Source organism: Equus asinus, chromosome 1 (assembly GCF_041296235.1).
Source record: "Equus asinus isolate D_3611 breed Donkey chromosome 1, EquAss-T2T_v2, whole genome shotgun sequence".
Taxonomy (NCBI): Eukaryota; Metazoa; Chordata; class Mammalia; order Perissodactyla; family Equidae; genus Equus; species Equus asinus.
This window is the reverse complement of record NC_091790.1, coordinates 5,486,322-5,630,500: the sequence shown is the minus strand read 5'-3', so window position 1 is coordinate 5,630,500 and position 144,179 is coordinate 5,486,322.

Sequence of the window (144,179 nt, the reverse complement as noted above, 5' to 3'; positions counted from 1 at the left end):
ACGTCCCTACCAGAGCAAGGAATCTCTGGATTCCATGCAATCCCAGTCAAAGTTGCAGCAATGTTTCCCACAGAGACAGAAGAGGGAATCCTAAAGCTTCTGGCCAGCAACAAGAGACCCTGACTAGGCAAAGGAATCCTCAGGAAAACGGAAAAAAGCAGGACGTGGCACACTTTCCGATTTCAACATATAGGACGAAGCACTAGGTACCGAGACGGCACAGTCTGGGCCCCAAAACAGGCACACAGACCCATGCAACAGAATCGAGAACCCAGAGCCCAACTCAAACGTACATGGACAGCCCATCTTCGACCAGGGAGCCAAGAGGAGACAGCGGAGAAAGGAGAGTCTCTACCATAAACGGTGCTGGGAAGCCTGCACAGCCACCTGGAACACAACGAGAGTACACCATGATGTTACACCTGGCACACACACCACCTGAAATGGATCAAAGCCTTGAATGGCAGACTTGAAACCGTGAACCTTGTAGCAGAAGACCTAGGCAGAGTGCTCTTTGCCATCTGTCTGAGCCGCCTGTTTGGAAGAAGCAAGTCCGACTGGGCCAGGGCAACCAAGTCAACAAGAAACCAACGGGACCACGTCAAATGCGGACGCTTCTGCCCAGTGAAGGAAACCATCGACTGAATGCAAAGATAGCACAACGACTGGGGGAGGATGTTTGCAAACCACACATCGGACAAGGGGTGAAAAGCCCAAAGATGCAATCAACTCGCACGTCCCCACAAGAAAAAAAAAAAAACAACAAGCCAATGAAAACCTGGGCAGAAGATGGAAACAGAGATTTCTGCCAAGAAGATCGAAAGAGGGCCAACGGGTGCATGAACACTTGTTCACCGTCATTAAGCCTCAGGCCAATGCAAATGCAAACTGCAAGGGCACAGCAGCTCACTGTGGTCCGAATGGCTATAAGGAAGCAGACAGGAAGCCACAAGTGTCAGAGAGGAGGTGGAGAGAAGGGAAGCCTCCTGCACCGTTGGTGGGAGTGCAGACCGGTGCAGCCACTACGCCAAGCGGTGTGGAACTGCCTCAGAACTTGAAGAATCCATGTCCCATATGATCCAGCTATTCCTCTGCGGCGTGTTGATCCAAAGAACTCGGAAACACTCCTGCATAAAGACATGTGCACCGCTGAGTTCACCACAGCGTCGCTCCCACTACCCAAGACTTGGAAGCCTCCCTGGAGCCCAGCAAGGGACCAGTGCAGAAGGAAGATGGGCTATAGCCACGCAATGGCATACCAGTCAGCCGGAACCAAGGATGCAATCCAGCCATTTGTGACCACCAGAATGGCTGTGAGGGTTTTAGGGAAGTGAAACCAGCCCCAGGGAGCAAGGCAAGTACCGTAGGACCTCACTTAAGAGGAGAGGAAAAAACAAGCGGTCAGGAACACGTGGCACGGGACATTTGATTGGGGGTTCCCAGAGACAAAGCGGGGAGGTGTGAGAGGGTGAAACAGATGATGAGGCACAAGTGTGTGGTGAGGGCCTGCTATTAGGCTTGCGCAGGGGAAGATGATGTCAGCGACACGGAAGTCTACATCGATGAGGATGCAAATCGGAAAGATATAGGATGTTCTAATGCAGGCTTGTGGCAATAAATTCACCTGAAAGCAAAAAATCCAAAATGGGGTCCAGAATGACGGCATAAAGCTTTGGGGCTGAAAGAGATTAGAGAAGGTGAACTTCCAAGGCTGGAAAATCACCTCAAAATGCGTACTGATGCTACAGAATGGTAGACCATTCCAAATAGATGAAGAGGAATACTACCCACAGATCATGCTGCCTGCTAAACCCATGCACCCACGGAAAAGGTTACCGTCCAGGATGTTACTACTAATCACCTTCACGAATAATCCAAACAGGCCCACGTGTTCCCAAGCTCAGGCAAAAGGTTGGTCCAAAAGTCCAATTCAGGGCCGGCCCTGTGGCGGAGCGGGTAAGTGCCCACGTTCCGCTTGGCCGGCCCAGGCCTCACTGTTTCACATCACGGGTGCAGATCACATTAGCAGTGTTAGGACATACAGATTTCATGGTACGGTGTGGACAGGGATCATAAACTAAGTAGCAATGGTGAGGTCACGTTATCAATATGCACCCGAAATAGAACCGTGAGGCTTTTACAATCCATGAACGCATCTGGTACACTTCCCCAGAGGAAGAAGGAAGGAAAACATGGGACCTGCCAAGGTGGAATCGGCAGAGTGCTAGGAGATGGCACGATCATTGCGCATCAGAGGACTGCCCGGGCAACTTCAACTTGGGAGGGAGTCCAGGACTTTCTCTGGGGAACGTCCACCCACTTGGCCATCTACATAAAATGTAAGAGGTAAAACCCAGGATAATCTTACAGGACAGAAACCAGTGTCTAGAGAGAATGTAGCAGGCCTTCCAAAGTTCGAGGAGCAAGACAGAAACCGACAAGAAATCGAGAAAAAGGAAAACTATCCTACCAGGAAAGGGTGAGGAGTCAGACTGGCCTGAGATGGCTCTGAAACTCTGTGTGCACGCAGGTTGTCAGGACAACTTCGAATTTTGAGGTTGTTTATGACGTCACGAGGATCATGTCCGCCAAGATGGCCGCACGGTTACAGACTGAGGATTGGCCTAGGCTAGGCTATTACAGGGAGGGATACCCAGAAACAGCTTTGAGAAACAGAAAGCGGACACAGAAACTGGAAGACATAAAACAGACGCTGATTCGAGGGGTAAGAAAGGAATCCTTGGCAAGAAGCGCGAATAGAGGGACAAGCCCCGAGAGGAGAACGTTGTCATCTATTCAAGTCTATGGGGAGGCCATGCTGATTCAAGCTTGCAACTTGATTGGAAGCAAGAGGCCGGACTTGGGCCTTATCAGACCTACGTGGTCCTTCTGCCTTAAGCATAAGCCAAAGTCAAGAATGAGGTCTTGAGGACGTTGAAGAGAAGACTCGATGCCTCCTTTCCCAGGCCCCTGGCATTCTTTGCAGATCAGTCTCACTTTCCATAGCTCTGGCGTCACGGGGGCCCACCGGGTACATGCTAATGTGTCCCAAGAGATGTCTTGGAAGCCTTGAAGGAATGGAGCCCCGTCACGCTTGGGCTATGTCTCTTGGTTTGGAAGTGCTCTACAAGGGTGCTGAAAAGCACCCTTTTCCAGAGGGCTTCGTTCCTTCGTGAAGGCTGCCCGCCCAGGCTAGTGAGCTCAGTTTGCCTCCATCGAAATTCTCTCCCCCTACCTCTTGCCGTAGAAGGATTATGGATTATGTGTTTTGACACCACATGTAAGGAAGTGGGCTGAAAATGAGAACATTACAATTCTGTTTCAAGAAAAATAAACAGGCCAGGGCTGAGGATGTAAGGCAAACAAATGGCACAGCCTATAGAAATAAAGGAAGCCCGTATCTAGACGGCACCTGGGGGAACGTTCCAGGAGCAGGGGTGAAGTTCGAAACTTCCCAAATCCGGAAAGGAGACAGAAAAATATCGTTCCTGGAGAGAGGGATTCATCACATTCGTCTAATTTGTCTTGGAAACATTGTGTCCGTGAAGGGGGATGCCAGGACCACCTCGAGTTTGGAGTTTCTGACCTCAGGATGTCAAACCAACCCAGATGACCACGTGTTCCCAGTGCTTAGTTTGACCCAGGCTAGGACAGCAAAGACTCCTTCAAGTGACCGGTGCAAATTCAAAGACAACAACCAAGAGTCACGAAAGCACTCACACCTCGGCCTAGAGAACATACGGTGATTCCAGAAATGCAAGACGAATCACTTGGAATGAAGGGGAACGGACTGATAAGCATGTCTAAGGGGGATAGCTGAGAAATACCATGACGATTCTCCTATGGAAAAGAGACAAAGGTCCCAGAAAATGGAAGGCGAACAGAAATCACCCCAGGATAATCCACAATGAAAGATGATGTCCGTCTTTAGACAGACTCTGCTGGAACGTTTGAAAGGCAGAGAAATTCACAAGCCAAAAGACGGCAGCGAAGGTCAAGGCTGGGCTAAGTGGGAAGGGTGAGTTATGAGACTGCTCCAAGCGGGCCAGGAAACCGTGTGTCCGTGAAGCTTGCCGGGACAGCAGAGACACGATTCTGACAAATCCTCTGACATCGCAGTGGACCCGAAAAACAACCTGGCCTCATCTACACAGTGCCAGACTTGGGCTCAAGTAGCATATTCAAGTCCCATTGCCCTCAACTGCAGGTTGCCAACGGAACATGAAAGGGGCCGGCCGGTGGTGCAGCGGTGAGGTCCGCACCTTCTGGGTCGGTGGCCCGGGGTGGGCCGGGTGGACCCTCGGGTGAGCCTGCTCACCACTGCTTCAGGCCTTCTGGGGCAGGCGTCCGAGGTAGTGTAGAGGCAGATGGGAAGGGACGTTAGACAGGGCCAGACTTCCACAGCAAAGACAGGAGCATTGCCAGCAGATGTGAGCTCAGCGATGCACTTCTGCCAGAACAAAACCGATTCAAAGTTGCAAAGCATAGAGAGACTGAAGCTGAAAAGAAAACGTGAAAAACTGCATGCCAGTGAGAAGGATGAGATCTCTATGAAGAAACTTAGCAAAACAGGTGAAAGCCATGGCAATGGAAAACTAACAAACGTTGGGGGGAAGAAATTCAAGAGGACACAAGGAGAAAGAAGGAGATTCCAGGATCTAGGAGTGGAAGCAGCAACACACTGGAAACGTCCCTACCAGAGCAAGGAATCTCTGGATTCCATGCAATCCCAGTCAAAGTTGCAGCAATGTTTCCCACAGAGACAGAAGAGGGAATCCTAAAGCTTCTGGCCAGCAACAAGAGACCCTGACTAGGCAAAGGAATCCTCAGGAAAACGAAAAAAGCAGGACGTGGCACACTTTCCGATTTCAACATATAGGACGAAGCACTAGGTACTGAGACGGCACAGTCTGGGCCCCAAAACAGGCACACAGACCCATGCAACAGAATCGAGAACCCAGAGCCCAACTCAAACGTACATGGACAGCCCATCTTCGACCAGGGAGCCAAGAGGAGACAGCGGAGAAAGGAGAGTCTCTACCATAAACGGTGCTGGGAAGCCTGCACAGCCACATGGAACACAACGAGAGTACACCATGATGTTACACCTGGCACACACACCACCTGAAATGGATCAAAGCCTTGAATGGCAGACTTGAAACCGTGAACCTTGTAGCAGAAGACCTAGGCAGAGTGCTCTTTGCCATCTGTCTGAGCCGCCTGTTTGGAAGAAGCAAGTCCGACTGGGCCAGGGCAACCAAGTCAACAAGAAACCAACGGGACCACGTCAAATGCGGACGCTTCTGCCCAGTGAAGGAAACCATCGACTGAATGGAAAGATAGCACAACGACTGGGGGAGGATGTTTGCAAACCACACATCGGACAAGGGGTGAAAAGCCCAAAGATGCAATCAACTCGCACGTCCCCACAAGAAAAAAAAAAAAAACAACAAGCCAATGAAAACCTGGGCAGAAGATGGAAACAGAGATTTCTGCCAAGAAGATCGAAAGAGGGCCAACGGGTGCATGAACACTTGTTCACCGTCATTAAGCCTCAGGCCAATGCAAATGCAAACTGCAAGGGCACAGCAGCTCACTGTGGTCCGAATGGCTATAAGGAAGCAGACAGGAAGCCACAAGTGTCAGAGAGGAGGTGGAGAGAAGGGAAGCCTCCTGCACCGTTGGTGGGAGTGCAGACCGGTGCAGCCACTACGCCAAGCGGTGTGGAACTGCCTCAGAACTTGAAGAATCCATGTCCCATATGATCCAGCTATTCCTCTGCGGCGTGTTGATCCAAAGAACTCGGAAACACTCCTGCATAAAGACATGTGCACCGCTGAGTTCACCACAGCGTCGCTCCCACTACCCAAGACTTGGAAGCCTCCCTGGAGCCCAGCAAGGGACCAGTGCAGAAGGAAGATGGGCTATAGCCACGCAATGGCATACCAGTCAGCCGGAACCAAGGATGCAATCCAGCCATTTGTGACCACCAGAATGGCTGTGAGGGTTTTAGGGAAGTGAAACCAGCCCCAGGGAGCAAGGCAAGTACCGTAGGACCTCACTTAAGAGGAGAGGAAAAAACAAGCGGTCAGGAACAGGTGGCACGGGACATTTGATTGGGGGTTCCCAGAGACAAAGCGGGGAGGTGTGAGAGGGTGAAACAGATGATGAGGCACAAGTGTGTGGTGAGGGCCTGCTATTAGGCTTGCGCAGGGGAAGATGATGTCAGCGACACGGAAGTCTACATCGATGAGGATGCAAATCGGAAAGATATAGGATGTTCTAATGCAGGCTTGTGGCAATAAATTCACCTGAAAGCAAAAAATCCAAAATGGGGTCCAGAATGACGGCATAAAGCTTTGGGGCTGAAAGAGATTAGAGAAGGTGAACTTCCAAGGCTGGAAAATCACCTCAAAATGCGTACTGATGCTACAGAATGGTAGACCATTCCAAATAGATGAAGAGGAATACTACCCACAGATCATGCTGCCTGCTAAACCCATGCACCCACGGAAAAGGTTACCGTCCAGGATGTTACTACTAATCACCTTCACGAATAATCCAAACAGGCCCACGTGTTCCCAAGCTCAGGCAAAAGGTTGGTCCAAAAGTCCAATTCAGGGCCGGCCCTGTGGCGGAGCGGGTAAGTGCCCACGTTCCGCTTGGCCGGCCCAGGCCTCACTGTTTCACATCACGGGTGCAGATCACATTAGCAGTGTTAGGACACACAGATTTCACGGTACGGTGCGGACAGGGATCATAAACTAAGTAGCAATGGTGAGGTCACGTTATCAATACGCACCCGAAATAGAACCGTGAGGCTTTTACAATCTATGAACGCATCTGGTACACTTCCCCAGAGGAAGAAGGAAGGAAAACATGGGACCTGCCAAGGTGGAATCGGCAGAGTGCTAGGAGATGGCACGATCATTGCGCATCAGAGGACTGCCCGGGCAACTTCAACTTGGGAGGGAGTCCAGGACTTTCTCTGGGGAACGTCCACCCACTTGGCCATCTACATAAAATGTAAGAGGTAAAACCCAGGATAATCTTACAGGACAGAAACCAGTGTCTAGAGAGAATGTAGCAGGCCTTCCAAAGTTCGAGGGGCAAGACAGAAACCGACAAGAAATCGAGAAAAAGGAAAACTATCCTACCAGGAAAGGGTGAGGAGTCAGACTGGCCTGAGATGGCTCTGAAACTCTGTGTGCACGCAGGTTGTCAGGACAACTTCGAATTTTGAGGTTGTTTATGACGTCACGAGGATCATGTCCGCCAAGATGGCCGCACGGTTACAGACTGAGGATTGGCCTAGGCTAGGCTATTACAGGGAGGGATACCCAGAAACAGCTTTGAGAAACAGAAAGCGGACACAGAAACTGGAAGACATAAAACAGACGCTGATTCGAGGGGTAAGAAAGGAATCCTTGGCAAGAAGCGCGAATAGAGGGACAAGCCCCGAGAGGAGAACGTTGTCATCTATTCAAGTCTATGGGGAGGCCATGCTGATTCAAGCTTGCAACTTGATTGGAAGCAAGAGGCCGGACTTGGGCCTTATCAGACCTACGTGGTCCTTCTGCCTTAAGCATAAGCCAAAGTCAAGAATGAGGTCTTGAGGACGTTGAAGAGAAGACTCGATGCCTCCTTTCCTAGGCCCCTGGCATTCTTTGCAGATCAGTCTCACTTTCCATAGCTCTGGCGTCACGGGGGCCCACCGGGTACATGCTAATGTGTCCCAAGAGATGTCTTGGAAGCCTTGAAGGAATGGAGCCCCGTCACGCTTGGGCTATGTCTCTTGGTTTGGAAGTGCTCTACAAGGGTGCTGAAAAGCACCCTTTTCCACAGGGCTTCGTTCCTTCGTGAAGGCTGCCCGCCCAGGCTAGTGTGCTCAGTTTGCCTCCATCGAAATTCTCTCCCCCTACCTCTTGCCGTAGAAGGATTATGGATTATGTGTTTTGACACCACATGTAAGGAAGTGGGCTGAAAATGAGAACATTACAATTCTGTTTCAAGAAAAATAAACAGGCCAGGGCTGAGGATGTAAGGCAAACAAATGGCACAGCCTATAGAAATAAAGGAAGCCCGTATCTAGACGGCACCTGGGGGAACGTTCCAGGATCAGGGGTGAAGTTCGAAACTTCCCAAATCCGGAAAGGAGACAGAAAAATATCGTTCCTGGAGACAGGGTTTCATCACATTCGTCTAATTTGTCTTGGAAACGTTGTGTCCGTGAAGGGGGATGCCAGGACCACCTCGAGTTTGGAGTTTCTGACCTCAGGATGTCAAACCAACCCAGATGACCACGTGTTCCCAGTGCTTAGTTTGACCCAGGCTAGGACAGCAAAGACTCCTTCAAGTGGCCGGTGCAAATTCAAAGACAACAACCAAGAGTCACGAAAGCACTCACACCTCGGCCTAGAGAACATACGGTGATTCCAGAAATGCCAAACGAATCACTTGGAATGAAGGGGAACGGACTGATAAGCATGTCTAAGGGGGATAGCTGAGAAATACCATGACGATTCTCCTATGGAAAAGAGACAAAGGTCCCAGAAAATGGAAGGCGAACAGAAATCACCCCTGGATAATCCACAATGAAAGATGATGTCCGTCTTTAGACAGACTCTGCTGGAACGTTTGAAAGGCAGAGAAATTCACAAGCCAAAAGACGGCAGCGAAGGTCAAGGCTGGGCTAAGTGGGAAGGGTGAGTTATGAGACTGCTCCAAGCGGGCCAGGAAACCGTGTGTCCGTGAAGCTTGCCGGGACAGCAGAGACACGATTCTGACAAATCCTCTGACATCGCAGTGGACCCGAAAAACAACCTGGCCTCATCTACACAGTGCCAGACTTGGGCTCAAGTAGCATATTCAAGTCCCATTGCCCTCAACTGCAGGTTGCCAACGGAACATGAAAGGGGCCGGCCGGTGGTGCAGCGGTGAGGTCCGCACCTTCTGGGTCGGTGGCCCGGGGTGGGCCGGGTGGACCCTCGGGTGAGCCTGCTCACCACTGCTTCAGGCCTTCTGGGGCAGGCGTCCGAGGTAGTGTAGAGGCAGATGGGAAGGGACGTTAGACAGGGCCAGACTTCCACAGCAAAGACAGGAGCATTGCCAGCAGATGTGAGCTCAGCGATGCACTTCTGCCAGAACAAAACCGATTCAAAGTTGCAAAGCATAGAGAGACTGAAGCTGAAAAGAAAACGTGAAAAACTGCATGCCAGTGAGAAGGATGAGATCTCTATGAAGAAACTTAGCAAAACAGGTGAAAGCCATGGCAATGGAAAACTAACAAACGTTGGGGTGAAGAAATTCAAGAGGACACAAGGAGAAAGAAGGAGATTCCAGGATCTAGGAGTGGAAGCAGCAACACACTGGAAACGTCCCTACCAGAGCAAGGAATCTCTGGATTCCATGCAATCCCAGTCAAAGTTGCAGCAATGTTTCCCACAGAGACAGAAGAGGGAATCCTAAAGCTTCTGGCCAGCAACAGGAGACCCTGACTAGGCAAAGGAATCCTCAGGAAAACGGAAAAAAGCAGGACGTGGCACACTTTCCGATTTCAACATATAGGACGAAGCACTAGGTACCGAGACGGCACAGTCTGGGCCCCAAAACAGGCACACAGACCCATGCAACAGAATCGAGAACCCAGAGCCCAACTCAAACGTACATGGACAGCCCATCTTCGACCAGGGAGCCAAGAGGAGACAGCGGAGAAAGGAGAGTCTCTACCATAAACGGTGCTGGGAAGCCTGCACAGCCACCTGGAACACAACGAGAGTACACCATGATGTTACACCTGGCACACACACCACCTGAAATGGATCAAAGCCTTGAATGGCAGACTTGAAACCGTGAACCTTGTAGCAGAAGACCTAGGCAGAGTGCTCTTTGCCATCTGTCTGAGCCGCCTGTTTGGAAGAAGCAAGTCCGACTGGGCCAGGGCAACCAAGTCAACAAGAAACCAACGGGACCACGTCAAATGCGGACGCTTCTGCCCAGTGAAGGAAACCATCGACTGAATGCAAAGATAGCACAACGACTGGGGGAGGATGTTTGCAAACCACACATCGGACAAGGGGTGAAAAGCCCAAAGATGCAATCAACTCGCACGTCCCCACAAGAAAAAAAAAAAAAACAACAAGCCAATGAAAACCTGGGCAGAAGATGGAAACAGAGATTTCTGCCAAGAAGATCGAAAGAGGGCCAACGGGTGCATGAACACTTGTTCACCGTCATTAAGCCTCAGGCCAATGCAAATGCAAACTGCAAGGGCACAGCAGCTCACTGTGGTCCGAATGGCTATAAGGAAGCAGACAGGAAGCCACAAGTGTCAGAGAGGAGGTGGAGAGAAGGGAAGCCTCCTGCACCGTTGGTGGGAGTGCAGACCGGTGCAGCCACTACGCCAAGCGGTGTGGAACTGCCTCAGAACTTGAAGAATCCATGTCCCATATGATCCAGCTATTCCTCTGCGGCGTGTTGATCCAAAGAACTCGGAAACACTCCTGCATAAAGACATGTGCACCGCTGAGTTCACCACAGCGTCGCTCCCACTACCCAAGACTTGGAAGCCTCCCTGGAGCCCAGCAAGGGACCAGTGCAGAAGGAAGATGGGCTATAGCCACGCAATGGCATACCAGTCAGCCGGAACCAAGGATGCAATCCAGCCATTTGTGACCACCAGAATGGCTGTGAGGGTTTTAGGGAAGTGAAACCAGCCCCAGGGAGCAAGGCAAGTACCGTAGGACCTCACTTAAGAGGAGAGGAAAAAACAAGCGGTCAGGAACAGGTGGCACGGGACATTTGATTGGGGGTTCCCAGAGACAAAGCGGGGAGGTGTGAGAGGGTGAAACAGATGATGAGGCACAAGTGTGTGGTGAGGGCCTGCTATTAGGCTTGCGCAGGGGAAGATGATGTCAGCGACACGGAAGTCTACATCGATGAGGATGCAAATCGGAAAGATATAGGATGTTCTAATGCAGGCTTGTGGCAATAAATTCACCTGAAAGCAAAAAATCCAAAATGGGGTCCAGAATGACGGCATAAAGCTTTGGGGCTGAAAGAGATTAGAGAAGGTGAACTTCCAAGGCTGGAAAATCACCTCAAAATGCGTACTGATGCTACAGAATGGTAGACCATTCCAAATAGATGAAGAGGAATACTACCCACAGATCATGCTGCCTGCTAAACCCATGCACCCACGGAAAAGGTTACCGTCCAGGATGTTACTACTAATCACCTTCACGAATAATCCAAACAGGCCCACGTGTTCCCAAGCTCAGGCAAAAGGTTGGTCCAAAAGTCCAATTCAGGGCCGGCCCTGTGGCGGAGCGGGTAAGTGCCCACGTTCCGCTTGGCCGGCCCAGGCCTCACTGTTTCACATCACGGGTGCAGATCACATTAGCAGTGTTAGGACACACAGATTTCACGGTACGGTGCGGACAGGGATCATAAACTAAGTAGCAATGGTGAGGTCACGTTATCAATACGCACCCGAAATAGAACCGTGAGGCTTTTACAATCTATGAACGCATCTGGTACACTTCCCCAGAGGAAGAAGGAAGGAAAACATGGGACCTGCCAAGGTGGAATCGGCAGAGTGCTAGGAGATGGCACGATCATTGCGCATCAGAGGACTGCCCGGGCAACTTCAACTTGGGAGGGAGTCCAGGACTTTCTCTGGGGAACGTCCACCCACTTGGCCATCTACATAAAATGTAAGAGGTAAAACCCAGGATAATCTTACAGGACAGAAACCAGTGTCTAGAGAGAATGTAGCAGGCCTTCCAAAGTTCGAGGAGCAAGACAGAAACCGACAAGAAATCGAGAAAAAGGAAAACTATCCTACCAGGAAAGGGTGAGGAGTCAGACTGGCCTGAGATGGCTCTGAAACTCTGTGTGCACGCAGGTTGTCAGGACAACTTCGAATTTTGAGGTTGTTTATGACGTCACGAGGATCATGTCCGCCAAGATGGCCGCACGGTTACAGACTGAGGATTGGCCTAGGCTAGGCTATTACAGGGAGGGATACCCAGAAACAGCTTTGAGAAACAGAAAGCGGACACAGAAACTGGAAGACATAAAACAGACGCTGATTCGAGGGGTAAGAAAGGAATCCTTGGCAAGAAGCGCGAATAGAGGGACAAGCCCCGAGAGGAGAACGTTGTCATCTATTCAAGTCTATGGGGAGGCCATGCTGATTCAAGCTTGCAACTTGATTGGAAGCAAGAGGCCGGACTTGGGCCTTATCAGACCTACGTGGTCCTTCTGCCTTAAGCATAAGCCAAAGTCAAGAATGAGGTCTTGAGGACGTTGAAGAGAAGACTCGATGCCTCCTTTCCTAGGCCCCTGGCATTCTTTGCAGATCAGTCTCACTTTCCATAGCTCTGGCGTCACGGGGGCCCACCGGGTACATGCTAATGTGTCCCAAGAGATGTCTTGGAAGCCTTGAAGGAATGGAGCCCCGTCACGCTTGGGCTATGTCTCTTGGTTTGGAAGTGCTCTACAAGGGTGCTGAAAAGCACCCTTTTCCACAGGGCTTCGTTCCTTCGTGAAGGCTGCCCGCCCAGGCTAGTGTGCTCAGTTTGCCTCCATCGAAATTCTCTCCCCCTACCTCTTGCCGTAGAAGGATTATGGATTATGTGTTTTGACACCACATGTAAGGAAGTGGGCTGAAAATGAGAACATTACAATTCTGTTTCAAGAAAAAGAAACAGGCCAGGGCTGAGGATGTAAGGCAAACAAATGGCACAGCCTATAGAAATAAAGGAAGCCCGTATCTAGACGGCACCTGGGGGAACGTTCCAGGATCAGGGGTGAAGTTCGAAACTTCCCAAATCCGGAAAGGAGACAGAAAAATATCGTTCCTGGAGACAGGGTTTCATCACATTCGTCTAATTTGTCTTGGAAACGTTGTGTCCGTGAAGGGGGATGCCAGGACCACCTCGAGTTTGGAGTTTCTGACCTCAGGATGTCAAACCAACCCAGATGAGCACGTGTTCCCAGTGCTTAGTTTGACCCAGGCTAGGACAGCAAAGACTCCTTCAAGTGGCCGGTGCAAATTCAAAGACAACAACCAAGAGTCACGAAAGCACTCACACCTCGGCCTAGAGAACATACGGTGATTCCAGAAATGCCAAACGAATCACTTGGAATGAAGGGGAACGGACTGATAAGCATGTCTAAGGGGGATAGCTGAGAAATACCATGACGATTCTCCTATGGAAAAGAGACAAAGGTCCCAGAAAATGGAAGGCGAACAGAAATCACCCCTGGATAATCCACAATGAAAGATGATGTCCGTCTTTAGACAGACTCTGCTGGAACGTTTGAAAGGCAGAGAAATTCACAAGCCAAAAGACGGCAGCGAAGGTCAAGGCTGGGCTAAGTGGGAAGGGTGAGTTATGAGACTGCTCCAAGCGGGCCAGGAAACCGTGTGTCCGTGAAGCTTGCCGGGACAGCAGAGACACGATTCTGACAAATCCTCTGACATCGCAGTGGACCCGAAAAACAACCTGGCCTCATCTACACAGTGCCAGACTTGGGCTCAAGTAGCATATTCAAGTCCCATTGCCCTCAACTGCAGGTTGCCAACGGAACATGAAAGGGGCCGGCCGGTGGTGCAGCGGTGAGGTCCGCACCTTCTGGGTCGGTGGCCCGGGGTGGGCCGGGTGGACCCTCGGGTGAGCCTGCTCACCACTGCTTCAGGCCTTCTGGGGCAGGCGTCCGAGGTAGTGTAGAGGCAGATGGGAAGGGACGTTAGACAGGGCCAGACTTCCACAGCAAAGACAGGAGCATTGCCAGCAGATGTGAGCTCAGCGATGCACTTCTGCCAGAACAAAACCGATTCAAAGTTGCAAAGCATAGAGAGACTGAAGCTGAAAAGAAAACGTGAAAAACTGCATGCCAGTGAGAAGGATGAGATCTCTATGAAGAAACTTAGCAAAACAGGTGAAAGCCATGGCAATGGAAAACTAACAAACGTTGGGGGGAAGAAATTCAAGAGGACACAAGGAGAAAGAAGGAGATTCCAGGATCTAGGAGTGGAAGCAGCAACACACTGGAAACGTCCCTACCAGAGCAAGGAATCTCTGGATTCCATGCAATCCCAGTCAAAGTTGCAGCAATGTTTCCCACAGAGACAGAAGAGGGAATCCTAAAGCTTCTGGCCAGCAACAGGAGACCCTGACTAGGCAAAGGAATCCTCAGGAAAACGGAAAAAAGCAGGACGTGGCACACTTTCCGATTTCAACATATAGGACGAAGCACTAGGTACCGAGACGGCACAGTCTGGGCCCCAAAACAGGCACACAGACCCATGCAACAGAATCGAGAACCCAGAGCCCAACTCAAACGTACATGGACAGCCCATCTTCGACCAGGGAGCCAAGAGGAGACAGCGGAGAAAGGAGAGTCTCTACCATAAACGGTGCTGGGAAGCCTGCACAGCCACCTGGAACACAACGAGAGTACACCATGATGTTACACCTGGCACACACACCACCTGAAATGGATCAAAGCCTTGAATGGCAGACTTGAAACCGTGAACCTTGTAGCAGAAGACCTAGGCAGAGTGCTCTTTGCCATCTGTCTGAGCCGCCTGTTTGGAAGAAGCAAGTCCGACTGGGCCAGGGCAACCAAGTCAACAAGAAACCAACGGGACCACGTCAAATGCGGACGCTTCTGCCCAGTGAAGGAAACCATCGACTGAATGCAAAGATAGCACAACGACTGGGGGAGGATGTTTGCAAACCACACATCGGACAAGGGGTGAAAAGCCCAAAGATGCAATCAACTCGCACGTCCCCACAAGAAAAAAAAAAAAAACAACAAGCCAATGAAAACCTGGGCAGAAGATGGAAACAGAGATTTCTGCCAAGAAGATCGAAAGAGGGCCAACGGGTGCATGAACACTTGTTCACCGTCATTAAGCCTCAGGCCAATGCAAATGCAAACTGCAAGGGCACAGCAGCTCACTGTGGTCCGAATGGCTATAAGGAAGCAGACAGGAAGCCACAAGTGTCAGAGAGGAGGTGGAGAGAAGGGAAGCCTCCTGCACCGTTGGTGGGAGTGCAGACCGGTGCAGCCACTACGCCAAGCGGTGTGGAACTGCCTCAGAACTTGAAGAATCCATGTCCCATATGATCCAGCTATTCCTCTGCGGCGTGTTGATCCAAAGAACTCGGAAACACTCCTGCATAAAGACATGTGCACCGCTGAGTTCACCACAGCGTCGCTCCCACTACCCAAGACTTGGAAGCCTCCCTGGAGCCCAGCAAGGGACGAGTGCAGAAGGAAGATGGGCTATAGCCACGCAATGGCATACCAGTCAGCCGGAACCAAGGATGCAATCCAGCCATTTGTGACCACCAGAATGGCTGTGAGGGTTTTAGGGAAGTGAAACCAGCCCCAGGGAGCAAGGCAAGTACCGTAGGACCTCACTTAAGAGGAGAGGAAAAAACAAGCGGTCAGGAACAGGTGGCACGGGACATTTGATTGGGGGTTCCCAGAGACAAAGCGGGGAGGTGTGAGAGGGTGAAACAGATGATGAGGCACAAGTGTGTGGTGAGGGCCTGCTATTAGGCTTACGCAGGGGAAGATGATGTCAGCTACACGGAAGTCTACATCGATGAGGATGCAAATCGGAAAGATATAGGATGTTCTAATGCAGGCTTGCGGCAATAAATTCACCTCAAAGCAAAAAATCCCAAATGGGGTCCAGAATGACGGCATAAAGCTTTGGGGCTGAAAGAGACTAGAGAAGGTGAACTTCCAAGGCTGGAAAATCACCTCAAAATGCGTACTGATGCTACAGAAAGGTAGACCATTCCAAATAGATGAAGAGGAATACTACCCACAGAACATGCTGCCTGCTAAACCCATGCACCCACGGAAAAGGTTACCGTCCAGGACGTTACTACTAATCACCTTCACGAATAATCCAAACAGGCCCACGTGTTCCCAAGCTCAGGCAAAAGGTTGCTCCAAAAGTCCAATTCAGGGCCGGCCCTGTGGCGGAGCGGGTAAGTGCCCACGTTCCGCTTGGCCGGCCCAGGCCTCACTGTTTCACATCACGGGTGCAGATCACATTAGCAGTGTTAGGACATACAGATTTCATGGTACGGTGCGGACAGGGATCATAAACTAAGTAGCAATGGGGAGGTCACCTTATCAATACGCACCCGAAAAAGAACCGTGAGGCTTTTACAATCCATGAACGCATCTGGTACACTTCCCCAGAGGAAGAAGGAAGGAAAACATGGGACCTGCCAAGGTGGAATCGGCAGAGTGCTAGGAGATGGCATGATCATTGCGCATCAGAGGACTGCCCGGGCAACTTCAACTTGGGAGGGAGTCCAGGACTTTCTCTGGGGAACGTCCACCCACTTGGCCATCTACATAAAATGTAAGAGGTAAAACCCAGGATAATCTTACAGGACAGAAACCAGTGTCTAGAGAGAATGTAGCAGGCCTTCCAAAGTTCGAGGAGCAAGACAGAAACCGACAAGAAATCGAGAAAAAGGAAAACTATCCTACCAGGAAAGGGTGAGGAGTCAGACTGGCCTGAGATGGCTCTGAAACTCTGTGTGCACGCAGGTTGTCAGGACAACTTCGAATTTTGAGGTTGTTTATGACGTCACGAGGATCATGTCCGCCAAGATGGCCGCACGGTTACAGACTGAGGATTGGCCTAGGCTAGGCTATTACAGGGAGGGATACCCAGAAACAGCTTTGAGAAACAGAAAGCGGACACAGAAACTGGAAGACATAAAACAGACGCTGATTCGAGGGGTAAGAAAGGAATCCTTGGCAAGAAGCGCGAATAGAGGGACAAGCCCCGAGAGGAGAACGTTGTCATCTATTCAAGTCTATGGGGAGGCCATGCTGATTCAAGCTTGCAACTTGATTGGAAGCAAGAGGCCGGACTTGGGCCTTATCAGACCTACGTGGTCCTTCTGCCTTAAGCATAAGCCAAAGTCAAGAATGAGGTCTTGAGGACGTTGAAGAGAAGACTCGATGCCTCCTTTCCTAGGCCCCTGGCATTCTTTGCAGATCAGTCTCACTTTCCATAGCTCTGGCGTCACGGGGGCCCACCGGGTACATGCTAATGTGTCCCAAGAGATGTCTTGGAAGCCTTGAAGGAATGGAGCCCCGTCACGCTTGGGCTATGTCTCTTGGTTTGGAAGTGCTCTACAAGGGTGCTGAAAAGCACCCTTTTCCACAGGGCTTCGTTCCTTCGTGAAGGCTGCCCGCCCAGGCTAGTGTGCTCAGTTTGCCTCCATCGAAATTCTCTCCCCCTACCTCTTGCCGTAGAAGGATTATGGATTATGTGTTTTGACACCACATGTAAGGAAGTGGGCTGAAAATGAGAACATTACAATTCTGTTTCAAGAAAAAGAAACAGGCCAGGGCTGAGGATGTAAGGCAAACAAATGGCACAGCCTATAGAAATAAAGGAAGCCCGTATCTAGACGGCACCTGGGGGAACGTTCCAGGATCAGGGGTGAAGTTCGAAACTTCCCAAATCCGGAAAGGAGACAGAAAAATATCGTTCCTGGAGAGAGGGTTTCATCACATTCGTCTAATTTGTCTTGGAAACGTTGTGTCCGTGAAGGGGGATGCCAGGACCACCTCGAGTTTGGAGTTTCTGACCTCAGGATGTCAAACCAACCCAGATGACCACGTGTTCCCAGTGCTTAGTTTGACCCAGGCTAGGACAGCAAAGACTCCTTCAAGTGGCCGGTGCAAATTCAAAGACAACAACCAAGAGTCACGAAAGCACTCACACCTCGGCCTAGAGAACATACGGTGATTCCAGAAATGCCAAACGAATCACTTGGAATGAAGGGGAACGGACTGATAAGCATGTCTAAGGGGGATAGCTGAGAAATACCATGACGATTCTCCTATGGAAAAGAGACAAAGGTCCCAGAAAATGGAAGGCGAACAGAAATCACCCCTGGATAATCCACAATGAAAGATGATGTCCGTCTTTAGACAGACTCTGCTGGAACGTTTGAAAGGCAGAGAAATTCACAAGCCAAAAGACGGCAGCGAAGGTCAAGGCTGGGCTAAGTGGGAAGGGTGAGTTATGAGACTGCTCCAAGCGGGCCAGGAAACCGTGTGTCCGTGAAGCTTGCCGGGACAGCAGAGACACGATTCTGACAAATCCTCTGACATCGCAGTGGACCCGAAAAACAACCTGGCCTCATCTACACAGTGCCAGACTTGGGCTCAAGTAGCATATTCAAGTCCCATTGCCCTCAACTGCAGGTTGCCAACGGAACATGAAAGGGGCCGGCCGGTGGTGCAGCGGTGAGGTCCGCACCTTCTGGGTCGGTGGCCCGGGGTGGGCCGGGTGGACCCTCGGGTGAGCCTGCTCACCACTGCTTCAGGCCTTCTGGGGCAGGCGTCCGAGGTAGTGTAGAGGCAGATGGGAAGGGACGTTAGACAGGGCCAGACTTCCACAGCAAAGACAGGAGCATTGCCAGCAGATGTGAGCTCAGCGATGCACTTCTGCCAGAACAAAACCGATTCAAAGTTGCAAAGCATAGAGAGACTGAAGCTGAAAAGAAAACGTGAAAAACTGCATGCCAGTGAGAAGGATGAGATCTCTATGAAGAAACTTAGCAAAACAGGTGAAAGCCATGGCAATGGAAAACTAACAAACGTTGGGGGGAAGAAATTCAAGAGGACACAAGGAGAAAGAAGGAGATTCCAGGATCTAGGAGTGGAAGCAGCAACACACTGGAAACGTCCCTACCAGAGCAAGGAATCTCTGGATTCCATGCAATCCCAGTCAAAGTTGCAGCAATGTTTCCCACAGAGACAGAAGAGGGAATCCTAAAGCTTCTGGCCAGCAACAGGAGACCCTGACTAGGCAAAGGAATCCTCAGGAAAACGGAAAAAAGCAGGACGTGGCACACTTTCCGATTTCAACATATAGGACGAAGCACTAGGTACCGAGACGGCACAGTCTGGGCCCCAAAACAGGCACACAGACCCATGCAACAGAATCGAGAACCCAGAGCCCAACTCAAACGTACATGGACAGCCCATCTTCGACCAGGGAGCCAAGAGGAGACAGCGGAGAAAGGAGAGTCTCTACCATAAACGGTGCTGGGAAGCCTGCACAGCCACCTGGAACACAACGAGAGTACACCATGATGTTACACCTGGCACACACACCACCTGAAATGGATCAAAGCCTTGAATGGCAGACTTGAAACCGTGAACCTTGTAGCAGAAGACCTAGGCAGAGTGCTCTTTGCCATCTGTCTGAGCCGCCTGTTTGGAAGAAGCAAGTCCGACTGGGCCAGGGCAACCAAGTCAACAAGAAACCAACGGGACCACGTCAAATGCGGACGCTTCTGCCCAGTGAAGGAAACCATCGACTGAATGCAAAGATAGCACAACGACTGGGGGAGGATGTTTGCAAACCACACATCGGACAAGGGGTGAAAAGCCCAAAGATGCAATCAACTCGCACGTCCCCACAAGAAAAAAAAAAAACAACAAGCCAATGAAAACCTGGGCAGAAGATGGAAACAGAGATTTCTGCCAAGAAGATCGAAAGAGGGCCAACGGGTGCATGAACACTTGTTCACCGTCATTAAGCCTCAGGCCAATGCAAATGCAAACTGCAAGGGCACAGCAGCTCACTGTGGTCCGAATGGCTATAAGGAAGCAGACAGGAAGCCACAAGTGTCAGAGAGGAGGTGGAGAGAAGGGAAGCCTCCTGCACCGTTGGTGGGAGTGCAGACCGGTGCAGCCACTACGCCAAGCGGTGTGGAACTGCCTCAGAACTTGAAGAATCCATGTCCCATATGATCCAGCTATTCCTCTGCGGCGTGTTGATCCAAAGAACTCGGAAACACTCCTGCATAAAGACATGTGCACCGCTGAGTTCACCACAGCGTCGCTCCCACTACCCAAGACTTGGAAGCCTCCCTGGAGCCCAGCAAGGGACGAGTGCAGAAGGAAGATGGGCTATAGCCACGCAATGGCATACCAGTCAGCCGGAACCAAGGATGCAATCCAGCCATTTGTGACCACCAGAATGGCTGTGAGGGTTTTAGGGAAGTGAAACCAGCCCCAGGGAGCAAGGCAAGTACCGTAGGACCTCACTTAAGAGGAGAGGAAAAAACAAGCGGTCAGGAACAGGTGGCACGGGACATTTGATTGGGGGTTCCCAGAGACAAAGCGGGGAGGTGTGAGAGGGTGAAACAGATGATGAGGCACAAGTGTGTGGTGAGGGCCTGCTATTAGGCTTGCGCAGGGGAAGATGATGTCAGCTACACGGAAGTCTACATCGATGAGGATGCAAATCGGAAAGATATAGGATGTTCTAATGCAGGCTTGTGGCAATAAATTCACCTAAAAGCAAAAAATCCAAAATGGGGTCCAGAATGACGGCATAAAGCTTTGGGGCTGAAAGAGACTAGAGAAGGTGAACTTCCAAGGCTGGAAAATCACCTCAAAATGCGTACTGATGCTACAGAAAGGTAGACCATTCCAAATAGATGAAGAGGAATACTACCCACAGAACATGCTGCCTGCTAAACCCATGCACCCACGGAAAAGGTTACCGTCCAGGATGTTACTACTAATCACCTTCACGAATAATCCAAACAGGCCCACGTGTTCCCAAGCTCAGGCAAAAGGTTGGTCCAAAAGTCCAATTCAGGGCCGGCCCTGTGGCGGAGCGGGTAAGTGCCCACGTTCCGCTTGGCCGGCCCAGGCCTCACTGTTTCACATCACGGGTGCAGATCACATTAGCAGTGTTAGGACATACAGATTTCACGGTACGGTGCGGACAGGGATCATAAACTAAGTAGCAATGGTGAGGTCACGTTATCAATACGCACCCGAAATAGAACCGTGAGGCTTTTACAATCCATGAACGCATCTGGTACACTTCCCCAGAGGAAGAAGGAAGGAAAACATGGGACCTGCCAAGGTGGAATCGGCAGAGTGCTAGGAGATGGCATGATCATTGCGCATCAGAGGACTGCCCGGGCAACTTCAACTTGGGAGGGAGTCCAGGACTTTCTCTGGGGAACGTCCACCCACTTGGCCATCTACATAAAATGTAAGAGGTAAAACCCAGGATAATCTTACAGGACAGAAACCAGTGTCTAGAGAGAATGTAGCAGGCCTTCCAAAGTTCGAGGAGCAAGACAGAAACCGACAAGAAATCGAGAAAAAGGAAAACTATCCTACCAGGAAAGGGTGAGGAGTCAGACTGGCCTGAGATGGCTCTGAAACTCTGTGTGCACGCAGGTTGTCAGGACAACTTCGAATTTTGAGGTTGTTTATGACGTCACGAGGATCATGTCCGCCAAGATGGCCGCACGGTTACAGACTGAGGATTGGCCTAGGCTAGGCTATTACAGGGAGGGATACCCAGAAACAGCTTTGAGAAACAGAAAGCGGACACAGAAACTGGAAGACATAAAACAGACGCTGATTCGAGGGGTAAGAAAGGAATCCTTGGCAAGAAGCGCGAATAGAGGGACAAGCCCCGAGAGGAGAACGTTGTCATCTATTCAAGTCTATGGGGAGGCCATGCTGATTCAAGCTTGCAACTTGATTGGAAGCAAGAGGCCGGACTTGGGCCTTATCAGACCTACGTGGTCCTTCTGCCTTAAGCATAAGCCAAAGTCAAGAATGAGGTCTTGAGGACGTTGAAGAGAAGACTCGATGCCTCCTTTCCTAGGCCCCTGGCATTCTTTGCAGATCAGTCTCACTTTCCATAGCTCTGGCGTCACGGGGGCCCACCGGGTACATGCTAATGTGTCCCAAGAGATGTCTTGGAAGCCTTGAAGGAATGGAGCCCCGTCACGCTTGGGCTATGTCTCTTGGTTTGGAAGTGCTCTACAAGGGTGCTGAAAAGCACCCTTTTCCACAGGGCTTCGTTCCTTCGTGAAGGCTGCCCGCCCAGGCTAGTGTGCTCAGTTTGCCTCCATCGAAATTCTCTCCCCCTACCTCTTGCCGTAGAAGGATTATGGATTATGTGTTTTGACACCACATGTAAGGAAGTGGGCTGAAAATGAGAACATTACAATTCTGTTTCAAGAAAAAGAAACAGGCCAGGGCTGAGGATGTAAGGCAAACAAATGGCACAGCCTATAGAAATAAAGGAAGCCCGTATCTAGACGGCACCTGGGGGAACGTTCCAGGATCAGGGGTGAAGTTCGAAACTTCCCAAATCCGGAAAGGAGACAGAAAAATATCGTTCCTGGAGAGAGGGTTTCATCACATTCGTCTAATTTGTCTTGGAAACGTTGTGTCCGTGAAGGGGGATGCCAGGACCACCTCGAGTTTGGAGTTTCTGACCTCAGGATGTCAAACCAACCCAGATGACCACGTGTTCCCAGTGCTTAGTTTGACCCAGGCTAGGACAGCAAAGACTCCTTCAAGTGGCCGGTGCAAATTCAAAGACAACAACCAAGAGTCACGAAAGCACTCACACCTCGGCCTAGAGAACATACGGTGATTCCAGAAATGCCAGACGAATCACTTGGAATGAAGGGGAACGGACTGATAAGCATGTCTAAGGGGGATAGCTGAGAAATACCATGACGATTCTCCTATGGAAAAGAGACAAAGGTCCCAGAAAATGGAAGGCGAACAGAAATCACCCCTGGATAATCCACAATGAAAGATGATGTCCGTCTTTAGACAGACTCTGCTGGAACGTTTGAAAGGCAGAGAAATTCACAAGCCAAAAGACGGCAGCGAAGGTCAAGGCTGGGCTAAGTGGGAAGGGTGAGTTATGAGACTGCTCCAAGCGGGCCAGGAAACCGTGTGTCCGTGAAGCTTGCCGGGACAGCAGAGACACGATTCTGACAAATCCTCTGACATCGCAGTGGACCCGAAAAACAACCTGGCCTCATCTACACAGTGCCAGACTTGGGCTCAAGTAGCATATTCAAGTCCCATTGCCCTCAACTGCAGGTTGCCAACGGAACATGAAAGGGGCCGGCCGGTGGTGCAGCGGTGAGGTCCGCACCTTCTGGGTCGGTGGCCCGGGGTGGGCCGGGTGGACCCTCGGGTGAGCCTGCTCACCACTGCTTCAGGCCTTCTGGGGCAGGCGTCCGAGGTAGTGTAGAGGCAGATGGGAAGGGACGTTAGACAGGGCCAGACTTCCACAGCAAAGACAGGAGCATTGCCAGCAGATGTGAGCTCAGCGATGCACTTCTGCCAGAACAAAACCGATTCAAAGTTGCAAAGCATAGAGAGACTGAAGCTGAAAAGAAAACGTGAAAAACTGCATGCCAGTGAGAAGGATGAGATCTCTATGAAGAAACTTAGCAAAACAGGTGAAAGCCATGGCAATGGAAAACTAACAAACGTTGGGGGGAAGAAATTCAAGAGGACACAAGGAGAAAGAAGGAGATTCCAGGATCTAGGAGTGGAAGCAGCAACACACTGGAAACGTCCCTACCAGAGCAAGGAATCTCTGGATTCCATGCAATCCCAGTCAAAGTAGCAGCAATGTTTCCCACAGAGACAGAAGAGGGAATCCTAAAGCTTCTGGCCAGCAACAGGAGACCCTGACTAGGCAAAGGAATCCTCAGGAAAACGGAAAAAAGCAGGACGTGGCACACTTTCCGATTTCAACATATAGGACGAAGCACTAGGTACCGAGACGGCACAGTCTGGGCCCCAAAACAGGCACACAGACCCATGCAACAGAATCGAGAACCCAGAGCCCAACTCAAACGTACATGGACAGCCCATCTTCGACCAGGGAGCCAAGAGGAGACAGCGGAGAAAGGAGAGTCTCTACCATAAACGGTGCTGGGAAGCCTGCACAGCCACCTGGAACACAACGAGAGTACACCATGATGTTACACCTGGCACACACACCACCTGAAATGGATCAAAGCCTTGAATGGCAGACTTGAAACCGTGAACCTTGTAGCAGAAGACCTAGGCAGAGTGCTCTTTGCCATCTGTCTGAGCCGCCTGTTTGGAAGAAGCAAGTCCGACTGGGCCAGGGCAACCAAGTCAACAAGAAACCAACGGGACCACGTCAAATGCGGACGCTTCTGCCCAGTGAAGGAAACCATCGACTGAATGCAAAGATAGCACAACGACTGGGGGAGGATGTTTGCAAACCACACATCGGACAAGGGGTGAAAAGCCCAAAGATGCAATCAACTCGCACGTCCCCACAAGAAAAAAAAAAAAAAACAACAAGCCAATGAAAACCTGGGCAGAAGATGGAAACAGAGATTTCTGCCAAGAAGATCGAAAGAGGGCCAACGGGTGCATGAACACTTGTTCACCGTCATTAAGCCTCAGGCCAATGCAAATGCAAACTGCAAGGGCACAGCAGCTCACTGTGGTCCGAATGGCTATAAGGAAGCAGACAGGAAGCCACAAGTGTCAGAGAGGAGGTGGAGAGAAGGGAAGCCTCCTGCACCGTTGGTGGGAGTGCAGACCGGTGCAGCCACTACGCCAAGCGGTGTGGAACTGCCTCAGAACTTGAAGAATCCATGTCCCATATGATCCAGCTATTCCTCTGCGGCGTGTTGATCCAAAGAACTCGGAAACACTCCTGCATAAAGACATGTGCACCGCTGAGTTCACCACAGCGTCGCTCCCACTACCCAAGACTTGGAAGCCTCCCTGGAGCCCAGCAAGGGACGAGTGCAGAAGGAAGATGGGCTATAGCCACGCAATGGCATACCAGTCAGCCGGAACCAAGGATGCAATCCAGCCATTTGTGACCACCAGAATGGCTGTGAGGGTTTTAGGGAAGTGAAACCAGCCCCAGGGAGCAAGGCAAGTACCGTAGGACCTCACTTAAGAGGAGAGGAAAAAACAAGCGGTCAGGAACAGGTGGCACGGGACATTTGATTGGGGGTTCCCAGAGACAAAGCGGGGAGGTGTGAGAGGGTGAAACAGATGATGAGGCACAAGTGTGTGGTGAGGGCCTGCTATTAGGCTTGCGCAGGGGAAGATGATGTCAGCTACACGGAAGTCTACATCGATGAGGATGCAAATCGGAAAGATATAGGATGTTCTAATGCAGGCTTGTGGCAATAAATTCACCTAAAAGCAAAAAATCCAAAATGGGGTCCAGAATGACGGCATAAAGCTTTGGGGCTGAAAGAGACTAGAGAAGGTGAACTTCCAAGGCTGGAAAATCACCTCAAAATGCGTACTGATGCTACAGAAAGGTAGACCATTCCAAATAGATGAAGAGGAATACTACCCACAGAACATGCTGCCTGCTAAACCCATGCACCCACGGAAAAGGTTACCGTCCAGGATGTTACTACTAATCACCTTCACGAATAATCCAAACAGGCCCACGTGTTCCCAAGCTCAGGCAAAAGGTTGGTCCAAAAGTCCAATTCAGGGCCGGCCCTGTGGCGGAGCGGGTAAGTGCCCACGTTCCGCTTGGCCGGCCCAGGCCTCACTGTTTCACATCACGGGTGCAGATCACATTAGCAGTGTTAGGACATACAGATTTCACGGTACGGTGCGGACAGGGATCATAAACTAAGTAGCAATGGTGAGGTCACGTTATCAATACGCACCCGAAATAGAACCGTGAGGCTTTTACAATCCATGAACGCATCTGGTACACTTCCCCAGAGGAAGAAGGAAGGAAAACATGGGACCTGCCAAGGTGGAATCGGCAGAGTGCTAGGAGATGGCATGATCATTGCGCATCAGAGGACTGCCCGGGCAACTTCAACTTGGGAGGGAGTCCAGGACTTTCTCTGGGGAACGTCCACCCACTTGGCCATCTACATAAAATGTAAGAGGTAAAACCCAGGATAATCTTACAGGACAGAAACCAGTGTCTAGAGAGAATGTAGCAGGCCTTCCAAAGTTCGAGGAGCAAGACAGAAACCGACAAGAAATCGAGAAAAAGGAAAACTATCCTACCAGGAAAGGGTGAGGAGTCAGACTGGCCTGAGATGGCTCTGAAACTCTGTGTGCACGCAGGTTGTCAGGACAACTTCGAATTTTGAGGTTGTTTATGACGTCACGAGGATCATGTCCGCCAAGATGGCCGCACGGTTACAGACTGAGGATTGGCCTAGGCTAGGCTATTACAGGGAGGGATACCCAGAAACAGCTTTGAGAAACAGAAAGCGGACACAGAAACTGGAAGACATAAAACAGACGCTGATTCGAGGGGTAAGAAAGGAATCCTTGGCAAGAAGCGCGAATAGAGGGACAAGCCCCGAGAGGAGAACGTTGTCATCTATTCAAGTCTATGGGGAGGCCATGCTGATTCAAGCTTGCAACTTGATTGGAAGCAAGAGGCCGGACTTGGGCCTTATCAGACCTACGTGGTCCTTCTGCCTTAAGCATAAGCCAAAGTCAAGAATGAGGTCTTGAGGACGTTGAAGAGAAGACTCGATGCCTCCTTTCCTAGGCCCCTGGCATTCTTTGCAGATCAGTCTCACTTTCCATAGCTCTGGCGTCACGGGGGCCCACCGGGTACATGCTAATGTGTCCCAAGAGATGTCTTGGAAGCCTTGAAGGAATGGAGCCCCGTCACGCTTGGGCTATGTCTCTTGGTTTGGAAGTGCTCTACAAGGGTGCTGAAAAGCACCCTTTTCCACAGGGCTTCGTTCCTTCGTGAAGGCTGCCCGCCCAGGCTAGTGTGCTCAGTTTGCCTCCATCGAAATTCTCTCCCCCTACCTCTTGCCGTAGAAGGATTATGGATTATGTGTTTTGACACCACATGTAAGGAAGTGGGCTGAAAATGAGAACATTACAATTCTGTTTCAAGAAAAAGAAACAGGCCAGGGCTGAGGATGTAAGGCAAACAAATGGCACAGCCTATAGAAATAAAGGAAGCCCGTATCTAGACGGCACCTGGGGGAACGTTCCAGGATCAGGGGTGAAGTTCGAAACTTCCCAAATCCGGAAAGGAGACAGAAAAATATCGTTCCTGGAGAGAGGGTTTCATCACATTCGTCTAATTTGTCTTGGAAACGTTGTGTCCGTGAAGGGGGATGCCAGGACCACCTCGAGTTTGGAGTTTCTGACCTCAGGATGTCAAACCAACCCAGATGACCACGTGTTCCCAGTGCTTAGTTTGACCCAGGCTAGGACAGCAAAGACTCCTTCAAGTGGCCGGTGCAAATTCAAAGACAACAACCAAGAGTCACGAAAGCACTCACACCTCGGCCTAGAGAACATACGGTGATTCCAGAAATGCCAAACGAATCACTTGGAATGAAGGGGAACGGACTGATAAGCATGTCTAAGGGGGATAGCTGAGAAATACCATGACGATTCTCCTATGGAAAAGAGACAAAGGTCCCAGAAAATGGAAGGCGAACAGAAATCACCCCTGGATAATCCACAATGAAAGATGATGTCCGTCTTTAGACAGACTCTGCTGGAACGTTTGAAAGGCAGAGAAATTCACAAGCCAAAAGACGGCAGCGAAGGTCAAGGCTGGGCTAAGTGGGAAGGGTGAGTTATGAGACTGCTCCAAGCGGGCCAGGAAACCGTGTGTCCGTGAAGCTTGCCGGGACAGCAGAGACACGATTCTGACAAATCCTCTGACATCGCAGTGGACCCGAAAAACAACCTGGCCTCATCTACACAGTGCCAGACTTGGGCTCAAGTAGCATATTCAAGTCCCATTGCCCTCAACTGCAGGTTGCCAACGGAACATGAAAGGGGCCGGCCGGTGGTGCAGCGGTGAGGTCCGCACCTTCTGGGTCGGTGGCCCGGGGTGGGCCGGGTGGACCCTCGGGTGAGCCTGCTCACCACTGCTTCAGGCCTTCTGGGGCAGGCGTCCGAGGTAGTGTAGAGGCAGATGGGAAGGGACGTTAGACAGGGCCAGACTTCCACAGCAAAGACAGGAGCATTGCCAGCAGATGTGAGCTCAGCGATGCACTTCTGCCAGAACAAAACCGATTCAAAGTTGCAAAGCATAGAGAGACTGAAGCTGAAAAGAAAACGTGAAAAACTGCATGCCAGTGAGAAGGATGAGATCTCTATGAAGAAACTTAGCAAAACAGGTGAAAGCCATGGCAATGGAAAACTAACAAACGTTGGGGGGAAGAAATTCAAGAGGACACAAGGAGAAAGAAGGAGATTCCAGGATCTAGGAGTGGAAGCAGCAACACACTGGAAACGTCCCTACCAGAGCAAGGAATCTCTGGATTCCATGCAATCCCAGTCAAAGTTGCAGCAATGTTTCCCACAGAGACAGAAGAGGGAATCCTAAAGCTTCTGGCCAGCAACAGGAGACCCTGACTAGGCAAAGGAATCCTCAGGAAAACGGAAAAAAGCAGGACGTGGCACACTTTCCGATTTCAACATATAGGACGAAGCACTAGGTACCGAGACGGCACAGTCTGGGCCCCAAAACAGGCACACAGACCCATGCAACAGAATCGAGAACCCAGAGCCCAACTCAAACGTACATGGACAGCCCATCTTCGACCAGGGAGCCAAGAGGAGACAGCGGAGAAAGGAGAGTCTCTACCATAAACGGTGCTGGGAAGCCTGCACAGCCACCTGGAACACAACGAGAGTACACCATGATGTTACACCTGGCACACACACCACCTGAAATGGATCAAAGCCTTGAATGGCAGACTTGAAACCGTGAACCTTGTAGCAGAAGACCTAGGCAGAGTGCTCTTTGCCATCTGTCTGAGCCGCCTGTTTGGAAGAAGCAAGTCCGACTGGGCCAGGGCAACCAAGTCAACAAGAAACCAACGGGACCACGTCAAATGCGGACGCTTCTGCCCAGTGAAGGAAACCATCGACTGAATGCAAAGATAGCACAACGACTGGGGGAGGATGTTTGCAAACCACACATCGGACAAGGGGTGAAAAGCCCAAAGATGCAATCAACTCGCACGTCCCCACAAGAAAAAAAAAAAACAACAAGCCAATGAAAACCTGGGCAGAAGATGGAAACAGAGATTTCTGCCAAGAAGATCGAAAGATGACCAACGGGTGCGTGAACACTTGTTCACCGTCATTAAGCCTCAGGCCAATGCAAATGCAAACTGCAAGGGCACAGCAGCTCACTGTGGTCCGAATGGCTATAAGGAAGCAGACAGGAAGCCACAAGTGTCAGAGAGGAGGTGGAGAGAAGGGAAGCCTCCTGCACCGTTGGTGGGAGTGCAGACCGGTGCAGCCACTACGCCAAGCGGTGTGGAACTGCCTCAGAACTTGAAGAATCCATGTCCCATATGATCCAGCTATTCCTCTGCGGCGTGTTGATCCAAAGAACTCGGAAACACTCCTGCATAAAGACATGTGCACCGCTGAGTTCACCACAGCGTCGCTCCCACTACCCAAGACTTGGAAGCCTCCCTGGAGCCCAGCAAGGGACGAGTGCAGAAGGAAGATGGGCTATAGCCACGCAATGGCATACCAGTCAGCCGGAACCAAGGATGCAATCCAGCCATTTGTGACCACCAGAATGGCTGTGAGGGTTTTAGGGAAGTGAAACCAGCCCCAGGGAGCAAGGCAAGTACCGTAGTACCTCACTTAAGAGGAGAGGAAAAAACAAGCGGTCAGGAACAGGTGGCACGGGACATTTGATTGGGGGTTCCCAGAGACAAAGCGGGGAGGTGTGAGAGGGTGAAACAGATGATGAGGCACAAGTGTGTGGTGAGGGCCTGCTATTAGGCTTGCGCAGGGGAAGATGATGTCAGCTACACGGAAGTCTACATCGATGAGGATGCAAATCGGAAAGATATAGGATGTTCTAATGCAGGCTTGTGGCAATAAATTCACCTAAAAGCAAAAAATCCAAAATGGGGTCCAGAATGACGGCATAAAGCTTTGGGGCTGAAAGAGACTAGAGAAGGTGAACTTCCAAGGCTGGAAAATCACCTCAAAATGCGTACTGATGCTACAGAAAGGTAGACCATTCCAAATAGATGAAGAGGAATACTACCCACAGAACATGCTGCCTGCTAAACCCATGCACCCACGGAAAAGGTTACCGTCCAGGATGTTACTACTAATCACCTTCACGAATAATCCAAACAGGCCCACGTGTTCCCAAGCTCAGGCAAAAGGTTGGTCCAAAAGTCCAATTCAGGGCCGGCCCTGTGGCGGAGCGGGTAAGAGCCCACGTTCCGCTTGGCCGGCCCAGGCCTCACTGTTTCACATCACGGGTGCAGATCACATTAGCAGTGTTAGGACATACAGATTTCACGGTACGGTGCGGACAGGGATCATAAACTAAGTAGCAATGGTGAGGTCACGTTATCAATACGCACCCGAAATAGAACCGTGAGGCTTTTACAATCCATGAACGCATCTGGTACACTTCCCCAGAGGAAGAAGGAAGGAAAACATGGGACCTGCCAAGGTGGAATCGGCAGAGTGCTAGGAGATGGCAGGATCATTGAGCATCAGAGGACTGCCCGGGCAACTTCAACTTGGGAGGGAGTCCAGGACTTTCTCTGGGGAACGTCCACCCACTTGGCCATCTACATAAAATGTAAGAGGTAAAACCCAGGATAATCTTACAGGACAGAAACCAGTGTCTAGAGAGAATGTAGCAGGCCTTCCAAAGTTCGAGGAGCAAGACAGAAACCGACAAGAAATCGAGAAAAAGGAAAACTATCCTACCAGGAAAGGGTGAGGAGTCAGACTGGCCTGAGATGGCTCTGAAACTCTGTGTGCACGCAGGTTGTCAGGACAACTTCGAATTTTGAGGTTGTTTATGACGTCACGAGGATCATGTCCGCCAAGATGGCCGCACGGTTACAGACTGAGGATTGGCCTAGGCTAGGCTATTACAGGGAGGGATACCCAGAAACAGCTTTGAGAAACAGAAAGCGGACACAGAAACTGGAAGACATAAAACAGACGCTGATTCGAGGGGTAAGAAAGGAATCCTTGGCAAGAAGCGCGAATAGAGGGACAAGCCCCGAGAGGAGAACGTTGTCATCTATTCAAGTCTATGGGGAGGCCATGCTGATTCAAGCTTGCAACTTGATTGGAAGCAAGAGGCCGGACTTGGGCCTTATCAGACCTACGTGGTCCTTCTGCCTTAAGCATAAGCCAAAGTCAAGAATGAGGTCTTGAGGACGTTGAAGAGAAGACTCGATGCCTCCTTTCCTAGGCCCCTGGCATTCTTTGCAGATCAGTCTCACTTTCCATAGCTCTGGCGTCACGGGGGCCCACCGGGTACATGCTAATGTGTCCCAAGAGATGTCTTGGAAGCCTTGAAGGAATGGAGCCCCGTCACGCTTGGGCTATGTCTCTTGGTTTGGAAGTGATCTACAAGGGTGCTGAGAAGCACCCTTTTCCACAGGGCTTCGTTCCTTCGTGAAGGCTGCCCGCCCAGGCTAGTGTGCTCAGTTTGCCTCCATCGAAATTCTCTCCCCCTACCTCTTGCCGTAGAAGGATTATGGATTATGTGTTTTGACACCACATGTAAGGAAGTGGGCTGAAAATGAGAACATTACAATTCTGTTTCAAGAAAAATAAACAGGCCAGGGCTGAGGATGTAAGGCAAACAAATGGCACAGCCTATAGAAATAAAGGAAGCCCGTATCTAGACGGCACCTGGGGGAACGTTCCAGGATCAGGGGTGAAGTTCGAAACTTCCCAAATCCGGAAAGGATACAGAAAAATATCTTTCCTGGAGAGAGGGATTCATCACATTCGTCTAATTTGTCTTGGAAACATTGTGTCCGTGAAGGGGGATGCCAGGACCACCTCGAGTTTGGAGTTTCTGACCTCAGGATGTCAAACCAACCCAGATGACCACGTGTTCCCAGTGCTTAGTTTGACCCAGGCTAGGACAGCAAAGACTCCTTCAAGTGACCGGTGCAAATTCAAAGACAACAACCAAGAGTCACGAAAGCACTCACACCTCGGCCTAGAGAACATACGGTGATTCCAGAAATGCAAAACGAATCACTTGGAATGAAGGGGAACGGACTGATAAGCATGTCTAAGGGGGATAGCTGAGAAATACCATGACGATTCTCCTATGGAAAAGAGACAAAGGTCCCAGAAAATGGAAGGCGAACAGAAATCACCCCTGGATAATCCACAATGAAAGATGATGTCCGTCTTTAGACAGACTCTGCTGGAACGTTTGAAAGGCAGAGAAATTCACAAGCCAAAAGACGGCAGCGAAGGTCAAGGCTGGGCTAAGTGGGAAGGGTGAGTTATGAGACTGCTCCAAGCGGGCCAGGAAACCGTGTGTCCGTGAAGCTTGCCGGGACAGCAGAGACACGATTCTGACAAATCCTCTGACATCGCAGTGGACCCGAAAAACAACCTGGCCTCATCTACACAGTGCCAGACTTGGGCTCAAGTAGCATATTCAAGTCCCATTGCCCTCAACTGCAGGTTGCCAACGGAACATGAAAGGGGCCGGCCGGTGGTGCAGCGGTGAGGTCCGCACCTTCTGGGTCGGTGGCCCGGGGTGGGCCGGGTGGACCCTCGGGTGAGCCTGCTCACCACTGCTTCAGGCCTTCTGGGGCAGGCGTCCGAGGTAGTGTAGAGGCAGATGGGAAGGGACGTTAGACAGGGCCAGACTTCCACAGCAAAGACAGGAGCATTGCCAGCAGATGTGAGCTCAGCGATGCACTTCTGCCAGAACAAAACCGATTCAAAGTTGCAAAGCATAGAGAGACTGAAGCTGAAAAGAAAACGTGAAAAACTGCATGCCAGTGAGAAGGATGAGATCTCTATGAAGAAACTTAGCAAAACAGGTGAAAGCCATGGCAATGGAAAACTAACAAACGTTGGGGGGAAGAAATTCAAGAGGACACAAGGAGAAAGAAGGAGATTCCAGGATCTAGGAGTGGAAGCAGCAACACACTGGAAACGTCCCTACCAGAGCAAGGAATCTCTGGATTCCATGCAATCCCAGTCAAAGTTGCAGCAATGTTTCCCACAGAGACAGAAGAGGGAATCCTAAAGCTTCTAGCCAGCAACAAGAGACACTGACTAGGCAAAGGAATCCTCAGGAAAACGAAAAAAGCAGGACGTGGCACACTTTCCGATTTCAACATATAGGACGAAGCACTAGGTACCGAGACGGCACAGTCTGGGCCCCAAAACAGGCACACAGACCCATGCAACAGAATCGAGAACCCAGAGCCCAACTCAAACGTACATGGACAGCCCATTTTCGACCAGGGAGCCAAGAGGAGACAGCGGAGAAAGGAGAGTCTCTACCATAAACGGTGCTGGGAAGCCTGCACAGCCACCTGGAACACAACGAGAGTACACCATGATGTTACACCTGGCACACACACCACCTGAAATGGATCAAAGCCTTGAATGGCAGACTTGAAACCGTGAACCTTGTAGCAGAAGACCTAGGCAGAGTGCTCTTTGCCATCTGTCTGAGCCGCCTGTTTGGAAGAAGCAAGTCCGACTGGGCCAGGGCAACCAAGTCAACAAGAAACCAACGGGACCACGTCAAATGCGGACGCTTCTGCCCAGTGAAGGAAACCATCGACTGAATGCAAAGATAGCACAACGACTGGGGGAGGATGTTTGCAAACCACACATCGGACAAGGGGTGAAAAGCCCAAAGATGCAATCAACTCGCACGTCCCCACAAGAAAAAAAAAAAACAACAAGCCAATGAAAACCTGGGCAGAAGATGGAAACAGAGATTTCTGCCAAGAAGATCGAAAGATGACCAACGGGTGCGTGAACACTTGTTCACCGTCATTATGCCTCAGGCCAATGCAAATGCAAACTGCAAGGGCACAGCAGCTCACTGTGATCCGAATGGCTATAAGGAAGAAGACAGGAAGCCACAAGTGTCAGAGAGGAGGTGGAGAGAAGGGAAGCCTCCCGCACCTTTGGTGGGAGTGCAGACCGGTGCAGCCACTACGCCAAGCGGTGTGGAACTGCCTCAGAACTTGAAGAATCCATGTCCCATATGATCCAGCTACTCCTCTGTGGCGTGTTGATCCAAAGAACTCGGAAACACTCCTGCATAAAGACATGTGCACCGCTGAGTTCACCACAGCGTCGCTCCCACTACCCAAGACTTGGAAGCCTCCCTGGAGCCCAGCAAGGGACCAGTGCAGAAGGAAGATGGGCTATAGCCACGCAATGGCATACCAGTCAGCCGGAACCAAGGATGCAATCCAGCCATTTGTGACCACCAGAATGGCTGTGAGGGTTTTAGGGAAGTGAAACCAGCCCCAGGGAGCAAGGCAAGTACCGTAGGACCTCACTTAAGAGGAGAGGAAAAAACAAGCGGTCAGGAACAGGTGGCACGGGACATTTGATTGGGGGTTCCCAGAGACAAAGCGGGGAGTTGTGAGAGGGTGAAACAGATGATGAGGCACAAGTGTGTGGTGAGGGCCTGCTATTAGGCTTGCGCAGGGGAAGATGATGTCAGCGACACGGAAGTCTACATCGATGAGGATGCAAATCGGAAAGATGTAGGATGTTCTAATGCAGGGTTGCGGCAATAAATTCACCTAAAAGCAAAAAATCCAAAATGGGGTCCAGAATGACGGCATAAAGCTTTGCGGCTGAAAGAGACTAGAGAAGGTGAACTTCCAAGGCTGGAAAATCACCTCAAAATGCGTACTGATGCTACAGAAAGGTAGACCATTTCAAATAGATGAAGAGGAATACTACCCACAGAACATGCTGCCTGCTAAACCCATGCACCCACGGAAAACGTTACCGTGCAGGATATTACTACTAATCACCTTCACGAATAATCCAAACAGGCCCACGTGTTCCCAAGCTCAGGCAAAAGGTTGGGCCAAAAGTCCAATTCAGGGCCGGCCCTGTGGCGGAGCGGGTAAGTGCCCACATTCCGCTTGGCTGGCCCAGGCCTCACTGTTTCACATCACGGGTGCAGATCACATTAGCAGTGTTAGGACACACAGATTTCATGGTACGGTGCGGACAGGGATCATAAGCAAAGTAGCAATGGTGAGCTGACGTTATCAATACGCACCCGAAATAGAACCGTGAGGCTTTTACAATCCATGAACGCATCTGGTACACTTCCCCAAAGGAAGCAGGAAGGAAAACATGGGACCTGCCTAGGTGGAATCGGCAGAGTGCTAGGAGATGACACGATCATTGCGCATCAGAGGATTGCCCGGGCAACTTCAACCTGGGAGGGAGTCCAGGACTTTCTCTGGGGAACGTCCACCCACTTGGCCATCTACATAAAATGCAAGAGGTGAAACCCAGGATAATCTTACAGGACAGAAACCAGTGTCTAGAGAGAATGTAGCAGGCCTTCCAAAGTTCGAGGGGCAACACAGAAACCGACAAGAAATCGAGAAAAAGGAAAACTATCCTACCTGGAAAGGGTGAGGAGTCAGACTGGCCTGAGATGGCTCTGAAACTCTGTGTGCATGCAGGTTGTCAGGACAACTTCGAATTTTGCGGTTGTTTATGACATCACGAGGATCATGTCCGCCAAGATGGCCACAAGGTCACAGACCGACGATTGGCCTAGGCTTGGCTATTAAAGGGAGGGATACCCAGAAACAGCTTTGAGAAACAGAAAGCGGACACAGAAACTGGAAGGCATAAAACAGACGCTGATTCGAGGGGTAAGAAAGGGATCCTTGGCAAGAAGCGAGAATAGAGGGACAAGCCCCGAGAGGAGAACGTTGTCATCTATTCAAGTCTATGGGGAGGCCATGCTGATTCAAGCTTGCAACTTGATTGGAAGCAAGAGGCCGGACTTGGGCCTTATCAGACCTACGTGGTCCTTCTGCCTTAAGCATAAGCCAAAGTCAAGAATGAGGTCTTGAGGACGTTGAAGAGAAGACTCGATGCCTCCTTTCCTAGGCCCCTGGCATTCTTTGCAGATCAGTCTCACTTTCCATAGCTCTGGCGTCACGGGGGCCCACCGGGTACATGCTAATGTGTCCCAAGAGATGTCTTGGAAGCCTTGAAGGAATGGAGCCCTGTCACGCTTGGGCTATGTCTCTTTGTTGGGAAGTGCTCTACAAGGGTGCTGAAAAGCACCCTTTTCCACAGGCCTTCGTTCCTTCGTGAAGGCTGCCCGCCCAGGCTAGTGTGCTCAGTTTGCCTCCATCGAAATTCTCTCCCCCTACCTCTTGCCGTAGAAGGATTATGGATTATGTGTTTTGACACCACATGTAAGGAAGTGGGCTGAAAATGAGAACATTACAATTCTGTTTCAAGAAAAATAAACAGGCCTGGGCTGAGGATGTAAGGCAAACAAATGACACAGCGTATAGTAATAAAGGAAGCCCATATCTAGACGGCACCTGGGGGAACGTTCCAGGATCAGGGGTGAAGTTCGAAACTTCCCAAATCCGGAAAGGAGACAGAAAAATATCTTTCCTGGAGAGAGGAATTCATCAGATTCGTCTAATTTGTCTTGGAAACATTGTGTCCGTGAACGGGGATGCCAGGACCACCTCGAGTTTGTAGTTTCTGACCTCAGGATGTCAAACCAACCCAGATGACCACGTGTTCCCAGTGCTTAGTTTGACCCAGGCTAGGACAGCAAAGACTCCTTCAAGTGACCGGTGCAAATTCAAAGACAACAACCAAGAGTCACGAAAGCACTCACACCTCGGCCTAGAGAACATACGGTGATTCCAGAAATGCAAAACGAATCACTTGGAATGAAGGGGAACGGACTGATAAGCATGTCTAAGGGGGATAGCTGAGAAATACCATGACGATTCTCCTATGGAAAAGAGACAAAGGTCCCAGAAAATGGAAGGCGAACAGAAATCACCCCTGGATAATCCACAATGAAAGATGATGTCCGTCTTTAGACAGACTCTGCTGGAACGTTTGAAAGGCAGAGAAATTCACAAGCCAAAAGACGGCAGCGAAGGTCAAGGCTGGGCTAAGTGGGAAGGGTGAGTTATGAGACTGCTCCAAGCGGGCCAGGAAACCGTGTGTCCGTGAAGCTTGCCAGGACAGCAGAGACACGATTCTGACAAATCCTCTGACATCGCAGTGGACCCGAAAAACAACCTGGCCTCATCTACACAGTGCCAGACTTGGGCTCAAGTAGCATATTCAAGTCCCATTGCCCTCAACTGCAGGTTGCCAACGGAACATGAAAGGGGCCGGCCGGTGGTGCAGCGGTGAGGTCCGCACCTTCTGGGTCGGTGGCCCGGGGTGGGCCGGGTGGACCCTCGGGTGAGCCTGCTCACCACTGCTTCAGGCATTCTGGGGCAGGCGTCCGAGGTAGTGTAGAGGCAGATGGGAAGGGACGTTAGACAGGGCCAGACTTCCACAGCAAAGACAGGAGCATTGCCAGCAGATGTGAGCTCAGCGATGCACTTCTGCCAGAACAAAACCGATTCAAAGTTGCAAAGCATAGAGAAACTGAAGCTGAAAAGAAAAAGTGAAAAACTGCATGCCAGTGAGAAGGATGAGATCTCTATGAAGAAACTTAGCAAAACAGGTGAAAGCCATGGCAATGGAAAACTAACAAACGTTGGGGGAAAGAAATTCAAGAGGACACAAGGAGAAAGAAGGAGATTCCAGGACCTAGGAGTGGAAGCAGCAACACACTGGAAACGTCCCTACCAGAGCAAGGAACCTCTGGATTCCATGCAATCCCAGTCAAAGTTGCAGCAATGTTTCCCACAGAGACAGAAGAGGGAATCCTGAAGTTTCTAGCCAGCAACAAGAGACCCTGACTAGGCAAAGGAATCCTCAGGAAAACGAAAAAAGCAGGACGTGGCACACTTTCTGATTTCAACATATAGGACGAAGCACTAGGTACCGAGACGGCACAGTCTGGGCCCCAAAACAGGCACACAGACCCATGCAACAGAATCGAGAACCCAGAGCCCAACTCAAACGTACATGGACAGCCCATTTTCGACCAGGGAGCCAAGAGGAGACAGCGGAGAATGGAGAGCCTCTACCATAAACGGAGCTGGGAAGCCTGCACAGCCACATGGAACACAACGAGAGTACACCATGATGTTACACCTGGCACACACACCACCTGAAATGGATCAAAGTCTTGAATGGCAGACTTGAAACCGTGAACCTTGTAGAAGAAGACCTAGGCAGAGTGCTCTTTGCCATCTGTCTGAGCCGGCTGTTTGGAAGAAGCAAGTCCGACTGGGCCAGGGCAACCAAGTCAACAAGAAACCAACGGGACCACGTCAAATGCGGACGCTTCTGCCCAGTGAAGGAAACCATCGACTGAATGGAAAGATAGCACAACGACTGGGGGAGGATGTTTGCAAACCACACATCGGACAAGGGGTGGAAAGCCCAAAGATGCAATCAACTCGCACGTCCCCAGAAGAAAAAAAAAACAACAAGCCAATGAAAACCTGGGCAGAAGATGGAAACAGAGATTTCTGCCAAGAAGATCGAAAGAGGACCAACGGGTGCATGAACACTTGTTCACCGTCATGAAGTCTCAGGCCAATGCAAATGCAAACTGCAAGGGCACAGCAGCTCACTGTGGTCAGAATGGCTATAAGGAAGCAGACAGGAAGCCACAAGTGTCAGAGAGGAGGTGGAGAGAAGGGAAGCCTCCTGCACCGTTGGTGGGAGTGCAGACCGGTGCAGCCACTACGCCAAGCGGTGTGGAACTGCCTCAGAACTTGAAGAATCCATGTCCCATATGATCCAGCTATTCCTCTGCGGCGTGTTGATCCAAAGAACTCGGAAACACTCCTGCATAAAGACATGTCCACCGCTGAGTTCACCACAGCGTCGCTCCCACTACCCAAGACTTGGAAGCCTCCCTGGAGCCCAGCAAGGGACCAGTGCAGAAGGAAGATGGGCTATAGCCACGCAATGGCATACCAGTCAGCCGGAACCAAGGATGCACTCCAGCCATTTGTGACCACCAGAATGGCTGTGAGGGTTTTAGAGAAGTGAAACAAGCCCCAGGGAGCAAGGCAAGTACCGTAGGACCTCACTTAAGAGGAGAAGCAAAAACAAGCGGTCAGGAACAGGTGGCACGGGACATTTGATTGGGGGTTCCCAGAGACAAAGCGGGGAGGTGTGAGAGGGTGAAACAGATGATGAGGCACAAGTGTGTGGTGAGGGCCTGCTATTAGGCTTACGCAGGGGAAGATGATGTAAGCTACACGGAAGTCTACATCGATGAGGATGCAAATCGGAAAGATATAGGATGTTCTAATGCAGGGTTGCGGCAATAAATTCACCTCAAAGCAAAAATCCAAAATGGGGTCCAGAATGACGGCATAAAGCTTTGGGGCTGAAAGAGATTAGAGAAGGTGAACTTCCAAGGCTGGAAAATCACCTCAAAATGCGTACTGATGCTACAGAAAGGTAGACCATTCCAAATAGATGAAGAGCAATGCTACCCACAGCACATGCTGCCTGCTAAACCCATGCACCAACGGAAAAGCTTACCGTCCAGGATGTTACTACTAATCACCTTCACGAATAATCCAAACAGGCCCACGTGTTCCCAAGCTCAGGCAAAAGGTTGGTCCAAAAGTCCAATTCAGGGCCGGCCCTGTGGCGGAGCGGGTAAGCGCCCACGTTCCGCTTGGCCGGCCCAGGCCTCACTGTTTCACATCACGGGTGCAGATCACATTAGCAGTGTTAGGAAATATAGATTTCATGGTACGGTGCAGACAGGGATCATAAACTAAGTAGCAATGGTGAGGTCACCTTCTCAATACGCACCAGAAAAAGAACCGTGAACCTTTTACAATCCATGAACGCATCTGGTACACTTCCCCAAAGGAAGCAGGAAGGAAAACATGGGACCTGCCTAGGTGGAATCGGCAGAGTGCTAGGAGATGACACGATCATTGCGCATCAGAGGATTGCCCGGGCAACTTCAACCTGGGAGGGAGTCCAGGACTTTCTCTGGGGAACGTCCACCCACTTGGCCATCTACATAAAATGTAAGAGGTAAAACCCAGGATAATCTTACAGGACAGAAACCAGTGTCTAGAGAGAATGTAGCAGGCCTTCCAAAGTTCGAGGGGCAAGACAGAAACCGACAAGAAATCGAGAAAAAGGAAAACTATCCTACCTGGAAAGGGTGAGGAGTCAGACTGGCCTGAGATGGCTCTGAAACTCTGTGAGCACGCAGGTTGTCAGGACAACTTCGAATTTTGAGGTTGTTTATGACATCACGACGATCATGTCCGCCAAGATGGCCACACGGTTACAGACCGAGGATTGGCCTAGGCTAGGCTATTAAAGGGAGGGATACCCAGAAACAGCTTTGAGAAACAGAAAGCGGACACAGAAACTGGAAGGCATAAAACAGACGCTGATTCGAGGGGTAAGAAAGGGATCCTTGGCAAGAAGCGAGAATAGAGGGACAAGCCCCGAGAGGAGAACGTTGTCATCTATTCAAGTCTATGGGGAGGCCATGCTGATTCAAGCTTGCAACTTGATTGGAAGCAAGAGGCCGGACTTGGGCCTTATCAGACCTACGTGGTCCTTCTGCCTTAAGCATAAGCCAAAGTCAAGAATGAGGTCTTGAGGACGTTGAAGAGAAGACTCGATGCCTCCTTTCCTAGGCCCCTGGCATTCTTTGCAGATCAGTCTCACTTTCCATAGCTCTGGCGTCACGGGGGCCCACTGGGTACATGCTAATGTGTCCCAAGACATGTCTTGGAAGCCTTGAAGGAATGGAGCCCCGTCACGCTTGGGCTATGTCTCTTTGTTTGGAAGTGCTCTACAAGGGTGCTGAAAAGCACCCTTTTCCACAGGCCTTCGTTCCTTCGTGAAGGCTGCCCTCCCAGGCTAGTGTGCTCAGTTTGCCTCCATCGAAATTCTCTCCCCCTACCTCTTGCCGTAGAAGGATTATGGATTATGTGTTTTGACACCACATGTAAGGAAGTGGGCTGAAAATGAGAACATTACAATTCTGTTTCAAGAAAAAGAAACAGGCCAGGGCTGAGGATGTAAGGCAAACAAATGGCACAGCCTATAGAAATAAAGGAAGCCCGTATCTAGACGGCACCTGGGGGAACGTTCCAGGAGCAGGGGTGAAGTTCGAAACTTCCCAAATCCGGAAAGGAGACAGAAAAATATCTTTCCTGGAGAGAGGGATTCATCAGATTCGTCTAATTTGTCTTGGAAACATTGTGTCCGTGAAGGGGGATGCCAGGACCACCTCGAGTTTGGAGTTTCTGACCTCAGGATGTCAAACCAACCCAGATGACCACGTGTTCCCAGTGCTTAGTTTGACCCAGGCTAGGACAGCAAAGACTCCTTCAAGTGACCGGTGCAAATTCAAAGACAACAACCAAGAGTCACGAAAGCACTCACACCTCGGCCTAGAGAACATACGGTGATTCCAGAAATGCCAAACGAATCACTTGGAATGAAGGGGAACGGACTGATAAGCATGCCTAAGGGGGATAGCTGAGAAATACCATGACGATTCTCCTATGGAAAAGAGACAAAGGTCCCAGAAAATGGAAGGCGAACAGAAATCACCCCTGGATAATCCACAATGAAAGATGATGTCCGTCTTTAGACAGACTCTGCTGGAACGTTTGAAAGGCAGAGAAATTCACAAGCCAAAAGACGGCAGCGAAGGTCAAGGCTGGGCTAAGTGGGAAGGGTGAGTTATGAGACTGCTCCAAGCGGGCCAGGAAACCGTGTGTCCGTGAAGCTTGCCGGGACAGCAGAGACACGATTCTGACGAATCCTCTGACATCGCAGTGGACCCGAAAAACAACCTGGCCTCATCTACACAGTGCCAGACTTGGGCTCAAGTAGCATATTCAAGTCCCATTGCCCTCAACTGCAGGTTGCCAACGGAACATGAAAGGGGCCGGCCGGTGGTGCAGCGGTGAGGTCCGCACCTTCTGGGTCGGTGGCCCGGGGTGGGCCGGGTGGACCCTCGGGTGAGCCTGCTCACCACTGCTTCAGGCCTTCTGGGGCAGGCGTCCGAGGTAGTGTAGAGGCAGATGGGAAGGGACGTTAGACAGGGCCAGACTTCCACAGCAAAGACAGGAGCATTGCCAGCAGATGTGAGCTCAGCGATGCACTTCTGCCAGAACAAAACCGATTCAAAGTTGCAAAGCATAGAGAAACTGAAGCTGAAAAGAAAAAGTGAAAAACTGCATGCCAGTGAGAAGGATGAGATCTCTATGAAGAAACTTAGCAAAACAGGTGAAAGCCATGGCAATGGAAAACTAACAAACGTTGGGGGAAAGAAATTCAAGAGGACACAAGGAGAAAGAAGGAGATTCCAGGATCTAGGAGTGGAAGCAGCAACACACTGGAAACGTCCCTACCAGAGCAAGGAATCTCTGGATTCCATGCAATCCCAGTCAAAGTTGCAGCAATGTTTCCCACAGAGACAGAAGAGGGAATCCTGAAGTTTCTAGCCAGCAACAAGAGACCCTGACTAGGCAAAGGAATCCTCAGGAAAACGAAAAAAGCAGGACGTGGCACACTTTCCGATTTCAACATATAGGACGAAGCACTAGGTACCGAGACGGCACAGTCTGGGCCCCAAAACAGGCACACAGACCCATGCAACAGAATCGAGAACGCAGAGCCCAACTCAAACGTACATGGACAGCCCATTTTCGACCAGGGAGCCAAGAGGAGACAGCGGAGAAAGGAGAGCCTCTACCATAAATGGTGCTGGGAAGCCTGCACAGCCACATGGAACACAACGAGAGTACACCATGATGTTACACCTGGCACACACACCACCTGAAATGGATCAAAGCCTTGAATGGCAGACTTGAAACCGTGAACCTTGTAGAAGAAGACCTAGGCAGAGTGCTCTTTGCCATCTGTCTGAGCCGGCTGTTTGGAAGAAGCAAGTCCGACTGGGCCAGGGCAACCAAGTCAACAAGAAACCAACGGGACCACGTCAAATGCGGACGCTTCTGCCCAGTGAAGGAAACCATCGACTGAATGGAAAGATAGCACAACGACTGGGGGAGGATGTTTGCAAACCACACATCGGACAAGGGGTGGAAAGCCCAAAGATGCAATCAACTCGCACGTCCCCAGAAGAAAAAAAAAACAACAAGCCAATGAAAACCTGGGCAGAAGATGGAAACAGAGATTTCTGCCAAGAAGATCGAAAGAGGACCAACGGGTGCATGAACACTTGTTCACCGTCATGAAGTCTCAGGCCAATGCAAATGCAAACTGCAAGGGCACAGCAGCTCACTGTGGTCAGAATGGCTATAAGGAAGCAGACAGGAAGCCACAAGTGTCAGAGAGGAGGTGGAGAGAAGGGAAGCCTCCTGCACCGTTGGTGGGAGTGCAGACCGGTGCAGCCACTACGCCAAGCGGTGTGGAACTGCCTCAGAACTTGAAGAATCCATGTCCCATATGATCCAGCTATTCCTCTGCGGCGTGTTGATCCAAAGAACTCGGAAACACTCCTGCATAAAGACATGTCCACCGCTGAGTTCACCACAGCGTCGCTCCCACTACCCAAGACTTGGAAGCCTCCCTGGAGCCCAGCAAGGGACCAGTGCAGAAGGAAGATGGGCTATAGCCACGCAATGGCATACCAGTCAGCCGGAACCAAGGATGCACTCCAGCCATTTGTGACCACCAGAATGGCTGTGAGGGTTTTAGAGAAGTGAAACAAGCCCCAGGGAGCAAGGCAAGTACCGTAGGACCTCACTTAAGAGGAGAAGCAAAAACAAGCGGTCAGGAACAGGTGGCACGGGACCTGTGATTGGGGGTTCCCAGAGACAAAGCGGGGAGGTGTGAGAGGGTGAAACAGATGATGAGGCACAAGTGTGTGGTGAGGGCCTGCTATTAGGCTTACGCAGGGGAAGATGATGTAAGCTACACGGAAGTCTACATCGATGAGGATGCAAATCGGAAAGATATAGGATGTTCTAATGCAGGGTTGCGGCAATAAATTCACCTCAAAGCAAAAATCCAAAATGGGGTCCAGAATGACGGCATAAAGCTTTGGGGCTGAAAGAGATTAGAGAAGGTGAACTTCCAAGGCTGGAAAATCACCTCAAAATGCGTACTGATGCTACAGAAAGGTAGACCATTCCAAATAGATGAAGAGCAATGCTACCCACAGCACATGCTGCCTGCTAAACCCATGCACCAACGGAAAAGCTTACCGTCCAGGATGTTACTACTAATCACCTTCACGAATAATCCAAACAGGCCCACGTGTTCCCAAGCTCAGGCAAAAGGTTGGTCCAAAAGTCCAATTCAGGGCCGGCCCTGTGGCGGAGCGGGTAAGCGCCCACGTTCCGCTTGGCCGGCCCAGGCCTCACTGTTTCACATCACGGGTGCAGATCACATTAGCAGTGTTAGGAAATATAGATTTCATGGTACGGTGCAGACAGGGATCATAAACTAAGTAGCAATGGTGAGGTCACCTTCTCAATACGCAGCAGAAAAAGAACCGTGAGCCTTTTACAATCCATGAACGCATCTGGTACACTTCCCCAAAGGAAGCAGGAAGGAAATCATGGGACCTGCCTAGGTGGAATCGGCAGAGTGCTAGGAGATGACACGATCATTGCGCATCAGAGGATTGCCCGGGCAACTTCAACCTGGGAGGGAGTCCAGGACTTTCTCTGGGGAACGTCCACCCACTTGGCCATCTACATAAAATGTAAGAGGTAAAACCCAGGATAATCTTACAGGACAGAAACCAGTGTCTAGAGAGAATGTAGCACGCCTTCCAAAGTTCGAGGGGCAAGACAGAAACCGACAAGAAATCGAGAAAAAGGAAAACTATCCTACCTGGAAAGGGTGAGGAGTCAGACTGGCCTGAGATGGCTCTGAAACTCTGTGAGCACGCAGGTTGTCAGGACAAGTTCGAATTTTGAGGTTGTTTATGACATCACGAGGATCATGTCCGCCAAGATGGCCACACGGTTACAGACCGAGGATTGGCCTAGGCTAGGCTATTAAAGGGAGGGATACCCAGAAACAGCTTTGAGAAACAGAAAGCGGACACAGAAACTGGAAGGCATAAAACAGACGCTGATTCGAGGGGTAAGAAAGGGATCCTTGGCAAGAAGCGAGAATAGAGGGACAAGCCCCGAGAGGAGAACGTTGTCATCTATTCAAGTCTATGGGGAGGCCATGCTGATTCAAGCTTGCAACTTGATTGGAAGCAAGAGGCCGGACTTGGGCCTTATCAGACCTACGTGGTCCTTCTGCCTTAAGCATAAGCCAAAGTCAAGAATGAGGTCTTGAGGACGTTGAAGAGAAGACTCGATGCCTCCTTTCCTAGGCCCCTGGCATTCTTTGCAGATCAGTATAACTTTCCATAGCTCTGGCGTCACGGGGGCCCACTGGGTACATGCTAATGTGTCCCAAGACATGTCTTGGAAGCCTTGAAGGAATGGAGCCCCGTCACGCTTGGGCTATGTCTCTTTGTTTGGAAGTGCTCTACAAGGGTGCTGAAAAGCACCCTTTTCCACAGGCCTTCGTTCCTTCGTGAAGGCTGCCCGCCCAGGCTAGTGTGCTCAGTTTGCCTCCATCGAAATTCTCTCCCCCTACCTCTTGCCGTAGAAGGATTATGGATTATGTGTTTTGACACCACATGTAAGGAAGTGGGCTGAAAATGAGAACATTACAATTCTGTTTCAAGAAAAAGAAACAGGCCAGGGCTGAGGATGTAAGGCAAACAAATGGCACAGCCTATAGAAATAAAGGAAGCCCGTATCTAGACGGCACCTGGGGGAACGTTCCAGGATCAGGGGTGAAGTTCGAAACTTCCCAAATCCGGAAAGGAGACAGAAAAATATCTTTCCTGGAGAGAGGGATTCATCACATTCGTCTAATTTGTCTTGGAAACATTGTGTCCGTGAAGGGGGATGCCAGGACCACCTCGAGTTTGGAGTTTCTGACCTCAGGATGTCAAACCAACCAAGATGACCACGTGTTCCCAGTGCTTAGTTTGACCCAGGCTAGGACAGCAAAGACTCCTTCAAGTGACCGGTGCAAATTCAAAGACAACAACCAAGAGTCACGAAAGCACTCACACCTCGGCCTAGAGAACATACGGTGATTCCAGAAATGCAAGACGAATCACTTGGAATGAAGGGGAACGGACTGATAAGCATGCCTAAGGGGGATAGCTGAGAAATACCATGACGATTCTCCTATGGAAAAGAGACAAAGGTCCCAGAAAATGGAAGGCGAACAGAAATCACCCCTGGATAATCCACAATGAAAGATGATGTCCGTCTTTAGACAGACTCTGCTGGAACGTTTGAAAGGCAGAGAAATTCACAAGCCAAAAGACGGCAGCGAAGGTCAAGGCTGGGCTAAGTGGGAAGGGTGAGTTATGAGACTGCTCCAAGCGGGCCAGGAAACCGTGTGTCCGTGAAGCTTGCCGGGACAGCAGAGACACGATTCTGACAAATCCTCTGACATCGCAGTGGACCCGAAAAACAACCTGGCCTCATCTACACAGTGCCAGACTTGGGCTCAAGTAGCATATTCAAGTCCCATTGCCCTCAACTGCAGGTTGCCAACGGAACATGAAAGGGGCTGGCCGGTGGTGCAGCGGTGAGGTCCGCACCTTCTGGGTCGGTGGCCCGGGGTGGGCCGGGTGGACCCTCGGGTGAGCCTGCTCACCACTGCTTCAGGCCTTCTGGGGCAGGCGTCCGAGGTAGTGTAGAGGCAGATGGGAAGGGACGTTAGACAGGGCCAGACTTCCACAGCAAAGACAGGAGCATTGCCAGCAGATGTGAGCTCAGCGATGCACTTCTGCCAGAACAAAACCGATTCAAAGTTGCAAAGCATAGAGAAACTGAAGCTGAAAAGAAAAAGTGAAAAACTGCATGCCAGTGAGAAGGATGAGATCTCTATGAAGAAACTTAGCAAAACAGGTGAAAGCCATGGCAATGGAAAACTAACAAACGTTGGGGGAAAGAAATTCAAGAGGACACAAGGAGAAAGAAGGAGATTCCAGGATCTGGGAGTGGAAGCAGCAACACACTGGAAACGTCCCTACCAGAGCAAGGAATCTCTGGATTCCATGCAATCCCAGTCAAAGTTGCAGCAATGTTTCCCACAGAGACAGAAGAGGGAATCCTGAAGTTTCTAGCCAGCAACAAGAGACCCTGACTAGGCAAAGGAATCCTCAGGAAAACGAAAAAAGCAGGACGTGGCACACTTTCCGATTTCAACATATAGGACGAAGCACTAGGTACCGAGACGGCACAGTCTGGGCCCCAAAACAGGCACACAGACCCATGCAACAGAATCGAGAACGCAGAGCCCAACTCAAACGTACATGGACAGCCCATTTTCGACCAGGGAGCCAAGAGGAGACAGCGGAGAAAGGAGAGCCTCTACCATAAATGGTGCTGGGAAGCCTGCACAGCCACATGGAACACAACGAGAGTACACCATGATGTTACACCTGGCACACACACCACCTGAAATGGATCAAAGCCTTGAATGGCAGACTTGAATCCGTGAACCTTGTAGCAGAAGACCTAGGCAGAGTGCTCTTTGCCATCTGTCTGAGCCGCCTGTTTGGAAGAAGCAAGTCCGACTGGGCCAGGGCAACCAAGTCAACAAGAAACCAACGGGACCACGTCAAATGCGGACGCTTCTGGCCAGTGAAGGAAACCATCGACTGAATGGAAAGATAGCACAACGACTGGGGGAGGATGTTTGCAAACCACACATCGGACAAGGGGTGGAAAGCCCAAAGATGCAATCAACTCGCACGTCCCCAGAAGAAAAAAAAAACAACAAGCCAATGAAAACCTGGGCAGAAGATGGAAACAGAGATTTCTGCCAAGAAGATCGAAAGAGGGCCAACGGGTGCATGAACACTTGTTCACCGTCATTAAGTCTCAGGCCAATGCAAATGCAAACTGCAAGGGCACAGCAGCTCACTGTGGTCAGAATGGCTATAAGGAAGCAGACAGGAAGCCACAAGTGTCAGAGAGGAGGTGGAGAGAAGGGAAGCCTCCTGCACCGTTGGTGGGAGTGCAGACCGGTGCAGCCACTACGCCAAGCGGTGTGGAACTGCCTCAGAACTTGAAGAATCCATGTCCCATATGATCCAGCTATTCCTCTGCGGCGTGTTGATCCAAAGAACTCGGAAACACTCCTGCATAAAGACATGTCCACCGCTGAGTTCACCACAGCGTCGCTCCCACTACCCAAGACTTGGAAGCCTCCCTGGAGCCCAGCAAGGGACCAGTGCAGAAGGAAGATGGGCTATAGCCACGCAATGGCATACCAGTCAGCCGGAACCAAGGATGCACTCCAGCCATTTGTGACCACCAGAATGGCTGTGAGGGTTTTAGAGAAGTGAAACAAGCCCCAGGGAGCAAGGCAAGTACCGTAGGACCTCACTTAAGAGGAGAAGCAAAAACAAGCGGTCAGGAACAGGTGGCACGGGACATTTGATTGGGGGTTCCCAGAGACAAAGCGGGGAGGTGTGAGAGGGTGAAACAGATGATGAGGCACAAGTGTGTGGTGAGGGCCTGCTATTAGGCTTACGCAGGGGAAGATGATGTAAGCTACACGGAAGTCTACATCGATGAGGATGCAAATCGGAAAGATATAGGATGTTCTAATGCAGGGTTGCGGCAATAAATTCACCTCAAAGCAAAAATCCAAAATGGGGTCCAGAATGAAGGCATAAAGCTTTGGGGCTGAAAGAGATTAGAGAAGGTGAACTTCCAAGGCTGGAAAATCACCTCAAAATGCGTACTGATGCTACAGAAAGGTAGACCATTCCAAATAGATGAAGAGCAATGCTACCCACAGCACATGCTGCCTGCGAAACCCATGCACCCACGGAAAAGGTTACCGTGCAGGATGTTACTACTAATCACCTTCACGAATAATCCAAACAGGCCCACGTGTTCCCAAGCTCAGGCAAAAGGTTGGTCCAAAAGTCCAATTCAGGGCCGGCCTTGTGGCGGAGCGGGTAAGCGCCCACGTTCCGCTTGGCCGGCCCAGGCTTCACTGTTTCACATCACGGGTGCAGATCACATTAGCAGTGTTAGGAAATATAGATTTCATGGTACGGTGCAGACAGGGATCATAAACTAAGTAGCAATGGTGAGGTCACCTTCTCAATACGCACCAGAAAAAGAACCGTGAGGCTTTTACAATCCATGAACGCATCTGGTACACTTCCCCAAAGGAAGCAGGAAGGAAAACATGGGACCTGCCTAGGTGGAATCGGCAGAGTGCTAGGAGATGACACGATCATTGCGCATCAGAGGATAGCCCGGGCAACTTCAACCTGGGAGGGAGTCCAGGACTTTCTCTGGGGAACGTCCACCCACTTGGCCATCTACATAAAATGTAAGAGGTAAAACCCAGGATAATCTTACAGGACAGAAACCAGTGTCTAGAGAGAATGTAGCAGGCCTTCCAAAGTTCGAGGGGCAAGACAGAAACCGACAAGAAATCGAGAAAAAGGAAAACTATCCTACCTGGAAAGGGTGAGGAGTCAGACTGGCCTGAGATGGCTCTGAAACTCTGTGAGCACGCAGGTTGTCAGGACAACTTCGAATTTTGAGGTTGTTTATGACATCACGAGGATCATGTCCGCCAAGATGGCCACACGGTTACAGACCGAGGATTGGCCTAGGCTAGGCTATTAAAGGGAGGGATACCCAGAAACAGCTTTGAGAAACAGAAAGCGGACACAGAAACTGGAAGGCATAAAACAGACGCTGATTCGAGGGGTAAGAAAGGGATCCTTGGCAAGAAGCGAGAATAGAGGGACAAGCCCCGAGAGGAGAACGTTGTCATCTATTCAAGTCTATGGGGAGGCCATGCTGATTCAAGCTTGCAACTTGATTGGAAGCAAGAGGCCGGACTTGGGCCTTATCAGACCTACGTGGTCCTTCTGCCTTAAGCATAAGCCAAAGTCAAGAATGAGGTCTTGAGGACGTTGAAGAGAAGACTCGATGCCTCCTTTCCTAGGCCCCTGGCATTCTTTGCAGATCAGTCTCACTTTCCATAGCTCTGGCGTCACGGGGGCCCACTGGGTACATGCTAATGTGTCCCAAGACATGTCTTGGAAGCCTTGAAGGAATGGAGCCCTGTCACGCTTGGGCTATGTCTCTTTGTTTGGAAGTGCTCTACAAGGGTGCTGAAAAGCACCCTTTTCCACAGGCCTTCGTTCCTTCGTGAAGGCTGCCCTCCCAGGCTAGTGTGCTCAGTTTGCCTCCATCGAAATTCTCTCCCCCTACCTCTTGCCGTAGAAGGATTATGGATTATGTGTTTTGACACCACATGTAAGGAAGTGGGCTGAAAATGAGAACATTACAATTCTGTTTCAAGAAAAAGAAACAGGCCAGGGCTGAGGATGTAAGGCAAACAAATGGCACAGCCTATAGAAATAAAGGAAGCCCGTATCTAGACGGCACCTGGGGGAACGTTCCAGGAGCAGGGGTGAAGTTCGAAACTTCCCAAATCCGGAAAGGAGACAGAAAAATATCTTTCCTGGAGAGAGGGATTCATCACATTCGTCTAATTTGTCTTGGAAACATTGTGTCCGTGAAGGGGGATGCCAGGACCACCTCGAGTTTGGAGTTTCTGACCTCAGGATGTCAAACCAACCCAGATGACCACGTGTTCCCAGTGCTTAGTTTGACCCAGGCTAGGACAGCAAAGACTCCTTCAAGTGACCGGTGCAAATTCAAAGACAACAACCAAGAGTCACGAAAGCACTCACACCTCGGCCTAGAGAACATACGGTGATTCCAGAAATGCCAAACGAATCACTTGGAATGAAGGGGAACGGACTGATAAGCATGTCTAAGGGGGATAGCTGAGAAATACCATGACGATTCTCCTATGGAAAAGAGACAAAGGTCCCAGAAAATGGAAGGCGAACAGAAATCACCCCTGGATAATCCACAATGAAAGATGATGTCCGTCTTTAGACAGACTCTGCTGGAACGTTTGAAAGGCAGAGAAATTCACAAGCCAAAAGACGGCAGCGAAGGTCAAGGCTGGGCTAAGTGGGAAGGGTGAGTTATGAGACTGCTCCAAGCGGGCCAGGAAACCGTGTGTCCGTGAAGCTTGCCGGGACAGCAGAGACACGATTCTGACAAATCCTCTGACATCGCAGTGGACCCGAAAAACAACCTGGCCTCATCTACACAGTGCCAGACTTGGGCTCAAGTAGCATATTCAAGTCCCATTGCCCTCAACTGCAGGTTGCCAACGGAACATGAAAGGGGCTGGCCGGTGGTGCAGCGGTGAGGTCCGCACCTTCTGGGTCGGTGGCCCGGGGTGGGCCGGGTGGACCCTCGGGTGAGCCTGCTCACCACTGCTTCAGGCCTTCTGGGGCAGGCGTCCGAGGTAGTGTAGAGGCAGATGGGAAGGGACGTTAGACAGGGCCAGACTTCCACAGCAAAGACAGGAGCATTGCCAGCAGATGTGAGCTCAGCGATGCACTTCTGCCAGAACAAAACCGATTCAAAGTTGCAAAGCATAGAGAAACTGAAGCTGAAAAGAAAAAGTGAAAAACTGCATGCCAGTGAGAAGGATGAGATCTCTATGAAGAAACTTAGCAAAACAGGTGAAAGCCATGGCAATGGAAAACTAACAAACGTTGGGGGAAAGAAATTCAAGAGGACACAAGGAGAAAGAAGGAGATTCCAGGATCTAGGAGTGGAAGCAGCAACACACTGGAAACGTCCCTACCAGAGCAAGGAATCTCTGGATTCCATGCAATCCCAGTCAAAGTTGCAGCAATGTTTCCCACAGAGACAGAAGAGGGAATCCTGAAGTTTCTAGCCAGCAACAAGAGACCCTGACTAGGCAAAGGAATCCTCAGGAAAACGAAAAAAGCAGGACGTGGCACACTTTCCGATTTCAACATATAGGACGAAGCACTAGGTACCGAGACGGCACAGTCTGGGCCCCAAAACAGGCACACAGACCCATGCAACAGAATCGAGAACGCAGAGCCCAACTCAAACGTACATGAACAGCCCATTTTCGACCAGGGAGCCAAGAGGAGACAGCGGAGAAAGGAGAGCCTCTACCATAAACGGTGCTGGGAAGCCTGCACAGCCACATGGAACACAACGAGAGTACACCATGATGTTACACCTGGCACACACACCACCTGAAATGGATCAAAGCCTTGAATGGCAGACTTGAAACCGTGAACCTTGTAGAAGAAGACCTAGGCAGAGTGCTCTTTGCCATCTGTCTGAGCCGGCTGTTTGGAAGAAGCAAGTCCGACTGGGCCAGGGCAACCAAGTCAACAAGAAACCAACGGGACCACGTCAAATGCGGACGCTTCTGCCCAGTGAAGGAAACCATCGACTGAATGGAAAGATAGCACAACGACTGGGGGAGGATGTTTGCAAACCACACATCGGACAAGGGGTGGAAAGCCCAAAGATGCAATCAACTCGCACGTCCCCAGAAGAAAAAAAAAACAACAAGCCAATGAAAACCTGGGCAGAAGATGGAAACAGAGATTTCTGCCAAGAAGATCGAAAGAGGACCAACGGGTGCATGAACACTTGTTCACCGTCATGAAGTCTCAGGCCAATGCAAATGCAAACTGCAAGGGCACAGCAGCTCACTGTGGTCAGAATGGCTATAAGGAAGCAGACAGGAAGCCACAAGTGTCAGAGAGGAGGTGGAGAGAAGGGAAGCCTCCTGCACCGTTGGTGGGAGTGCAGACCGGTGCAGCCACTACGCCAAGCGGTGTGGAACTGCCTCAGAACTTGAAGAATCCATGTCCCATATGATCCAGCTATTCCTCTGCGGCGTGTTGATCCAAAGAACTCAGAAACACTCCTGCATAAAGACATGTCCACCGCTGAGTTCACCACAGCGTCGCTCCCACTACCCAAGACTTGGAAGCCTCCCTGGAGCCCAGCAAGGGACCAGTGCAGAAGGAAGATGGGCTATAGCCACGCAATGGCATACCAGTCAGCCGGAACCAAGGATGCACTCCAGCCATTTGTGACCACCAGAATGGCTGTGAGGGTTTTAGAGAAGTGAAACAAGCCCCAGGGAGCAAGGCAAGTACCGTAGGACCTCACTTAAGAGGAGAAGCAAAAACAAGCGGTCAGGAACAGGTGGCACGGGACATTTGATTGGGGGTTCCCAGAGACAAAGCGGGGAGGTGTGAGAGGGTGAAACAGATGATGAGGCACAAGTGTGTGGTGAGGGCCTGCTATTAGGCTTACGCAGGGGAAGATGATGTAAGCTACACGGAAGTCTACATCGATGAGGATGCAAATCGGAAAGATATAGGATGTTCTAATGCAGGGTTGCGGCAATAAATTCACCTCAAAGCAAAAATCCAAAATGGGGTCCAGAATGACGGCATAAAGCTTTGGGGCTGAAAGAGATTAGAGAAGGTGAACTTCCAAGGCTGGAAAATCACCTCAAAATGCGTACTGATGCTACAGAAAGGTAGACCATTCCAAATAGATGAAGAGCAATGCTACCCACAGCACATGCTGCGTGCTAAACCCATGCACCAACGGAAAAGCTTACCGTCCAGGATGTTACTACTAATCACCTTCACGAATAATCCAAACAGGCCCACGTGTTCCCAAGCTCAGGCAAAAGGTTGGTCCAAAAGTCCAATTCAGGGCCGGCCCTGTGGCAGAGCGGGTAAGCGCCCACGTTCCGCTTGGCCGGCCCAGGCCTCACTGTTTCACATCACGGGTGCAGATCACATTAGCAGTGTTAGGAAATATAGATTTCATGGTACGGTGCAGACAGGGATCATAAACTAAGTAGCAATGGTGAGGTCACCTTCTCAATACGCAGCAGAAAAAGAACCGTGAGCCTTTTACAATCCATGAACGCATCTGGTACACTTCCCCAAAGGAAGCAGGAAGGAAATCATGGGACCTGCCTAGGTGGAATCGGCAGAGTGCTAGGAGATGACACGATCATTGCGCATCAGAGGATTGCCCGGGCAACTTCAACCTGGGAGGGAGTCCAGGACTTTCTCTGGGGAACGTCCACCCACTTGGCCATCTACATAAAATGTAAGAGGTAAAACCCAGGATAATCTTACAGGACAGAAACCAGTGTCTAGAGAGAATGTAGCAGGCCTTCCAAAGTTCGAGGGGCAAGACAGAAACCGACAAGAAATCGAGAAAAAGGAAAACTATCCTACCTGGAAAGGGTGAGGAGTCAGACTGGCCTGAGATGGCTCTGAAACTCTGTGAGCACGCAGGTTGTCAGGACAAGTTCGAATTTTGAGGTTGTTTATGACATCACGAGGATCATGTCCGCCAAGATGGCCACACGGTTACAGACCGAGGATTGGCCTAGGCTAGGCTATTAAAGGGAGGGATACCCAGAAACAGCTTTGAGAAACAGAAAGCGGACACAGAAACTGGAAGGCATAAAACAGACGCTGATTCGAGGGGTAAGAAAGGGATCCTTGGCAAGAAGCGAGAATAGAGGGACAAGCCCCGAGAGGAGAACGTTGTCATCTATTCAAGTCTATGGGGAGGCCATGCTGATTCAAGCTTGCAACTTGATTGGAAGCAAGAGGCCGGACTTGGGCCTTATCAGACCTACGTGGTCCTTCTGCCTTAAGCATAAGCCAAAGTCAAGAATGAGGTCTTGAGGACGTTGAAGAGAAGACTCGATGCCTCCTTTCCTAGGCCCCTGGCATTCTTTGCAGATCAGTCTCACTTTCCATAGCTCTGGCGTCACGGGGGCCCACTGGGTACATGCTAATGTGTCCCAAGACATGTCTTGGAAGCCTTGAAGGAATGGAGCCCCGTCACGCTTGGGCTATGTCTCTTTGTTTGGAAGTGCTCTACAAGGGTGCTGAAAAGCACCCTTTTCCACAGGCCTTCGTTCCTTCGTGAAGGCTGCCCTCCCAGGCTAGTGTGCTCAGTTTGCCTCCATCGAAATTCTCTCCCCCTACCTCTTGCCGTAGAAGGATTATGGATTATGTGTTTTGACACCACATGTAAGGAAGTGGGCTGAAAATGAGAACATTACAATTCTGTTTCAAGAAAAAGAAACAGGCCTGGGCTGAGGATGTAAGGCAAACAAATGGCACAGCCTATAGAAATAAAGGAAGCCCGTATCTAGACGGCACCTGGGGGAACGTTCCAGGAGCAGGGGTGAAGTTCGAAACTTCCCAAATCCGGAAAGGAGACAGAAAAATATCTTTCCTGGAGAGAGGGATTCATCACATTCGTCTAATTTGTCTTGGAAACATTGTGTCCGTGAAGGGGGATGCCAGGACCACCTCGAGTTTGGAGTTTCTGACCTCAGGATGTCAAACCAACCCAGATGACCACGTGTTCCCAGTGCTTAGTTTGACCCAGGCTAGGACAGCAAAGACTCCTTCAAGTGACCGGTGCAAATTCAAAGACAACAACCAAGAGTCACGAAAGCACTCACACCTCGGCCTAGAGAACATACGGTGATTCCAGAAATGCAAGACGAATCAGTTGGAATGAAGGGGAACGGACTGATAAGCATGCCTAAGGGGGATAGCTGAGAAATACCATGACGATTCTCCTATGGAAAAGAGACAAAGGTCCCAGAAAATGGAAGGCGAACAGAAATCACCCCTGGATAATCCACAATGAAAGATGATGTCCGTCTTTAGACAGACTCTGCTGGAACGTTTGAAAGGCAGAGAAATTCACAAGCCAAAAGACGGCAGCGAAGGTCAAGGCTGGGCTAAGTGGGAAGGGTGAGTTATGAGACTGCTCCAAGCAGGCCAGGAAACCGTGTGTCCGTGAAGCTTGCCGGGACAGCAGAGACACGATTCTGACAAATCCTCTGACATCGCAGTGGACCCGAAAAACAACCTGGCCTCATCTACACAGTGCCAGACTTGGGCTCAAGTAGCATATTCAAGTCCCATTGCCCTCAACTGCAGGTTGCCAACGGAACATGAAAGGGGCCGGCCGGTGGTGCAGCGGTGAGGTCCGCACCTTCTGGGTCGGTGGCCCGGGGTGGGCCGGGTGGACCCTCGGGTGAGCCTGCTCACCACTGCTTCAGGCCTTCTGGGGCAGGCGTCCGAGGTAGTGTAGAGGCAGATGGGAAGGGACGTTAGACAGGGCCAGACTTCCACAGCAAAGACAGGAGCATTGCCAGCAGATGTGAGCTCAGCGATGCACTTCTGCCAGAACAAAACCGATTCAAAGTTGCAAAGCATAGAGAAACTGAAGCTGAAAAGAAAAAGTGAAAAACTGCATGCCAGTGAGAAGGATGAGATCTCTATGAAGAAACTTAGCAAAACAGGTGAAAGCCATGGCAATGGAAAACTAACAAACGTTGGGGGAAAGAAATTCAAGAGGACACAAGGAGAAAGAAGGAGATTCCAGGATCTGGGAGTGGAAGCAGCAACACACTGGAAACGTCCCTACCGGAGCAAGGAATCTCTGGATTCCATGCAATCCCAGTCAAAGTTGCAGCAATGTTTCCCACAGAGACAGAAGAGGGAATCCTGAAGTTTCTAGCCAGCAACAAGAGACCCTGACTAGGCAAAGGAATCCTCAGGAAAACGAAAAAAGCAGGACGTGGCACACTTTCCGATTTCAACATATAGGACGAAGCACTAGGTACCGAGACGGCACAGTCTGGGCCCCAAAACAGGCACACAGACCCATGCAACAGAATCGAGAATGCAGAGCCCAACTCAAACGTACATGGACAGCCCATTTTCGACCAGGGAGCCAAGAGGAGACAGCGGAGAAAGGAGAGCCTCTACCATAAACGGTGCTGGGAAGCCTGCACAGCCACATGGAACACAACGAGAGTACACCATGATGTTACACCTGGCACACACACCACCTGAAATGGATCAAAGCCTTGAATGGCAGACTTGAAACCGTGAACCTTGTAGCAGAAGACCTAGGCAGAGTGCTCTTTGCCATCTGTCTGAGCCGCCTGTTTGGAAGAAGCAAGTCCGACTGGGCCAGGGCAACCAAGTCAACAAGAAACCAACGGGACCACGTCAAATGCGGACGCTTCTGGCCAGTGAAGGAAACCATCGACTGAATGGAAAGATAGCACAACGACTGGGGGAGGACGTTTGCAAACCACACATCGGACAAGGGGTGGAAAGCCCAAAGATGCAATCAACTCGCACGTCCCCAGAAGAAAAAAAAAACAACAAGCCAATGAAAACCTGGGCAGAAGATGGAAACAGACATTTCTGCCAAGAAGATCGAAAGAGGGCCAACGGGTGCATGAACACTTGTTCACCGTCATTAAGTCTTAGGCCAATGCAAATGCAAACTGCAAGGGCACAGCAGCTCACTGTGGTCAGAATGGCTATAAGGAAGCAGACAGGAAGCCACAAGTGTCAGAGAGGAGGTGGAGAGAAGGGAAGCCTCCTGCACCGTTGGTGGGAGTGCAGACCGGTGCAGCCACTACGCCAAGCGGTGTGGAACTGCCTCAGAACTTGAAGAATCCATGTCCCATATGATCCAGCTATTCCTCTGCGGCGTGTTGATTCAAAGAACTCGGAAACACTCCTGCATAAAGACATGTCCACCGCTGAGTTCACCACAGCGTCGCTCCCACTACCCAAGACTTGGAAGCCTCCCTGGAGCCCAGCAATTGACCAGTGCAGAAGGAAGATGGGCTATAGCCACGCAATGGCATACCAGTCAGCCGGAACCAAGGATGCAATCCAGCCATTTGTGACCACCAGAATGGCTGTGAGGGTTTTAGAGAAGTGAAACAAGCCCCAGGGAGCAAGGCAAGTACCGTAGGACCTCACTTAAGAGGAGAAGCAAAAACAAGCGGTCAGGAACAGGTGGCACGGGACACTTGATTGGGGGTTCCCAGAGACAAAGTGGGGAGGTGTGAGAGGGAGAAACAGATGATGAGGCACAAGTGTGTGGTGAGGGCCTGCTATTAGGCTTACGCAGGGGAAGATGATGTAAGCTACACGGAAGTCTACATCGATGAGGATGCAAATCGGAAAGATATAGGATGTTCTAATGCAGGGTTGCGGCAATAAATTCACCTCAAAGCAAAAATCCAAAATGGGGTCCAGAATGACGGCATAAAGCTTTGGGGCTGAAAGAGATTAGAGAAGGTGAACTTCCAAGGCTGGAAAATCACCTCAAAATGCGTACTGATGCTACAGAAAGGTAGACCATTCCAAATAGATGAAGAGCAATGCTACCCACAGCACATGCTGCCTGCGAAACCCATGCACCCACGGAAAAGGTTACCGTGCAGGATGTTGCTACTAATCACCTTCACGAATAATCCAAACAGGCCCACGTGTTCCCAAGCTCAGGCAAAAGGTTGGTCCAAAAGTCCAATTCAGGGCCGGCCCTGTGGCGGAGCGGGTAAGCGCCCACGTTCCGCTTGGCCGGCCCAGGCCTCACTGTTTCACATCACGGGTGCAGATCACATTAGCAGTGTTAGGAAATATAGATTTCATGGTACGGTGCAGACAGGGATCATAAACTAAGTAGCAATGGTGAGGTCACCTTCTCAATACGCACCAGAAAAAGAACCGTGAGGCTTTTACAATCCATGAACGCATCTGGTACACTTCCCCAAAGGAAGCAGGAAGGAAAACATGGGACCTGCCTAGGTGGAATCGGCAGAGTGCTAGGAGATGACACGATCATTGCGCATCAGAGGATTGCCCGGGCAACTTCAACCTGGGAGGGAGTCCAGGACTTTCTCTGGGGAACGTCCACCCACTTGGCCATCTACATAAAATGTAAGAGGTGAAACCCAGGATAATCTTACAGGACAGAAACCAGTGTCTAGAGAGAATGTAGCAGGCCTTCCAAAGTTCGAGGGGCAAGACAGAAACCAACAAGAAATCGAGAAAAAGGAAAACTATCCTACCTGGAAAGGGTGAGGAGTCAGACTGGCCTGAGATGGCTCTGAAACTCTGTGAGCACGCAGGTTGTCAGGACAACTTCGAATTTTGAGGTTGTTTATGACATCACGAGGATCATGTCCGCCAAGATGGCCACACGGTTACAGACCGAGGATTGGCCTAGGCTAGGCTATTAAAGGGAGGGATACCCAGAAACAGCTTTGAGAAACAGAAAGCGGACACAGAAACTGGAAGGCATAAAACAGACGCTGATTCGAGGGGTAAGAAAGGGATCCTTGGCAAGAAGCGAGAATAGAGGGACAAGCCCCGAGAGGAGAACGTTGTCATCTATTCAAGTCTATGGGGAGGCCATGCTGATTCAAGCTTGCAACTTGATTGGAAGCAAGAGGCCGGACTTGGGCCTTATCAGACCTACGTGGTCCTTCTGCCTTAAGCATAAGCCAAAGTCAAGAATGAGGTCTTGAGGACGTTGAAGAGAAGACTCGATGCCTCCTTTCCTAGGCCCCTGGCATTCTTTGCAGATCAGTCTCACTTTCCATAGCTCTGGCGTCACGGGGGCCCACTGGGTACATGCTAATGTGTCCCAAGACATGTCTTGGAAGCCTTGAAGGAATGGAGCCCCGTCACGCTTGGGCTATGTCTCTTTGTTTGGAAGTGCTCTACAAGGGTGCTGAAAAGCACCCTTTTCCACAGGCCTTCGTTCCTTCGTGAAGGCTGCCCTCCCAGGCTAGTGTGCTCAGTTTGCCTCCATCGAAATTCTCTCCCCCTACCTCTTGCCGTAGAAGGATTATGGATTATGTGTTTTGACACCACATGTAAGGAAGTGGGCTGAAAATGAGAACATTACAATTCTGTTTCAAGAAAAATAAACAGGCCTGGGCTGAGGATGTAAGGCAAACAAATGGCACAGCCTATAGTAATAAAGGAAGCCCGTATCTAGACGGCACCTGGGGGAACGTTCCAGGATCAGGGGTGAAGTTCGAAACTTCCCAAATCCGGAAAGGAGACAGAAAAATATCTTTCCTGGAGAGAGGAATACATCAGATTCGTCTAATTTGTCTTGGAAACATTGTGTCCGTGAAGGGGGATGCCAGGACCACCTCGAGTTTGGAGTTTCTGACCTCAGGATGTCAAACCAACCCAGATGACCACGTGTTCCCAGTGCTTAGTTTGACCCAGGCTAGGACAGCAAAGACTCCTTCAAGTGACCGGTGCAAATTCAAAGACAACAACCAAGAGTCACGAAAGCACTCACACCTCGGCCTAGAGAACATACGGTGATTCCAGAAATGCCAAACGAATCACTTGGAATGAAGGGGAACGGACTGATAAGCATGTCTAAGGGGGATAGCTGAGAAATACCATGACGATTCTCCTATGGAAAAGAGACAAAGGTCCCAGAAAATGGAAGGCGAACAGAAATCACCCCTGGATAATCCACAATGAAAGATGATGTCCGTCTTTAGACAGACTCTGCTGGAACGTTTGAAAGGCAGAGAAATTCACAAGCCAAAAGACGGCAGCGAAGGTCAAGGCTGGGCTAAGTGGGAAGGGTGAGTTATGAGACTGCTCCAAGCGGGCCAGGAAACCGTGTGTCCGTGAAGCTTGCCGGGACAGCAGAGACACGATTCTGACAAATCCTCTGACATCGCAGTGGACCCGAAAAACAACCTGGCCTCATCTACACAGTGCCAGACTTGGGCTCAAGTAGCATATTCAAGTCCCATTGCCCTCAACTGCAGGTTGCCAACGGAACATGAAAGGGGCCGGCCGGTGGTGCAGCGGTGAGGTCCGCACCTTCTGGGTCGGTGGCCCGGGGTGGGCCGGGTGGACCCTCGGGTGAGCCTGCTCACCACTGCTTCAGGCATTCTGGGGCAGGCGTCCGAGGTAGTGTAGAGGCAGATGGGAAGGGACGTTAGACAGGGCCAGACTTCCACAGCAAAGACAGGAGCATTGCCAGCAGATGTGAGCTCAGCGATGCACTTCTGCCAGAACAAAACCGATTCAAAGTTGCAAAGCATAGAGAAACTGAAGCTGAAAAGAAAAAGTGAAAAACTGCATGCCAGTGAGAAGGATGAGATCTCTATGAAGAAACTTAGCAAAACAGGTGAAAGCCATGGCAATGGAAAACTAACAAACGTTGGGGGAAAGAAAATCAAGAGGACACAAGGAGAAAGAAGGAGATTCCAGGATCTAGGAGTGGAAGCAGCAACACACTGGAAACGTCCCTACCAGAGCAAGGAATCTCTGGATTCCATGCAATCCCAGTCAAAGTTGCACCAATGTTTCCCACAGAGACAGAAGAGGGAATCCTGAAGTTTCTAGCCAGCAACAAGAGACCCTGACTAGGCAAAGGAATCCTCAGGAAAACGAAAAAAGCAGGACGTGGCACACTTTCCGATTTCAACATATAGGACGAAGCACTAGGTACCGAGACGGCACAGTCTGGGCCCCAAAACAGGCACACAGACCCATGCAACAGAATCGAGAATGCAGAGCCCAACTCAAACGTACATGGACAGCCCATTTTCGACCAGGGAGCCAAGAGGAGACAGCGGAGAAAGGAGAGCCTCTACCATAAACGGTGCTGGGAAGCCTGCACAGCCACATGGAACACAACGAGAGTACACCATGATGTTACACCTGGCACACACACCACCTGAAATGGATCAAAGCCTTGAATGGCAGACTTGAAACCGTGAACCTTGTAGCAGAAGACCTAGGCAGAGTGCTCTTTGCCATCTGTCTGAGCCGGCTGTTTGGAAGAAGCAAGTCCGACTGGGCCAGGGCAACCAAGTCAACAAGAAACCAACGGGACCACGTCAAATGCGGACGCTTCTGCCCAGTGAAGGAACCCATCGACTGAATGCAAAGATAGCACAACGACTGGGGGAGGATGTTTGCAAACCACACATCGGACAAGGGGTGAAAAGCCCAAGGATGCAATCAACTCGCACGTCCCCACAGGAAAAAAAAACAACAACAAGCCAATGAAAACCTGGGCAGAAGATGGAAACAGAGATTTCTGCCAAGAAGATCGAAAGAGGGCCAACGGGTGCATGAACACTTGTTCACCGTCATTAAGTCTCAGGCCAATGCAAATGCAAACTGCAAGGGCACAGCAGCTCACTGTGGTCAGAATGGCTATAAGGAAGCAGACAGGAAGCCACAAGTGTCAGAGAGGAGGTGGAGAGAAGGGAAGCCTCCTGCACCGTTGGTGGGAGTGCAGACCGGTGCAGCCACTACGCCAAGCGGTGTGGAACTGCCTCAGAACTTGAAGAATCCATGTCCCATATGATCCAGCTATTCCTCTGCGGCGTGTTGATCCAAAGAACTCGGAAACACTCCTGCATAAAGACATGTGCACCGCTGAGTTCACCACAGCGTCGCTCCCACTACCCAAGACTTGGAAGCCTCCCTGGAGCCCAGCAAGGGACCAGTGCAGAAGGAAGATGGGCTATAGCCACGCAATGGCATACCAGTCAGCCGGAACCAAGGATGCAATCCAGCCATTTGTGACCACCAGAATGGCTGTGAGGGTTTTAGGGAAGTGAAACAAGCCCCAGGGAGCAAGGCAAGTACCGTAGGACCTCACTTAAGAGGAGAAGCAAAAACAAGCGGTCAGGAACAGGTGGCACGGGACATTTGATTGGGGGTTCCCAGAGACAAAGCGGGGAGGTTTGAGAGGGTGAAACAGATGATGAGGCACAAGTGTGTGGTGAGGGCCTGCTATTAGGCTTACGCAGGGGAAGATGATGTAAGCTACACGGAAGTCTACATCGATGAGGATGCAAATCGGAAAGATATAGGATGTTCTAATGCAGGGTTGCGGCAATAAATTCACCTCAAAGCAAAAATCCAAAATGGGGTCCAGAATGACGGCATAAAGCTTTGGGGCTGAAAGAGATTAGAGAAGGTGAACTTCCAAGGCTGGAAAATCACCTCAAAATGCGTACTGATGCTACAGAAAGGTAGACCATTCCAAATAGATGAAGAGCAATGCTACCCACAGCACATGCTGCCTGCGAAACCCATGCACCAACGGAAAAGCTTACCGTCCAGGATGTTACTACTAATCACCTTCACGAATAATCCAAACAGGCCCACGTGTTCCCAAGCTCAGGCAAAAGGTTGGTCCAAAAGTCCAATTCAGGGCCGGCCCCGTGGCGGAGCGGGTAAGCGCCCACGTTCCGCTTGGCCGGCCCAGGCCTCACTGTTTCACATCACGGGTGCAGATCACATTAGCAGTGTTAGGAAATATAGATTTCATGGTACGGTGCAGACAGGGATCATAAACTAAGTAGCAATGGTGAGGTCACCTTCTCAATACGCACCAGAAAAAGAACCGTGAGGCTTTTACAATCCATGAACGCATCTGGTACACTTCCCCAAAGGAAGCAGGAAGGAAAACATGGGACCTGCCTAGGTGGAATCGGCAGAGTGCTAGGAGATGACACGATCATTGCGCATCAGAGGATTGCCCGGGCAACTTCAACCTGGGAGGGAGTCCAGGACTTTCTCTGGGGAACGTCCACCCACTTGGCCATCTACATAAAATGTAAGAGGTAAAACCCAGGATAATCTTACAGGACAGAAACCAGTGTCTAGAGAGAATGTAGCAGGCCTTCCAAAGTTCGAGGGGCAAGACAGAAACCGACAAGAAATCGAGAAAAAGGAAAACTATCCTACCTGGAAAGGGTGAGGAGTCAGACTGGCCTGAGATGGCTCTGAAACTCTGTGTGCACGCAGGTTGTCAGGACAACTTCGAATTTTGAGGTTGTTTATGACATCACGAGGATCATGTCCGCCAAGATGGCCACACGGTTACAGACCGAGGATTGGCCTAGGCTAGGCTATTAAAGGGAGGGATACCCAGAAACAGCTTTGAGAAACAGAAAGCGGACACAGAAACTGGAAGGCACAAAACAGACGCTGATTCGAGGGGTAAGAAAGGGATACTTGGCAAGAAGCGAGAATAGAGGGACAAGCCCCGAGAGGAGAACGTTGTCATCTATTCAAGTCTATGGGGAGGCCATGCTGATTCAAGCTTGCAACTTGATTGGAAGCAAGAGGCCGGACTTGGGCCTTATCAGACCTACGTGGTCCTTCTGCCTTAAGCATAAGCCAAAGTCAAGAATGAGGTCTTGAGGACGTTGAAGAGAAGACTCGATGCCTCCTTTCCTAGGCCCCTGGCATTCTTTGCAGATCAGTCTCACTTTCCATAGCTCTGGCGTCACGGGGGCCCACTGGGTACATGCTAATGTGTCCCAAGACATGTCTTGGAAGCCTTGAAGGAATGGAGCCCCGTCACGCTTGGGCTATGTCTCTTTGTTTGGAAGTGCTCTACAAGGGTGCTGAAAAGCACCCTTTTCCACAGGCCTTCGTTCCTTCGTGAAGGCTGCCCTCCCAGGCTAGTGTGCTCAGTTTGCCTCCATCGAAATTCTCTCCCCCTACCTCTTGCCGTAGAAGGATTATGGATTATGTGTTTTGACACCACATGTAAGGAAGTGGGCTGAAAATGAGAACATTACAATTCTGTTTCAAGAAAAATAAACAGGCCTGGGCTGAGGATGTAAGGCAAACAAATGGCACAGCCTATAGTAATAAAGGAAGCCAGTATCTAGACGGCACCTGGGGGAACGTTCCAGGATCAGGGGTGAAGTTCGAAACTTCCCAAATCCGGAAAGGAGACAGAAAAATATCTTTCCTGGAGAGAGGAATTCATCAGATTCGTCTAATTTGTCTTGGAAACATTGTGTCCGTGAAGGGGGATGCCAGGACCACCTCGAGTTTGGAGTTTCTGACCTCAGGATGTCAAACCAACCCAGATGACCACGTGTTCCCAGTGCTTAGTTTGACCCAGGCTAGGACAGCAAAGACTCCTTCAAGTGACCGGTGCAAATTCAAAGACAACAACCAAGAGTCACGAAAGCACTCACACCTCGGCCTAGAGAACATACGGTGATTCCAGAAATGCAAGACGAATCACTTGGAATGAAGGGGAACGGACTGATAAGCATGTCTAAGGGGGATAGCTGAGAAATACCATGACGATTCTCCTATGGAAAAGAGACAAAGGTCCCAGAAAATGGAAGGCGAACAGAAATCACCCCTGGATAATCCACAATGAAAGATGATGTCCGTCTTTAGACAGACTCTGCTGGAACGTTTGAAAGGCAGAGAAATTCACAAGCCAAAAGACGGCAGCGAAGGTCAAGGCTGGGCTAAGTGGGAAGGGTGAGTTATGAGACTGCTCCAAGCGGGCCAGGAAACCGTGTGTCCGTGAAGCTTGCCGGGACAGCAGAGACACGATTCTGACAAATCCTCTGACATCGCAGTGGACCCGAAAAACAACCTGGCCTCATCTACACAGTGCCAGACTTGGGCTCAAGTAGCATATTCAAGTCCCATTGCCCTCAACTGCAGGTTGCCAACGGAACATGAAAGGGGCCGGCCGGTGGTGCAGCGGTGAGGTCCGCACCTTCTGGGTCGGTGGCCCGGGGTGGGCCGGGTGGACCCTCGGGTGAGCCTGCTCACCACTGCTTCAGGCCTTCTGGGGCAGGCGTCCGAGGTAGTGTAGAGGCAGATGGGAAGGGACGTTAGACAGGGCCAGACTTCCACAGCAAAGACAGGAGCATTGCCAGCAGATGTGAGCTCAGCGATGCACTTCTGCCAGAACAAAACCGATTCAAAGTTGCAAAGCATAGAGAAACTGAAGCTGAAAAGAAAAAGTGAAAAACTGCATGCCAGTGAGAAGGATGAGATCTCTATGAAGAAACTTAGCAAAACAGGTGAAAGCCATGGCAATGGAAAACTAACAAACGTTGGGGGAAAGAAATTCAAGAGGACACAAGGAGAAAGAAGGAGATTCCAGGATCTAGGAGTGGAAGCAGCAACACACTGGAAACGTCCCTACCAGAGCAAGGAATCTCTGGATTCCATGCAATCCCAGTCAAAGTTGCAGCAATGTTTCCCACAGAGACAGAAGAGGGAATCCTGAAGTTTCTAGCCAGCAACAAGAGACCCTGACTAGGCAAAGGAATCCTCAGGAAAACGAAAAAAGCAGGACGTGGCACACTTTCCGATTTCAACATATAGGACGAAGCACTAGGTACCGAGACGGCACAGTCTGGGCCCCAAAACAGGCACACAGACCCATGCAACAGAATCGAGAACGCAGAGCACAACTCAAACGTACATGGACAGCCCATTTTCGACCAGGGAGCCAAGAGGAGACAGCGGAGAAAGGAGAGCCTCTACCATAAACGGTGCTGGGAAGCCTGCACAGCCACATGGAACACAACGAGAGTACACCATGATGTTACACCTGGCACACACACCACCTGAAATGGATCAAAGCCTTGAATGGCAGACTTGAAACCGTGAACCTTGTAGCAGAAGACCTAGGCAGAGTGCTCTTTGCCATCTGTCTGAGCCGCCTGTTTGGAAGAAGCAAGTCCGACTGGGCCAGGGCAACCAAGTCAACAAGAAACCAATGGGACCACGTCAAATGCGGACGCTTCTGGCCAGTGAAGGAAACCATCGACTGAATGCAAAGATAGCACAACGACTGGGGGAGGATGTTTGCAAACCACACATCGGACAAGGGGTGGAAAGCCCAAAGATGCAATCAACTCGCACGTCCCCAGAAGAAAAAAAAAACAACAAGCCAATGAAAACCTGGGCAGAAGATGGAAACAGAGATTTCTGCCAAGAAGATCGAAAGAGGGCCAACGGGTGCATGAACACTTGTTCACCGTCATTAAGTCTCAGGCCAATGCAAATGCAAACTGCAAGGGCACAGCAGCTCACTGTGGTCAGAATGGCTATAAGGAAGCAGACAGGAAGCCACAAGTGTCAGAGAGGAGGTGGAGAGAAGGGAAGCCTCCTGCACCGTTGGTGGGAGTGCAGACCGGTGCAGCCACTACGCCAAGCGGTGTGGAACTGCCTCAGAACTTGAAGAATCCATGTCCCATATGATCCAGCTATTCCTCTGCGGCGTGTTGATCCAAAGAACTCGGAAACACTCCTGCATAAAGACATGTCCACCGCTGAGTTCACCACAGCGTCGCTCCCACTACCCAAGACTTGGAAGCCTCCCTGGAGCCCAGCAAGGGACCAGTGCAGAAGGAAGATGGGCTATAGCCACGCAATGGCATACCAGTCAGCCGGAACCAAGGATGCAATCCAGCCATTTGTGACCACCAGAATGGCTGTGAGGGTTTTAGGGAAGTGAAACAAGCCCCAGGGAGCAAGGCAAGTACCGTAGGACCTCACTTAAGAGGAGAGGAAAAAACAAGCGGTCAGGAACAGGTGGCACGGGACCTGTGATTGGGGGTTCCCAGAGACAAAGCGGGGAGGTGTGAGAGGGTGAAACAGATGATGAGGCACAAGTGTGTGGTGAGGGCCTGCTATTAGGCTTACGCAGGGGAAGATGATGTAAGCTACACGGAAGTCTACATCGATGAGGATGCAAATCGGAAAGATATAGGATGTTCTAATGCAGGGTTGCGGCAATAAATTCACCTCAAAGCAAAAATCCAAAATGGGGTCCAGAATGACGGCATAAAGCTTTGGGGCTGAAAGAGATTAGAGAAGGTGAACTTCCAAGGCTGGAAAATCACCTCAAAATGCGTACTGATGCTACAGAAAGGTAGACCATTCCAAATAGATGAAGAGCAATGCTACCCACAGCACATGCTGCCTGCGAAACCCATGCACCCACGGAAAAGGTTACCGTGCAGGATGTTGCTACTAATCACCTTCACGAATAATCCAAACAGGCCCACGTGTTCCCAAGCTCAGGCAAAAGGTTGGTCCAAAAGTCCAATTCAGGGCCGGCCCCGTGGCGGAGCGGGTAAGCGCCCACGTTCCGCTTGGCCGGCCCAGGCCTCACTGTTTCACATCACGGGTGCAGATCACATTAGCAGTGTTAGGAAATATAGATTTCATGGTACGGTGCAGACAGGGATCATAAACTAAGTAGCAATGGTGAGGTCACCTTCTCAATACGCACCAGAAAAGGAACCGTGAGGCTTTTACAATCCATGAACGCATCTGGTACACTTCCCCAAAGGAAGCAGGAAGGAAAACATGGGACCTGCCTAGGTGGAATCGGCAGAGTGCTAGGAGATGACACGATCATTGCGCATCAGAGGATTGCCCGGGCAACTTCAACCTGGGAGGGAGTCCAGGACTTTCTCTGGGGAACGTCCACCCACTTGGCCATCTACATAAAATGTAAGAGGTACAACCCAGGATAATCTTACAGGACAGAAACCAGTGTCTAGAGAGAATGTAGCAGGCCTTCCAAAGTTCGAGGGGCAACACAGAAACCGACAAGAAATGGAGAAAAAGGAAAACTATCCTACCTGGAAAGGGTGAGGAGTCAGACTGGCCTGAGATGGCTCTGAAACTCTGTGTGCACGCAGGTTGTCAGGACAACTTCGAATTTTGAGGTTGTTTATGACATCACGAGGATCATGTCCGCCAAGATGGCCACACGGTTACAGACCGAGGATTGGCCTAGGCTAGGCTATTAAAGGGAGGGATACCCAGAAACAGCTTTGAGAAACAGAAAGCGGACACAGAAACTGGAAGGCATAAAACAGACGCTAATTCGAGGGGTAAGAAAAGGATCCTTGGCAAGAAGCGAGAATAGAGGGACAAGCCCCGAGAGGAGAACGTTGTCATCTATTCAAGTCTATGGGGAGGCCATGCTGATTCAAGCTTGCAACTTGATTGGAAGCAAGAGGCCGGACTTGGGCCTTATCAGACCTACGTGGTCGTTCTGCCTTAAGCATAAGCCAAAGTCAAGAATGAGGTCTTGAGGACGTTGAAGAGAAGACTCGATGCCTCCTTTCCTAGGCCCCTGGCATTCTTTGCAGATCAGTCTCACTTTCCATAGCTCTGGCGTCACGGGGGCCCACTGGGTACATGCTAATGTGTCCCAAGACATGTCTTGGAAGCCTTGAAGGAATGGAGCCCCGTCACGCTTGGGCTATGTCTCTTTGTTTGGAAGTGCTCTACAAGGGTGCTGAAAAGCACCCTTTTCCACAGGCCTTCGTTCCTTCGTGAAGGCTGCCCTCCCAGGCTAGTGTGCTCAGTTTGCCTCCATCGAAATTCTCTCCCCCTACCTCTTGCCGTAGAAGGATTATGGATTATGTGTTTTGACACCACATGTAAGGAAGTGGGCTGAAAATGAGAACATTACAATTCTGTTTCAAGAAAAAGAAACAGGCCAGGGCTGAGGATGTAAGGCAAACAAATGGCACAGCCTATAGAAATAAAGGAAGCCCGTATCTAGACGGCACCTGGGGGAACGTTCCAGGATCAGGGGTGAAGTTCGAAACTTCCCAAATCCGGAAAGGAGACAGAAAAATATCTTTCCTGGAGAGAGGGATTCATCACATTCGTCTAATTTGTCTTGGAAACATTGTGTCCGTGAAGGGGGATGCCAGGACCACCTCGAGTTTGGAGTTTCTGACCTCAGGATGTCAAACCAACCCAGATGACCACGTGTTCCCAGTGCTTAGTTTGACCCAGGCTAGGACAGCAAAGACTCCTTCAAGTGACCGGTGCAAATTCAAAGACAACAACCAAGAGTCACGAAAGCACTCACACCTCGGCCTAGAGAACATACGGTGATTCCAGAAATGCCAAACGAATCACTTGGAATGAAGGGGAACGGACTGAGAAGCATGTCTAAGGGGGATAGCTGAGAAATACCATGACGATTCTCCTATGGAAAAGAGACAAAGGTCCCAGAAAATGGAAGGCGAACAGAAATCACCCCTGGATAATCCACAATGAAAGATGATGTCCGTCTTTAGACAGACTCTGCTGGAACGTTTGAAAGGCAGAGAAATTCACAAGCCAAAAGACGGCAGCGAAGGTCAAGGCTGGGCTAAGTGGGAAGGGTGAGTTATGAGACTGCTCCAAGCGGGCCAGGAAACCGTGTGTCCGTGAAGCTTGCCGGGACAGCAGAGACACGATTCTGACAAATCCTCTGACATCGCAGTGGACCCGAAAAACAACCTGGCCTCATCTACACAGTGCCAGACTTGGGCTCAAGTAGCATATTCAAGTCCCATTGCCCTCAACTGCAGGTTGCCAACGGAACATGAAAGGGGCCGGCCGGTGGTGCAGCGGTGAGGTCCGCACCTTCTGGGTCGGTGGCCCGGGGTGGGCCGGGTGGACCCTCGGGTGAGCCTGCTCACCACTGCTTCAGGCATTCTGGGGCAGGCGTCCGAGGTAGTGTAGAGGCAGATGGGAAGGGACGTTAGACAGGGCCAGACTTCCACAGCAAAGACAGGAGCATTGCCAGCAGATGTGAGCTCAGCGATGCACTTCTGCCAGAACAAAACCGATTCGAAGTTGCAAAGCATAGAGAAACTGAAGCTGAAAAGAAAAAGTGAAAAACTGCATGCCAGTGAGAAGGATGAGATCTCTATGAAGAAACTTAGCAAAACAGGTGAAAGCCATGGCAATGGAAAACTAACAAACGTTGGGGGAAAGAAATTCAAGAGGACACAAGGAGAAAGAAGGAGATTCCAGGATCTAGGAGTGGAAGCAGCAACACACTGGAAACGTCCCTACCAGAGCAAGGAATCTCTGGATTCCATGCAATCCCAGTCAAAGTTGCAGCAATGTTTCCCACAGAGACAGAAGAGGGAATCCTGAAGTTTCTAGCCAGCAACAAGAGACCCTGACTAGGCAAAGGAATCCTCAGGAAAACGAAAAAAGCAGGACGTGGCACACTTTCCGATTTCAACATATAGGACGAAGCACTAGGTACCGAGACGGCACAGTCTGGGCCCCAAAACAGGCACACAGACCCATGCAACAGAATCGAGAACGCAGAGCCCAACTCAAACGTACATGGACAGCCCATTTTCGACCAGGGAGCCAAGAGGAGACAGCGGAGAAAGGAGAGCCTCTACCATAAACGGTGCTGGGAAGCCTGCACAGCCACATGGAACACAACGAGAGTACACCATGATGTTACACCTGGCACACACACCACCTGAAATGGATCAAAGCCTTGAATGGCAGACTTGAAACCGTGAACCTTGTAGCAGAAGACCTAGGCAGAGTGCTCTTTGCCATCTGTCTGAGCCGGCTGTTTGGAAGAAGCAAGTCCGACTGGGCCAGGGCAACCAAGTCAACAAGAAACCAATGGGACCACGTCAAATGCGGACGCTTCTGGCCAGTGAAGGAAACCATCGACTGAATGCAAAGATAGCACAACGACTGGGGGAGGATGTTTGCAAACCACACATCGGACAAGGGGTGGAAAGCCCAAAGATGCAATCAACTCGCACGTCCCCAGAAGAAAAAAAAAACAACAAGCCAATGAAAACCTGGGCAGAAGATGGAAACAGACATTTCTGCCAAGAAGATCGAAAGAGGGCCAACGGGTGCATGAACACTTGTTCACCGTCATTAAGTCTCAGGCCAATGCAAATGCAAACTGCAAGGGCACAGCAGCTCACTGTGGTCAGAATGGCTATAAGGAAGCAGACAGGAAGCCACAAGTGTCAGAGAGGAGGTGGAGAGAAGGGAAGCCTCCTGCACCGTTGGTGGGAGTGCAGACCGGTGCAGCCACTACGCCAAGCGGTGTGGAACTGCCTCAGAACTTGAAGAATCCATGTCCCATATGATCCAGCTATTCCTCTGCGGCGTGTTGATCCAAAGAACTCGGAAACACTCCTGCATAAAGACATGTCCACCGCTGAGTTCACCACAGCGTCGCTCCCACTACCCAAGACGCGGAAGCCTCCCTGGAGCCCAGCAAGGGACCAGTGCAGAAGGAAGATGGGCTATAGCCACGCAATGGCATACCAGTCAGCCGGAACCAAGGATGCAATCCAGCCATTTGTGACCACCAGAATGGCTGTGAGGGTTTTAGGGAAGTGAAACAAGCCCCAGGGAGCAAGGCAAGTACCGTAGGACCTCACTTAAGAGGAGAGGAAAAAACAAGCGGTCAGGAACAGGTGGCACGGGACCTGTGATTGGGGGTTCCCAGAGACAAAGCGGGGAGGTGTGAGAGGGTGAAACAGATGATGAGGCACAAGTGTGTGGTGAGGGCCTGCTATTAGGCTTACGCAGGGGAAGATGATGTAAGCTACACGGAAGTCTACATCGATGAGGATGCAAATCGGAAAGATATAGGATGTTCTAATGCAGGGTTGCGGCAATAAATTCACCTCAAAGCAAAAATCCAAAATGGGGTCCAGAATGACGGCATAAAGCTTTGGGGCTGAAAGAGATTAGAGAAGGTGAACTTCCAAGGCTGGAAAATCACCTCAAAATGCGTACTGATGCTACAGAAAGGTAGACCATTCCAAATAGATGAAGAGCAATGCTACCCACAGCACATGCTGCCTGCGAAACCCATGCACCCACGGAAAAGGTTACCGTGCAGGATGTTGCTACTAATCACCTTCACGAATAATCCAAACAGGCCCTCGTGTTCCCAAGCTCAGGCAAAAGGTTGGTCCAAAAGTCCAATTCAGGGCCGGCCCCGTGGCGGAGCGGGTAAGCGCCCACGTTCCGCTTGGCCGGCCCAGGCCTCACTGTTTCACATCACGGGTGCAGATCACATTAGCAGTGTTAGGAAATATAGATTTCATGGTACGGTGCAGACAGGGATCATAAACTAAGTAGCAATGGTGAGGTCACCTTCTCAATACGCACCAGAAAAAGAACCGTGAGGCTTTTACAATCCATGAACGCATCTGGTACACTTCCCCGAAGGAAGCAGGAAGGAAAACATGGGACCTGCCTAGGTGGAATCGGCAGAGTGCTAGGAGATGACACGATCATTGCGCATCAGAGGATTGCCCGGGCAACTTCAACCTGGGAGGGAGTCCAGGACTTTCTCTGGGGAACGTCCACCCACTTGGCCATCTACATAAAATGTAAGAGGTGAAACCCAGGATAATCTTACAGGACAGAAACCAGTGTCTAGAGAGAATGTAGCAGGCCTTCCAAAGTTCGAGGGGCAAGACAGAAACCGACAAGAAATCGAGAAAAAGGAAAACTATCCTACCTGGAAAGGGTGAGGAGTCAGACTGGCCTGAGATGGCTCTGAAACTCTGTGTGCACGCAGGTTGTCAGGACAACTTCGAATTTTGAGGTTGTTTATGACATCACGAGGATCATGTCCGCCAAGATGGCCACACGGTTACAGACCGAGGATTGGCCTAGGCTAGGCTATTAAAGGGAGGGATACCCAGAAACAGCTTTGAGAAACAGAAAGCGGACACAGAAACTGGAAGGCATAAAACAGACGCTGATTCGAGGGGTAAGAAAGGGATCCTTGGCAAGAAGCGAGAATAGAGGGACAAGCCCCGAGAGGAGAACGTTGTCATCTATTCAAGTCTATGGGGAGGCCATGCTGATTCAAGCTTGCAACTTGATTGGAAGCAAGAGGCCGGACTTGGGCCTTATCAGACCTACGTGGTCCTTCTGCCTTAAGCATAAGCCAAAGTCAAGAATGAGGTCTTGAGGACGTTGAAGAGAACACTCGATGCCTCCTTTCCTAGGCCCCTGGCATTCTTTGCAGATCAGTCTCACTTTCCATAGCTCTGGCGTCACGGGGGCCCACTGGGTACATGCTAATGTGTCCCAAGACATGTCTTGGAAGCCTTGAAGGAATGGAGCCCCGTCACGCTTGGGCTATGTCTCTTTGTTTGGAAGTGCTCTACAAGGGTGCTGAAAAGCACCCTTTTCCACAGGCCTTCGTTCCTTCGTGAAGGCTGCCCTCCCAGGCTAGTGTGCTCAGTTTGCCTCCATCGAAATTCTCTCCCCCTACCTCTTGCCGTAGAAGGATTATGGATTATGTGTTTTGACACCACATGTAAGGAAGTGGGCTGAAAATGAGAACATTACAATTCTGTTTCAAGAAAAATAAACAGGCCTGGGCTGAGGATGTAAGGCAACCAAATGGCACAGCCTATAGTAATAAAGGAAGCCCGTATCTAGACGGCACCTGGGGGAACGTTCCAGGATCAGGGGTGAAGTTCGAAACTTCCCAAATCCGGAAAGGAGACAGAAAAATATCTTTCCTGGAGAGAGGAATTCATCAGATTCGTCTAATTTGTCTTGGAAACATGGTGTCCGTGAAGGGGGATGCCAGGACCACCTCGAGTTTGGAGTTTCTGACCTCAGGATGTCAAACCAACCCAGATGACCATGTGTTCCCAGTGCTTAGTTTGACCCAGGCTAGGACAGCAAAGACTCCTTCAAGTGACTGGTGCAAATTCAAAGACAACAACCAAGAGTCACGAAAGCACTCACACCTCGGCCTAGAGAACATACGGTGATTCCAGAAATGCCAAACGAATCACTTGGAATGAAGGGGAACGGACTGATAAGCATGTCTAAGGGGGATAGCTGAGAAATACCATGACGATTCTCCTATGGAAAAGAGACAAAGGTCCCAGAAAATGGAAGGCGAACAGAAATCACCCCTGGATAATCCACAAAGAAAGATGATGTCCGTCTTTAGACAGACTCTGCTGGAACGTTGGAAAGGCAGAGAAATTCACAAGCCAAAAGACGGCAGCGAAGGTCAAGGCTGGGCTAAGTGGGAAGGGTGAGTTATGAGACTGCTCCAAGCGGGCCAGGAAACCGTGTGTCCGTGAAGCTTGCCGGGACAGCAGAGACACGATTCTGACAAATCCTCTGACATCGCAGTGGACCCGAAAAACAACCTGGCCTCATCTACACAGTGCCAGACTTGGGCTCAAGTAGCATATTCAAGTCCCATTGCCCTCAACTGCAGGTTGCCAACGGAACATGAAAGGGGCCGGCCGGTCGTGCAGCGGTGAGGTCCGCACCTTCTGGGTCGGTGGCCCGGGGTGGGCCGGGTGGACCCTCGGGTGAGCCTGCTCACCACTGCTTCAGGCCTTCTGGGTCAGGCGTCCGAGGTAGTGTAGAGGCAGATGGGAAGGGACGTTAGACAGGGCCAGACTTCCACAGCAAAGACAGGAGCATTGCCAGCAGATGTGAGCTCAGCGATGCACTTCTGCCAGAACAAAACCGATTCGAAGTTGCAAAGCATAGAGAGACTGAAGCTGAAAAGAAAAAGTGAAAAACTGCATGCCAGTGAGAAGGATGAGATCTCTATGAAGAAACTTAGCAAAACAGGTGAAAGCCATGGCAATGGAAAACTAACAAACGTTGGGGGAAAGAAATTCAAGAGGACACAAGGAGAAAGAAGGAGATTCCAGGATCTAGGAGTGGAAGCAGCAACACACTGGAAACGTCCCTACCAGAGCAAGGAATCTCTGGATTCCATGCAATCCCAGTCAAAGTTGCAGCAATGTTTCCCACAGAGACAGAAGAGGGAATCCTGAAGTTTCTAGCCAGCAACAAGAGACCCTGACTAGGCAAAGGAATCCTCAGGAAAACGAAAAAAGCAGGACGTGGCACACTTTCCGATTTCAACATATAGGACGAAGCACTAGGTACCGAGACGACACAGTCTGGGCCCCAAAACAGGCACACAGACCCATGCAACAGAATCGAGAACGCAGAGCACAACTCAAACGTACATGGACAGCCCATTTTCGACCAGGGAGCCAAGAGGAGACAGCGGAGAAAGGAGAGCCTCTACCATAAACGGTGCTGGGAAGCCTGCACAGCCACATGGAACACAACGAGAGTACACCATGATGTTACACCTGGCACACACACCACCTGAAATGGATCAAAGCCTTGAATGGCAGACTTGAAACCGTGAACCTTGTAGCAGAAGACCTAGGCAGAGTGCTCTTTGCCATCTGTCTGAGCCGCCTGTTTGGAAGAAGCAAGTCCGACTGGGCCAGGGCAACCAAGTCAACAAGAAACCAATGGGACCACGTCAAATGCGGACGCTTCTGGCCAGTGAAGGAAACCATCGACTGAATGCAAAGATAGCACAACGACTGGGGGAGGATGTTTGCAAACCACACATCGGACAAGGGGTGGAAAGCCCAAAGATGCAATCAACTCGCACGTCCCCAGAAGAAAAAAAAAACAACAAGCCAATGAAAACCTGGGCAGAAGATGGAAACAGACATTTCTGCCAAGAAGATCGAAAGAGGGCCAACGGGTGCATGAACACTTGTTCACCGTCATTAAGTCTCAGGCCAATGCAAATGCAAACTGCAAGGGCACAGCAGCTCACTGTGGTCAGAATGGCTATAAGGAAGCAGACAGGAAGCCACAAGTGTCAGAGAGGAGGTGGAGAGAAGGGAAGCCTCCTGCACCGTTGGTGGGAGTGCAGACCGGTGCAGCCACTACGCCAAGCGGTGTGGAACTGCCTCAGAACTTGAAGAATCCATGTCCCATATGATCCAGCTATTCCTCTGCGGCGTGTTGATCCAAAGAACTCGGAAACACTCCTGCATAAAGACATGTCCACCGCTGAGTTCACCACAGCGTCGCTCCCACTACCCAAGACTTGGAAGCCTCCCTGGAGCCCAGCAAGGGACCAGTGCAGAAGGAAGATGGGCTATAGCCACGCAATGGCATACCAGTCAGCCGGAACCAAGGATGCAATCCAGCCATTTGTGACCACCAGAATGGCTGTGAGGGTTTTAGGGAAGTGAAACAAGCCCCAGGGAGCAAGGCAAGTACCGTAGGACCTCACTTAAGAGGAGAGGAAAAAACAAGCGGTCAGGAACAGGTGGCACGGGACCTGTGATTGGGGGTTCCCAGAGACAAAGCGGGGAGGTGTGAGAGGGTGAAACAGATGATGAGGCACAAGTGTGTGGTGAGGGCCTGCTATTAGGCTTACGCAGGGGAAGATGATGTAAGCTACACGGAAGTCTACATCGATGAGGATGCAAATCGGAAAGATATAGGATGTTCTAATGCAGGGTTGCGGCAATAAATTCACCTCAAAGCAAAAATCCAAAATGGGGTCCAGAATGACGGCATAAAGCTTTGGGGCTGAAAGAGATTAGAGAAGGTGAACTTCCAAGGCTGGAAAATCACCTCAAAATGCGTACTGATGCTACAGAAAGGTAGACCATTCCAAATAGATGAAGAGCAATGCTACCCACAGCACATGCTGCCTGCGAAACCCATGCACCCACGGAAAAGGTTACCGTGCAGGATGTTGCTACTAATCACCTTCACGAATAATCCAAACAGGCCCTCGTGTTCCCAAGCTCAGGCAAAAGGTTGGTCCAAAAGTCCAATTCAGGGCCGGCCCCGTGGCGGAGCGGGTAAGCGCCCACGTTCCGCTTGGCCGGCCCAGGCCTCACTGTTTCACATCACGGGTGCAGATCACATTAGCAGTGTTAGGAAATATAGATTTCATGGTACGGTGCAGACAGGGATCATAAACTAAGTAGCAATGGTGAGGTCACCTTCTCAATACGCACCAGAAAAAGAACCGTGAGGCTTTTACAATCCATGAACGCATCTGGTACACTTCCCCGAAGGAAGCAGGAAGGAAAACATGGGACCTGCCTAGGTGGAATCGGCAGAGTGCTAGGAGATGACACGATCATTGCGCATCAGAGGATTGCCCGGGCAACTTCAACCTGGGAGGGAGTCCAGGACTTTCTCTGGGGAACGTCCACCCACTTGGCCATCTACATAAAATGTAAGAGGTGAAACCCAGGATAATCTTACAGGACAGAAACCAGTGTCTAGAGAGAATGTAGCAGGCCTTCCAAAGTTCGAGGGGCAAGACAGAAACCGACAAGAAATCGAGAAAAAGGAAAACTATCCTACCTGGAAAGGGTGAGGAGTCAGACTGGCCTGAGATGGCTCTGAAACTCTGTGTGCACGCAGGTTGTCAGGACAACTTCGAATTTTGAGGTTGTTTATGACATCACGAGGATCATGTCCGCCAAGATGGCCACACGGTTACAGACCGAGGATTGGCCTAGGCTAGGCTATTAAAGGGAGGGATACCCAGAAACAGCTTTGAGAAACAGAAAGCGGACACAGAAACTGGAAGGCATAAAACAGACGCTGATTCGAGGGGTAAGAAAGGGATCCTTGGCAAGAAGCGAGAATAGAGGGACAAGCCCCGAGAGGAGAACGTTGTCATCTATTCAAGTCTATGGGGAGGCCATGCTGATTCAAGCTTGCAACTTGATTGGAAGCAAGAGGCCGGACTTGGGCCTTATCAGACCTACGTGGTCCTTCTGCCTTAAGCATAAGCCAAAGTCAAGAATGAGGTCTTGAGGACGTTGAAGAGAACACTCGATGCCTCCTTTCCTAGGCCCCTGGCATTCTTTGCAGATCAGTCTCACTTTCCATAGCTCTGGCGTCACGGGGGCCCACTGGGTACATGCTAATGTGTCCCAAGACATGTCTTGGAAGCCTTGAAGGAATGGAGCCCCGTCACGCTTGGGCTATGTCTCTTTGTTTGGAAGTGCTCTACAAGGGTGCTGAAAAGCACCCTTTTCCACAGGCCTTCGTTCCTTCGTGAAGGCTGCCCTCCCAGGCTAGTGTGCTCAGTTTGCCTCCATCGAAATTCTCTCCCCCTACCTCTTGCCGTAGAAGGATTATGGATTATGTGTTTTGACACCACATGTAAGGAAGTGGGCTGAAAATGAGAACATTACAATTCTGTTTCAAGAAAAATAAACAGGCCTGGGCTGAGGATGTAAGGCAACCAAATGGCACAGCCTATAGTAATAAAGGAAGCCCGTATCTAGACGGCACCTGGGGGAACGTTCCAGGATCAGGGGTGAAGTTCGAAACTTCCCAAATCCGGAAAGGAGACAGAAAAATATCTTTCCTGGAGAGAGGAATTCATCAGATTCGTCTAATTTGTCTTGGAAACATGGTGTCCGTGAAGGGGGATGCCAGGACCACCTCGAGTTTGGAGTTTCTGACCTCAGGATGTCAAACCAACCCAGATGACCATGTGTTCCCAGTGCTTAGTTTGACCCAGGCTAGGACAGCAAAGACTCCTTCAAGTGACTGGTGCAAATTCAAAGACAACAACCAAGAGTCACGAAAGCACTCACACCTCGGCCTAGAGAACATACGGTGATTCCAGAAATGCCAAACGAATCACTTGGAATGAAGGGGAACGGACTGATAAGCATGTCTAAGGGGGATAGCTGAGAAATACCATGACGATTCTCCTATGGAAAAGAGACAAAGGTCCCAGAAAATGGAAGGCGAACAGAAATCACCCCTGGATAATCCACAAAGAAAGATGATGTCCGTCTTTAGACAGACTCTGCTGGAACGTTGGAAAGGCAGAGAAATTCACAAGCCAAAAGACGGCAGCGAAGGTCAAGGCTGGGCTAAGTGGGAAGGGTGAGTTATGAGACTGCTCCAAGCGGGCCAGGAAACCGTGTGTCCGTGAAGCTTGCCGGGACAGCAGAGACACGATTCTGACAAATCCTCTGACATCGCAGTGGACCCGAAAAACAACCTGGCCTCATCTACACAGTGCCAGACTTGGGCTCAAGTAGCATATTCAAGTCCCATTGCCCTCAACTGCAGGTTGCCAACGGAACATGAAAGGGGCCGGCCGGTCGTGCAGCGGTGAGGTCCGCACCTTCTGGGTCGGTGGCCCGGGGTGGGCCGGGTGGACCCTCGGGTGAGCCTGCTCACCACTGCTTCAGGCCTTCTGGGTCAGGCGTCCGAGGTAGTGTAGAGGCAGATGGGAAGGGACGTTAGACAGGGCCAGACTTCCACAGCAAAGACAGGAGCATTGCCAGCAGATGTGAGCTCAGCGATGCACTTCTGCCAGAACAAAACCGATTCGAAGTTGCAAAGCATAGAGAGACTGAAGCTGAAAAGAAAAAGTGAAAAACTGCATGCCAGTGAGAAGGATGAGATCTCTATGAAGAAACTTAGCAAAACAGGTGAAAGCCATGGCAATGGAAAACTAACAAACGTTGGGGGAAAGAAATTCAAGAGGACACAAGGAGAAAGAAGGAGATTCCAGGATCTAGGAGTGGAAGCAGCAACACACTGGAAACGTCCCTACCAGAGCAAGGAATCTCTGGATTCCATGCAATCCCAGTCAAAGTTGCAGCAATGTTTCCCACAGAGACAGAAGAGGGAATCCTGAAGTTTCTAGCCAGCAACAAGAGACCCTGACTAGGCAAAGGAATCCTCAGGAAAACGAAAAAAGCAGGACGTGGCACACTTTCCGATTTCAACATATAGGACGAAGCACTAGGTACCGAGACGGCACAGTCTGGGCCCCAAAACAGGCACACAGACCCATGCAACAGAATCGAGAACGCAGAGCACAACTCAAACGTACATGGACAGCCCATTTTCGACCAGGGAGCCAAGAGGAGACAGCGGAGAAAGGAGAGCCTCTACCATAAACGGTGCTGGGAAGCCTGCACAGCCACATGGAACACAACGAGAGTACACCATGATGTTACACCTGGCACACACACCACCTGAAATGGATCAAAGCCTTGAATGGCAGACTTGAAACCGTGAACCTTGTAGCAGAAGACCTAGGCAGAGTGCTCTTTGCCATCTGTCTGAGCCGCCTGTTTGGAAGAAGCAAGTCCGACTGGGCCAGGGCAACCAAGTCAACAAGAAACCAATGGGACCACGTCAAATGCGGACGCTTCTGGCCAGTGAAGGAAACCATCGACTGAATGCAAAGATAGCACAACGACTGGGGGAGGATGTTTGCAAACCACACATCGGACAAGGGGTGGAAAGCCCAAAGATGCAATCAACTCGCACGTCCCCAGAAGAAAAAAAAAACAACAAGCCAATGAAAACCTGGGCAGAAGATGGAAACAGACATTTCTGCCAAGAAGATCGAAAGAGGGCCAACGGGTGCATGAACACTTGTTCACCGTCATTAAGTCTCAGGCCAATGCAAATGCAAACTGCAAGGGCACAGCAGCTCACTGTGGTCAGAATGGCTATAAGGAAGCAGACAGGAAGCCACAAGTGTCAGAGAGGAGGTGGAGAGAAGGGAAGCCTCCTGCACCGTTGGTGGGAGTGCAGACCGGTGCAGCCACTACGCCAAGCGGTGTGGAACTGCCTCAGAACTTGAAGAATCCATGTCCCATATGATCCAGCTATTCCTCTGCGGCGTGTTGATCCAAAGAACTCGGAAACACTCCTGCATAAAGACATGTCCACCGCTGAGTTCACCACAGCGTCGCTCCCACTACCCAAGACTTGGAAGCCTCCCTGGAGCCCAGCAAGGGACCAGTGCAGAAGGAAGATGGGCTATAGCCACGCAATGGCATACCAGTCAGCCGGAACCAAGGATGCAATCCAGCCATTTGTGACCACCAGAATGGCTGTGAGGGTTTTAGGGAAGTGAAACAAGCCCCAGGGAGCAAGGCAAGTACCGTAGGACCTCACTTAAGAGGAGAGGAAAAAACAAGCGGTCAGGAACAGGTGGCACGGGACCTGTGATTGGGGGTTCCCAGAGACAAAGCGGGGAGGTGTGAGAGGGTGAAACAGATGATGAGGCACAAGTGTGTGGTGAGGGCCTGCTATTAGGCTTACGCAGGGGAAGATGATGTAAGCTACACGGAAGTCTACATCGATGAGGATGCAAATCGGAAAGATATAGGATGTTCTAATGCAGGGTTGCGGCAATAAATTCACCTCAAAGCAAAAATCCAAAATGGGGTCCAGAATGACGGCATAAAGCTTTGGGGCTGAAAGAGATTAGAGAAGGTGAACTTCCAAGGCTGGAAAATCACCTCAAAATGCGTACTGATGCTACAGAAAGGTAGACCATTCCAAATAGATGAAGAGCAATGCTACCCACAGCACATGCTGCCTGCGAAACCCATGCACCCACGGAAAAGGTTACCGTGCAGGATGTTGCTACTAATCACCTTCACGAATAATCCAAACAGGCCCACGTGTTCCCAAGCTCAGGCAAAAGGTTGGTCCAAAAGTCCAATTCAGGGCCGGCCCCGTGGCGGAGCGGGTAAGCGCCCACGTTCCGCTTGGCCGGCCCAGGCCTCACTGTTTCACATCACGGGTGCAGATCACATTAGCAGTGTTAGGAAATATAGATTTCATGGTACGGTGCAGACAGGGATCATAAACTAAGTAGCAATGGTGAGGTCACCTTCTCAATACGCACCAGAAAAAGAACCGTGAGGCTTTTACAATCCATGAACGCATCTGGTACACTTCCCCGAAGGAAGCAGGAAGGAAAACATGGGACCTGCCTAGGTGGAATCGGCAGAGTGCTAGGAGATGACACGATCATTGCGCATCAGAGGATTGCCCGGGCAACTTCAACCTGGGAGGGAGTCCAGGACTTTCTCTGGGGAACGTCCACCCACTTGGCCATCTACATAAAATGTAAGAGGTGAAACCCAGGATAATCTTACAGGACAGAAACCAGTGTCTAGAGAGAATGTAGCAGGCCTTCCAAAGTTCGAGGGGCAAGACAGAAACCGACAAGAAATCGAGAAAAAGGAAAACTATCCTACCTGGAAAGGGTGAGGAGTCAGACTGGCCTGAGATGGCTCTGAAACTCTGTGTGCACGCAGGTTGTCAGGACAACTTCGAATTTTGAGGTTGTTTATGACGTCACGAGGATCATGTCCGCCAAGATGGCCACACGGTTACAGACCGAGGATTGGCCTAGGCTAGGCTATTAAAGGGAGGGATACCCAGAAACAGCTTTGAGAAACAGAAAGCGGACACAGAAACTGGAAGGCATAAAACAGACGCTGATTCGAGGGGTAAGAAAGGGATCCTTGGCAAGAAGCGAGAATAGAGGGACAAGCCCCGAGAGGAGAACGTTGTCATCTATTCAAGTCTATGGGGAGGCCATGCTGATTCAAGCTTGCAACTTGATTGGAAGCAAGAGGCCGGACTTGGGCCTTATCAGACCTACGTGGTCCTTCTGCCTTAAGCATAAGCCAAAGTCAAGAATGAGGTCTTGAGGACGTTGAAGAGAAGCCTCGATGCCTCCTTTCCTAGGCCCCTGGCATTCTTTGCAGATCAGTCTCACTTTCCATAGCTCTGGCGTCACGGGGGCCCACTGGGTACATGCTAATGTGTCCCAAGACATGTCTTGGAAGCCTTGAAGGAATGGAGCCCTGTCACGCTTGGGCTATGTCTCTTTGTTTGGAAGTGCTCTACAAGGGTGCTGAAAAGCACCCTTTTCCACAGGCCTTCGTTCCTTCGTGAAGGCTGCCCTCCCAGGCTAGTGTGCTCAGTTTGCCTCCATCGAAATTCTCTCCCCCTACCTCTTGCCGTAGAAGGATTATGGATTATGTGTTTTGACACCACATGTAAGGAAGTGGGCTGAAAATGAGAACATTACAATTCTGTTTCAAGAAAAATAAACAGGCCTGGGCTGAGGATGTAAGGCAACCAAATGGCACAGCCTATAGTAATAAAGGAAGCCCGTATCTAGACGGCACCTGGGGGAACGTTCCAGGATCAGGGGTGAAGTTCGAAACTTCCCAAATCCGGAAAGGAGACAGAAAAATATCTTTCCTGGAGAGAGGAATTCATCAGATTCGTCTAATTTGTCTTGGAAACATTGTGTCCGTGAAGGGGGATGCCAGGACCACCTCGAGTTTGGAGTTTCTGACCTCAGGATGTCAAACCAACCCAGATGACCACGTGTTCCCAGTGCTTAGTTTGACCCAGGCTAGGACAGCAAAGACTCCTTCAAGTGACCGGTGCAAATTCAAAGACAACAACCAAGAGTCACGAAAGCACTCACACCTCGGCCTAGAGAACATACGGTGATTCCAGAAATGCCAAACGAATCACTTGGAATGAAGGGGAACGGACTGATAAGCATGTCTAAGGGGGATAGCTGAGAAATACCATGACGATTCTCCTATGGAAAAGAGACAAAGGTCCCAGAAAATGGAAGGCGAACAGAAATCACCCCTGGATAATCCACAATGAAAGATGATGTCCGTCTTTAGACAGACTCTGCTGGAACGTTTGAAAGGCAGAGAAATTCACAAGCCAAAAGACGGCAGCGAAGGTCAAGGCTGGGCTAAGTGGGAAGGGTGAGTTATGAGACTGCTCCAAGCGGGCCAGGAAACCGTGTGTCCGTGAAGCTTGCCGGGACAGCAGAGACACGATTCTGACAAATCCTCTGACATCGCAGTGGACCCGAAAAACAACCTGGCCTCATCTACACAGTGCCAGACTTGGGCTCAAGTAGCATATTCAAGTCCCATTGCCCTCAACTGCAGGTTGCCAACGGAACATGAAAGGGGCCGGCCGGTGGTGCAGCGGTGAGGTCCGCACCTTCTGGGTCGGTGGACCGGGGTGGGCCGGGTGGACCCTAGGGTGAGCCTGCTCACCACTGCTTCAGGCCTTCTGGGGCAGGCGTCCGAGGTAGTGTAGAGGCAGATGGGAAGGGACGTTAGACAGGGCCAGACTTCCACAGCAAAGACAGGAGCATTGAGAGCAGATGTGAGCTCAGCGATGCACTTCTGCCAGAACAAAACCGATTCGAAGTTGCAAAGCATAGAGAAACTGAAGCTGAAAAGAAAAAGTGAAAAACTGCATGCCAGTGAGAAGGATGAGATCTCTATGAAGAAACTTAGCAAAACAGGTGAAAGCCATGGCAATGGAAAACTAACAAACGTTGGGGGAAAGAAATTCAAGAGGACACAAGGAGAAAGAAGGAGATTCCAGGATCTAGGAGTGGAAGCAGCAACACACTGGAAACGTCCCTACCAGAGCAAGGAATCTCTGGATTCCATGCAATCCCAGTCAAAGTTGCAGCAATGTTTCCCACAGAGACAGAAGAGGGAATCCTGAAGTTTCTAGCCAGCAACAAGAGACCCTGACTAGGCAAAGGAATCCTCAGGAAAACGAAAAAAGCAGGACGTGGCACACTTTCCGATTTCAACATATAGGACGAAGCACTAGGTACCGAGATGGCACAGTCTGGGCCCCAAAACAGGCACACAGACCCATGCAACAGAATCGAGAACGCAGAGCCCAACTCAAACGTACATGGACAGCCCATTTTCGACCAGGGAGCCAAGAGGAGACAGCGGAGAAAGGAGAGCCTCTACCATAAACGGTGCTGGGAAGCCTGCACAGCCACATGGAACACAACGAGAGTACACCATGATGTTACACCTGGCACACACACCACCTGAAATGGATCAAAGCCTTGAATGGCAGACTTGAAACCGTGAACCTTGTAGCAGAAGACCTAGGCAGAGTGCTCTTTGCCATCTGTCTGAGCCGCCTGTTTGGAAGAAGCAAGTCCGACTGGGCCAGGGCAACCAAGTCAACAAGAAACCAACGGGACCACGTCAAATGCGGACGCTTCTGGCCAGTGAAGGAAACCATCGACTGAATGCAAAGATAGCACAACGACTGGGGGAGGATGTTTGCAAACCACACATCGGACAAGGGGTGGAAAGCCCAAAGATGCAATCAACTCGCACGTCCCCAGAAGAAAAAAAAAACAACAAGCCAATGAAAACCTGGGCAGAAGATGGAAACAGACATTTCTGCCAAGAAGATCGAAAGAGGGCCAACGGGTGCATGAACACTTGTTCACCGTCATTAAGTCTCAGGCCAATGCAAATGCAAACTGCAAGGGCACAGCAGCTCACTGTGGTCAGAATGGCTGTAAGGAAGCAGACAGGAAGCCACAAGTGTCAGAGAGGAGGTGGAGAGAAGGGAAGCCTCCTGCACCGTTGGTGGGAGTGCAGACCGGTGCAGCCACTACGCCAAGCGGTGTGGAACTGCCTCAGAACTTGAAGAATCCATGTCCCATATGATCCAGCTATTCCTCTGCGGCGTGTTGATCCAAAGAACTCGGAAACACTCCTGCATAAAGACATGTCCACCGCTGAGTTCACCACAGCGTCGCTCCCACTACCCAAGACTTGGAAGCCTCCCTGGAGCCCAGCAAGGGACCAGTGCAGAAGGAAGATGGGCTATAGCCACGCAATGGCATACCAGTCAGCCGGAACCAAGGATGCAATCCAGCCATTTGTGACCACCAGAATGGCTGTGAGGGTTTTAGGGAAGTGAAACAAGCCCCAGGGAGCAAGGCAAGTACCGTAGGACCTCACTTAAGAGGAGAGGAAAAAACAAGCGGTCAGGAACAGGTGGCACGGGACCTGTGATTGGGGGTTCCCAGAGACAAAGCGGGGAGGTGTGAGAGGGTGAAACAGATGATGAGGCACAAGTGTGTGGTGAGGGCCTGCTATTAGGCTTACGCAGGGGAAGATGATGTAAGCTACACGGAAGTCTACATCGATGAGGATGCAAATCGGAAAGATATAGGATGTTCTAATGCAGGGTTGCGGCAATAAATTCACCTCAAAGCAAAAATCCAAAATGGGGTCCAGAATGACGGCATAAAGCTTTGGGGCTGAAAGAGATTAGAGAAGGTGAACTTCCAAGGCTGGAAAATCACCTCAAAATGCGTACTGATGCTACAGAAAGGTAGACCATTCCAAATAGATGAAGAGCAATGCTACCCACAGCACATGCTGCCTGCGAAACCCATGCACCCACGGAAAAGGTTACCGTGCAGGATGTTGCTACTAATCACCTTCACGAATAATCCAAACAGGCCCACGTGTTCCCAAGCTCAGGCAAAAGGTTGGTCCAAAAGTCCAATTCAGGGCCGGCCCCGTGGCGGAGCGGGTAAGCGCCCACGTTCCGCTTGGCCGGCCCAGGCCTCACTGTTTCACATCACGGGTGCAGATCACATTAGCAGTGTTAGGAAATATAGATTTCATGGTACGGTGCAGACAGGGATCATAAACTAAGTAGCAATGGTGAGGTCACCTTCTCAATACGCACCAGAAAAAGAACCGTGAGGCTTTTACAATCCATGAACGCATCTGGTACACTTCCCCGAAGGAAGCAGGAAGGAAAACATGGGACCTGCCTAGGTGGAATCGGCAGAGTGCTAGGAGATGACACGATCATTGCGCATCAGAGGATTGCCCGGGCAACTTCAACCTGGGAGGGAGTCCAGGACTTTCTCTGGGGAACGTCCACCCACTTGGCCATCTACATAAAATGTAAGAGGTGAAACCCAGGATAATCTTACAGGACAGAAACCAGTGTCTAGAGAGAATGTAGCAGGCCTTCCAAAGTTCGAGGGGCAAGACAGAAACCGACAAGAAATCGAGAAAAAGGAAAACTATCCTACCTGGAAAGGGTGAGGAGTCAGACTGGCCTGAGATGGCTCTGAAACTCTGTGTGCACGCAGGTTGTCAGGACAACTTCGAATTTTGAGGTTGTTTATGACGTCACGAGGATCATGTCCGCCAAGATGGCCACACGGTTACAGACCGAGGATTGGCCTAGGCTAGGCTATTAAAGGGAGGGATACCCAGAAACAGCTTTGAGAAACAGAAAGCGGACACAGAAACTGGAAGGCATAAAACAGACGCTGATTCGAGGGGTAAGAAAGGGATCCTTGGCAAGAAGCGAGAATAGAGGGACAAGCCCCGAGAGGAGAACGTTGTCATCTATTCAAGTCTATGGGGAGGCCATGCTGATTCAAGCTTGCAACTTGATTGGAAGCAAGAGGCCGGACTTGGGCCTTATCAGACCTACGTGGTCCTTCTGCCTTAAGCATAAGCCAAAGTCAAGAATGAGGTCTTGAGGACGTTGAAGAGAAGCCTCGATGCCTCCTTTCCTAGGCCCCTGGCATTCTTTGCAGATCAGTCTCACTTTCCATAGCTCTGGCGTCACGGGGGCCCACTGGGTACATGCTAATGTGTCCCAAGACATGTCTTGGAAGCCTTGAAGGAATGGAGCCCTGTCACGCTTGGGCTATGTCTCTTTGTTTGGAAGTGCTCTACAAGGGTGCTGAAAAGCACCCTTTTCCACAGGCCTTCGTTCCTTCGTGAAGGCTGCCCTCCCAGGCTAGTGTGCTCAGTTTGCCTCCATCGAAATTCTCTCCCCCTACCTCTTGCCGTAGAAGGATTATGGATTATGTGTTTTGACACCACATGTAAGGAAGTGGGCTGAAAATGAGAACATTACAATTCTGTTTCAAGAAAAATAAACAGGCCTGGGCTGAGGATGTAAGGCAACCAAATGGCACAGCCTATAGTAATAAAGGAAGCCCGTATCTAGACGGCACCTGGGGGAACGTTCCAGGATCAGGGGTGAAGTTCGAAACTTCCCAAATCCGGAAAGGAGACAGAAAAATATCTTTCCTGGAGAGAGGAATTCATCAGATTCGTCTAATTTGTCTTGGAAACATTGTGTCCGTGAAGGGGGATGCCAGGACCACCTCGAGTTTGGAGTTTCTGACCTCAGGATGTCAAACCAACCCAGATGACCACGTGTTCCCAGTGCTTAGTTTGACCCAGGCTAGGACAGCAAAGACTCCTTCAAGTGACCGGTGCAAATTCAAAGACAACAACCAAGAGTCACGAAAGCGCTCACACCTCGGCCTAGAGAACATACGGTGATTCCAGAAATGCCAAACGAATCACTTGGAATGAAGGGGAACGGACTGATAAGCATGTCTAAGGGGGATAGCTGAGAAATACCATGACGATTCTCCTATGGAAAAGAGACAAAGGTCCCAGAAAATGGAAGGCGAACAGAAATCACCCCTGGATAATCCACAATGAAAGATGATGTCCGTCTTTAGACAGACTCTGCTGGAACGTTTGAAAGGCAGAGAAATTCACAAGCCAAAAGACGGCAGCGAAGGTCAAGGCTGGGCTAAGTGGGAAGGGTGAGTTATGAGACTGCTCCAAGCGGGCCAGGAAACCGTGTGTCCGTGAAGCTTGCCGGGACAGCAGAGACACGATTCTGACAAATCCTCTGACATCGCAGTGGACCCGAAAAACAACCTGGCCTCATCTACACAGTGCCAGACTTGGGCTCAAGTAGCATATTCAAGTCCCATTGCCCTCAACTGCAGGTTGCCAACGGAACATGAAAGGGGCCGGCCGGTGGTGCAGCGGTGAGGTCCGCACCTTCTGGGTCGGTGGCCCGGGGTGGGCCGGGTGGACCCTCGGGTGAGCCTGCTCACCACTGCTTCAGGCCTTCTGGGGCAGGCGTCCGAGGTAGTGTAGAGGCAGATGGGAAGGGACGTTAGACAGGGCCAGACTTCCACAGCAAAGACAGGAGCATTGCCAGCAGATGTGAGCTCAGCGATGCACTTCTGCCAGAACAAAACCGATTCGAAGTTGCAAAGCATAGAGAAACTGAAGCTGAAAAGAAAAAGTGAAAAACTGCATGCCAGTGAGAAGGATGAGATCTCTATGAAGAAACTTAGCAAAACAGGTGAAAGCCATGGCAATGGAAAACTAACAAACGTTGGGGGAAAGAAATTCAAGAGGACACAAGGAGAAAGAAGGAGATTCCAGGATCTAGGAGTGGAAGCAGCAACACACTGGAAACGTCCCTACCAGAGCAAGGAATCTCTGGATTCCATGCAATCCCAGTCAAAGTTGCAGCAATGTTTCCCACAGAGACAGAAGAGGGAATCCTGAAGTTTCTAGCCAGCAACAAGAGACCCTGACTAGGCAAAGGAATCCTCAGGAAAACGAAAAAAGCAGGACGTGGCACACTTTCCGATTTCAACATATAGGACGAAGCACTAGGTACCGAGACGGCACAGTCTGGGCCCCAAAACAGGCACACAGACCCATGCAACAGAATCGAGAACGCAGAGCCCAACTCAAACGTACATGGACAGCCCATTTTCGACCAGGGAGCCAAGAGGAGACAGCGGAGAAAGGAGAGCCTCTACCATAAACGGTGCTGGGAAGCCTGCACAGCCACATGGAACACAACGAGAGTACACCATGATGTTACACCTGGCACACACACCACCTGAAATGGATCAAAGCCTTGAATGGCAGACTTGAAACCGTGAACCTAGTAGCAGAAGACCTAGGCAGAGTGCTCTTTGCCATCTGTCTGAGCCGCCTGTTTGGAAGAAGCAAGTCCGACTGGGCCAGGGCAACCAAGTCAACAAGAAACCAACGGGACCACGTCAAATGCGGACGCTTCTGGCCAGTGAAGGAAACCATCGACTGAATGGAAAGATAGCACAACGACTGGGGGAGGATGTTTGCAAACCACACATCGGACAAGGGGTGGAAAGCCCAAAGATGCAATCAACTCGCACGTCCCCAGAAGAAAAAAAAAAACAACAAGCCAATGAAAACCTGGGCAGAAGATGGAAACAGACATTTCTGCCAAGAAGATCGAAAGAGGGCCAACGGGTGCATGAACACTTGTTCACCGTCATTAAGTCTCAGGCCAATGCAAATGCAAACTGCAAGGGCACAGCAGCTCACTGTGGTCAGAATGGCTGTAAGGAAGCAGACAGGAAGCCACAAGTGTCAGAGAGGAGGTGGAGAGAAGGGAAGCCTCCTGCACCGTTGGTGGGAGTGCAGACCGGTGCAGCCACTACGCCAAGCGGTGTGGAACTGCCTCAGAACTTGAAGAATCCATGTCCCATATGATCCAGCTATTCCTCTGCGGCGTGTTGATCCAAAGAACTCGGAAACACTCCTGCATAAAGACATGTCCACCGCTGAGTTCACCACAGCGTCGCTCCCACTACCCAAGACTTGGAAGCCTCCCTGGAGCCCAGCAAGGGACCAGTGCAGAAGGAAGATGGGCTATAGCCACGCAATGGCATACCAGTCAGCCGGAACCAAGGATGCAATCCAGCCATTTGTGACCACCAGAATGGCTGTGAGGGTTTTAGAGAAGTGAAACAAGCCCCAGGGAGCAAGGCAAGTACCGTAGGACCTCACTTAAGAGGAGAGGAAAAAACAAGCGGTCAGGAACAGGTGGCACGGGACCTGTGATTGGGGGTTCCCAGAGACAAAGCGGGGAGGTGTGAGAGGGTGAAACAGATGATGAGGCACAAGTGTGTGGTGAGGGCCTGCTATTAGGCTTACGCAGGGGAAGATGATGTAAGCTACACGGAAGTCTACATCGATGAGGATGCAAATCGGAAAGATATAGGATGTTCTAATGCAGGGTTGCGGCAATAAATTCACCTCAAAGCAAAAATCCAAAATGGGGTCCAGAATGACGGCATAAAGCTTTGGGGCTGAAAGAGATTAGAGAAGGTGAACTTCCAAGGCTGGAAAATCACCTCAAAATGCGTACTGATGCTACAGAAAGGTAGACCATTCTAAATAGATGAAGAGCAATGCTACCCACAGCACATGCTGCCTGCAAAACCCATGCACCCACGGAAAAGGTTACCGTGCAGGATGTTGCTACTAATCACCTTCACGAATAATCCAAACAGGCCCACGTGTTCCCAAGCTCAGGCAAAAGGTTGGTCCAAAAGTCCAATTCAGGGCCGGCCCTGTGGCGGAGCGGGTAAGCGCCCACGTTCCACTTGGCCGGCCCAGGCCTCACTGTTTCACATCATGGGTGCAGATCACATTAGCAGTGTTAGGAAATATAGATTTCATGGTACGGTGCAGACAGGGATCATAAACTAAGTAGCAATGGTGAGGTCACCTTCTCAATACGCACCAGAAAAAGAACCGTGAGGCTTTTACAATCCATGAACGCATCTGGTACACTTCCCCGAAGGAAGCAGGAAGGAAAACATGGGACCTGCCTAGGTGGAATCGGCAGAGTGCTAGGAGATGACACGATCATTGCGCATCAGAGGATTGCCCGGGCAACTTCAACCTGGGAGGGGGTCCAGGACTTTCTCTGGGGAACGTCCACCCACTTGGCCATCTACATAAAATGTAAGAGGTGAAACCCAGGATAATCTTACAGGACAGAAACCAGTGTCTAGAGAGAATGTAGCAGGCCTTCCAAAGTTCGAGGGGCAAGACAGAAACCGACAAGAAATCGAGAAAAAGGAAAACTATCCTACCTGGAAAGGGTGAGGAGTCAGACTGGCCTGAGATGGCTCTGAAACTCTGTGTGCACGCAGGTTGTCAGGACAACTTCGAATTTTGAGGTTGTTTATGACATCACGAGGATCATGTCCGCCAAGATGGCCACACGGTTACAGACCGAGGATTGGCCTAGGCTAGGCTATTAAAGGGAGGGATACCCAGAAACAGCTTTGAGAAACAGAAAGCGGACACAGAAACTGGAAGGCATAAAACAGACGCTGATTCGAGGGGTAAGAAAAGGATCCTTGGCAAGAAGCGAGAATAGAGGGACAAGCCCCGAGAGGAGAACATTGTCATCTATTCAAGTCTATGGGGAGGCCATGCTGATTCAAGCTTGCAACTTGATTGGAAGCAAGAGGCCGGACTTGGGCCTTATCAGACCTACGTGGTCCTTCTGCCTTAAGCATAAGCCAAAGTCAAGAATGAGGTCTTGAGGACGTTGAAGAGAAGCCTCGATGCCTTCTTTCCTAGGCCCCTGGCATTCTTTGCAGATCAGTCTCACTTTCCATAGCTCTGGCGTCACGGGGGCCCACTGGGTACATGCTAATGTGTCCCAAGACATGTCTTGGAAGCCTTGAAGGAATGGAGCCCTGTCACGCTTGGGCTATGTCTCTTTGTTTGGAAGTGCTCTACAAGGGTGCTGAAAAGCACCCTTTTCCACAGGCCTTCGTTCCTTCGTGAAGGCTGCCCTCCCAGGCTAGTGTGCTCAGTTTGCCTCCATCGAAATTCTCTCCCCCTACCTCTTGCCGTAGAAGGATTATGGATTATGTGTTTTGACACCACATGTAAGGAAGTGGGCTGAAAATGAGAACATTACAATTCTGTTTCAAGAAAAATAAACAGGCCTGGGCTGAGGATGTAAGGCAACCAAATGGCACAGCCTATAGTAATAAAGGAAGCCCGTATCTAGACGGCACCTGGGGGAACGTTCCAGGATCAGGGGTGAAGTTCGAAACTTCCCAAATCCGGAAAGGAGACAGAAAAATATCTTTCCTGGAGAGAGGAATTCATCAGATTCGTCTAATTTGTCTTGGAAACATTGTGTCCGTGAAGGGGGATGCCAGGACCACCTCGAGTTTGGAGTTTCTGACCTCAGGATGTCAAACCAACCCAGATGACCACGTGTTCCCAGTGCTTAGTTTGACCCAGGCTAGGACAGCAAAGACTCCTTCAAGTGACCGGTGCAAATTCAAAGACAACAACCAAGAGTCACGAAAGCACTCACACCTCGGCCTAGAGAACATACGGTGATTCCAGAAATGCCAAACGAATCACTTGGAATGAAGGGGAACGGACTGATAAGCATGTCTAAGGGGGATAGCTGAGAAATACCATGACGATTCTCCTATGGAAAAGAGACAAAGGTCCCAGAAAATGGAAGGCGAACAGAAATCACCCCTGGATAATCCACAATGAAAGATGATGTCCGTCTTTAGACAGACTCTGCTGGAACGTTTGAAAGGCAGAGAAATTCACAAGCCAAAAGACGGCAGCGAAGGTCAAGGCTGGGCTAAGTGGGAAGGGTGAGTTATGAGACTGCTCCAAGCGGGCCAGGAAACCGTGTGTCCGTGAAGCTTGCCGGGACAGCAGAGACACGATTCTGACAAATCCTCTGACATCGCAGTGGACCCGAAAAACAACCTGGCCTCATCTACACAGTGCCAGACTTGGGCTCAAGTAGCATATTCAAGTCCCATTGCCCTCAACTGCAGGTTGCCAACGGAACATGAAAGGGGCCGGCCGGTGGTGCAGCGGTGAGGTCCGCACCTTCTGGGTCGGTGGCCCGGGGTGGGCCGGGTGGACCCTCGGGTGAGCCTGCTCACCACTGCTTCAGGCCTTCTGGGGCAGGCGTCCGAGGTAGTGTAGAGGCAGATGGGAAGGGACGTTAGACAGGGCCAGACTTCCACAGCAAAGACAGGAGCATTGCCAGCAGATGTGAGCTCAGCGATGCACTTCTGCCAGAACAAAACCGATTCGAAGTTGCAAAGCATAGAGAAACTGAAGCTGAAAAGAAAAAGTGAAAAACTGCATGCCAGTGAGAAGGATGAGATCTCTATGAAGAAACTTAGCAAAACAGGTGAAAGCCATGGCAATGGAAAACTAACAAACGTTGGGGGAAAGAAATTCAAGAGGACACAAGGAGAAAGAAGGAGATTCCAGGATCTAGGAGTGGAAGCAGCAACACACTGGAAACGTCCCTACCAGAGCAAGGAATCTCTGGATTCCATGCAATCCCAGTCAAAGTTGCAGCAATGTTTCCCACAGAGACAGAAGAGGGAATCCTGAAGTTTCTAGCCAGCAACAAGAGACCCTGACTAGGCAAAGGAATCCTCAGGAAAACGAAAAAAGCAGGACGTGGCACACTTTCCGATTTCAACATATAGGACGAAGCACTAGGTACCGAGACGGCACAGTCTGGGCCCCAAAACAGGCACACAGACCCATGCAACAGAATTGAGAACGCAGAGCCCAACTCAAACGTACATGGACAGCCCATTTTCGACCAGGGAGCCAAGAGGAGACAGCGGAGAAAGGAGAGCCTCTACCATAAACGGTGCTGGGAAGCCTGCACAGCCACATGGAACACAACGAGAGTACACCATGATGTTACACCTGGCACACACACCACCTGAAATGGATCAAAGCCTTGAATGGCAGACTTGAAACCGTGAACCTTGTAGCAGAAGACCTAGGCAGAGTGCTCTTTGCCATCTGTCTGAGCCGCCTGTTTGGAAGAAGCAAGTCCGACTGGGCCAGGGCAACCAAGTCAACAAGAAACCAACGGGACCACGTCAAATGCGGACGCTTCTGGCCAGTGAAGGAAACCATCGACTGAATGCAAAGATAGCACAACGACTGGGGGAGGATGTTTGCAAACCACACATCGGACAAGGGGTGGAAAGCCCAAAGATGCAATCAACTCGCACGTCCCCAGAAGAAAAAAAAAAACAACAAGCCAATGAAAACCTGGGCAGAAGATGGAAACAGAGATTTCTGCCAAGAAGATCGAAAGAGGGCCAATGGGTGCATGAACACTTGTTCACCGTCATTAAGTCTCAGGCCAATGCAAATGCAAACTGCAAGGGCACAGCAGCTCACTGTGGTCAGAATGGCTATAAGGAAGCAGACAGGAAGCCACAAGTGTCAGAGAGGAGGTGGAGAGAAGGGAAGCCTCCTGCACCGTTGGTGGGAGTGCAGACCGGTGCAGCCACTACGCCAAGCGGTGTGGAACTGCCTCAGAACTTGAAGAATCCATGTCCCATATGATCCAGCTATTCCTCTGCGGCGTGTTGATCCAAAGAACTCGGAAACACTCCTGCATAAAGACATGTCCACCGCTGAGTTCACCACAGCGTCGCTCCCACTACCCAAGACTTGGAAGCCTCCCTGGAGCCCAGCAAGGGACCAGTGCAGAAGGAAGATGGGCTATAGCCACGCAATGGCATACCAGTCAGCCGGAACCAAGGATGCAATCCAGCCATTTGTGACCACCAGAATGGCTGTGAGGGTTTTAGGGAAGTGAAACAAGCCCCAGGGAGCAAGGCAAGTACCGTAGGACCTCACTTAAGAGGAGAGGAAAAAACAAGCGGTCAGGAACAGGTGGCACGGGACCTGTGATTGGGGGTTCCCAGAGACAAAGCGGGGAGGTGTGAGAGGGTGAAACAGATGATGAGGCACAAGTGTGTGGTGAGGGCCTGCTATTAGGCTTACGCAGGGGAAGATGATGTAAGCTACACGGAAGTCTACATCGATGAGGATGCAAATCGGAAAGATATAGGATGTTCTAATGCAGGGTTGCGGCAATAAATTCACCTCAAAGCAAAAATCCAAAATGGGGTCCAGAATGACGGCATAAAGCTTTGGGGCTGAAAGAGATTAGAGAAGGTGAACTTCCAAGGCTGGAAAATCACCTCAAAATGCGTACTGATGCTACAGAAAGGTAGACCATTCCAAATAGATGAAGAGCAATGCTACCCACAGCACATGCTGCCTGCGAAACCCATGCACCCACGGAAAAGGTTACCGTGCAGGATGTTGCTACTAATCACCTTCACGAATAATCCAAACAGGCCCACGTGTTCCCAAGCTCAGGCAAAAGGTTGGTCCAAAAGTCCAATTCAGGGCCGGCCCTGTGGCGGAGCGGGTAAGCGCCCACGTTCCACTTGGCCGGCCCAGGCCTCACTGTTTCACATCATGGGTGCAGATCACATTAGCAGTGTTAGGAAATATAGATTTCATGGTACGGTGCAGACAGGGATCATAAACTAAGTAGCAATGGTGAGGTCACCTTCTCAATACGCACCAGAAAAAGAACCGTGAGGCTTTTACAATCCATGAACGCATCTGGTACACTTCCCCGAAGGAAGCAGGAAGGAAAACATGGGACCTGCCTAGGTGGAATCGGCAGAGTGCTAGGAGATGACACGATCATTGCGCATCAGAGGATTGCCCGGGCAACTTCAACCTGGGAGGGAGTCCAGGACTTTCTCTGGGGAACGTCCACCCACTTGGCCATCTACATAAAATGTAAGAGGTGAAACCCAGGATAATCTTACAGGACAGAAACCAGTGTCTAGAGAGAATGTAGCAGGCCTTCCAAAGTTCGAGGGGCAAGACAGAAACCGACAAGAAATCGAGAAAAAGGAAAACTATCCTACCTGGAAAGGGTGAGGAGTCAGACTGGCCTGAGATGGCTCTGAAACTCTGTGTGCACGCAGGTTGTCAGGACAACTTCGAATTTTGAGGTTGTTTATGACATCACGAGGATCATGTCCGCCAAGATGGCCACACGGTTACAGACCGAGGATTGGCCTAGGCTAGGCTATTAAAGGGAGGGATACCCAGAAACAACTTTGAGAAACAGAAAGCGGACACAGAAACTGGAAGGCATAAAACAGACGCTGATTCGAGGGGTAAGAAAAGGATCCTTGGCAAGAAGCGAGAATAGAGGGACAAGCCCCGAGAGGAGAACGTTGTCATCTATTCAAGTCTATGGGGAGGCCATGCTGATTCAAGCTTGCAACTTGATTGGAAGCAAGAGGCCGGACTTGGGCCTTATCAGACCTACGTGGTCCTTCTGCCTTAAGCATAAGCCAAAGTCAAGAATGAGGTCTTGAGGACGTTGAAGAGAAGCCTCGATGCCTCCTTTCCTAGGCCCCTGGCATTCTTTGCAGATCAGTCTCACTTTCCATAGCTCTGGCGTCACGGGGGCCCACTGGGTACATGCTAATGTGTCCCAAGACATGTCTTGGAAGCCTTGAAGGAATGGAGCCCTGTCACGCTTGGGCTATGTCTCTTTGTTTGGAAGTGCTCTACAAGGGTGCTGAAAAGCACCCTTTTCCACAGGCCTTCGTTCCTTCGTGAAGGCTGCCCTCCCAGGCTAGTGTGCTCAGTTTGCCTCCATCGAAATTCTCTCCCCCTACCTCTTGCCGTAGAAGGATTATGGATTATGTGTTTTGACACCACATGTAAGGAAGTGGGCTGAAAATGAGAACATTACAATTCTGTTTCAAGAAAAATAAACAGGCCTGGGCTGAGGATGTAAGGCAACCAAATGGCACAGCCTATAGTAATAAAGGAAGCCCGTATCTATACGGCACCTGGGGGAACGTTCCAGGATCAGGGGTGAAGTTCGAAACTTCCCAAATCCGGAAAGGAGACAGAAAAATATCTTTCCTGGAGAGAGGGATTCATCAGATTCGTCTAATTTGTCTTGGAAACATTGTGTCCGTGAAGGGGGATGCCAGGACCACCTCGAGTTTGGAGTTTCTGACCTCAGGATGTCAAACCAACCCAGATGACCACGTGTTCCCAGTGCTTAGTTTGACCCAGGCTAGGACAGCAAAGACTCCTTCAAGTGACCGGTGCAAATTCAAAGACAACAACCAAGAGTCACGAAAGCACTCACACCTCGGCCTAGAGAACATACGGTGATTCCAGAAATGCCAAACGAATCACTTGGAATGAAGGGGAACGGACTGATAAGCATGTCTAAGGGGGATAGCTGAGAAATACCATGACGATTCTCCTATGGAAAAGAGACAAAGGTCCCAGAAAATGGAAGGCGAACAGAAATCACCCCTGGATAATCCACAATGAAAGATGATGTCCGTCTTTAGACAGACTCTGCTGGAACGTTTGAAAGGCAGAGAAATTCACAAGCCAAAAGACGGCAGCGAAGGTCAAGGCTGGGCTAAGTGGGAAGGGTGAGTTATGAGACTGCTCCAAGCGGGCCAGGAAACCGTGTGTCCGTGAAGCTTGCCGGGACAGCAGAGACACGATTCTGACAAATCCTCTGACATCGCAGTGGACCCGAAAAACAACCTGGCCTCATCTACACAGTGCCAGACTTGGGCTCAAGTAGCATATTCAAGTCCCATTGCCCTCAACTGCAGGTTGCCAACGGAACATGAAAGGGGCCGGCCGGTGGTGCAGCGGTGAGGTCCGCACCTTCTGGGTCGGTGGCCCGGGGTGGGCCGGGTGGACCCTCGGGTGAGCCTGCTCACCACTGCTTCAGGCCTTCTGGGGCAGGCGTCCGAGGTAGTGTAGAGGCAGATGGGAAGGGACGTTAGACAGGGCCAGACTTCCACAGCAAAGACAGGAGCATTGCCAGCAGATGTGAGCTCAGCGATGCACTTCTGCCAGAACAAAACCGATTCGAAGTTGCAAAGCATAGAGAAACTGAAGCTGAAAAGAAAAAGTGAAAAACTGCATGCCAGTGAGAAGGATGAGATCTCTATGAAGAAACTTAGCAAAACAGGTGAAAGCCATGGCAATGGAAAACTAACAAACGTTGGGGGAAAGAAATTCAAGAGGACACAAGGAGAAAGAAGGAGATTCCAGGATCTAGGAGTGGAAGCAGCAACACACTGGAAACGTCCCTACCAGAGCAAGGAATCTCTGGATTCCATGCAATCCCAGTCAAAGTTGCAGCAATGTTTCCCACAGAGACAGAAGAGGGAATCCTGAAGTTTCTAGCCAGCAACAAGAGACCCTGACTAGGCAAAGGAATCCTCAGGAAAACGAAAAAAGCAGGACGTGGCACACTTTCCGATTTCAACATATAGGACGAAGCACTAGGTACCGAGACGGCACAGTCTGGGCCCCAAAACAGGCACACAGACCCATGCAACAGAATCGAGAACGCAGAGCCCAACTCAAACGTACATGGACAGCCCATTTTCGACCAGGGAGCCAAGAGGAGACAGCGGAGAAAGGAGAGCCTCTACCATAAACGGTGCTGGGAAGCCTGCACAGCCACATGGAACACAACGAGAGTACACCATGATGTTACACCTGGCACACACACCACCTGAAATGGATCAAAGCCTTGAATGGCAGACTTGAAACCGTGAACCTAGTAGCAGAAGACCTAGGCAGAGTGCTCTTTGCCATCTGTCTGAGCCGCCTGTTTGGAAGAAGCAAGTCCGACTGGGCCAGGGCAACCAAGTCAACAAGAAACCAACGGGACCACGTCAAATGCGGACGCTTCTGGCCAGTGAAGGAAACCATCGACTGAATGGAAAGATAGCACAACGACTGGGGGAGGATGTTTGCAAACCACACATCGGACAAGGGGTGGAAAGCCCAAAGATGCAATCAACTCGCACGTCCCCAGAAGAAAAAAAAAAACAACAAGCCAATGAAAACCTGGGCAGAAGATGGAAACAGAGATTTCTGCCAAGAAGATCGAAAGAGGGCCAACGGGTGCATGAACACTTGTTCACCGTCATTAAGTCTCAGGCCAATGCAAATGCAAACTGCAAGGGCACAGCAGCTCACTGTGGTCAGAATGGCTATAAGGAAGCAGACAGGAAGCCACAAGTGTCAGAGAGGAGGTGGAGAGAAGGGAAGCCTCCTGCACCGTTGGTGGGAGTGCAGACCGGTGCAGCCACTACGCCAAGCGGTGTGGAACTGCCTCAGAACTTGAAGAATCCATGTCCCATATGATCCAGCTATTCCTCTGCGGCGTGTTGATCCAAAGAACTCGGAAACACTCCTGCATAAAGACATGTCCACCGCTGAGTTCACCACAGCGTCGCTCCCACTACCCAAGACTTGGAAGCCTCCCTGGAGCCCAGCAAGGGACCAGTGCAGAAGGAAGATGGGCTATAGCCACGCAATGGCATACCAGTCAGCCGGAACCAAGGATGCAATCCAGCCATTTGTGACCACCAGAATGGCTGTGAGGGTTTTAGGGAAGTGAAACAAGCCCCAGGGAGCAAGGCAAGTACCGTAGGACCTCACTTAAGAGGAGAGGAAAAAACAAGCGGTCAGGAACAGGTGGCACGGGACCTGTGATTGGGGGTTCCCAGAGACAAAGCGGGGAGGTGTGAGAGGGTGAAACAGATGATGAGGCACAAGTGTGTGGTGAGGGCCTGCTATTAGGCTTACGCAGGGGAAGATGATGTAAGCTACACGGAAGTCTACATCGATGAGGATGCAAATCGGAAAGATATAGGATGTTCTAATGCAGGGTTGCGGCAATAAATTCACCTCAAAGCAAAAATCCAAAATGGGGTCCAGAATGACGGCATAAAGCTTTGGGGCTGAAAGAGATTAGAGAAGGTGAACTTCCAAGGCTGGAAAATCACCTCAAAATGCGTACTGATGCTACAGAAAGGTAGACCATTCCAAATAGATGAAGAGCAATGCTACCCACAGCACATGCTGCCTGCGAAACCCATGCACCCACGGAAAAGGTTACCGTGCAGGATGTTGCTACTAATCACCTTCACGAATAATCCAAACAGGCCCACGTGTTCCCAAGCTCAGGCAAAAGGTTGGTCCAAAAGTCCAATTCAGGGCCGGCCCTGTGGCGGAGCGGGTAAGCGCCCACGTTCCACTTGGCCGGCCCAGGCCTCACTGTTTCACATCATGGGTGCAGATCACATTAGCAGTGTTAGGAAATATAGATTTCATGGTACGGTGCAGACAGGGATCATAAACTAAGTAGCAATGGTGAGGTCACCTTCTCAATACGCACCAGAAAAAGAACCGTGAGGCTTTTACAATCCATGAACGCATCTGGTACACTTCCCCGAAGGAAGCAGGAAGGAAAACATGGGACCTGCCTAGGTGGAATCGGCAGAGTGCTAGGAGATGACACGATCATTGCGCATCAGAGGATTGCCCGGGCAACTTCAACCTGGGAGGGAGTCCAGGACTTTCTCTGGGGAACGTCCACCCACTTGGCCATCTACATAAAATGTAAGAGGTGAAACCCAGGATAATCTTACAGGACAGAAACCAGTGTCTAGAGAGAATGTAGCAGGCCTTCCAAAGTTCGAGGGGCAAGACAGAAACCGACAAGAAATCGAGAAAAAGGAAAACTATCCTACCTGGAAAGGGTGAGGAGTCAGACTGGCCTGAGATGGCTCTGAAACTCTGTGTGCACGCAGGTTGTCAGGACAACTTCGAATTTTGAGGTTGTTTATGACATCACGAGGATCATGTCCGCCAAGATGGCCACACGGTTACAGACCGAGGATTGGCCTAGGCTAGGCTATTAAAGGGAGGGATACCCAGAAACAGCTTTGAGAAACAGAAAGCGGACACAGAAACTGGAAGGCATAAAACAGACGCTGATTCGAGGGGTAAGAAAAGGATCCTTGGCAAGAAGCGAGAATAGAGGGACAAGCCCCGAGAGGAGAACGTTGTCATCTATTCAAGTCTATGGGGAGGCCATGCTGATTCAAGCTTGCAACTTGATTGGAAGCAAGAGGCCGGACTTGGGCCTTATCAGACCTACGTGGTCCTTCTGCCTTAAGCATAAGCCAAAGTCAAGAATGAGGTCTTGAGGACGTTGAAGAGAAGCCTCGATGCCTCCTTTCCTAGGCCCCTGGCATTCTTTGCAGATCAGTCTCACTTTCCATAGCTCTGGCGTCACGGGGGCCCACTGGGTACATGCTAATGTGTCCCAAGACATGTCTTGGAAGCCTTGAAGGAATGGAGCCCTGTCACGCTTGGGCTATGTCTCTTTGTTTGGAAGTGCTCTACAAGGGTGCTGAAAAGCACCCTTTTCCACAGGCCTTCGTTCCTTCGTGAAGGCTGCCCTCCCAGGCTAGTGTGCTCAGTTTGCCTCCATCGAAATTCTCTCCCCCTACCTCTTGCCGTAGAAGGATTATGGATTATGTGTTTTGACACCACATGTAAGGAAGTGGGCTGAAAATGAGAACATTACAATTCTGTTTCAAGAAAAATAAACAGGCCTGGGCTGAGGATGTAAGGCAACCAAATGGCACAGCCTATAGTAATAAAGGAAGCCCGTATCTAGACGGCACCTGGGGGAACGTTCCAGGATCAGGGGTGAAGTTCGAAACTTCCCAAATCCGGAAAGGAGACAGAAAAATATCTTTCCTGGAGAGAGGGATTCATCAGACTCGTCTAATTTGTCTTGGAAACATTGTGTCCGTGAAGGGGGATGCCAGGACCACCTCGAGTTTGGAGTTTCTGACCTCAGGATGTCAAACCAACCCAGATGACCACGTGTTCCCAGTGCTTAGTTTGACCCAGGCTAGGACAGCAAAGACTCCTTCAAGTGACCGGTGCAAATTCAAAGACAACAACCAAGAGTCACGAAAGCACTCACACCTCGGCCTAGAGAACATACGGTGATTCCAGAAATGCCAAACGAATCACTTGGAATGAAGGGGAACGGACTGATAAGCATGTCTAAGGGGGATAGCTGAGAAATACCATGACGATTCTCCTATGGAAAAGAGACAAAGGTCCCAGAAAATGGAAGGCGAACAGAAATCACCCCTGGATAATCCACAATGAAAGATGATGTCCGTCTTTAGACAGACTCTGCTGGAACGTTTGAAAGGCAGAGAAATTCACAAGCCAAAAGACGGCAGCGAAGGTCAAGGCTGGGCTAAGTGGGAAGGGTGAGTTATGAGACTGCTCCAAGCGGGCCAGGAAACCGTGTGTCCGTGAAGCTTGCCGGGACAGCAGAGACACGATTCTGACAAATCCTCTGACATCGCAGTGGACCCGAAAAACAACCTGGCCTCATCTACACAGTGCCAGACTTGGGCTCAAGTAGCATATTCAAGTCCCATTGCCCTCAACTGCAGGTTGCCAACGGAACATGAAAGGGGCCGGCCGGTGGTGCAGCGGTGAGGTCCGCACCTTCTGGGTCGGTGGCCCGGGGTGGGCCGGGTGGACCCTCGGGTGAGCCTGCTCACCACTGCTTCAGGCATTCTGGGGCAGGCGTCCGAGGTAGTGTAGAGGCAGATGGGAAGGGACGTTAGACAGGGCCAGACTTCCACAGCAAAGACAGGAGCATTGCCAGCAGATGTGAGCTCAGCGATGCACTTCTGCCAGAACAAAACCGATTCAAAGTTGCAAAGCATAGAGAAACTGAAGCTGAAAAGAAAAAGTGAAAAACTGCATGCCAGTGAGAAGGATGAGATCTCTATGAAGAAACTTAGCAAAACAGGTGAAAGCCATGGCAATGGAAAACTAACAAACGTTGGGGGAAAGAAATTCAAGAGGACACAAGGAGAAAGAAGGAGATTCCAGGATCTAGGAGTGGAAGCAGCAACACACTGGAAACGTCCCTACCAGAGCAAGGAATCTCTGGATTCCATGCAATCCCAGTCAAAGTTGCAGCAATGTTTCCCACAGAGACAGAAGAGGGAATCCTGAAGTTTCTAGCCAGCAACAAGAGACCCTGACTAGGCAAAGGAATCCTCAGGAAAACGAAAAAAGCAGGACGTGGCACACTTTCCGATTTCAACATATAGGACGAAGCACTAGGTACCGAGACGGCACAGTCTGGGCCCCAAAACAGGCACACAGACCCATGCAACAGAATCGAGAACGCAGAGCCCAACTCAAACGTACATGGACAGCCCATTTTCGACCAGGGAGCCAAGAGGAGACAGCGGAGAAAGGAGAGCCTCTACCATAAACGGTGCTGGGAAGCCTGCACAGCCACATGGAACACAACGAGAGTACACCATGATGTTACACCTGGCACACACACCACCTGAAATGGATCAAAGCCTTGAATGGCAGACTTGAAACCGTGAACCTTGTAGCAGAAGACCTAGGCAGAGTGCTCTTTGCCATCTGTCTGAGCCGCCTGTTTGGAAGAAGCAAGTCCGACTGGGCCAGGGCAACCAAGTCAACAAGAAACCAACGGGACCACGTCAAATGCGGACGCTTCTGGCCAGTGAAGGAAACCATCGACTGAATGCAAAGATAGCACAACGACTGGGGGAGGATGTTTGCAAACCACACATCGGACAAGGGGTGGAAAGCCCAAAGATGCAATCAACTCGCACGTCCCCAGAAGAAAAAAAAAAACAACAAGCCAATGAAAACCTGGGCAGAAGATGGAAACAGAGATTTCTGCCAAGAAGATCGAAAGAGGGCCAACGGGTGCATGAACACTTGTTCACCGTCATTAAGTCTCAGGCCAATGCAAATGCAAACTGCAAGGGCACAGCAGCTCACTGTGGTCAGAATGGCTATAAGGAAGCAGACAGGAAGCCACAAGTGTCAGAGAGGAGGTGGAGAGAAGGGAAGCCTCCTGCACCGTTGGTGGGAGTGCAGACCGGTGCAGCCACTACGCCAAGCGGTGTGGAACTGCCTCAGAACTTGAAGAATCCATGTCCCATATGATCCAGCTATTCCTCTGCGGCGTGTTGATCCAAAGAACTCGGAAACACTCCTGCATAAAGACATGTCCACCGCTGAGTTCACCACAGCGTCGCTCCCACTACCCAAGACTTGGAAGCCTCCCTGGAGCCCAGCAAGGGACCAGTGCAGAAGGAAGATGGGCTATAGCCACGCAATGGCATACCAGTCAGCCGGAACCAAGGATGCAATCCAGCCATTTGTGACCACCAGAATGGCTGTGAGGGTTTTAGGGAAGTGAAACAAGCCCCAGGGAGCAAGGCAAGTACCGTAGGACCTCACTTAAGAGGAGAGGAAAAAACAAGCGGTCAGGAACAGGTGGCACGGGACCTGTGATTGGGGGTTCCCAGAGACAAAGCGGGGAGGTGTGAGAGGGTGAAACAGATGATGAGGCACAAGTGTGTGGTGAGGGCCTGCTATTAGGCTTACGCAGGGGAAGATGATGTAAGCTACACGGAAGTCTACATCGATGAGGATGCAAATCGGAAAGATATAGGATGTTCTAATGCAGGGTTGCGGCAATAAATTCACCTCAAAGCAAAAATCCAAAATGGGGTCCAGAATGACGGCATAAAGCTTTGGGGCTGAAAGAGATTAGAGAAGGTGAACTTCCAAGGCTGGAAAATCACCTCAAAATGCGTACTGATGCTACAGAAAGGTAGACCATTCCAAATAGATGAAGAGCAATGCTACCCACAGCACATGCTGCCTGCGAAACCCATGCACCCACGGAAAAGGTTACCGTGCAGGATGTTGCTACTAATCACCTTCACGAATAATCCAAACAGGCCCACGTGTTCCCAAGCTCAGGCAAAAGGTTGGTCCAAAAGTCCAATTCAGGGCCGGCCCTGTGGCGGAGCGGGTAAGCGCCCACGTTCCACTTGGCCGGCCCAGGCCTCACTGTTTCACATCATGGGTGCAGATCACATTAGCAGTGTTAGGAAATATAGATTTCATGGTACGGTGCAGACAGGGATCATAAACTAAGTAGCAATGGTGAGGTCACCTTCTCAATACGCACCAGAAAAAGAACCGTGAGGCTTTTACAATCCATGAACGCATCTGGTACACTTCCCCGAAGGAAGCAGGAAGGAAAACATGGGACCTGCCTAGGTGGAATCGGCAGAGTGCTAGGAGATGACACGATCATTGCGCATCAGAGGATTGCCCGGGCAACTTCAACCTGGGAGGGAGTCCAGGACTTTCTCTGGGGAACGTCCACCCACTTGGCCATCTACATAAAATGTAAGAGGTGAAACCCAGGATAATCTTACAGGACAGAAACCAGTGTCTAGAGAGAATGTAGCAGGCCTTCCAAAGTTCGAGGGGCAAGACAGAAACCGACAAGAAATCGAGAAAAAGGAAAACTATCCTACCTGGAAAGGGTGAGGAGTCAGACTGGCCTGAGATGGCTCTGAAACTCTGTGTGCACGCAGGTTGTCAGGACAACTTCGAATTTTGAGGTTGTTTATGACATCACGAGGATCATGTCCGCCAAGATGGCCACACGGTTACAGACCGAGGATTGGCCTAGGCTAGGCTATTAAAGGGAGGGATACCCAGAAACAGCTTTGAGAAACAGAAAGCGGACACAGAAACTGGAAGGCATAAAACAGACGCTGATTCGAGGGGTAAGAAAAGGATCCTTGGCAAGAAGCGAGAATAGAGGGACAAGCCCCGAGAGGAGAACGTTGTCATCTATTCAAGTCTATGGGGAGGCCATGCTGATTCAAGCTTGCAACTTGATTGGAAGCAAGAGGCCGGACTTGGGCCTTATCAGACCTACGTGGTCCTTCTGCCTTAAGCATAAGCCAAAGTCAAGAATGAGGTCTTGAGGACGTTGAAGAGAAGCCTCGATGCCTCCTTTCCTAGGCCCCTGGCATTCTTTGCAGATCAGTCTCACTTTCCATAGCTCTGGCGTCACGGGGGCCCACTGGGTACATGCTAATGTGTCCCAAGACATGTCTTGGAAGCCTTGAAGGAATGGAGCCCTGTCACGCTTGGGCTATGTCTCTTTGTTTGGAAGTGCTCTACAAGGGTGCTGAAAAGCACCCTTTTCCACAGGCCTTCGTTCCTTCGTGAAGGCTGCCCTCCCAGGCTAGTGTGCTCAGTTTGCCTCCATCGAAATTCTCTCCCCCTACCTCTTGCCGTAGAAGGATTATGGATTATGTGTTTTGACACCACATGTAAGGAAGTGGGCTGAAAATGAGAACATTACAATTCTGTTTCAAGAAAAATAAACAGGCCTGGGCTGAGGATGTAAGGCAACCAAATGGCACAGCCTATAGTAATAAAGGAAGCCCGTATCTAGGCGGCACCTGGGGAAACTTTCCAGGATCAGGGGTGAAGTTCGAAACTTCCCAAATCCGGAAAGGAGACAGAAAAATATCTTTCCTGGAGAGAGGGATTCATCAGACTCGTCTAATTTGTCTTGCAAACATTGTGTCCGTGAAGGGGGATGTCAGAACCACCTCGAATTTGGAGTTTCCGACCTCAGGATGTCAAACCAACCCAGATGACCACGTGTTCCCAGTGCTTAGTTTGACCCAGGCTAGGACAGCAAAGACTCCTTCAAGTGACCGGTGCAAATTCAAAGACAACAACCAAGAGTCACGAAAGCACTCACACCTCGGCCTAGAGAACATACGGTGATTCCAGAAATGCCAAACGAATCACTTGGAATGAAGGGGAACGGACTGATAAGCATGTCTAAGGGGGATAGCTGAGAAATACCATGACGATTCTCCTATGGAAAAGAGACAAAGGTCCCAGAAAATGGAAGGCGAACAGAAATCACACCTGGATAATCCACAATGAAAGATGATGTCCGTCTTTAGACAGACTCTGCTGGAACGTTTGAAAGGCAGAGAAATTCACAAGCCAAAAGACGGCAGCGAAGGTCAAGGCTGGGCTAAGTGGGAAGGGTGAGTTATGAGACTGCTCCAAGCGGGCCAGGAAACCGTGTGTCCGTGAAGCTTGCCGGGACAGCAGAGACACGATTCTGACAAATCCTCTGACATCGCAGTGGACCCGAAAAACAACCTGGCCTCATCTACACAGTGCCAGACTTGGGCTCAAGTAGCATATTCAAGTCCCATTGCCCTCAACTGCAGGTTGCCAACGGAACATGAAAGGGGCCGGCCGGTGGTGCAGCGGTGAGGTCCGCACCTTCTGGGTCGGTGGCCCGGGGTGGGCCGGGTGGACCCTCGGGTGAGCCTGCTCACCACTGCTTCAGGCCTTCTGGGGCAGGCGTCCGAGGTAGTGTAGAGGCAGATGGGAAGGGACGTTAGACAGGGCCAGACTTCCACAGCAAATACAGGAGCATTGCCAGCAGATGTGAGCTCAGCGATGCACTTCTGCCAGAACAAAACCGATTCGAAGTTGCAAAGCATAGAGAAACTGAAGCTGAAAAGAAAAAGTGAAAAACTGCATGCCAGTGAGAAGGATGAGATCTCTATGAAGAAACTTAGCAAAACAGGTGAAAGCCATGGCAATGGAAAACTAACAAACGTTGGGGGAAAGAAATTCAAGAGGACACAAGGAGAAAGAAGGAGATTCCAGGATCTAGGAGTGGAAGCAGCAACACACTGGAAACGTCCCTACCAGAGCAAGGAATCTCTGGATTCCATGCAATCCCAGTCAAAGTTGCAGCAATGTTTCCCACAGAGACAGAAGAGGGAATCCTGAAGTTTCTAGCCAGCAACAAGAGACCCTGACTAGGCAAAGGAATCCTCAGGAAAACGAAAAAAGCAGGACGTGGCACACTTTCCGATTTCAACATATAGGACGAAGCACTAGGTACCGAGACGGCACAGTCTGGGCCCCAAAACAGGCACACAGACCCATGCAACAGAATCGAGAACGCAGAGCCCAACTCAAACGTACATGGACAGCCCATTTTCGACCAGGGAGCCAAGAGGAGACAGCGGAGAAAGGAGAGCCTCTACCATAAACGGTGCTGGGAAGCCTGCACAGCCACATGGAACACAACGAGAGTACACCATGATGTTACACCTGGCACACACACCACCTGAAATGGATCAAAGCCTTGAATGGCAGACTTGAAACCGTGAACCTAGTAGCAGAAGACCTAGGCAGAGTGCTCTTTGCCATCTGTCTGAGCCGCCTGTTTGGAAGAAGCAAGTCCGACTGGGCCAGGGCAACCAAGTCAACAAGAAACCAACGGGACCACGTCAAATGCGGACGCTTCTGGCCAGTGAAGGAAACCATCGACTGAATGGAAAGATAGCACAACGACTGGGGGAGGATGTTTGCAAACCACACATCGGACAAGGGGTGGAAAGCCCAAAGATGCAATCAACTCGCACGTCCCCAGAAGAAAAAAAAAAACAACAAGCCAATGAAAACCTGGGCAGAAGATGGAAACAGAGATTTCTGCCAAGAAGATCGAAAGAGGGCCAACGGGTGCATGAACACTTGTTCACCGTCATTAAGTCTCAGGCCAATGCAAATGCAAACTGCAAGGGCACAGCAGCTCACTGTGGTCAGAATGGCTATAAGGAAGCAGACAGGAAGCCACAAGTGTCAGAGAGGAGGTGGAGAGAAGGGAAGCCTCCTGCACCGTTGGTGGGAGTGCAGACCGGTGCAGCCACTACGCCAAGCGGTGTGGAACTGCCTCAGAACTTGAAGAATCCATGTCCCATATGATCCAGCTATTCCTCTGCGGCGTGTTGATCCAAAGAACTCGGAAACACTCCTGCATAAAGACATGTCCACCGCTGAGTTCACCACAGCGTCGCTCCCACTACCCAAGACTTGGAAGCCTCCCTGGAGCCCAGCAAGGGACCAGTGCAGAAGGAAGATGGGCTATAGCCACGCAATGGCATACCAGTCAGCCGGAACCAAGGATGCAATCCAGCCATTTGTGACCACCAGAATGGCTGTGAGGGTTTTAGGGAAGTGAAACAAGCCCCAGGGAGCAAGGCAAGTACCGTAGGACCTCACTTAAGAGGAGAGGAAAAAACAAGCGGTCAGGAACAGGTGGCACGGGACCTGTGATTGGGGGTTCCCAGAGACAAAGCGGGGAGGTGTGAGAGGGTGAAACAGATGATGAGGCACAAGTGTGTGGTGAGGGCCTGCTATTAGGCTTACGCAGGGGAAGATGATGTAAGCTACACGGAAGTCTACATCGATGAGGATGCAAATCGGAAAGATATAGGATGTTCTAATGCAGGGTTGCGGCAATAAATTCACCTCAAAGCAAAAATCCAAAATGGGGTCCAGAATGACGGCATAAAGCTTTGGGGCTGAAAGAGATTAGAGAAGGTGAACTTCCAAGGCTGGAAAATCACCTCAAAATGCGTACTGATGCTACAGAAAGGTAGACCATTCCAAATAGATGAAGAGCAATGCTACCCACAGCACATGCTGCCTGCGAAACCCATGCACCCACGGAAAAGGTTACCGTGCAGGATGTTGCTACTAATCACCTTCACGAATAATCCAAACAGGCCCACGTGTTCCCAAGCTCAGGCAAAAGGTTGGTCCAAAAGTCCAATTCAGGGCCGGCCCTGTGGCGGAGCGGGTAAGCGCCCACGTTCCACTTGGCCGGCCCAGGCCTCACTGTTTCACATCATGGGTGCAGATCACATTAGCAGTGTTAGGAAATATAGATTTCATGGTACGGTGCAGACAGGGATCATAAACTAAGTAGCAATGGTGAGGTCACCTTCTCAATACGCACCAGAAAAAGAACCGTGAGGCTTTTACAATCCATGAACGCATCTGGTACACTTCCCCGAAGGAAGCAGGAAGGAAAACATGGGACCTGCCTAGGTGGAATCGGCAGAGTGCTAGGAGATGACACGATCATTGCGCATCAGAGGATTGCCCGGGCAACTTCAACCTGGGAGGGAGTCCAGGACTTTCTCTGGGGAACGTCCACCCACTTGGCCATCTACATAAAATGTAAGAGGTGAAACCCAGGATAATCTTACAGGACAGAAACCAGTGTCTAGAGAGAATGTAGCAGGCCTTCCAAAGTTCGAGGGGCAAGACAGAAACCGACAAGAAATCGAGAAAAAGGAAAACTATCCTACCTGGAAAGGGTGAGGAGTCAGACTGGCCTGAGATGGCTCTGAAACTCTGTGTGCACGCAGGTTGTCAGGACAACTTCGAATTTTGAGGTTGTTTATGACATCACGAGGATCATGTCCGCCAAGATGGCCACACGGTTACAGACCGAGGATTGGCCTAGGCTAGGCTATTAAAGGGAGGGATACCCAGAAACAGCTTTGAGAAACAGAAAGCGGACACAGAAACTGGAAGGCATAAAACAGACGCTGATTCGAGGGGTAAGAAAAGGATCCTTGGCAAGAAGCGAGAATAGAGGGACAAGCCCCGAGAGGAGAACGTTGTCATCTATTCAAGTCTATGGGGAGGCCATGCTGATTCAAGCTTGCAACTTGATTGGAAGCAAGAGGCCGGACTTGGGCCTTATCAGACCTACGTGGTCCTTCTGCCTTAAGCATAAGCCAAAGTCAAGAATGAGGTCTTGAGGACGTTGAAGAGAAGCCTCGATGCCTCCTTTCCTAGGCCCCTGGCATTCTTTGCAGATCAGTCTCACTTTCCATAGCTCTGGCGTCACGGGGGCCCACTGGGTACATGCTAATGTGTCCCAAGACATGTCTTGGAAGCCTTGAAGGAATGGAGCCCTGTCACGCTTGGGCTATGTCTCTTTGTTTGGAAGTGCTCTACAAGGGTGCTGAAAAGCACCCTTTTCCACAGGCCTTCGTTCCTTCGTGAAGGCTGCCCTCCCAGGCTAGTGTGCTCAGTTTGCCTCCATCGAAATTCTCTCCCCCTACCTCTTGCCGTAGAAGGATTATGGATTATGTGTTTTGACACCACATGTAAGGAAGTGGGCTGAAAATGAGAACATTACAATTCTGTTTCAAGAAAAATAAACAGGCGTGGGCTGAGGATGTAAGGCAACCAAATGGCACAGCCTATAGTAATAAAGGAAGCCCGTATCTAGACGGCACCTGGGGGAACGTTCCAGGATCAGGGGTGAAGTTCGAAACTTCCCAAATCCGGAAAGGAGACAGAAAAATATCTTTCCTGGAGAGAGGGATTCATCAGATTCGTCTAATTTGTCTTGGAAACATTGTGTCCGTGAAGGGGGATGCCAGGACCACCTCGAGTTTGGAGTTTCTGACCTCAGGATGTCAAACCAACCCAGATGACCACGTGTTCCCAGTGCTTAGTTTGACCCAGGCTAGGACAGCAAAGACTCCTTCAAGTGACCGGTGCAAATTCAAAGACAACAACCAAGAGTCACGAAAGCACTCACACCTCGGCCTAGAGAACATACGGTGATTCCAGAAATGCCAAACGAATCACTTGGAATGAAGGGGAACGGACTGATAAGCATGTCTAAGGGGGATAGCTGAGAAATACCATGACGATTCTCCTATGGAAAAGAGACAAAGGTCCCAGAAAATGGAAGGCGAACAGAAATCACCCCTGGATAATCCACAATGAAAGATGATGTCCGTCTTTAGACAGACTCTGCTGGAACGTTTGAAAGGCAGAGAAATTCACAAGCCAAAAGACGGCAGCGAAGGTCAAGGCTGGGCTAAGTGGGAAGGGTGAGTTATGAGACTGCTCCAAGCGGGCCAGGAAACCGTGTGTCCGTGAAGCTTGCCGGGACAGCAGAGACACGATTCTGACAAATCCTCTGACATCGCAGTGGACCCGAAAAACAACCTGGCCTCATCTACACAGTGCCAGACTTGGGCTCAAGTAGCATATTCAAGTCCCATTGCCCTCAACTGCAGGTTGCCAACGGAACATGAAAGGGGCCGGCCGGTGGTGCAGCGGTGAGGTCCGCACCTTCTGGGTCGGTGGCCCGGGGTGGGCCGGGTGGAACCTCGGGTGAGCCTGCTCACCACTGCTTCAGGCCTTCTGGGGCAGGCGTCCGAGGTAGTGTAGAGGCAGATGGGAAGGGACGTTAGACAGGGCCAGACTTCCACAGCAAAGACAGGAGCATTGCCAGCAGATGTGAGCTCAGCGATGCACTTCTGCCAGAACAAAACCGATTCGAAGTTGCAAAGCATAGAGAAACTGAAGCTGAAAAGAAAAAGTGAAAAACTGCATGCCAGTGAGAAGGATGAGATCTCTATGAAGAAACTTAGCAAAACAGGTGAAAGCCATGGCAATGGAAAACTAACAAACGTTGGGGGAAAGAAATTCAAGAGGACACAAGGAGAAAGAAGGAGATTCCAGGATCTAGGAGTGGAAGCAGCAACACACTGGAAACGTCCCTACCAGAGCAAGGAATCTCTGGATTCCATGCAATCCCAGTCAAAGTTGCAGCAATGTTTCCCACAGAGACAGAAGAGGGAATCCTGAAGTTTCTAGCCAGCAACAAGAGACCCTGACTAGGCAAAGGAATCCTCAGGAAAACGAAAAAAGCAGGACGTGGCACACTTTCCGATTTCAACATATAGGACGAAGCACTAGGTACCGAGACGGCACAGTCTGGGCCCCAAAACAGGCACACAGACCCATGCAACAGAATCGAGAACGCAGAGCCCAACTCAAACGTACATGGACAGCCCATTTTCGACCAGGGAGCCAAGAGGAGACAGCGGAGAAAGGAGAGCCTCTACCATAAACGGTGCTGGGAAGCCTGCACAGCCACATGGAACACAACGAGAGTACACCATGATGTTACACCTGGCACACACACCACCTGAAATGGATCAAAGCCTTGAATGGCAGACTTGAAACCGTGAACCTAGTAGCAGAAGACCTAGGCAGAGTGCTCTTTGCCATCTGTCTGAGCCGCCTGTTTGGAAGAAGCAAGTCCGACTGGGCCAGGGCAACCAAGTCAACAAGAAACCAACGGGACCACGTCAAATGCGGACGCTTCTGGCCAGTGAAGGAAACCATCGACTGAATGGAAAGATAGCACAACGACTGGGGGAGGATGTTTGCAAACCACACATCGGACAAGGGGTGGAAAGCCCAAAGATGCAATCAACTCGCACGTCCCCAGAAGAAAAAAAAAAACAACAAGCCAATGAAAACCTGGGCAGAAGATGGAAACAGAGATTTCTGCCAAGAAGATCGAAAGAGGGCCAACGGGTGCATGAACACTTGTTCACCGTCATTAAGTCTCAGGCCAATGCAAATGCAAACTGCAAGGGCACAGCAGCTCACTGTGGTCAGAATGGCTATAAGGAAGCAGACAGGAAGCCACAAGTGTCAGAGAGGAGGTGGAGAGAAGGGAAGCCTCCTGCACCGTTGGTGGGAGTGCAGACCGGTGCAGCCACTACGCCAAGCGGTGTGGAACTGCCTCAGAACTTGAAGAATCCATGTCCCATATGATCCAGCTATTCCTCTGCGGCGTGTTGATCCAAAGAACTCGGAAACACTCCTGCATAAAGACATGTCCACCGCTGAGTTCACCACAGCGTCGCTCCCACTACCCAAGACTTGGAAGCCTCCCTGGAGCCCAGCAAGGGACCAGTGCAGAAGGAAGATGGGCTATAGCCACGCAATGGCATACCAGTCAGCCGGAACCAAGGATGCAATCCAGCCATTTGTGACCACCAGAATGGCTGTGAGGGTTTTAGGGAAGTGAAACAAGCCCCAGGGAGCAAGGCAAGTACCGTAGGACCTCACTTAAGAGGAGAGGAAAAAACAAGCGGTCAGGAACAGGTGGCACGGGACCTGTGATTGGGGGTTCCCAGAGACAAAGCGGGGAGGTGTGAGAGGGTGAAACAGATGATGAGGCACAAGTGTGTGGTGAGGGCCTGCTATTAGGCTTACGCAGGGGAAGATGATGTAAGCTACACGGAAGTCTACATCGATGAGGATGCAAATCGGAAAGATATAGGATGTTCTAATGCAGGGTTGCGGCAATAAATTCACCTCAAAGCAAAAATCCAAAATGGGGTCCAGAATGACGGCATAAAGCTTTGGGGCTGAAAGAGATTAGAGAAGGTGAACTTCCAAGGCTGGAAAATCACCTCAAAATGCGTACTGATGCTACAGAAAGGTAGACCATTCCAAATAGATGAGGAGCAATGCTACCCACAGCACATGCTGCCTGCGAAACCCATGCACCCACGGAAAAGGTTACCGTGCAGGATGTTGCTACTAATCACCTTCACGAATAATCCAAACAGGCCCACGTGTTCCCAAGCTCAGGCAAAAGGTTGGTCCAAAAGTCCAATTCAGGGCCGGCCCTGTGGCGGAGCGGGTAAGCGCCCACGTTCCACTTGGCCGGCCCAGGCCTCACTGTTTCACATCATGGGTGCAGATCACATTAGCAGTGTTAGGAAATATAGATTTCATGGTACGGTGCAGACAGGGATCATAAACTAAGTAGCAATGGTGAGGTCACCTTCTCAATACGCACCAGAAAAAGAACCGTGAGGCTTTTACAATCCATGAACGCATCTGGTACACTTCCCCGAAGGAAGCAGGAAGGAAAACATGGGACCTGCCTAGGTGGAATCGGCAGAGTGCTAGGAGATGACACGATCATTGCGCATCAGAGGATTGCCCGGGCAACTTCAACCTGGGAGGGAGTCCAGGACTTTCTCTGGGGAACGTCCACCCACTTGGCCATCTACATAAAATGTAAGAGGTGAAACCCAGGATAATCTTACAGGACAGAAACCAGTGTCTAGAGAGAATGTAGCAGGCCTTCCAAAGTTCGAGGGGCAAGACAGAAACCGACAAGAAATCGAGAAAAAGGAAAACTATCCTACCTGGAAAGGGTGAGGAGTCAGACTGGCCTGAGATGGCTCTGAAACTCTGTGTGCACGCAGGTTGTCAGGACAACTTCGAATTTTGAGGTTGTTTATGACATCACGAGGATCATGTCCGCCAAGATGGCCACACGGTTACAGACCGAGGATTGGCCTAGGCTAGGCTATTAAAGGGAGGGATACCCAGAAACAGCTTTGAGAAACAGAAAGCGGACACAGAAACTGGAAGGCATAAAACAGACGCTGATTCGAGGGGTAAGAAAAGGATCCTTGGCAAGAAGCGAGAATAGAGGGACAAGCCCCGAGAGGAGAACGTTGTCATCTATTCAAGTCTATGGGGAGGCCATGCTGATTCAAGCTTGCAACTTGATTGGAAGCAAGAGGCCGGACTTGGGCCTTATCAGACCTACGTGGTCCTTCTGCCTTAAGCATAAGCCAAAGTCAAGAATGAGGTCTTGAGGACGTTGAAGAGAAGCCTCGATGCCTCCTTTCCTAGGCCCCTGGCATTCTTTGCAGATCAGTCTCACTTTCCATAGCTCTGGCGTCACGGGGGCCCACTGGGTACATGCTAATGTGTCCCAAGACATGTCTTGGAAGCCTTGAAGGAATGGAGCCCTGTCACGCTTGGGCTATGTCTCTTTGTTTGGAAGTGCTCTACAAGGGTGCTGAAAAGCACCCTTTTCCACAGGCCTTCGTTCCTTCGTGAAGGCTGCCCTCCCAGGCTAGTGTGCTCAGTTTGCCTCCATCGAAATTCTCTCCCCCTACCTCTTGCCGTAGAAGGATTATGGATTATGTGTTTTGACACCACATGTAAGGAAGTGGGCTGAAAATGAGAACATTACAATTCTGTTTCAAGAAAAATAAACAGGCGTGGGCTGAGGATGTAAGGCAACCAAATGGCACAGCCTATAGTAATAAAGGAAGCCCGTATCTAGACGGCACCTGGGGGAACGTTCCAGGATCAGGGGTGAAGTTCGAAACTTCCCAAATCCGGAAAGGAGACAGAAAAATATCTTTCCTGGAGAGAGGAATTCATCAGACTCGTCTAATTTGTCTTGGAAACATTGTGTCCGTGAAGGGGGATGCCAGGACCACCTCGAGTTTGGAGTTTCTGACCTCAGGATGTCAAACCAACCCAGATGACCACGTGTTCCCAGTGCTTAGTTTGACCCAGGCTAGGACAGCAAAGACTCCTTCAAGTGACCGGTGCAAATTCAAAGACAACAACCAAGAGTCACGAAAGCACTCACACCTCGGCCTAGAGAACATACGGTGATTCCAGAAATGCCAAACGAATCACTTGGAATGAAGGGGAACGGACTGATAAGCATGTCTAAGGGGGATAGCTGAGAAATACCATGACGATTCTCCTATGGAAAAGAGACAAAGGTCCCAGAAAATGGAAGGCGAACAGAAATCACCCCTGGATAATCCACAATGAAAGATGATGTCCGTCTTTAGACAGACTCTGCTGGAACGTTTGAAAGGCAGAGAAATTCACAAGCCAAAAGACGGCAGCGAAGGTCAAGGCTGGGCTAAGTGGGAAGGGTGAGTTATGAGACTGCTCCAAGCGGGCCAGGAAACCGTGTGTCCGTGAAGCTTGCCGGGACAGCAGAGACACGATTCTGACAAATCCTCTGACATCGCAGTGGACCCGAAAAACAACCTGGCCTCATCTACACAGTGCCAGACTTGGGCTCAAGTAGCATATTCAAGTCCCATTGCCCTCAACTGCAGGTTGCCAACGGAACATGAAAGGGGCCGGCCGGTGGTGCAGCGGTGAGGTCCGCACCTTCTGGGTCGGTGGCCCGGGGTGGGCCGGGTGGACCCTCGGGTGAGCCTGCTCACCACTGCTTCAGGCCTTCTGGGGCAGGCGTCCGAGGTAGTGTAGAGGCAGATGGGAAGGGACGTTAGACAGGGCCAGACTTCCACAGCAAAGACAGGAGCATTGCCAGCAGATGTGAGCTCAGCGATGCACTTCTGCCAGAACAAAACCGATTCGAAGTTGCAAAGCATAGAGAAACTGAAGCTGAAAAGAAAAAGTGAAAAACTGCATGCCAGTGAGAAGGATGAGATCTCTATGAAGAAACTTAGCAAAACAGGTGAAAGCCATGGCAATGGAAAACTAACAAACGTTGGGGGAAAGAAATTCAAGAGGACACAAGGAGAAAGAAGGAGATTCCAGGATCTAGGAGTGGAAGCAGCAACACACTGGAAACGTCCCTACCAGAGCAAGGAATCTCTGGATTCCATGCAATCCCAGTCAAAGTTGCAGCAATGTTTCCCACAGAGACAGAAGAGGGAATCCTGAAGTTTCTAGCCAGCAACAAGAGACCCTGACTAGGCAAAGGAATCCTCAGGAAAACGAAAAAAGCAGGACGTGGCACACTTTCCGATTTCAACATATAGGACGAAGCACTAGGTACCGAGACGGCACAGTCTGGGCCCCAAAACAGGCACACAGACCCATGCAACAGAATCGAGAACGCAGAGCCCAACTCAAACGTACATGGACAGCCCATTTTCGACCAGGGAGCCAAGAGGAGACAGCGGAGAAAGGAGAGCCTCTACCATAAACGGTGCTGGGAAGCCTGCACAGCCACATGGAACACAACGAGAGTACACCATGATGTTACACCTGGCACACACACCACCTGAAATGGATCAAAGCCTTGAATGGCAGACTTGAAACCGTGAACCTAGTAGCAGAAGACCTAGGCAGAGTGCTCTTTGCCATCTGTCTGAGCCGCCTGTTTGGAAGAAGCAAGTCCGACTGGGCCAGGGCAACCAAGTCAACAAGAAACCAACGGGACCACGTCAAATGCGGACGCTTCTGGCCAGTGAAGGAAACCATCGACTGAATGGAAAGATAGCACAACGACTGGGGGAGGATGTTTGCAAACCACACATCGGACAAGGGGTGGAAAGCCCAAAGATGCAATCAACTCGCACGTCCCCAGAAGAAAAAAAAAAACAACAAGCCAATGAAAACCTGGGCAGAAGATGGAAACAGAGATTTCTGCCAAGAAGATCGAAAGAGGGCCAACGGGTGCATGAACACTTGTTCACCGTCATTAAGTCTCAGGCCAATGCAAATGCAAACTGCAAGGGCACAGCAGCTCACTGTGGTCAGAATGGCTATAAGGAAGCAGACAGGAAGCCACAAGTGTCAGAGAGGAGGTGGAGAGAAGGGAAGCCTCCTGCACCGTTGGTGGGAGTGCAGACCGGTGCAGCCACTACGCCAAGCGGTGTGGAACTGCCTCAGAACTTGAAGAATCCATGTCCCATATGATCCAGCTATTCCTCTGCGGCGTGTTGATCCAAAGAACTCGGAAACACTCCTGCATAAAGACATGTCCACCGCTGAGTTCACCACAGCGTCGCTCCCACTACCCAAGACTTGGAAGCCTCCCTGGAGCCCAGCAAGGGACCAGTGCAGAAGGAAGATGGGCTATAGCCACGCAATGGCATACCAGTCAGCCGGAACCAAGGATGCAATCCAGCCATTTGTGACCACCAGAATGGCTGTGAGGGTTTTAGGGAAGTGAAACAAGCCCCAGGGAGCAAGGCAAGTACCGTAGGACCTCACTTAAGAGGAGAGGAAAAAACAAGCGGTCAGGAACAGGTGGCACGGGACCTGTGATTGGGGGTTCCCAGAGACAAAGCGGGGAGGTGTGAGAGGGTGAAACAGATGATGAGGCACAAGTGTGTGGTGAGGGCCTGCTATTAGGCTTACGCAGGGGAAGATGATGTAAGCTACACGGAAGTCTACATCGATGAGGATGCAAATCGGAAAGATATAGGATGTTCTAATGCAGGGTTGCGGCAATAAATTCACCTCAAAGCAAAAATCCAAAATGGGGTCCAGAATGACGGCATAAAGCTTTGGGGCTGAAAGAGATTAGAGAAGGTGAACTTCCAAGGCTGGAAAATCACCTCAAAATGCGTACTGATGCTACAGAAAGGTAGACCATTCCAAATAGATGAGGAGCAATGCTACCCACAGCACATGCTGCCTGCGAAACCCATGCACCCACGGAAAAGGTTACCGTGCAGGATGTTGCTACTAATCACCTTCACGAATAATCCAAACAGGCCCACGTGTTCCCAAGCTCAGGCAAAAGGTTGGTCCAAAAGTCCAATTCAGGGCCGGCCCTGTGGCGGAGCGGGTAAGCGCCCACGTTCCACTTGGCCGGCCCAGGCCTCACTGTTTCACATCATGGGTGCAGATCACATTAGCAGTGTTAGGAAATATAGATTTCATGGTACGGTGCAGACAGGGATCATAAACTAAGTAGCAATGGTGAGGTCACCTTCTCAATACGCACCAGAAAAAGAACCGTGAGGCTTTTACAATCCATGAACGCATCTGGTACACTTCCCCGAAGGAAGCAGGAAGGAAAACATGGGACCTGCCTAGGTGGAATCGGCAGAGTGCTAGGAGATGACACGATCATTGCGCATCAGAGGATTGCCCGGGCAACTTCAACCTGGGAGGGAGTCCAGGACTTTCTCTGGGGAACGTCCACCCACTTGGCCATCTACATAAAATGTAAGAGGTGAAACCCAGGATAATCTTACAGGACAGAAACCAGTGTCTAGAGAGAATGTAGCAGGCCTTCCAAAGTTCGAGGGGCAACACAGAAACCGACAAGAAATCGAGAAAAAGGAAAACTATCCTACCTGGAAAGGGTGAGGAGTCAGACTGGCCTGAGATGGCTCTGAAACTCTGTGTGCACGCAGGTTGTCAGGACAACTTCGAATTTTGAGGTTGTTTATGACATCACGAGGATCATGTCCGCCAAGATGGCCACACGGTTACAGACCGAGGATTGGCCTAGGCTAGGCTATTAAAGGGAGGGATACCCAGAAACAGCTTTGAGAAACAGAAAGCGGACACAGAAACTGGAAGGCATAAAACAGACGCTGATTCGAGGGGTAAGAAAGGGATCCTTGGCAAGAAGCGAGAATAGAGGGACAAGCCCCGAGAGGAGAACGTTGTCATCTATTCAAGTCTATGGGGAGGCCATGCTGATTCAAGCTTGCAACTTGATTGGAAGCAAGAGGCCGGACTTGGGCCTTATCAGACCTACGTGGTCCTTCTGCCTTAAGCATAAGCCAAAGTCAAGAATGAGGTCTTGAGGACGTTGAAGAGAAGACTCGATGCCTCCTTTCCTAGGCCCCTGGCATTCTTTGCAGATCAGTCTCACTTTCCATAGCTCTGGCGTCACGGGGGCCCACTGGGTACATGCTAATGTGTCCCAAGACATGTCTTGGAAGCCTTGAAGGAATGGAGCCCTGTCACGCTTGGGCTATGTCTCTTTGTTTGGAAGTGCTCTACAAGGGTGCTGAAAGCACCCTTTTCCACAGGCCTTCGTTCCTTCGTGAAGGCTGCCCTCCCAGGCTAGTGTGCTCAGTTTGCCTCCATCGAAATTCTCTCCCCCTACCTCTTGCCGTAGAAGGATTATGGATTATGTGTTTTGACACCACATGTAAGGAAGTGGGCTGAAAATGAGAACATTACAATTCTGTTTCAAGAAAAATAAACAGGCCTGGGCTGAGGATGTAAGGCAACCAAATGGCACAGCCTATAGTAATAAAGGAAGCCCGTATCTAGACGGCACCTGGGGGAACGTTCCAGGATCAGGGGTGAAGTTCGAAACTTCCCAAATCCGGAAAGGAGACAGAAAAATATCTTTCCTGGAGAGAGGAATTCATCAGATTCGTCTAATTTGTCTTGGAAACATTGTGTCCGTGAAGGGGGATGCCAGGACCACCTCGAGTTTGGAGTTTCTGACCTCAGGATGTCAAACCAACCCAGATGACCACGTGTTCCCAGTGCTTAGTTTGACCCAGGCTAGGACAGCAAAGACTCCTTCAAGTGACCGGTGCAAATTCAAAGACAACAACCAAGAGTCACGAAAGCACTCACACCTCGGCCTAGAGAACATACGGTGATTCCAGAAATGCCAAACGAATCACTTGGAATGAAGGGGAACGGACTGATAAGCATGTCTAAGGGGGATAGCTGAGAAATACCATGACGATTCTCCTATGGAAAAGAGACAAAGGTCCCAGAAAATGGAAGGCGAACAGAAATCACCCCTGGAGAATCCACAATGAAAGATGATGTCCGTCTTTAGACAGACTCTGCTGGAACGTTTGAAAGGCAGAGAAATTCACAAGCCAAAAGACGGCAGCGAAGGTCAAGGCTGGGCTAAGTGGGAAGGGTGAGTTATGAGACTGCTCCAAGCGGGCCAGGAAACCGTGTGTCCGTGAAGCTTGCCGGGACAGCAGAGACACGATTCTGACAAATCCTCTGACATCGCAGTGGACCCGAAAAACAACCTGGCCTCATCTACACAGTGCCAGACTTGGGCTCAAGTAGCATATTCAAGTCCCATTGCCCTCAACTGCAGGTTGCCAACGGAACATGAAAGGGGCCGGCCGGTGGTGCAGCGGTGAGGTCCGCACCTTCTGGGTCGGTGGCCCCGGGTGGGCCAGGTGGACCCTCGGGTGAGCCTGCTCACCACTGCTTCAGGCCTTCTGGGGCAGGCGTCCGAGGTAGTGTAGAGGCAGATGGGAAGGGACGTTAGACAGGGCCAGACTTCCACAGCAAAGACAGGAGCATTGCCAGCAGATGTGAGCTCAGCGATGCACTTCTGCCAGAACAAAACCGATTCGAAGTTGCAAAGCATAGAGAGACTGAAGCTGAAAAGAAAAAGTGAAAAACTGCATGCCAGTGAGAAGGATGAGATCTCTATGAAGAAACTTAGCAAAACAGGTGAAAGCCATGGCAATGGAAAACTAACAAACGTTGGGGGAAAGAAATTCAAGAGGACACAAGGAGAAAGAAGGAGATTCCAGGATCTAGGAGTGGAAGCAGCAACACACTGGAAACGTCCCTACCAGAGCAAGGAATCTCTGGATTCCATGCAATCCCAGTCAAAGTTGCAGCAATGTTTCCCACAGAGACAGAAGAGGGAATCCTGAAGCTTCTAGCCAGCAACAAGAGACCCTGACTAGGCAAAGGAATCCTCAGGAAAACGAAAAAAGCAGGACGTGGCACACTTTCCGATTTCAACATATAGGACGAAGCACTAGGTACCGAGACGGCACAGTCTGGGCCCCAAAACAGGCACACAGACCCATGCAACAGAATCGAGAACGCAGAGCCCAACTCAAACGTACATGGACAGCCCATTTTCGACCAGGGAGCCAAGAGGAGACAGCGGAGAAAGGAGAGCCTCTACCATAAACGGTGCTGGGAAGCCTGCACAGCCACATGGAACACAACGAGAGTACACCATGATGTTACACCTGGCACACACACCACCTGAAATGGATCAAAGCCTTGAATGGCAGACTTGAAACCGTGAACCTTGTAGCAGAAGACCTAGGCAGAGTGCTCTTTGCCATCTGTCTGAGCCGCCTGTTTGGAAGAAGCAAGTCCGACAGGGCCAGGGCAACCAAGTCAACAAGAAACCAACGGGACCACGTCAAATGTGGACGCTTCTGGCCAGTGAAGGATACCATCGACTGAATGGAAAGATAGCACAACGACTGGGGGAGGATGTTTGCAAACCACACATCGCACAAGGGGTGGAAAGCCCAAAGATGCAATCAACTCGCACGTCCCCAGAAGAAAAAAAAAGCAACAAGCCAATGAAAACCTGGGCAGAAGATGGAAACAGACATTTCTGCCAAGAAGATCGAAAGAGGGCCAACGGGTGCATGAACACTTGTTCACCGTCATTAAGTCTCAGGCCAATGCAAATGCAAACTGCAAGGGCACAGCAGCTCACTGTGGTCAGAATGGCTATAAGGAAGCAGACAGGAAGCCACAAGTGTCAGAGAGGAGGTGGAGAGAAGGGAAGCCTCCTGCACCGTTGGTGGGAGTGCAGACCGGTGCAGCCACTACGCCAAGCGGTGTGGAACTGCCTCAGAACTTGAAGAATCCATGTCCCATATGATCCAGCTATTCCTCTGCGGCGTGTTGATCCAAAGAACTCGGAAACACTCCTGCATAAAGACATGTCCACCGCTGAGTTCACCACAGCGTCGCTCCCACTACCCAAGACTTGGAAGCCTCCCTGGAGCCCAGCAAGGGACCAGTGCAGAAGGAAGATGGGCTATAGCCACGCAATGGCATACCAGTCAGCCGGAACCAAGGATGCAATCCAGCCATTTGTGACCACCAGAATGGCTGTGAGGGTTTTAGGGAAGTGAAACAAGCCCCAGGGAGCAAGGCAAGTACCGTAGGACCTCACTTAAGAGGAGAGGAAAAAACAAGCGGTCAGGAACAGGTGGCACGGGACCTGTGATTGGGGGTTCCCAGAGACAAAGCGGGGAGGTGTGAGAGGGTGAAACAGATGATGAGGCACAAGTGTGTGGTGAGGGCCTGCTATTAGGCTTACGCAGGGGAAGATGATGTAAGCTACACGGAAGTCTACATCGATGAGGATGCAAATCGGAAAGATATAGGATGTTCTAATGCAGGGTTGTGGCAATAAATTCACCTCAAAGCAAAAATCCAAAATGGGGTCCAGAATGACGGCATAAAGCTTTGGGGCTGAAGGAGATTAGAGAAGGTGAACTTCCAAGGCTGGAAAATCACCTCAAAATGCGTACCGATGCTACAGAAAGGTAGACCATTCCAAATAGATGAAGAGCAATGCTACCCACAGCACATGCTGCCTGCGAAACCCATGCACCCACGGAAAAGGTTACCGTGCAGGATGTTGCTACTAATCACCTTCACGAATAATCCAAACAGGCCCACGTGTTCCCAAGCTCAGGCAAAAGGTTGGTCCAAAAGTCCAATTCAGGGCCGGCCCTGTGGCGGAGCGGGTAAGCGCCCACGTTCCGCTTGGCCGGCCCAGGCCTCACTGTTTCACATCACGGGTGCAGATCACATTAGCAGTGTTAGGAAATATAGATTTCATGGTACGGTGCAGACAGGGATCATAAACTAAGTAGCAATGGTGAGGTCACCTTCTCAATACGCACCAGAAAAAGAACCGTGAGGCTTTTACAATCCATGAACGCATCTGGTACACTTCCCCAAAGGAAGCAGGAAGGAAAACATGGGACCTGCCTAGGTGGAATCGGCAGAGTGCTAGGAGATGACACGATCATTGCGCATCAGAGGATTGCCCGGGCAACTTCAACCTGGGAGGGAGTCCAGGACTTTCTCTGGGGAACGTCCACCCACTTGGCCATCTACATAAAATGTAAGAGGTAAAACCCAGGATAATCTTACAGGACAGAAACCAGTGTCTAGAGAGAATGTAGCAGGCCTTCCAAAGTTCGAGGGGCAAGACAGAAACCGACAAGAAATCGAGAAAAAGGAAAACTATCCTACCTGGAAAGGGTGAGGAGTCAGACTGGCCTGAGATGGCTCTGAAACTCTGTGAGCACGCAGGTTGTCAGGACAACTTCGAATTTTGAGGTTGTTTATGACATCACGAGGATCATGTCCGCCAAGATGGCCACAGGGTTACAGACCGAGGATTGGCCTAGGCTAGGCTATTAAAGGGAGGGATACCCAGAAACAGCTTTGAGAAACAGAAAGCGGACACAGAAACTGGAAGGCATAAAACAGACGCTGATTCGAGGGGTAAGAAAGGGATCCTTGGCAAGAAGCGAGAATAGAGGGACAAGCCCCGAGAGGAGAACGTTGTCATCTATTCAAGTCTTTTTGGAGGCCATGCTGATTCAAGCTTGCAACTTGATTGGAAGCAAGAGGCCGGACTTGGGCCTTATCAGACCTACGTGGTCCTTCTGCCTTAAGCATAAGCCAAAGTCAAGAATGAGGTCTTGAGGAATTTGAAGAGAGGACTCGATGCCTCCTTTCCAAGGCCCCTGGCATTCTTTGCAGATAAGTCTCACTTTCCATAGCTCTGGCGTCACGGGGGCCCACTGGGTACATGCTAATGTGTCCCAAGACATGTCTTGGAAGCCTTGAAGGAATGGAGCCCCGTCACGCTTGGGCTATGTCTCTTTGTTTGGAAGTGCTCTACAAGGGTGCTGAAAAGCACCCTTTTCCACAGGCCTTCGTTCCTTCGTGAAGGCTGCCCTCCCAGGCTAGTGTGCTCAGTTTGCCTCCATCGAAATTCTCTCCCCCTACCTCTTGCCGTAGAAGGATTATGGATTATGTGTTTTGACACCACATGTAAGGAAGTGGGCTGAAAATGAGAACATTACAATTCTGTTTCAAGAAAAATAAACAGGCCTGGGCTGAGGATGTATGGCAAACAAATGGCACAGCCTATAGTAATAAAGGAAGCCCGTATCTAGACGGCACCTGGGGGAACGTTCCAGGATCAGGGGTGAAGTTCGAAACTTCCCAAATCCGGAAAGGAGACAGAAAAATATCTTTCCTGGAGAGAGGAATTCATCAGATTCGTCTAATTTGTCTTGGAAACATTGTGTCCGTGAAGGGGGATGCCAGGACCACCTCGAGTTTGGAGTTTCTGACCTCAGGATGTCAAACCAACCCAGATGACCACGTGTTCCCAGTGCTTAGTTTGACCCAGGCTAGGACAGCAAAGACTCCTTCAAGTGACCGGTGCAAATTCAAAGACAACAACCAAGAGTCACGAAAGCACTCACACCTCGGCCTAGAGAACATACGGTGATTCCAGAAATGCCAAACGAATCACTTGGAATGAAGGGGAACGGACTGATAAGCATGTCTAAGGGGGATAGCTGAGAAATACCATGACGATTCTCCTATGGAAAAGAGACAAAGGTCCCAGAAAATGGAAGGCGAACAGAAATCACCCCTGGATAATCCACAATGAAAGATGATGTCCGTCTTTAGACAGACTCTGCTGGAACGTTTGAAAGGCAGAGAAATTCACAAGCCAAAAGACGGCAGCGAAGGTCAAGGCTGGGCTAAGTGGGAAGGGTGAGTTATGAGACTGCTCCAAGCGGGCCAGGAAACCGTGTGTCCGTGAAGCTTGCCGGGACAGCAGAGACACGATTCTGACAAATCCTCTGACATCGCAGTGGACCCGAAAAACAACCTGGCCTCATCTACACAGTGCCAGACTTGGGCTCAAGTAGCATATTCAAGTCCCATTGCCCTCAACTGCAGGTTGCCAACGGAACATGAAAGGGGCCGGCCGGTGGTGCAGCGGTGAGGTCCGCACCTTCTGGGTCGGTGGGCCGGGTGGACCCTCGGGTGAGCCTGCTCACCACTGCTTCAGGCCTTCTGGGGCAGGCGTCCGAGGTAGTGTAGAGGCAGATGGGAAGGGACGTTAGACAGGGCCAGACTTCCACAGCAAAGACAGGAGCATTGCCAGCAGATGTGAGCTCAGCGATGCACTTCTGCCAGAACAAAACCGATTCAAAGTTGCAAAGCATAGAGAAACTGAAGCTGAAAAGAAAAAGTGAAAAACTGCATGCCAGTGAGAAGGATGAGATCTCTATGAAGAAACTTAGCAAAACAGGTGAAAGCCATGGCAATGGAAAACTAACAAACGTTGGGGGAAAGAAATTCAAGAGGACACAAGGAGAAAGAAGGAGATTCCAGGATCTGGGAGTGGAAGCAGCAACACACTGGAAACGTCCCTACCAGAGCAAGGAATCTCTGGATTCCATGCAATCCCAGTCAAAGTTGCACCAATGTTTCCCACAGAGACAGAAGAGGGAATCCTAAAGCTTCTGGCCAGCAACAAGAGACCCTGACTAGGCAAAGGAATCCTCAGGAAAACGAAAAAAGCAGGACGTGGCACACTTTCCGATTTCAACATATAGGACGAAGCACTAGGTACCGAGACGGCACAGTCTGGGCCCCAAAACAGGCACACAGACCCATGCAACAGAATCGAGAACGCAGAGCCCAACTCAAACGTACATGGACAGCCCATTTTCGACCAGGGAGCCAAGAGGAGACAGCAGAGAAAGGAGAGCCTCTACCAGAAATGGTGCTGGGAAGCCTGCACAGCCACATGGAACACAACGAGAGTACACCATGATGTTACACCTGGCACACACACCACCTGAAATGGATCAAAGCCTTGAATGGCAGACTTGAAACCGTGAACCTTGTAGCAGAAGACCTAGGCAGAGTGCTCTTTGCCATCTGTCTGAGCTGGCTGTTTGGAAGAAGCAAGTCCGACTGGGCCAGGGCAACCAAGTCAACAAGAAACCAACGGGACCACGTCAAATGCGGACGCTTCTGGCCAGTGAAGGAAACCATCGACTGAATGGAAAGATAGCACAACGACTGGGGGAGGATGTTTGCAAACCACACATCGGACAAGGGGTGGAAAGCCCAAAGATGCAATCAACTCGCACGTCCCCAGAAGAAAAAAAAAACAACAAGCCAATGAAAACCTGGGCAGAAGATGGAAACAGAGATTTCTGCCAAGAAGATCGAAAGAGGGTCAACGGGTGCATGAACACTTGTTCACCGTCATTAAGTCTCAGGCCAATGCAAATGCAAACTGCAAGGGCACAGCAGCTCACTGTGGTCAGAATGGCTATAAGGAAGCAGACAGGAAGCCACAAGTGTCAGAGAGGAGGTGGAGAGAAGGGAAGCCTCCTGCACCGTTGGTGGGAGTGCAGACCGGTGCAGCCACTACGCCAAGCGGTGTGGAACTGCCTCAGAACTTGAAGAATCCATGTCCCATATGATCCAGCTATTCCTCTGCGGCGTGTTGATCCAAAGAACTCGGAAACACTCCTGCATAAAGACATGTCCACCGCTGAGTTCACCACAGCGTCGCTCCCACTACCCAAGACGTGGAAGCCTCCCTGGAGCCCAGCAAGGGACCAGTGCAGAAGGAAGATGGGCTATAGCCACGCAATGGCATACCAGTCAGCCGGAACCAAGGATGCACTCCAGCCATTTGTGACCACCAGAATGGCTGTGAGGGTTTTAGAGAAGTGAAACAAGCCCCAGGGAGCAAGGCAAGTACCGTAGGACCTCACTTAAGAGGAGAGGAAAAAACAAGCGGTCAGGAACAGGTGGCACGGGACATTTGATTGGGGGTTCCCAGAGACAAAGCGGGGAGGTGTGAGAGGGTGAAACAGATGATGAGGCACAAGTGTGTGGTGAGGGCCTGCTATTAGGCTTACGCAGGGGAAGATGATGTAAGCTACACGGAAGTCTACATCGATGAGGATGCAAATCGGAAAGATATAGGATGTTCTAATGCAGGGTTGCGGCAATAAATTCACCTCAAAGCAAAAATCCAAAATGGGGTCCAGAATGACGGCATAAAGCTTTGGGGCTGAAAGAGATTAGAGAAGGTGAACTTCCAAGGCTGGAAAATCACCTCAAAATGCGTACTGATGCTACAGAAAGGTAGACCATTCCAAATAGATGAAGAGCAATGCTACCCACAGCACATGCTGCCTGCGAAACCCATGCACCAACGGAAAAGCTTACCGTCCAGGATGTTACTACTAATCACCTTCACGAATAATCCAAACAGGCCCACGTGTTCCCAAGCTCAGGCAAAAGGTTGGTCCAAAAGTCCAATTCAGGGCCGGCCCTGTGGCGGAGCGGGTAAGCGCCCACGTTCCACTTGGCCGGCCCAGGCCTCACTGTTTCACATCACGGGTGCAGATCACATTAGCAGTGTTAGGAAATATAGATTTCATGGTACGGTGCAGACAGGGATCATAAACTAAGTAGCAATGGTGAGGTCACCTTCTCAATACGCACCAGAAAAAGAACCGTGAGGCTTTTACAATCCATGAACGCATCTGGTACACTTCCCCAAAGGAAGCAGGAAGGAAAACATGGGACCTGCCTAGGTGGAATCGGCAGAGTGCTAGGAGATGACACGATCATTGCGCATCAGAGGATTGCCCGGGCAACTTCAACCTGGGAGGGAGTCCAGGACTTTCTCTGGGGAACGTCCACCCACTTGGCCATCTACATAAAATGTAAGAGGTAAAACCCAGGATAATCTTTCAGGACAGAAACCACTGTCTAGAGAGAATGTAGCAGGCCTTCCAAAGTTCGAGGGGCACGACAGAAACCGACAAGAAATCGAGAAAAAGGAAAACTATCCTACCTGGAAAGGGTGAGGAGTCAGACTGGCCTGAGATGGCTCTGAAACTCTGTGTGCACGCAGGTTGTCAGGACAACTTCGAATTTTGAGGTTGTTTATGACATCACGAGGATCATGTCCGCCAAGATGGCCACACGGTTACAGACCGAGGATTGGCCTAGGCTAGGCTATTAAAGGGAGGGATACCCAGAAACAGCTTTGAGAAACAGAAAGCGGACACAGAAACTGGAAGGCATAAAACAGACGCTGATTCGAGGGGTAAGAAAGGGATCCTTGGCAAGAAGCGAGAATAGAGGGACAAGCCCCGAGAGGAGAACGTTGTCATCTATTCAAGTCTATGGGGAGGCCATGCTGATTCAAGCTTGCAACTTGATTGGAAGCAAGAGGCCGGACTTGGGCCTTATCAGACCTACGTGGTCCTTCTGCCTTAAGCATAAGCCAAAGTCAAGAATGAGGTCTTGAGGACGTTGAAGAGAAGACTCGATGCCTCCTTTCCTAGGCCCCTGGCATTCTTTGCAGATCAGTCTCACTTTCCATAGCTCTGGCGTCACGGGGGCCCACTGGGTACATGCTAATGTGTCCCAAGACATGTCTTGGAAGCCTTGAAGGAATGGAGCCCCGTCACGCTTGGGCTATGTCTCTTTGTTTGGAAGTGCTCTACAAGGGTGCTGAAAAGCACCCTTTTCCACAGGCCTTCGTTCCTTCGTGAAGGCTGCCCTCCCAGGCTAGTGTGCTCAGTTTGCCTCCATCGAAATTCTCTCCCCCTACCTCTTGCCGTAGAAGGATTATGGATTATGTGTTTTGACACCACATGTAAGGAAGTGGGCTGAAAATGAGAACATTACAATTCTGTTTCAAGAAAAATAAACAGGCCTGGGCTGAGGATGTAAGGCAAACAAATGGCACAGCCTATAGAAATAAAGGAAGCCCGTATCTAGACGGCACCTGGGGGAACATTCCAGGATCAGGGGTGAAGTTCGAAACTTCCCAAATCCGGAAAGGAGACAGAAAAATATCTTTCCTGGAGAGAGGGATTCATCACATTCTTCTAATTTGTCTTGGAAACATTGTTTCCGTGAAGGGGGATGCCAGGACCACCTCGAGTTTGGAGTTTCTGACCTCAGGATGTCAAACCAACCCAGATGACCACGTGTTCCCAGTGCTTAGTTTGACCCAGGCTAGGACAGCAAAGACTCCTTCAAGTGACCGGTGCAAATTCAAAGACAACAACCAAGAGTCACGAAAGCACTCACACCTCGGCCTAGAGAACATACGGTGATTCCAGAAATGCAAAACGAATCACTTGGAATGAAGGGGAACGGACTGATAAGCATGTCTAAGGGGGATAGCTGAGAAATACCATGACGATTCTCCTATGGAAAAGAGACAAAGGTCCCAGAAAATGGAAGGCGAACAGAAATCACCCCTGGAGAATCCACAATGAAAGATGATGTCCGTCTTTAGACAGACTCTGCTGGAACGTTTGAAAGGCAGAGAAATTCACAAGCCAAAAGACGGCAGCGAAGGTCAAGGCTGGGCTAAGTGGGAAGGGTGAGTTATGAGACTGCTCCAAGCGGGCCAGGAAACCGTGTGTCCGTGAAGCTTGCCGGGACAGCAGAGACACGATTCTGACAAATCCTCTGACATCGCAGTGGACCCGAAAAACAACCTGGCCTCATCTACACAGTGCCAGACTTGGGCTCAAGTAGCATATTCAAGTCCCATTGCCCTCAACTGCAGGTTGCCAACGGAACATGAAAGGGGCCGGCCGGTGGTGCAGCGGTGAGGTCCGCACCTTCTGGGTCGGTGGCCCGGGGTGGGCCGGGTGGACCCTCGGGTGAGCCTGCTCACCACTGCTTCAGGCATTCTGGGGCAGGCGTCCGAGGTAGTGTAGAGGCAGATGGGAAGGGACGTTAGACAGGGCCAGACTTCCACAGCAAAGACAGGAGCATTGCCAGCAGATGTGAGCTCAGCGATGCACTTCTGCCAGAACAAAACCGATTCAAAGTTGCAAAGCATAGAGAAACTGAAGCTGAAAAGAAAAAGTGAAAAACTGCATGCCAGTGAGAAGGATGAGATCTCTATGAAGAAACTTAGCAAAACAGGTGAAAGCCATGGCAATGGAAAACTAACAAACGTTGGGGGAAAGAAATTCAAGAGGACACAAGGAGAAAGAAGGAGATTCCAGGATCTGGGAGTGGAAGCAGCAACACACTGGAAACGTCCCTACCAGAGCAAGGAATCTCTGGATTCCATGCAATCCCAGTCAAAGTTGCAGCAATGTTTCCCACAGAGACAGAAGAGGGAATCCTGAAGTTTCTAGCCAGCAACAAGAGACCCTGACTAGGCAAAGGAATCCTCAGGAAAACGAAAAAAGCAGGACGTGGAACACTTTCCGATTTCAACATATAGGACGAAGCACTAGGTACTGAGACGGCACAGTCTGGGCCCCAAAACAGGCACACAGACCCATGCAACAGAATCGAGAACGCAGAGCCCAACTCAAACGTACATGGACAGCCCATTTTCGACCAGGGAGCCAACAGGAGACAGCGGAGAAAGGAGAGCCTCTACCATAAATGGTGCTGGGAAGCCTGCACAGCCACATGGAACACAACGAGAGTACACCATGATGTTACACCTGGCACACACACCACCTGAAATGGATCAAAGCCTTGAATGGCAGACTTGAAACCGTGAACCTTGTAGCAGAAGACCTAGGCAGAGTGCTCTTTGCCATCTGTCTGAGCTGGCTGTTTGGAAGAAGCAAGTCCGACTGGGCCAGGGCAACCAAGTCAACAAGAAACCAATGGGACCACGTCAAATGCGGACGCTTCTGCCCAGTGAAGGAAACCATCGACTGAATGGAAAGATAGCACAACGACTGGGGGAGGATGTTTGCAAACCACACATCGGACAAGGGGTGGAAAGCCCAAAGATGCAATCAACTCGCACGTCCCCAGAAGAAAAAAAAAACAACAAGCCAATGAAAACCTGGGCAGAAGATGGAAACAGAGATTTCTGCCAAGAAGATCGAAAGAGGGTCAACGGGTGCATGAACACTTGTTCACCGTCATTAAGTCTCAGGCCAATGCAAATGCAAACTGCAAGGGCACAGCAGCTCACTGTGGTCAGAATGGCTATAAGGAAGCAGACAGGAAGCCACAAGTGTCAGAGAGGAGGTGGAGAGAAGGGAAGCCTCCTGCACCGTTGGTGGGAGTGCAGACCGGTGCAGCCACTACGCCAAGCGGTGTGGAACTGCCTCAGAACTTGAAGAATCCATGTCCCATATGATCCAGCTATTCCTCTGCGGCGTGTTGATCCAAAGAACTCGGAAACACTCCTGCATAAAGACATGTCCACCGCTGAGTTCACCACAGCGTCGCTCCCACTACCCAAGACGCGGAAGCCTCCCTGGAGCCCAGCAAGGGACCAGTGCAGAAGGAAGATGGGCTATAGCCACGCAATGGCATACCAGTCAGCCGGAACCAAGGATGCACTCCAGCCATTTGTGACCACCAGAATGGCTGTGAGGGTTTTAGAGAAGTGAAACAAGCCCCAGGGAGCAAGGCAAGTACCGTAGGACCTCACTTAAGAGGAGAGGAAAAAACAAGCGGTCAGGAACAGGTGGCACGGGACATTTGATTGGGGGTTCCCAGAGACAAAGCGGGGAGGTGTGAGAGGGTGAAACAGATGATGAGGCACAAGTGTGTGGTGAGGGCCTGCTATTATACTTACGCAGGGGAAGATGATGTAAGCTACACGGAAGTCTAAATCGATGAGGATGCAAATCGGAAAGATATAGGATGTTCTAATGCAGGGTTGCGGCAATAAATTCACCTCAAAGCAAAAATCCAAAATGGGGTCCAGAATGACGGCATAAAGCTTTGGGGCTGAAAGAGATTAGAGAAGGTGAACTTCCAAGGCTGGAAAATCACCTCAAAATGCGTACTGATGCTACAGAAAGGTAGACCATTCCAAATAGATGAAGAGCAATGCTACCCACAGCACATGCTGCCTGCGAAACCCATGCACCAACGGAAAAGCTTACCGTCCAGGATGTTACTACTAATCACCTTCACGAATAATCCAAACAGGCCCACGTGTTCCCAAGCTCAGGCAAAAGGTTGGTCCAAAAGTCCAATTCAGGGCCGGCCCTGTGGCGGAGCGGGTAAGCGCCCACGTTCCACTTGGCCGGCCCAGGCCTCACTGTTTCACATCACGGGTGCAGATCACATTAGCAGTGTTAGGAAATATAGATTTCATGGTACGGTGCAGACAGGGATCATAAACTAAGTAGCAATGGTGAGGTCACCTTCTCAATACGCACCAGAAAAAGAACCGTGAGGCTTTTACAATCCATGAACGCATCTGGTACACTTCCCCGAAGGAAGCAGGAAGGAAAACATGGGACCTGCCTAGGTGGAATCGGCAGAGTGCTAGGAGATGACACGATCATTGCGCATCAGAGGATTGCCCGGGCAACTTCAACCTGGGAGGGAGTCCAGGACTTTCTCTGGGGAACGTCCACCCACTTGGCCATCTACATAAAATGTAAGAGGTAAAACCCAGGATAATCTTTCAGGACAGAAACCACTGTCTAGAGAGAATGTAGCAGGCCTTCCAAAGTTCGAGGGGCAAGACAGAAACCGACAAGAAATCGAGAAAAAGGAAAACTATCCTACCTGGAAAGGGTGAGGAGTCAGACTGGCCTGAGATGGCTCTGAAACTCTGTGTGCACGCAGGTTGTCAGGACAACTTCGAATTTTGAGGTTGTTTATGACATCACGAGGATCATGTCCGCCAAGATGGCCACACGGTTACAGACCGAGGATTGGCCTAGGCTAGGCTATTAAAGGGAGGGATACCCAGAAACAGCTTTGAGAAACAGAAAGCGGACACAGAAACTGGAAGGCATAAAACAGACGCTGATTCGAGGGGTAAGAAAGGGATCCTTGGCAAGAAGCGAGAATAGAGGGACAAGCCCCGAGAGGAGAACGTTGTCATCTATTCAAGTCTATGGGGAGGCCATGCTGATTCAAGCTTGCAACTTGATTGGAAGCAAGAGGCCGGACTTGGGCCTTATCAGACCTACGTGGTCCTTCTGCCTTAAGCATAAGCCAAAGTCAAGAATGAGGTCTTGAGGACGTTGAAGAGAAGACTCGATGCCTCCTTTCCTAGGCCCCTGGCATTCTTTGCAGATCAGTCTCACTTTCCATAGCTCTGGCGTCACGGGGGCCCACTGGGTACATGCTAATGTGTCCCAAGACATGTCTTGGAAGCCTTGAAGGAATGGAGCCCTGTCACGCTTGGGCTATGTCTCTTTGTTTGGAAGTGCTCTACAAGGGTGCTGAAAGCACCCTTTTCCACAGGCCTTCGTTCCTTCGTGAAGGCTGCCCTCCCAGGCTAGTGTGCTCAGTTTGCCTCCATCGAAATTCTCTCCCCCTACCTCTTGCCGTAGAAGGATTATGGATTATGTGTTTTGACACCACATGTAAGGAAGTGGGCTGAAAATGAGAACATTACAAATCTGTTTCAAGAAAAATAAACAGGCCTGGGCTGAGGATGTAAGGCAAACAAATGGCACAGCCTATAGAAATAAAGGAAGCCCGTATCTAGACGGCACCTGGGGGAACGTTCCAGGATCAGGGGTGAAGTTCGAAACTTCCCAAATCCGGAAAGGAGACAGAAAAATATCTTTCCTGGAGAGAGGGATTCATCACATTCGTCTAATTTGTCTTGGAAACATTGTGACCGAGAAGGGGGATGCCAGGACCACCTCGAGTTTGGAGTTTCTGACCTCAGGATGTCAAACCAACCCAGATGACCACGTGTTCCCAGTGCTTAGTTTGACCCAGGCTAGGACAGCAAAGACTCCTTCAAGTGACCGGTGCAAATTCAAAGACAACAACCAAGAGTCACGAAAGCACTCACACCTCGGCCTAGAGAACATACGGTGATTCCAGAAATGCCAAACGAATCACTTGGAATGAAGGGGAACGGACTGATAAGCATGTCTAAGGGGGATAGCTGAGAAATACCATGACGATTCTCCTATGGAAAAGAGACAAAGGTCCCAGAAAATGGAAGGCGAACAGAAATCACCCCTGGATAATCCACAATGAAAGATGATGTCCGTCTTTAGACAGACTCTGCTGGAACGTTTGAAAGGCAGAGAAATTCACAAGCCAAAAGACGGCAGCGAAGGTCAAGGCTGGGCTAAGTGGGAAGGGTGAGTTATGAGACTGCTCCAAGCGGGCCAGGAAACCGTGTGTCCGTGAAGCTTGCCGGGACAGCAGAGACACGATTCTGACAAATCCTCTGACATCGCAGTGGACCCGAAAAACAACCTGGCCTCATCTACACAGTGCCAGACTTGGGCTCAAGTAGCATATTCAAGTCCCATTGCCCTCAACTGCAGGTTGCCAACGGAACATGAAAGGGGCCGGCCGGTGGTGCAGCGGTGAGGTCCGCACCTTCTGGGTCGGTGGCCCGGGGTGGGCCGGGTGGACCCTCGGGTGAGCCTGCTCACCACTGCTTCAGGCATTCTGGGGCAGGCGTCCGAGGTAGTGTAGAGGCAGATGGGAAGGGACGTTAGACAGGGCCAGACTTCCACAGCAAAGACAGGAGCATTGCCAGCAGATGTGAGCTCAGCGATGCACTTCTGCCAGAACAAAACCGATTCAAAGTTGCAAAGCATAGAGAAACTGAAGCTGAAAAGAAAAAGTGAAAAACTGCATGCCAGTGAGAAGGATGAGATCTCTATGAAGAAACTTAGCAAAACAGGTGAAAGCCATGGCAATGGAAAACTAACAAACGTTGGGGGAAAGAAATTCAAGAGGACACAAGGAGAAAGAAGGAGATTCCAGGATCTGGGAGTGGAAGCAGCAACACACTGGAAACGTCCCTACCAGAGCAAGGAATCTCTGGATTCCATGCAATCCCAGTCAAAGTTGCAGCAATGTTTCCCACAGAGACAGAAGAGGGAATCCTGAAGTTTCTAGCCAGCAACAAGAGACCCTGACTAGGCAAAGGAATCCTCAGGAAAACGAAAAAAGCAGGACGTGGCACACTTTCCGATTTCAAAATATAGGACGAAGCACAAGGTACCGAGACGGCACAGTCTGGGCCCCAAAACAGGCACACAGACCCATGCAACAGAATCGAGAACGCAGAGCCCAACTCAAACGTACATGGACAGCCCATTTTCGACCAGGGAGCCAAGAGGAGACAGCGGAGAAAGGAGAGCCTCTACCATAAATGGTGCTGGGAAGCCTGCACAGCCACATGGAACACAACGAGAGTACACCATGATGTTACACCTGGCACACACACCACCTGAAATGGATCAAAGCCTTGAATGGCAGACTTGAAACCGTGAACCTTGTAGCAGAAGACCTAGGCAGAGTGCTCTTTGCCATCTGTCTGAGCCGGCTGTTTGGAAGAAGCAAGTCCGACTGGGCCAGGGCAACCAAGTCAACAAGAAACCAACGGGACCACGTCAAATGCGGACGCTTCTGGCCAGTGAAGGAAACCATCGACTGAATGGAAAGATAGCACAACGACTGGGGGAGGATGTTTGCAAACCACACATCGGACAAGGGGTGGAAAGCCCAAAGATGCAATCAACTCGCACGTCCCCAGAAGAAAAAAAAAACAACAAGCCAATGAAAACCTGGGCAGAAGATGGAAACAGAGATTTCTGCCAAGAAGATCGAAAGAGGGTCAACGGGTGCATGAACACTTGTTCACCGTCATTAAGTCTCAGGCCAATGCAAATGCAAACTGCAAGGGCACAGCAGCTCACTCTGGTCAGAATGGCTATAAGGAAGCAGACAGGAAGCCACAAGTGTCAGAGAGGAGGTGGAGAGAAGGGAAGCCTCCTGCACCGTTGGTGGGAGTGCAGACCGGTGCAGCCACTACGCCAAGCGGTGTGGAACTGCCTCAGAACTTGAAGAATCCATGTCCCATATGATCCAGCTATTCCTCTGCGGCGTGTTGATCCAAAGAACTCGGAAACACTCCTGCATAAAGACATGTCCACCGCTGAGTTCACCACAGCGTCGCTCCCACTACCCAAGACTTGGAAGCCTCCCTGGAGCCCAGCAAGGGACCAGTGCAGAAGGAAGATGGGCTATAGCCACGCAATGGCATACCAGTCAGCCGGAACCAAGGATGCAATCCAGCCATTTGTGACCACCAGAATGGCTGTGAGGGTTTTAGAGAAGTGAAACAAGCACCAGGGAGCAAGGCAAGTACCGTCGGACCTCACTTAAGAGGAGAGGAAAAAACAAGCGGTCAGGAACACGTGGCACGGGACATTTGATTGGGGGTTCCCAGAGACAAAGCGGGGAGGTGTGAGAGGGTGAAACAGATGATGAGGCACAAGTGTGTGGTGAGGGCCTGCTATTAGGCTTACGCAGGGGAAGATGATGTAAGCTACACGGAAGTCTACATCGATGAGGATGCAAATCGGAAAGATATAGGATGTTCTAATGCAGGGTTGCGGCAATAAATTCACCTCAAAGCAAAAATCCAAAATGGGGTCCAGAATGACGGCATAAAGCTTTGGGGCTGAAAGAGATTAGAGAAGGTGAACTTCCAAGGCTGGAAAATCACCTCAAAATGCGTACTGATGCTACAGAAAGGTAGACCATTCCAAATAGATGAAGAGCAATGCTACCCACAGCACATGCTGCCTGCGAAACCCATGCACCAACGGAAAAGCTTACCGTCCAGGATGTTACTACTAATCACCTTCACGAATAATCCAAACAGGCCCACGTGTTCCCAAGCTCAGGCAAAAGGTTGGTCCAAAAGTCCAATTCAGGGCCGGCCCTGTGGCGGAGCGGGTAAGCGCCCACGTTCCGCTTGGCCGGCCCAGGCCTCACTGTTTCACATCACGGGTGCAGATCACATTAGCAGTGTTAGGAAATATAGATTTCATGGTACGGTGCAGACAGGGATCATAAACTAAGTAGCAATGGTGAGGTCACCTTCTCAATACGCACCAGAAAAAGAACCGTGAGGCTTTTACAATCCATGAACGCATCTGGTACACTTCCCAAAGGAAGCAGGAAGGAAAACATGGGACCTGCCTAGGTGGAATCGGCAGAGTGCTAGGAGATGACACGATCATTGCGCATCAGAGGATTGCCGGGGCAACTTCAACCTGGGAGGGAGTCCAGGACTTTCTCTGGGGAACGTCCACCCACTTGGCCATCTACATAAAATGTAAGAGGTAAAACCCAGGATAATCTTACAGGACAGAAACCAGTGTCTAGAGAGAATGTAGCAGGCCTTCCAAAGTTCGAGGGGCAAGACAGAAACCGACAAGAAATCGAGAAAAAGGAAAACTATCCTACCTGGAAAGGGTGAGGAGTCAGACTGGCCTGAGATGGCTCTGAAACTCTGTGAGCACGCAGGTTGTCAGGACAACTTCGAATTTTGAGGTTGTTTATGACATCACGAGGATCATGTCCGCCAAGATGGCCACACGGTTACAGACCGAGGATTGGCCTAGGCTAGCCTATTAAAGGGAGGGATACCCAGAAACAGCTTTGAGAAACAGAAAGCGGACACAGAAACTGGAAGGCATAAAACAGACGCTGATTCGAGGGGTAACAAAGGGATCCTTGGCAAGAAGCGAGAATAGAGGGACAAGCCCCGAGAGGAGAACGTTGTCATCTATTCAAGTCTATGGGGAGGCCATGCTGATTCAAGCTTGCAACTTGATTGGAAGCAAGAGGCCGGACTTGGGCCTTATCAGACCTACGTGGTCCTTCTGCCTTAAGCATAAGCCAAAGTCAAGAATGAGGTCTTGAGGACGTTGAAGAGAAGACTCGATGCCTCCTTTCCTAGGCCCCTGGCATTCTTTGCAGATCAGTCTCACTTTCCATAGCTCTGGCGTCACGGGGGCCCACTGGGTACATGCTAATGTGTCCCAAGACATGTCTTGGAAGCCTTGAAGGAATGGAGCCCCGTCACGCTTGGGCTATGTCTCTTTGTTTGGAAGTGCTCTACAAGGGTGCTGAAAAGCACCCTTTTCCACAGGCCTTCGTTCCTTCGTGAAGGCTGCCCTCCCAGGCTAGTGTGCTCAGTTTGCCTCCATCGAAATTCTCTCCCCCAACCTCTTGCCGTAGAAGGATTATGGATTATGTGTTTTGACACCACATGTAAGGAAGTGGGCTGAAAATGAGAACATTACAATTCTGTTTCAAGAAAAATAAACAGGCCAGGGCTGAGGATGTAAGGCAAACAAATGGCACAGCCTATAGAAATAAAGGAAGCCCGTATCTAGACGGCACCTGGGGGAACGTTCCAGGAGCAGAGGTGAAGTTCGAAACTTCCCAAATCCGGAAAGGAGACAGAAAAATATCTTTCCTGGAGAGAGGGATTCATCACATTCGTCTAATTTGTCTTGGAAACATTGTGTCCGTGAAGGGGGATGCCAGGACCACCTCGAGTTTGGAGTTTCTGACCTCAGGATGTCAAACCAACCCAGATGACCACGTGTTCCCAGTGCTTAGTTTGACCCAGGCTAGGACAGCAAAGACTCCTTCAAGTGACCGGTGCAAATTCAAAGACAACAACCAAGAGTCACGAAAGCACTCACACCTCGGCCTAGAGAACATACGGTGATTCCAGAAATGCCAAACGAATCACTTGGAATGAAGGGGAACGGACTGATAAGCATGTCTAAGGGGGATAGCTGAGAAATACCATGACGATTCTCCTATGGAAAAGAGACAAAGGTCCCAGAAAATGGAAGGCGAACAGAAATCACCCCTGGAGAATCCACAATGAAAGATGATGTCCGTCTTTAGACAGACTCTGCTGGAACGTTTGAAAGGCAGAGAAATTCACAAGCCAAAAGACGGCAGCGAAGGTCAAGGCTGGGCTAAGTGGGAAGGGTGAGTTTTGAGACTGCTCCAAGCGGGCCAGGAAACCGTGTGTCCGTGAAGCTTGCCGGGACAGCAGAGACACGATTCTGACAAATCCTCTGACATCGCAGTGGACCCGAAAAACAACCTGGCCTCATCTACACAGTGCCAGACTTGGGCTCAAGTAGCATATTCAAGTCCCATTGCCCTCAACTGCAGGTTGCCAACGGAACATGAAAGGGGCCGGCCGGTGGTGCAGCGGTGAGGTCCGCACCTTCTGGGTCGGTGGCCCGGGGTGGGCCGGGTGGACCCTCGGGTGAGCCTGCTCACCACTGCTTCAGGCCTTCTGGGGCAGGCGTCCAAGGTAGTGTAGAGGCAGATGGGAAGGGACGTTAGACAGGGCCAGACTTCCACAGCAAAGACAGGAGCATTGCCAGCAGATGTGAGCTCAGCGATGCACTTCTGCCAGAACAAAACCGATTCAAAGTTGCAAAGCATAGAGAAACTGAAGCTGAAAAGAAAAAGTGAAAAACTGCATGCCAGTGAGAAGGATGAGATCTCTATGAAGAAACTTAGCAAAACAGGTGAAAGCCATGGCAATGGAAAACTAACAAACGTTGGGGGAAAGAAATTCAAGAGGACACAAGGAGAAAGAAGGAGATTCCAGGATCTGGGAGTGGAAGCAGCAACACACTGGAAACGTCCCTACCAGAGCAAGGAATCTCTGGATTCCATGCAATCCCAGTCAAAGTTGCAGCAATGTTTCCCACAGAGACAGAAGAGGGAATCCTGAAGTTTCTAGCCAGCAACAAGAGACCCTGACTAGGCAAAGGAATCCTCAGGAAAACGAAAAAAGCAGGACGTGGCACACTTTCCGATTTCAACATATAGGACGAAGCACAAGGTACCGAGACGGCACAGTCTGGGCCCCAAAACAGGCACACAGACCCATGCAACAGAATCGAGAACGCAGAGCCCAACTCAAACGTACATGGACAGCCCATTTTCGACCAGGGAGCCAAGAGGAGACAGCGGAGAAAGGAGAGCCTCTACCATAAACGGTGCTGGGAAGCCTGCACAGCCACATGGAACACAACGAGAGTACACCATGATGTTACACCTGGCACACACACCACCTGAAATGGATCAAAGCCTTGAATGGCAGACTTGAAACCGTGAACCTTGTAGCAGAAGACCTAGGCAGAGTGCTCTTTGCCATCTGTCTGAGCCGGCTGTTTGGAAGAAGCAAGTCCGACTGGGCCAGGGCAACCAAGTCAACAAGAAACCAACGGGACCACGTCAAATGCGGACGCTTCTGGCCAGTGAAGGAAACCATCGACTGAATGGAAAGATAGCACAACGACTGGGGGAGGACGTTTGCAAACCACACATCGGACAAGGGGTGGAAAGCCCAAAGATGCAATCAACTCGCACGTCCCCAGAAGAAAAAAAAAACAACAAGCCAATGAAAACCTGGGCAGAAGATGGAAACAGAGATTTCTGCCAAGAAGATCGAAAGAGGGCCAACGGGTGCATGAACACTTGTTCACCATCATTAAGTCTCAGGCCAATGCAAATGCAAACTGCAAGGGCACAGCAGCTCACTATGGTCAGAATGGCTATAAGGAAGCAGACAGGAAGCCACAAGTGTCAGAGAGGAGGTGGAGAGAAGGGAAGCCTCCTGCACCGTTGGTGGGAGTGCAGACCGGTGCAGCCACTACGCCAAGCGGTGTGGAACTGCCTCAGAACTTGAAGAATCCATGTCTCATATGATCCAGCTATTCCTCTGCGGCGTGTTGATCCAAAGAACTCGGAAACACTCCTGCATAAAGACATGTCCACCGCTGAGTTCACCACAGCGTCGCTCCCACTACCCAAGACTTGGAAGCCTCCCTGGAGCCCAGCAATTGACCAGTGCAGAAGGAAGATGGGCTATAGCCACGCAATGGCACACCAGTCAGCCGGAACCAAGGATGCAATCCAGCCATTTGTGACCACCAGAATGGCTGTGAGGGTTTTAGAGAAGTGAAACAAGCCCCAGGGAGCAAGGCAAGTACCGTAGGACCTCACTTAAGAGGAGAAGCAAAAACAAGCGGTCAGGAACAGGTGGCACGGGACATTTGATTGGGGGTTCCCAGAGACAAAGTGGGGAGGTGTGAGAGGGTGAAACAGATGATGAGGCACAAGTGTGTGGTGAGGGCCTGCTATTAGGCTTACGCAGGGGAAGATGATGTAAGCTATACGGAAGTCTACATCGATGCGGATACAAATCGGAAAGATATAGGATGTTCTCATGCAGGGTTGCGGCAATAAATTCACCTCAAAGCAAAAATCCAAAATGGGGTCCAGAATGACGGCATAAAGCTTTGGGGCTGAAAGAGATTAGAGAAGGTGAACTTCCAAGGCTGGAAAATCACCTCAAAATGCGTACTGATGCTACAGAAAGGTAGACCATTCCAAATAGATGAAGAGCAATGCTACCCACAGCACATGCTGCCTGCGAAACCCATGCACCCACGGAAAAGGTTACCGTGCAGGATGTTACTACTAATCACCTTCACGAATAATCCAAACAGGCCCACGTGTTCCCAAGCTCAGGCAAAAGGTTGGTCCAAAAGTCCAATTCAGGGCCGGCCCTGTGGCGGAGCGGGTAAGCGCCCACGTTCCGCTTGGCCGGCCCAGGCCTCACTGTTTCACATCACGGGTGCAGATCACATTAGCAGTGTTAGGAAATATAGATTTCATGGTACGGTGCAGACAGGGATCATAAACTAAGTAGCAATGGTGAGGTCACCTTCTCAATACGCACCAGAAAAAGAACCGTGAGGCTTTTACAATCCATGAACGCATCTGGTACACTTCCCCAAAGGAAGCAGGAAGGAAAACATGGGACCTGCCTAGGTGGAATCGGCAGAGTGCTAGGAGATGACACGATCATTGCGCATCAGAGGATTGCCCGGGCAACTTCAACCTGGGAGGGAGTCCAGGACTTTCTCTGGGGAACGTCCACCCACTTGGCCATCTACATAAAATGTAAGAGGTAAAACCCAGGATAATCTTTCAGGACAGAAACCACTGTCTAGAGAGAATGTAGCAGGCCTTCCAAAGTTCGAGGGGCAAGACAGAAACCGACAAGAAATCGAGAAAAAGGAAAACTATCCTACCTGGAAAGGGTGAGGAGTCAGACTGGCCTGAGATGGCTCTGAAACTCTGTGTGCACGCAGGTTGTCAGGACAACTTCGAATTTTGAGGTTGTTTATGACATCACGAGGATCATGTCCGCCAAGATGGCCACACGGTTACAGACCGAGGATTGGCCTAGGCTAGGCTATTAAAGGGAGGGATACCCAGAAACAGCTTTGAGAAACAGAAAGCGGACACAGAAACTGGAAGGCATAAAACAGACGCTGATTCGAGGGGTAAGAAAGGGATCCTTGGCAAGAAGCGAGAATAGAGGGACAAGCCCCGAGAGGAGAACGTTGTCATCTATTCAAGTCTATGGGGAGGCCATGCTGATTCAAGCTTGCAACTTGATTGGAAGCAAGAGGCCGGACTTGGGCCTTATCAGACCTACGTGGTCCTTCTGCCTTAAGCATAAGCCAAAGTCAAGAATGAGGTCTTGAGGACGTTGAAGAGAAGCCTCGATGGCTCCTTTCCTAGGCCCCTGGCATTCTTTGCAGATCAGTCTCACTTTCCATAGCTCTGGCGTCACGGGGGCCCACTGGGTACATGCTAATGTGTCCCAAGACATGTCTTGGAAGCCTTGAAGGAATGGAGCCCCGTCACGCTTGGGCTATGTCTCTTTGTTTGGAAGTGCTCTACAAGGGTGCTGAAAAGCACCCTTTTCCACAGGCCTTCGTTCCTTCGTGAAGGCTGCCCTCCCAGGCTAGTGTGCTCAGTTTGCCTCCATCGAAATTCTCTCCCCCTACCTCTTGCCGTAGAAGGATTATGGATTATGTGTTTTGACACCACATGTAAGGAAGTGGGCTGAAAATGAGAACATTACAATTCTGTTTCAAGAAAAATAAACAGGCCTGGGCTGAGGATGTAAGGCAAACAAATGGCACAGCCTATAGTAATAAAGGAAGCCCGTATCTAGACGGCACCTGGGGGAACATTCCAGGATCAGGGGTGAAGTTCGAAACTTCCCAAATCCGGAAAGGAGACAGAAAAATATCTTTCCTGGAGAGAGGAATTCATCAGATTCGTCTAATTTGTCTTGGAAACATTGTGTCCGTGAAGGGGGATGCCAGGACCACCTCGAGTTTGGAGTTTCTGACCTCAGGATGTCAAACCAACCCAGATGACCACGTGTTCCCAGTGCTTAGTTTGACCCAGGCTAGGACAGCAAAGACTCCTTCAAGTGACCGGTGCAAATTCAA